We start from the raw sequence: 144179 nt of genomic DNA, 5'->3' as shown, positions 1-144179 counted from the left end.
ATAACAATCTTCACCTGCTGAATGGGGTCACCAGAGGAACAGGGTCTCAGACCAAAAAATAATCTGCAATTATTTTTAAAGTTCAAAAACTTAGATCTATCCCCAGAAAACAAATCAAGGATAGGAATTCTAGGCTCAGAAACAGGAGTTTGAATAACATAATCTTGGATACTCTGTACCCTTGCAGCGAGATGATCAACACGCGCAGACAGACCCTGAACCTCCATATCAGCACCAAGCTCCTGAACCATCCAAAGATCAAGGGGGAAAAAAAAAAAGACAAAACAAGCAACAAGAAAAAAAAAACAAACAGTGACTCAGAACTTTCTTTTCCCTCTTTTGAGATGCATTTAACACATTGTGGGCCAGCTGTACTGTTATGACCTGGTGATTACAGAGTAGCACTGAGATGACCTGGTGGGTAAAACCAATCATGGACCAGCTCCGAGGCGGTGGCAGCTCCACCGACCGCAATCACTGTTATGACCTGGTGATTACGGAGCAGCACTGAAATGACCTGGTGGGTAAAACAAAATAATGTACAAGCTCTGAGGAGGTGGTAGCTTTACTGACCGCAATCCCTACTCCTAACACCAACACTAGAAATAGCCGTGGGACATTCCTATCGCTGCCTAGACGCCTCGTCACAGCCTAAGAACTAACTACCCCTGAAGATGGAAATGGAAAACTATCTCGCCTCAGAGAAACCCCCAAAAGGAAAGATAGCCCCCCACAAATATTGACGGTGAGTGGAGAGGAAAATGACAAACTCAGAAATGAAAATAGATTTTAGCAAAGGAGGCCAATACTATCTAAATAGACAGAGATAGAAAAGGATACTGTGCGGTCAGTATAAAAAACTAAATATCCACGCAGAGTTCACAAAAATAACCTCCACACCGACTCACGGTGTGGAGGAGCAAATCTGCTACCCCAGAGCTTCCAACTAGCCTGAATATTTAATAATGACAAGCTGGACAAAAGAGACATAACTTAAACCTGAACAGAAGGTCAAAAGCAGGGAAACACCCAAGAACTAGCAGAACTTATCTTAAGCTGAAATGGACTGGCCAACAGAGAACTTCCAGGAGAGGACTGAATCCAACAGGAAAACATTGACAGCTGGCATGGACTACAGACTAGAGCCCAGTTAAATAACAAGGCCAGGGAACCGATTAGTGAAAGCAGCTGCTAAGTTCCACTCGAAACCACCAGAGGGAGCCCAAGAGCAGAACTCCCAAAAATACCATTCACAACCACAGGATGGAGCCCAAGAACAGAATTCACAACACACTAGATAGCAGAAAAGCCGGTAATTCAATTGCCGGCTTTTGCTATCTCCTTCCCAAACCCGACAGGATATGAGACATGGCTTACATACATTAAACCATTTCATATCCCTTTTTTTTTTTTTTTACATATTCTGCACTACTAATGTTATAAGTGTCTGTGTGCAAAATTTGGGGGCTCTAGCTGTTAAAATAAAGGGTTAAATTACCGAAAAAACTGGCGTGGGCTCCCGTGCAATTTTCTCCGCCAGAGTGGGAAAGCCAGTGACTGAGGGCAGATATTAATAGCCTAGAGAGGGACCATGGTTATAGGACCCCCTGGCTAAAAACATCTGCCCCCAGCCACCCCAGAAAACGCACATCTGTAAGATGCGTCTTTTCCGGTACTTAGCCTCTCTCTTCCCACTCCCGAGTACTGGTGGGATATAGGGTAATAAAGGGTTAATGTCACCTTGCTATTGTAAGGTGACAATAAGCCTGGTTAATAATGGAGAGGTGTCAATAAGACACCTCTCCATTATTAATCCTATGTTCATAAAGGGTTAAAAAAACACACACATTAGGAAAAAAGTATTTTAATGAAATAAAGACACAGGGTGTTGTAATAGTTTATTAAACGCTCAATCCAATTGAAGACCCTTGTCACCTGAAACAAAGTTAGAATAAAAAAACAACAATATCCCATACCTCTCCGGCATTACAGTCAAGTCCTACAATGTAAATCCATCAGAAGGTGTTAAATAATTTTGCAAGCAGAAGCCTGCTAATGCAGCTTTGCTCCTGCCTGTAAAAACTGGGGAATGAATGGAAAGCAGGGGAATGTAGCTACCTAGACTTGCGGTGCTGCGCCCCCTGCTGGCATAAACTCATATGAACTTGAGCGTGGGAATTTTTCAGAATATTTTCTCACGCTTGAATAATGACATTTGTGGGGTCTGAGCTCTGGCCTTCCTTTTTCCTTACCTTTAGGTTGATAACAGGTCTTGTATATCAACAGATATTTATGTTTTTTTGACCATGCTATATCTTGCACTCACGTCCATGACTGGGACACCTTATTAGGTGTATCCAGCTGGGTTTGTTGGACAGTTGTATTTTAGGATTCTAGGATTTTGTTTTCCACTATTGTTTACATTATCCAGTCTACTTACCCAGATAATGGTCGTTATCATTTGTCAGACCTGTTGATATATATATATGTGTATATGTGCGCATATGTTCGCACGGTCATATATGGAACCATTTCTTTTTTCTTCCACCATACAACCTATATGGTACTGTGAATAGATGGGGCCGCCCCCATATATATATATTTTTTGAATGATATTTTTTTGAATGTTATTAATACATTTATTTCTGAGTCCATGTTTACAACATTGAGCATGTTTGGGTAGTGACGGGGTGTCCATGATCCTTACTATTGGGCATGGCTTTTTGGATTTTCACAATTATTTTTAAATGGTTTTAATTGTTGTGTCCTAAGAGTAATGATTGTGCTGAATTTTTTTCCATAATAAACTGAGTATTTAATCTGTCTGGGTGTTCCCTAAATATATGGGCATGCTTTTTCTTGTTACTTATAATGCTGATATACCGCTTACCGGTACCGTTGCAGGCTGGGATGAGGGGGTGTCCGCCACTGCCGCTGCTCAGGGTGTCTGCCGCTGCCCAGGGTGTCTGCAGCTGCTGGGGGCTCTGTCGACAATTCATGAAAGGTCAGAGCCCCCCTGCAGTTCCATAGTTTCCTCCTGTGAGGTGGTTCTGGGAAAATGGCTGCCAGAGGCAGCGCATGCGCAGATGGAGATCTCGGGACCAAGATCTCGAGAGATGAGATCTCAGCTCTGAAATCTCATATCCCGAGATCTTGGTGACGAGATCTCCATCTGCGTATTCGCCGCCTCCTGGTGGCCATTTTCCCAAAGTCCACCGTACAGGAAAGCATGGACGAACTGCCAGGGTGCTCTGGCCTTTCACAAAATGTTGTCAGAGCCACCCCGCAGCACCAGAGATGCCAGCATAACCAGAGACACCCCCGCAGCACAGCAGCCCCCCCCTGCAGCACGGTAGCCCCCTGCAGCACAGGACACATGCACACCCCTCATCCCAGCCTGTGGCCTGCAGCAACGCTCCACTCGTGCCTCCTCCAGCAGCGACCTTGGGGCCCCGCTTCACCGCAGTCACCACCCCCGGTAAGCAATTAGACCCATGGATTATAAGGAGCACCACCATTTTATTAAAAAAACATTTTTTCCTATTTTGCGCCTCAAAATTTGGGGTGTGTCTTATAATCCGGAGCCTCTTATAATTCGAAAAACACGGTTCTTATTTTCCCCACTGTATGTGGTCAAAAGCTACGTTTGAGGCAAAGTGCAAATCTAAGAAAGGAATAAGCGCCATATTGGAGTTTACATTTTGCTGAAATGGTTTGAGGGTGTCTTGTCACATTGGTAGAGCCCTTGAGGTGCCATAACAGCTGAAACTCCCATTTTACAAACTATACCCCCAATGAATTAATCTAGGGGTGCAGTGAGCATTGACACCACATGTGCCTCACAGAATTTTATACCTTTGGACGGTGAAGAAAGAATAATTACATTTTAATCACTAAAGTGTTGTTTTAGCTTCATATTTTACAATTTCATATGGACCAATAGGTAAAAATGGCACCAAAATTTTTCACAAAATTTCTACTGAACTGTGGTCGATGGCACTTTTGTGCAATCATAAAAAAGACAGACACCATCGGATCACAGGTAAGACAGAGTTTACAGTGTCTCTATCTGCCTCATTATAGGGAATCTTCCGTCAAGGGTTTTATTTGAATTCGTATTTCAGAGATTTACATGGATACACCAGTGTAAGGGCTCAGAGCAGAGAGCAGGATAAATGTGCGCCAAACCTTATTGTGATCTTTTGGAGGCAGAAGCAGCAACAAATCAACAGCAGGTGAAGAATTGGTTTTAATTATTTTTTTGCCTTTTTTAGGGTGGTATAAGTTATTAAAGGGAACATGTCACCCCCCAGGTGTTTCTAACTAAAAGAGCCATCTTGTGCAGCACTAATGCTGCATTCTGACAAGGTGGCTCTTTTAGTTATTGTTCATTGCACTGCAGAAATAATCGTTTTTGAATTTGGTCCCTCATACCTGTGAAATTGCCAGGGAGCCAGTTCTTTCCCCCCTCATCCAGACAAACCACAGCCATCACTCTGAGAGAAGGGTGCCCCCTACTTGGCGTTATTCAGTTGTCCAGGTGCCTGCGCGGTCATATTCTGCCTTGGGCATGCGCAGTACACGCTGCCCGACAACTGACATCACTTGATTCTATACGGCACCAGAATAAATATTATACACCCACGTAAGTATGATAACTCGTGAATATACCATTTATCAGGAGGACAATGAGTCAATAAAATATACCAACCATGTTATATAATTTAACAAACGTTTTTATTCAATAACATCAAATATAACCATAAAAAGTACATGGGTCTCATATATCATGTGAATCACCCTAAAGTGTAAAATATGACCCAGGAAAGAACGTGCCGGGCTGAAATGAATAAATTTACACAATAATTACAAAGGTTCCTGCTAAGTGATAAAATATCCACTCCAATGAGTCTATTACTGGGTTGGAATTACAACCCCTCACACTCACAGCAACATCATAAGTATCATATATTCAACACCCATGTTTCAGCAGATAAATATGATGTTAGAGGCAATAATTACCCATCATCAGATGCCAAACCACGTTCCAACCTGCGTCATGTAACTCCAACGCGCGTTTCGCGTATTAGTGATGTCGCTTCCTCAGGGGGCCTTCTGAGGAAGCGACATCAGTAATACGCGAAACGCTCGTTGGGGTTACATGACGCAGGTTGGAACGTGGTTTGGCATCTGATGATGGGTAATTATTGCCTCTAATATGATATTTATCTGCTGAAACATGGGTGTTGAATATATGATACTTATGATGTTGCTGCGAGTGTGAGGGGTTGTAATTCCAACCCAGTAATAGACTCATTGGAGTGGATATTTTATCACTTAGCAGGAACCTTTGTAATGATTGTGTAAATTTATTCATTTCAGCCCGCACATTCTTTCCTGGGTCATATTTTACACTTTAGGGTGATTCACATGATATATGAGACCCACGTACTTTTTATGGTTATATTTGATGTTATTGAATAAAAACGTTTGTTAAATTATATAACATGGTTGGTATATTTTATTGACTCATTGTCCTCCTGATAAATGACATCACTTGATGTCTTGTTTACTGCGCCTGCATGCTCCAAATTTAAGACAAACTCCATACCTCATACCTATTCAGTGCACTTCGATGTGGGCTCCATTTGTTGCCCTACACACATCCAAATAGTTAAGTTGTTGCCACACACGGGTAAGGACGTCTGGTGTAACAGAGTGAATAACGTCTGTGATTCTCTGTTTTAAGTGATTAATACATTCAATGTCACATGTTGCTTCTCATAACCCCAAAAGTAAAAGTCTAAGGGCGTCAGATCCGGGGATAGTGGTGGCCATGGCTTGAAAGTACCCATGCCTATCCATCGCTGGGGGAAGTTTCTATCCAGAAACTCACGAACAATGGTGGCGTAGTGTGGAGGAGCGCCATCTTGTTGAAAGATGACACCTTCTGAAAATTGTGGCACTGCATACAATTCCAACATGTCAAGATACATGTTTGCCGTCACAGACCGCTCCACAAAAAAAATGGGCCTATCACCTTATCATGCATCAGGCCACACCACACGTTCACTTTAGGAGTGTTACGTTCATACTCAACGTAGGCATGAGGATGTTCAGCAGCCTATGTTCGGACATTATGGCGATGAACATGTCCACAGATATGGAAGGTCACCTCATCGCTAAAAACAATCTTCTGCAAAAATCTTGCATTATTGTCAATCTCATGAAGCAAATCTGCAGCAAACATGCATTGTTTTGGTCTATCCGCCGGTTTGACAGCGTGCAATAGCCGCAATTTGCACCCCATAAAACAGAGATGTTTCTTTTACACCTTATGAACTGTAGTCTTGCTTAGGTGTAATTGTCAAGCACACACACACACAGATTTTTTAGGGCTCCTTAGGTAGCTATCCCGTATAGCCTCTACAGACTCGTCACTGACTGATGGCCTACCAGAACGGGGTTTCTCCATCAAACTTCTGGTATCCTTCAATTGCTTATCCCACCGAGTAATGTTATTCCTATGTGGTGGCACTTTGTTATAAACACGCCGATATTCACGTAGAACTTTGGTCACGGATTCGAATTTAGCGAGCCAAAGAACACACTGAACTTTCCTCTGTACTGTCCACATCTCGACTGGAATGGAAAACCACACAGCTGGCATAAGCTTGTGGTTGCATGATGTCACAGATCTGGCAGTGTATTAACCAGAGTTTAGTTTATCAGGGGTTAATCTGACTGGTGGCTCAGCAACAGCTTAAATGAGTTTGTGCTGTTTGATTGGTTCTTGTTATCTCTCCTCATGAACAGGTCTGATATGATTGGGCCAGAAAAAGGGCACCAAAATGTAAGCTAAAAAAAGTGCACCATGACTTTAAGGACACACTGTATTTTGTTATATATCCTTTGTTGGCAATGACAGAGGTCAAACGTTTTCTGTAAGTCTTTACAAGGTTGGCACACACTGTTGGTGGTATGTTGGCTGATTTCTCCATGCATATCTCCTCTAGAGCAGTGAAGTTTTGGGCCTGTCGCTGGGCAGCACAGACTTTTAACTCCCTCCAAAGGTTTTCTATGGGGTTGTGAGCTGGAGACTGGTTAGGCCACTGTAGGTCCTTCATATGCTTCTTAAGAAGCCACTCCTTTGTTGCCCTGGCAGTGTGCTTGAGATCATCATGCTGAAAGACTCATCCACATTTCATTTTCAATGCCCTTGTTGATGGAAGGAAGTTTGCACTCAAAATCTCACAATACATGGCCCTATTCATTTTTTCATGTACACGGATCAGTCGTCCTGGACCCTTTGCAGAAAAACAGCCCCAAAGCATGATGTTGCCACCCCCATGCTTCACAGTAGTTATGGTGATCTTTGGATGCAACTCAGCATTCTGTCTCCTCCAAACACAGCAAGTTTTGTTTCTACCAAACAGTTCTACTTTGGTTTCATCAGACCATATGACATTCTCTCAATACTCTTCTGGATAATCCAAATGCTCTCTAGCAAATTTCAAACGGGCCTGAACATGTTCTGGCTTAAGCAGGGGGACTGTTGTGTATCTGCTTTTTGGGCTCCCCTGGTGGTTGCTGGTGGTACTGGTGACTTGTTTGCACTTTGCTGCTTCTGTTCACCTGCTTCCATCAGCGTTTGGGAGTTTCCTATTTAGCCTTGCTCTTCAGTCATTTCCTTGCCGGTCATCATTGTAACCAGAGCCTTCGGTTGCATGTTCCTGCTACTAGTCTGCTGATCAGCTAAGTGGACTTTGTCCTTTTGTTTTGTACCTTTTGTCCAGTTTGCAGTTTTTTGTAATTTTCTGTAGCTGGAAGCTCTTGCGGGCTGAAATTGCCACTCCTGTGTCATGAGTTGACACAGGAGTCTTAAAGTAATTTCAGGATGGTTTTTGAAAGGGTTTTCAGTTGACCGTGAAGTCCTCTTTTGTATCCTTCTGCTATCTAGTAAGTGGACCTCTCTTTGCTAAATCTACTTTCATACTGTGTATGTCTTTTCCTCTTAATTCATCGTTATTACATGTGGGGGGCTGCTATCATCTTTTGGGGTATTTCCCTAGAGGTAAGCCAGGTCTGTTTCTTCCTCTACCAGGCGTAGTTAGTCCTCCGGCTGGCGCGTGGCATATAGGAAGCCGTAGGTATGCTCCCTGGCTACTATTAGTTGTGTGGTAGATTTAGCTCACGGTCAACTCGAGTTTCCATCACCCGAGAGCTCGTTCGTTATTTATATGTTTCTTACGTTCCCTTGCCATTGGGAACCATGACAGGGGACACATCTGGCACTGCAGGATCTGAGTCAATGGTAGCGTAGTGTGTTACTGATGGTAGCCTTTGTTACAGTGGTCTCAGCTCTATGCAGGTCAATCACTAGGTCCCCCATGTGGTTCTGTGATTTTTGTTCGCCGTTCTTGTGATCATTTTGACCCCAACGGGGTGAGATTTTGCGTGGTGCCCCAGGTCGAGGGAGATTATCAGTGGTCTTGAATGTCTTCCATTTACTTATTATTGCTCCCACAGTTGATTTCATCACACCAAGCTGCTTGCCTATTGCAGATTCAGTCTTCCCAACCTGGTGCAGGGCTATAATTTTGTTTCTGGTGTCCTTCGACAGCTCTTTGGTCTTCACCATAGTGGAGTTTGGAGTGTGATTGTTTGAGGTTGTGGACAGGTGTCTTTTATACTGATAACAAGTTCAAAGAGGTGCCATTACTACAGGTGGAGGACAGAGAAGCCTCTTAAAGAAGAAGTTACAGGTCTGTGAGAGCCGGAAATCTTGCATGTTTTTAAGTGACCAAATACTTAATTTCCACCATAGGTTGCAAGATAAATCTTGCAATTCAGACAAGGTGATTTTCTGGATTTGTTTTCTCATTTTGATTCTCATAGTTGCGGTCTACCTATGATGTCAATTACAGGCCTCCCTCATCTTTTTTTTTTACATAAAATATGTATTCATGTATATACTGTATATATTGTGATGTGCCAACTAATGATATAGTGAGAGACAGGTATGTATCGCACAGACAGAGGTCTGTTGTGATCTGAATCCTGGTCAGGTGGCTGGGTCTTGTAATCCCACAAACCTGTATAGTGTAAATGGCTGGATTTAAGGGTTAACCATAAAGTGATGGGTGGAACTGGTTAACCACATATCTCCCAGGGGGTGTGCTCCTGTGACATCAGAAAGATCCTATATGTTTCCTGTTTGCAACACATGGGGGATGATGGCCATTTGTGATACTGGCTGGAGCTCTGGAAAGTCCAGGGTAGCACTGAGGACCTGGACATCTGACAGGAGCCATATGAAGCCAGGATTACGTTAAGCAGGTAACACAGAGCCTGGGGCATTGTGACCTGACGGGCATCAGTATTGAGTTGTGCACACATAACCTCACCTGAAATGGACTGTATGTAGGGTATGTGATGTTCAACTGCCCTATAGTGGTTTGTGATTGTATAATACACCACAACTGGATGTGTGTTAAGAGAAGAAATGGCTGTCGTGCATCGGAATATTGCCGCCAAGTGAGTGTTCCCCAACCCACTCAGTAATCCCTACGTCACTCTATATATATATATATATATATATATATATATATATATATATATAACAAATAACTGACACACTGGATAGAATACATCAACATACCCCTAGTGGGAAAGGGGCACCTCCCTACATAATGAGAAACCTACTGCAAAATGGAAGCGTATAGCCCTATAAATCAGGTATATACGAACTACAGGTATGAATAAAAAATACCTTTATTAGAATCAAGTTTAAAAGGAACAGCAACAGTTATTACAAATAAGTGGGGGTGAGGATACAAAATAGAACCTAGAAGTGGAATCCAGCAACTGCACAGATGGCATACCAGCTCCTTTTACTAATGCCCCATACCCCTATAATTTAGTAGATATCAAAAAACTAAATTCTTAAGTCAGATTCCCCTGCCTCCTTAAAGCTATGCAGTATATGTTTCATGCAAATTATTATCAGCTGTGCCAAAACAGGCAAGGAAGCAGAACCAGGCCAAAGAGAAGCATGTATTAGTAATGTTCTATCAGGGGAAGGGAGCAAGACTCCAAAAGGAGAGGAAGATAAAGTGTCATGAGGTATAACATGTTCCCTCGCCTAAAGTGCAGGAAAGTGTGCAGGGAAAAGTGTAATTAGTGTTGTGGGAGACTATGCCGGATAACCATCCAGGAGAGTGCCCAAACACACGTTTCGCTTGTTGGGATTCATCGGGGGGCAGTCATGTTATATATATGTGTATATATACACTCACCGGCCACTTTATTAGGTACACCTGTCCAACTTCTTGTTAACACTTAATTTCTAATCAGCCAATCACATGGCGGCAACTCAGTGCATTTAGGCATGTAGACATGGTCAAGACAATCTCCTGCAGTTCAAACCGAGCATCAGTATGGGGAAGAAAGGTGATTTGAGTGCCTTTGAACGTGGCATGGTTGTTGGTGCCAGAAGGGCTGGTCTGAGTATTTCAGAAACTGCTGATCTACTGGGATTTTCACGCACAACCATCTCTAGGGTTTACAGAGAATGGTCCGAAAAAGAAAAAAAATCCAGTGAGCGGCAGTTCTGTGGGCGGAAATGCCTTGTTGATGCCAGAGGTCAGAGGAGAATGGGCAGACTGGTTCGAGCTGATAGAAAGGCAACAGTGACTCAAATCGCCACCCGTTACAACCAAGGTAGGCCTAAGAGCATCTCTGAACGCACAGTGCGTCGAAGTTTGAGGCAGATGGGCTACAGCAGCAGAAGACCACACCGGGTACCACTCCTTTCAGCTAAGAACAGGAAACTGAGGCTACAATTTGTACAAGCTCATCGAAATTGGACAGTAGAAAATTGGAAAAACGTTGCTTGGTCTGATGAGTCTCGATTTCTGCTGCGACATTCGGATGGTAGGGTCAGAATTTGGCGTAAACAACATGAAAGCATGGATCCATCCTGCCTTGTATGGAGCATCTTTGGGATGTGCAGCCGACAAATCTGCGGCAACTGTGTGATGCCATCATGTCAATATGGACCAAAATCTCTGAGGAATGCTTCCAGCACCTTGTTGAATCTATGCCACGAAGAATTGAGGCAGTTCTGAAGGCAAAAGGGGGTCCAACCCGTTACTAGCATGGTGTACCTAATAAAGTGGCCAGTGAGTGTATATATATATATATATATATATACATATACTAGATGGTGGCCCGATTGTAATGTATCGGGTTTTCTAGAATATGCATGTCCACGTAGTATATTGCCCAGCCACGTAGTATATTGCCCAGTGACGTAGTATATTGCCCAGCCACGTAGTATATTGCCCAGTAACGTAGTATATTGCCCAGTGACGTAGTATGCAGCACAGAGCCACATAGTATATTGCACAGCGACGTAGTATACAGCACAGAGCCACATAGTATATTGCCCAGCCACGTAGTATATTGCCCAACCACGTAGTATATTGCACAGCGATGTAGTATACAGCACAGAGCCATGTAGTATATTGCCCAGTTACGCAGTATATTGCCCAGTGAGGTAGTATATTGCCCAGCCACGCAGTATATTGCCCAGTTACATAGTATATTGCCCAGTGACGTAGTATATAGCACAGAGCCACATAGTATATTGCACAGCGACGTAGTATACAGCACAGAGCCACATAGTATATTGCCCAGCCACGTAGTATATTGCCCAACCACGTAGTATATTGCACAGCGATGTAGTATACAGCACAGAGCCATGTAGTATATTGCCCAGTTACGTAGTATATTGCCCAGTGAGGTAGTATATTGCCCAGCCACGTAGTATATTGGCCAGTCACATAGTATATTGCCGAGCTACGTAGTATATTGCCCTGCCACGTATGTCACAGGTTAAAAAATAAAAAATAAACATATACTCACCTTCCGAGGGTCCCTTGTAGTTCTGTCGCCTCCTTCTCGCGCAGGCGCGCAGGACCTGTGATGACGTCGCGGTCACATGACCGTGATGTCACGGCAGGTCCTTTGTTATGACCTGGTGGTTAAGGAGCAACATGGGACGAGCTCTGGAGGAGGTGGTATCTGTACTGACCGCAGTTCCTGATCCTAACACAACACTAGAAGTAGCCGTGGAATGTTCCTGTCACTCCCTAGACATCTCGTCACAGCCGGAGAACTAACTACCCCTAAAGATGGTAACAGAAAGCTATCTTGCCTCAGAGAATATTTCCAAAGGATAGACATCCCCCCACAAATATTGACTGTGAGTGGAGAGGGAAATGACATACACAGAATGAAATCAGGATTTAGCAAAGGGAGGCCACGTCTAACTAGATAGACAGAACAGGAAAGAATACTGTGCGGTCAGTATTAAAAGCTAGAAAAATCCACCGCAGAGTTTACAAAAAAAATCTCCACACCTGACTAACGGTGTGGAGGGCAAATCTGCTTCCCCAGAGCTTCCAGCTAAACTGAATATATCATAGTGACAAGCTGGACTAGAGAAAACATAAAATGAGCTGAACGACTAAGTCCAGAGCAAGTGGACAACAAATGAACAAGTAAGGACTTATCTTTGCTGAACTGGACCGACTATCAGAGTAATCCAAGGAGAGATCTGAATCCAACCAAGAAACATTGACAGCTGGCACTGGCTGAAGACCAGAGCCAGGCTAAATAGCAGAGCCAGGAGAGACGATCAGTGGAAGCAGCTGCTAATGCTAAATCCAAAGAGCAGCAGTTCCACTTAAAACCACCGGAGGGAGCCCAAGGGCAGAATTCACAAAAGTGCCATTTACAACCACCGGAGGGAGCCCAAGAATGGAATTCACAACAGTACCCCCCCCTTGAGGAGGGGTCACCGAACCCTCACTAGAGCCCCCAGGCCGATCAGAACGAGCCAAGTGAAAAGCACGAACCAAATCGGCAGCATGGACATCGGAGGCAACAACCCAAGAATTATCCTCCTGGCCATAACCCTTCCATTTGACAAGATACTGTAGCCTCCGCCTCGAAAAACGAGAATCCAAAATCTTCTCCACCACATATTCCAACTCCCCCTCAACCAACACCGGAGCAGGAGGATCAACAGAGGGAACAACGGGCACCACATATCTCCGCAACAAAGATCTATGGAAAACATTATGGATGGCAAAAGAGGCTGGAAGGCCAAACGAAAAGATACCGGATTGATAATCTCAGAAATCTTATAAGGACCAATAAAGCGAGGCTTGGACTTAGGGGAAGAAACCTTCATAGGAACATGAGGAGAAGATAACCAGACTAAATCCCCAACACGAAGCCGGGGACCAACACACCGACGGCGGTTAGCAAAACGTTGAGCCTTTTCCTGAGACAACGTCAAATTGTCCACCACATGAGTCCAAATCTGCTGTAACCTGTCCACCACAGAATCCACACCAGGACAGTCAGAAGGCTCAACCTGCCCTGAAGAAAAACGAGGCTGAAAACCAAAATTACAAAAGAAAGGTGAAACCAAAGTAGCCGAACTAGCCCGATTATTAAGGGCAAACTCGGCCAACGGCAAGAAGGCCACCCAATCATCCTGATCAGCAGACACAAAGCATCTCAAATAGGTTTCCAAGGTCTGATTGTTTCGCTCAGTTTGACCATTTGTCTGAGGATGAAACGCTGAAGAAAAAGACAAATCAATGCTCATCCTAGCACAAAAGGACCGCCAAAACCTAGAAACAAACTGAGTACCTCTGTCAGACACAATATTCTCCGGAATGCCGTGCAAACGAACCACATGCTGAAAAAACAATGAAACCAAATCAGAGGAGGAAGGCAACTTAGGCAAAGGTACCAAATGGACCATCTTAGAAAACCGGTCACAAACCACCCAGATAACAGACATCTTCTGGGATCCGAAATAAAATCCATGGAAATATGCGTCCAGGGCCTCTCAGGGACCGGCAAAGGCAAAAGCAACCCACTAGCGCGGGAACAACAAGGCTTGGCCCGCGCACAAGTCCCACAGGACTGCACAAAAGAACGCACATCACGTGACAAGGAAGGCCACCAAAAGGACCTAGCAACCAAATCTCTGGTACCAAAAATCCCAGGATGACCAGCCAACACCGAACAATGAACCTCAGAAATTACCTTACTAGTCCATCTCTCAGGAACAAACAGTTTCCCCACTGGACAGCGGTCAGGTTTATCAGCCTGAAATTCCCGAAGCACCCGCCGTAAATCAGGGGAGATGGCAGAAAGAATCACCCCCTCTTTGAGAATACCAACCGGCTCAAGGACTCCCGGAGAATCAGGCAAAAAACTCCTAGAGAGGGCATCAGCCTTCACATTCTTAGATCCCGGAAGATACGAGACCACAAAATCAAAACGGGAGAAAAACAGGACCATCGAGCCTGTCTAGGATTCAACCGCTTGGCAGACTCGAGGTAAATCAGATTCTTATGATCGGTCAAGACCACATCGCGGTGCTTGGCTCCCTCAAGCCAATGTTGCCACTCCTCAAATGCCCACTTCATAGCCAACAACTCCCGATTGCCGACATCATAATTACGCTCCGCAGGCGAAAACTTTCTGGAGAAGAAGGCACACGGCTTCATCAAAGAACCATCAGAACTTCTCTGAGACAAAACGACCCCTGCCCCAATCTCAGAAGCATCAACCTCAACCTTAAAAGGAAGAGAAACATCCGGCTGACGCAACACAGGGGCAGAAGTAAATCGACGTTTAAGCTCCTGAAAGGCCTCAACAGCCGAAGAGGACCAATTCATCACATCAGCGCCTTTCTTCGTCAAATCAGTCAGAGGCTTAACCACACTGGAAAAGTTAGCAATGAAACGGCGATAAAAATTAGCAAAGCCCAAAAATTTCTGAAGGCTCTTCACAGATGTGGGCTGAATCCAATCATGAATTGCCTGGACCTTAACAGGATCCATTTCTATAGCCGAGGGAGAAGAAATGAAACCCAAAAAAGAAACCTTCTGAACTCCAACAAGGCACTTAGACCCCTTCACAAATAAAGTATTAGCACGAAGGATCTGAAATACCATCCTGACCTGTTTCACAGGAGACTCCCAATCATCGGAAAAAATCAAAATATCATCCAAATATACAATCATGAATTTATCAAGATAATTCCGGAAGATATCATGCATGAAGGACTGAAACACAGATGGAGCATTAGAGATCCCGAATGGCATTACAAGGTAATCAAAATGGCCTTCGGGCGTATTAAATGCTGTTTTCCATTCGTCACCCTGTTTAATGCGAACAAGATTATACGCCCCTCGAAGGTCAATCTTAGTAAACCAACTAGCCCCCTTAATCCGAGCAAACAAATTAGAAAGCAAAGGTAAAGGGTATTGGAATTTGACCGTGATCTTATTAAGAAGGCGATAATCAATACAGGGTCTCAGGGAGCCATCCTTCTTGGCAACAAAAAAGAATCCCGCTCCCAACGGTGACGAAGACGGCCGAATATGCCCCTTCTCCAAAGACTCCTTAACATAACTCCGCATGGCGGCATGCTCTGGCACAGACAGATTGAAAAGTCGGCCCTTAGGGAACTTACAGCCAGGAATCAAGTTAATAGCACAATCGCAGTCCCTATGAGGAGGAAGGGCACTGGACTTGGGCTCATCAAATACATCCTGGAAATCTGACAAAAACTCAGGAACTTCAGAAGAGGGGGAAGAGGAAATTGACATTAAAGGAACATCACTATGTACCCCTTGACAACCCCAACTAGTCACAACCATAGATTTCCAATCCAGCACCGGATTATGTACCTGTAACCATGGAAAACCCAGCACAACAACATCATGCAAATTATGCAACACCAGAAAACGACAATCTTCCTGATGTGCTGGAGCCATGTACATGGTCAACTGTGTCCAGTACTGAGGTTTATTCTTGGCCAATGGTGTAGCATCAATGCCCCTTAAGGGAATAGGGCTCTGCAAAGACTGCAAGGAAAAACCACAGTGTCTGGCGAACTCTAAGTCCATTAAGTTCAGGGCAGCGCCTGAATCCACAAATGCCATTACAGAAAAGGACGATAATGAGCAAATCAGGGTAACAGACAAGAGAAATTAAGGCTGTACAGTACTAATGGTAACAGACCTAGCGACCCTCTTAGTACGCTTAGGGCAATCAGAATCAACATGAGCAGAATCACCACAGTAAAAACACAGCCTATTCTGACGTCTGAATTCCTGCCGTTCTGCTCAAAATCCTATCACATTGCATAGGCTCAGGACTATGCTCGGAGGACACTTCCATCTGGTGCACAACCTTGCGCTCGCGCAGGCGCCGATCAATCTGATTGGCTAGAGACATTGATTCGCTCAAACCAGCAGGCGTGGGGAACCCCACCATAACATCTTTAAGGGCTTCAGAAAGACCCTTTCTGAAAATTGCTGCCAGGGCATACTCATTCAATTTAGTGAGCACAGACCACTTTCTAAATTTCTGGCAGTTTACTTCTGCTGCTTCCTGACCCTGACACAGAGCCAGCAGGGTTTTTTCTGCCTGATCCACAGAATTAGGTTCGTCATACAGCAATCCGAGCGCTTGAAAAAATGCGTCTACATTAAGCAATGCCGGATCCCCTGACTCAGGGAAGAATGCCCAATCCCGAGGGTCTCCACGCAGCAGAGAAATTACAATTTTCACCTGCTGAATGGGGTCACCAGAGAAACGGGGTCTCAAAGCAAAAAACAATCTGCAGTTATTTTTAAAGTTCAAAAACTTGGATCTGTCCCCAAAAAACAAATCAGGAGTAGGAATTCTAGGCTCTAAAGCCGGAGTCTGAGTAACATAATCTTGGATACTCTGTACCCTTGCAGCAAGTTGATCCACACGAGAGATCAAACCCTGAACATCCATGTCTGCGCCAAAATCCTGAACCACCCAGAGATTAAGGGGGAAAAAAGACATAACAGGCTGCAGAAAAAAAAAATGGCTCAGAACTTTTTTTTTCCCTCTTTTGAGATGCATTCAACACATTGCGGGCCAGCTGTACTGTTATGACCTGGTGGTTAAGGAGCAACATGGGACGAGCTCTGGAGGAGGTGGTATCTGTACTGACCGCAGTTCCGGATCCTAACACAACACTAGAAGTAGCCGTGGAATGTTCCTGTCACTCCCTAGACATCTCATCACAGCCGGAGAACTGTTGTGAATTCCGTTCTCGGGCTCCCTCCTGTGGTCATGAATGGTACTTTGGTGAGTTCTGTCCTTGGACTCCCTCTGGTGGCTTTGAGTGGAACTGCTGGTCTTTGAGCTTGGCTTTCTCAGCTGCCCTCGTTTATTGCTATGCTGGCTTCCCTATTTAACTCCACTCAGATCGTTACTTCATGCCAGCTGTCAATGTCTCAGCACTGGTTCAGATCTCACTTGGATTTCTCTGATGACCTGTCTACTTCAGCAGAAGCTAAGTCCCTGCTAGTTCATTTGTTGTTCATTGCTTTCTGAATATATTTCTTAGTACATGCTAAGTTCTAGTCCAGCTTGCTATCATGATATTTCCTTGCTAGCTGGAAGCTCTGGGGGTGCAGAGTTGCACCTTCACACCGTGAGTCATTGTGGAGGTCTTTTTGCACGCTCTGCGTGGTTTTTGTAGGTTTTTGTACTGACCGCAAAGTTCCCTTTTCTATCCTCTGACTATTTAGTGAAGACTGGCCTCTTTTGCTAAAACCTGTTTCATTCCTGTGTTTGTGATTTTCCTCTTAACACACAGTCAATATTTGTGGGGGGCTGCCTTTTCCTTTGGGGAATTTCTCTGAGGCAAGGTAAGGCTTTATTTTCTATCTTTAGGGGTAGTTAGCTCTTAGGCTGTGAAGAGGCGTCTAGGGATAGTTAGATACGCTCCACGGCTATTTCTAGTGTGTGTGATAGGATCAGGGCTGCGGTCAGTAGAGTTCCCACTTCCCCAGAGCTTGTCCCGAGTTTCTAGTTTACCCATCAGGTCATTCCGGGTGCTCCTAACCACCAGGTCCATAACAGTACAGCTGGCCAACAAAGTGTTAATGCATCTCAAAAGAGGGATAAGAGAAGTTCTGAGCCCATTTTTTTTTCTTTGCAGTGTGTTTTGTCTTTCTTTTCCCCTTAACCTCTGGGTGGTTCAGGACTCAGGTGCAGATATGGATATTCAAGGTCTGTCCTCTTGTCTGGAACAACTCACTGCAAGGGTACAAAGCATTCAAGATTATGTAGTTCAGAATCCTATGTTAGAGCCTAGAATTCCAATTCCTGATTTGTTTTCTGGGGATAGATCTAAGTTTCTGAATTTCAAAAATAATTGCAGACTGTTTCTTGCTCTGAAACCCCGCTCCTCTGGTGACCCCATTCAGCAAGTAAAAATTATTATTTCTTTGTTACGTGGCGACCCTCAAGACCTGGCATTCTCCCTTGCGCCAGGAGATCCTGCATTGCTTAATGTAGATGCGTTTTTTCTGGCGCTTGGATTGCTTTATGACGAACCGAATTCAGTGGATCAGGCAGAGAAAATCTTGCTGGCTCTGTGTCAGGGTCAGGATGAAGCGGAGGTATACTGCCAGAAGTTTAGAAAGTGGTCTGTGCTCACTCAATGGAATGAGTGTGCCCTGGCAGCAATTTTCAGAAAGGGTCTTTCTGAAGCCCTTAAGGATGTTATGGTGGGGTTCCCCACGCCTGCTGGTCTGGATGAATCAATGTCCTTGGCCATTCAGATTGATCGGCGTTTGCGTGAACGCAAAGTTGTGCACCATTTGGCGGTGTCCTATGAGCAGAGGCCTGAGCTTATGCAATGTGATAGGACTTTGACCAGAACTGAACGACAAAATCACAGACGTCAGAATGGGTTGTGTTTTTACTGTGGTGACTAGTGTTGAGCGATACCATCCGATACTTGAAAGTATCGGTATCGGAAAGTATCGGCCGATACTTGCAAAGTATCGGATCTAATCCGATACCGATACCCGATACCAATACAAGTCAATGGGACTCAAGTATCGGACGGTATCCCTGATGGTTCCCAGGGTCTGAAGGAGAGGAAACTCTCCTTCAGGCCCTGGGATCCATATTACTGTGTAAAATAAAGAATTAAAATAAAAAATATTGCTATACTCACCTCTCCGACGCAGCCTGCACCTTACCGAGGGAACCGGCAGCCTTCTTCGCTTAAAATGCGCACGTTTACTGCCTTCCGTGACGTCACGGCTTCTGATTGGTCGCGTGCCGCCCATGTGACCGCGACGCGACCAATCACAACAAGCCATGACGTAATTTCAGGTCCTGAATGCCTAATTCTAGGCATTCAGGATTTGAAAATTACGTCACGGCTTGTGATTGGTCGCGTGCCGCCCATGTGACCGCGACGCGACCAATCACAACAAGCCGTGACGTAATTTTCAGGTCCTGAATGCCTAATTCTAGGCATTCAGGATTTGAAAATTACGTCACGGCTTGTGATTGGTCGTGTCGCGGTCACATGGGCGGCACGCGACCAATCACAAGCCGTGACGTAATTTTCAAATCCTGAATGCCTAGGAATTAGGCATTCAGGACCTGAAATTACGTCACGGCTTGTTCTGATTGGTCCCGTCGCGGTCACATGGGCGGCACACGACCAATCAGAAGCCGTGATGTCACGGAAGGCAGTAAACGCGCGCATTTTAAGCAAAGAAGGCTGCCGGTTCCCTCGGTGAGGTGCAGGCTGCGTCGGAGAGGTGAGTATAGCAATATTTTTTATTTTAATTCTTTATTTTACACATTGCTATTAATCCCGATACCGATTCCTGATATCACAAAAGTATCGGATCTCGGTATCGGAATTCCGATACCCGCAAGTATCGGCCGATACCCGATACTTGCGGTATCGGAATGCTCAACACTAGTGGTGACTCCACTCATGCTATCTCTAATTGTCCTAAGCGCACTAAGCGGTTCACTAGGTCTGTCACCATTAGTACTGTACAGCCTAAGTTTCTCTTGTCTGTTACTTTGATTTGCTCTTTGTCGTCCTACTCTGTTGTGGCATTTGTGGATTCTGGCGCTGCCCTGAACTTGATGGACTTGGAGTTTGCCAGGCGCTGTGGTTTTTTCATGGAGCCTTTGCAATTCCCTATTCCATTAAGGGGAATTGATGCTACGCCATTGGCCAAGAATAAACCTCAGTACTGGACTCAATTGACCATGTGCATGGCTCCTGCACATCGGGAGGATATTCGCTTTCTGGTGTTGCATAATTTGCATGATGTTGTCGTGTTGGGTTTGCCATGGCTGCAGGTTCATAATCCAGTATTGGATTGGAAATCAAGGTCTGTGTCTAGTTGGGGTTGTCAAGGGGTACATGGCGATGTTCCTGTGATGTTAATTTCGTCTTCTACTCCTTCTGAAGTCCCTGAGTTTTTGTCGGATTACCGGGATGTATTTGATGAGCCCAAATCCAGTGCCCTACCTCCTCATAGGGATTGTGATTGTGCTATAAATTTGATTCCTGGTAGTAAGTTCCCTAAGGGTCGACTTTTCAATTTATCTGTGCCAGAACATGCCGCTATGCGGAGTTATATAAAGGAGTCCTTGTAGAAAGGGCATATTCGCCCGTCTTCTTCACCGTTGGGAGCAGGGTTCTTTTTTGTGGCCAAGAAGGATGGTTCTCTGAGACCCTGTATAGATTACCGCCTTCTCAATAAAATCACGGTCAAATTTCAGTACCCTTTGCCTCTACTGTCTGATCTGTTTGCTCGGATTAAGGGGGCTAGTTGTTTCACCAAGATAGATCTTCGAGGGGCGTATAATCTTGTGCGTATTATACAGGGCGATGAATGGAAAACAGCATTTAATACGCCCGAGGGCCATTTTGAGTACTTGGTGATGCCATTCGGGCTTTCTAATGCTCCATCTGTGTTTCAGTCCTTTATGCACGACATCTTCCGAAAGTATCTGGATAGATTCATGATTGTATATTTGGACGATATTTTAGTCTTTTCGGATGATTGGGAGTCTCATGTGAAGCAGGTCAGGATGGTGTTCCAGGTCCTTCGTGCTAATGCCTTGTTTGTGAAGGGGTCTAAATGTCTCTTCGGGGTTCAGAAGGTTTCCTTTTTGGGCTTCATTTTTTCCCCTTCTACTATCGAGATGGACCCTGTTTAAGTTCAGGCCATTTATGATTGGACTCAACCTACATCGGTGAAGAGTCTTCAGAAATTCCTGGGCTTTGCTAATTTTTACCGTCGCTTCATCGCTAATTTTTCTAGTGTAGTTAAGCCTTTGACTGATTTGACAAAGAAAGGTGCTGATGTGGTGAATTGGTCATCTGCGGCCGTTGAGGCTTTTCAGGAGCTGAAACGTCATTTTTCTTCGGCCCCTGTGTTGCGTCAGCCAGATGTTTCGCTCCCTTTTCAGGTCGAGGTTGATGCTTCTGAGATTGGAGCAGGGGCTGTTTTGTCTCAAAGAAGTTCTGATGGCTCTGTGATGAAGCCATGTGCCTTCTTTTCTAGAAGGTTTTCGCCTGCTGAGCGTAATTATGATGTTGGCAATCGGGAGTTGTTGGCTATGAAGTGGGCATTCGAAGAGTGGCGACATTGGCTGGAGGGAGCCAAACATCGCGTGGTGGTCTTGATGGATCACAAGAATCTGACTTATCTCGAGTCTGCCAAGCGGTTGAATCCTAGACAGGCTCGATGGTCGCTGTTTTTCTCCCGTTTCGATTTTGTGGTCTCGTACCTTCCGGGTTCTAAGAATGTGAAGGCTGATGCCCTTTCTAGGAGTTTTGTGCCTGATTCTCCGGGAGTCTCTGAGCCGGCTGGTATTCTCAAAGAGGGGGTGATTCTGTCTGCCATCTCCCCTGATTTGCGGCGGGTGCTGCAGGAGTTTCAGGCCGATAGACCTGACCGTTGTCCAGCGGAGAAACTGTTTGTCCCTGATAGATGGACCAGTAGAGTTATTTCCGAGGTTCATTGTTCGGTGTTGGCGGGTCATCCTGGGATTTTTGGTACCAGAGATTTGGTGGCTAGGTCCTTTTGGTGGCCTTAGATGTCACGGGATGTGCGTTCTTTTGTGCAGTCCTGTGGGACTTGTGCTCGGGCCAAACCTTGCTGTTCTCGTGCCAGTGGGTTGCTCTTGCCTTTGCCAGTCCCGAAGAGGCCCTGGACGCATATTTCCATGGATTTTATTTCTGATCTTCCGGTCTCTCAGAGGATGTCTGTCATCTGGGTGGTTTGTGATCGCTTTTCTAAGATGGTCCATTTGGTACTCTTGCCTAAATTACCTTCCTCCTCTGATTTGGTTTCATTATTTTTTCAGAATGTGGTTCGTTTGCATGGCATTCCGGAGAACATTGTGTCAGACAGAAGTTCCCAGTTTGTCTCTGGGTTTTGGCGGTCCTTTTGTGCTAAGATGGGCATTGATTTGTCTTTTTCTTCGGCTTTCCATCCTCAGACAAATGGCCAAACCGAACGAACCAATCAGACCTTGGAAACCTATCTGAGATGCTTTGTTTCTGCTGATCAGGATGATTGGGTGACCTTTTTGCCATTGGCTGAGTTCACCCTTAATAATCGGGCTAGTTCGGCTACTTTGGTTTCACCTTTTTTTTGTAATTCTGGTTTTCATCCTCGTTTTTCTTCAGGGCAGGTTGAGCCTTCTGACTGTCCTGGTGTGGATTCTGTGGTGGACAGGTTGCAGCAAATTTGGACTCACGTAGTGGACAATTTGACGTTGTCTCAGGATAAGGCTCAACGTTTCGCTAACCGCCGTCGCTGTGTGGGTCCCCAACTTCTTGTTGGGGATTTGGTTTGGTTGTCTTCTCGTTATGTTCCTATGAAGGTTTCTTCTCCTAAGTTTAAGCCTCGTTTCATTGGTCCTTATAAGATTTCTGAAATTCTCAATCCTGTGTCATTTTGTTTGGACCTTCCAGCTTCTTTTGCCATCCATAATGTGTTCCATAGGTCGTTGTTGCGGAGGTATGTGGCGCCTATGGTTCCTTCCGTTGATCCTCCTGCTCTGGTGTTGGTCGAGGGAGAGTTGGAGTATGTGGTGGAGAAGATTTTGGATTCTCGTATTTCGAGACGGAAGCTTCAGTACCTGGTTAAATGGAAAGGCTATGGTCAGGAGGATAATTCCTGGGTTGTTGCCTCCGATGTACATGCTGCCGATTTAGTTCGTGCCTTTCATTTGGCTCATCCTGATCGGCCTGGGGGCTCTGGTGAGGGTTCGGTGACCCCTCCTCAAGGGGGGGGTACTGTTGTGAATTCCGTTCTCGGGCTCCCTCCTATGGTCATGAATGGTACTTTGGTGAGTTCTGTCCTTGGACTCCCTCTGGTGGCTTTGAGTGGAACTGCTGGTCTTTGAGCTTGGCTTTCTCAGCTGCCCTCGTTTATTGCTATGCTGGCTTCCCTATTTAACTTCACTCAGATCGTTACTTCATGCCAGCTGTCAATGTCTCAGCACTGGTTCAGATCTCACTTGGATTTCTCTGATGACCTGTCTACTTCAGCAGAAGCTAAGTCCCTGCTAGTTCATTTGTTGTTCATTGCTTTCTGAATATATTTCTTACTACATGCTAAGTTCTAGTCCAGCTTGCTATCATGATATTTCCTTGCTAGCTGGAAGCTCTGGGGGTGCAGAGTTGCACCTTCACACCGTGAGTCGGTGTGGAGGTCTTTTTGCACACTTTGCGTGGTTTTTGTAGGTTTTTGTACTGACCGCAAAGTTCCCTTTTCTATCCTCTGACTATTTAGTGAAGACTGGCCTCCTTTGCTAAAACCTGTTTCATTCCTGTGTTTGTGATTTTCCTCTTAACTCACAGTCAATATTTGTGGGGGGCTGCCTTTTCCTTTGGGGAATTTCTCTGAGGCAAGGTAAGGCTTTATTTTCTATCTTTAGGGGTAGTTAGCTCTTAGGCTGTGAAGAGGCGTCTAGGGAGAGTTAGGTACGCTCCACGGCTATTTCTAGTGTGTGTGATAGGATCAGGGTTGCGGTCAGTAGAGTTCCCACTTCCCCAGAGCTTATCCCGAGTTTCTAGTTTACCCATCAGGTCATTCCGGGTGCTCCTAACCACCAGGTCCATAACAGAGAACTAACTACCCCTAAAGATGGAAACAGAAAGCTATCTTGCCTCAGAGAATATTTCCAAAGGATAGACAGCCCCCCACAAATATTGACTGTGAGTGGAGAGGGAAATGACATACACAGAATGAAATCAGGATTTAGCAAAGGGAGGCCACGTCTAACTAGATAGACAGAACAGGAAAGAATACTGTGCGGTCAGTATTAAAAGCTAGAAAAATCCACCGCAGAGTTTACAAAAAAATCTCCACACCTGACTAACGGTGTGGAGGGCAAATCTGCTTCCCCAGAGCTTCCAGCTAAACTGAATATATCATAGTGACAAGCTGGACTAGAGAAAACATAAAATGAGCTGAACGACTAAGTCCACAGCAAGTGGACAACAAATGAACAAGCAAGGACTTATCTTTGCTGAACTGGACCGACTATCAGAGAAATCCAAGGAGAGATCTGAATCCAACCAAGAAACATTGACAGCTGGCACTGGCTGAAGACCAGAGCCAGGCTAAATAGCAGAGCCAGGAGAGACGATCAGTGGAAGCAGCTGCTAATGCTAAATCCAAAGAGCAGCAGTTCCACTTAAAACCACCGGAGGGAGCCCAAGGGCAGAATTCACAAAAGTGCCATTTACAACCACCGGAGGGAGCCCAAGAACGGAATTCACAACAGTCCTTCTCGCGCAGGCGCGCAGCACTTCTGATGATGTCGCAGTCACATGACCGTGACGTCATGGCAGGTCTTTCTCGCAGACCATCCTTGCCACCGGAACCTGCCGCTTGCATGGACCGGTCACCGGAGTGTCGCAAGGAGCGGGCGGTGGAAGGTGAGTATATAATGATTTTTTATTTTTTTTATTTTTTTTAACATTAGATGTTTTTACTATTGACGCTGCACAGGCAGCATCAATAGTAAAAACTTGATCACACAGGGTTAATAGCGGCGGTAACCCTGTGTGAGCGGTGACTGCGGGGAGTATGGAGCGGGCGCCGGGCACTGACTGCAGGGGAGTAGGGAGGGACTAATCGGGCCGTAGCCGTCGCTGATTGGTCGCAGCAGCCATGACAGGCAGCTGGCGAGACACAATCAGCGACTTGGATTCCATGACAGACAGAGGCCGCGACCAATGAATATCCGTGACAGAAAGACAGACAGAAGGACAGACAAACGGACGTGACCCTTAGACAATTATATAGTAGATATATATATATATATATATATATATATATATATATATATATATACAGTACAGACCAAAAGTTTGGGCACATCTTCTCATTTAAAGATTTTTCTGTATTTTCATGAGTACGAAAATTGTACATTCACACTGAAGGCATCAAAACTATGTATTAACACATGAGGAATTATATACTTCACAAAAAAGTGTGAAACAACTGAAATTATGTCTTATATTCTAGGTTCTTCAAAGTAGCCACCTTTTGCTTTGATGACTGCTTTGGCATTCTCTTGATGAGCTTCAAGAGGTAGTCACCGGGAATGGTTTTCACTTCACAGGTGTGCCCTGTCAGGTTTAATAAGTGAGATTTCTTGCCTTAGAAATGGGGTTGGGACCATCAGTTGTGTTGTGCAGAAGTCTGGTTGATACACAGCTGATAGTCCTATTGAATAGACTATTAGAATTTGTATTATGGCAAGAAAAAAGCAGCTAAGCAAAGAAAAACGAGTGACCATCATTACTTTAAGAAATGAAAGTTAGTCAGTCCGAAAAATTGGGAAAACTTTGATAGTGTCCCCAAGTGCAGTGACAAAAACCATCAAGCGCTACAAAGAAACTGGCTCACATGAGGACCGCCCCTGGAAAGGAAGACCAAGAGTCACTTCTGCTTCTGAGGATAAGTTTATCCGAGTCACCAGCCTCAGTAAGCGCAGGTTAATAGCAGCTCAGATTAGAGACCAGGTCAATGCCACACAGAATTCTAGCAGCAGACACATCTCTGCAACAACTGTTAAGAGGAGACTTTGTGCAGCAGGCCTTCATGATAAAATAGCTGCTAGGAAACCACTGCTAAGGACAGGCAACAAGCAGAAGAGACTTGTTTGGGCTAAAGAACACAAGGAATGGACATTAGACCAGTGGAAATCTGTGTTTTGGTCTGATGAGTCCAAATTTGAGATCTTTGGTTCCAACCACCATGTCTATGTGCGACGCAGAAAAGGCGAACGGATGGACTATACATGCCTGGTTCCCACCGTGAAGCATGGAGGAGGAGGTGTGATGGTGCGGGGGTGCTTTGCTGGTGACACTGTTGGGGATTTATTCAAAATTGAAGGCATACTGAACCAGCATGGCTACCACAGCATCTTGCAGAGGCATGCTATTCCATCCTGTTTGCGTTTAGTTGGGCCATCATTTATTTTTCAACAGGACAATGACCCCAAACACACTTCCAGGCTGTGTAAGGGCTATTTGACTAAGAAGGAGAGTGATGGGGTGCTACGCCAGATGACCTGGCCTCCACAGTCACCAGATCTGAACCCAATTGAGATGGTTTGGGGTGATGTTATGATCTGGTGGCTTAGGAGCAACATGAGACAAGCTCTGGAGGAGGTGGTACCTGTACTGACTGCAGACCCTGAACTTAACACAACAACTAGAAGTAGCCGTGGGATGTACCTAACATGGCCTAGACACCTCGACACAGCCGGAGAACTAGATACCCCTAAAGATAGAAACAGGAAAGCTATCTTGCCTCAGAGAAAATCCCCAAAGGATAGACAGCCCCCCACAAATATTGACTGTGAGAGGAAAGGAAAATAACATACGTAGCATGAAACCAGGATTTAGCAAAGGAGACCAATCTAGCTAGATAGAAAGGACAGGACAGAGTACTGTGAGGTCAGTATTAAAATACTATAAAATATCCACCACAGAAATTACAAAAATCTCCACACCTAACTAAAGGCATGGAGGGCAAATCTGCATCTCCAGAGCTTCCAGCTTGGCTGAATAAATCCTTACACAGACAAAGCTGGACAAGAAAAAACATAGAAATGCACTGAACTATAAAGTCCACAGCATGTGGACTGCAAATACAAAGCCAGGACTTATCTTTGATGAATTGGACAGAGTGGCAGGAGAATCCAGGAAGAGATGTGAATCCAACAAGGAGCAATGGACAACTGGCACTAACTGAAGGATAGAGCCAGGCTAAATAGCCGAGTCAGAATAGACAATCAGTGGAAGCAGCTGCTGACTGCTAAATCCAAGGAGCAGCAGTACCACTTATAACCACCGGAGGGAGCCCAAGAGCAGAACCCACAATAGTGCCACTTACAACCACCGGAGGGAGCCCAAGAGCAGAATTCACAACAGTACCCCCCCCCTTGAGGAGGGGTCACCAAACCCTCACCAGAGCCCCCCAGCCGATCAGGACGAGCCAAATGAAAAGCACAAACCAAATCGGCAGCATGAACATCGGAGGCAACAACCCAAGAATTATCCTCCTGGCCATAACCCTTCCATTTGACAAGATACTGAAGCCTCCGCCTCGAAAAACGAGAATCCAAAATCTTCTCAACCACATACTCTAGCTCCCCATCAACCAACACCGGAGCAGGAGGATCAACAGAGGGAACAACGGGCACCACATATCTCCGCAACAAAGATCTATGGAAAACATTATGGATGGCAAAAGAGGCTGGAAGGGCCAAGCGAAAAGACACAGGATTGATAATCTCAGAAATCTTATAAGGACCAATAAACCGAGGCTTGAACTTAGGGGAAGAAACCTTCATAGGAACATGACGGGAAGACAACCAGACCAAATCCCCAACCCGAAGCCGTGGACCAACACACCGACGACGGTTAGCAAAACGTTGAGCCTTCTCCTGAGACAACGTCAAATTGTCCACCACATGAGTCCAAATCTGCTGTAACCTGTCCACCACAGAATCCACACCAGGACAATCAGAAGGCTCAACCTGCCCCGAAGAAAAACGAGCATGAAAACCAAAATTACAAAAGAAGGGCGAAACCAAAGTAGCAGAACTTGCCCGATTATTAAGAGCAAACTCGGCCAATGGCAAGAAAGTTACCCAATCATCTTGATCAGCAGACACAAAGCATCTCAAATGAGTTTCCAAAGTCTGATTAGTCCGCTCGGTTTGGCCATTTGTCTGAGAATGAAATGCCAAAGAAAAAGACAAATCAATGCCAATCCTAGCACAAAAGGTCCGCCAAAACCTAGAAACAAACTGGGAACCTCTGTCAGACACAATATTCTCAGGAATGGCATGTAAACGAACTACATGCTGAAAAAACAACGGAACCAAATCAGAAGAGGAAGGCAACTTAGGCAAGGGTACCAAATGAACCATCTTAGAAAACTGATCACAAACCACCCAGATGACAGACATCTTCTGTGAAACAGGAAGATCTGAAATAAAATCCATAGAAATATGCATCCAAGGCCTCTCAGGGACCGGCAAAGGCAAAAGCAACCCACTAGCGTGGGAACAGCAAGGCTTGGCCCATGCACAAGTCCCAAAGGACTGCACAAAAGAACGCACATCCCGCGACAAAGAAGGCCACCAAAATGACCTACCAACCAAATCTCTGGTACCAAAAATTCCAGGATGGCCAGCCAACACAGAACAATGAACCACAGAAATCACCATACTAGTCCATCTATCAGGAACAAACAGTTTCCCCGCTGGACAGCGATCAGGTTTGTCAGCCTGAAACTCCTGAAGCACCCGTCGTAAATCAGGGGAGATAGCAGAAAGAATCACCCCTTCCTTGAGAATGCCAACCGGCTCATGGACTCCAGGAGAATCAGGCAAAAAGCTCCTAGAGAGAGCATCAGCCTTAACATTCTTAGAACCCAGAAGATACGAGACCACAAAATCAAAACGAGAGAAAAACAGGGACCATCGAGCCTGTCTAGGATTCAGCCGCTTGGCAGACTCGAGGTAAATCAGATTCTTATCATCGGTCAAGACCACAACACGGTGCTTGGCCCCCTCAAGCCAATGTCGCCACTCCTCAAATGCTCACTTCATAGCCAACAACTCCCGATTGCCGACATCATAATTGCGTTCCGCAGGCGAAAACTTTCGGGAAAAGAAGGCACACGGTTTCATCAAGGAACCATCAGAATTCCTCTGAGACAAAACGGCCCCTGCCCCAATCTCAGAAGCGTCAACCTCAACCTGAAAAGGAAGAGAAACATCCGGCTGACGCAACACAGGGGCAGAAGTAAATCGGCGTTTAAGCTCCTGAAAGGCAGCAACAGCCACAGAGGACCAATTCGTCACATCAGCGCCTTTCTTCGTCAAATCTGTCAGAGGTTTAACCACACTGGAGAAGTTGGCAATGAAACGGTGATAAACATTAGCAAAGCCCAAAAATTTCTGAAGGCTCTTCACAGATGTGGGTTGAATCCAATCATGAATGGCCTGAACCTTAACAGGATCCATTTCTATAGACGAGGGAGAAAAAATTAAACCCAAAAAAGAAACCTTCTGAACTCCAAAGAGGCACTTAGACACCTTCACAAATAAAGCATTATCACGAAGGATCTGAAATACCATCCTGACCTGTTTCACATGAAACTCCCAATCATTGGAAAAAATCAAAATATCATCTGAATATACAATCATGAATTTATCAAGATAATTGCGGAAAATATCATGCATGAAGGACTGAAACACAGATGGAGCATTAGAAAGCCCGAAAGGCATCACAAGGTATTCAAAATGGCCTTCGGGCATATTAAACGCAGTTTTCCATTTGTCACCCTGTTTAATACGAAAAAGATTATACGCCCCTCTAAGGTCAATCTTAGTAAACCAACTAGCCCCCTTAATCCTAGCAAACAAATCAGAAAGCAAAGGCAAAGGGTATTGAAATTTGACCGTGATCTTATTCAGAAGGCGATAATCAATACAGGGTCTCAAGGAGCCATCCTTCTTGGCAACAAAAAAGAATCCCGCTCCCAATGGTGACGAAGATGGCCGAATATGCCCTTTCTCCAAAGACTCCTTAACATAACTCCGCATGGCGGTATGTTCTGGCACAGACAGGTTGAAACGTCGGCCCTTAGGGAACTTACAGCCAGGAATCAAGTCAATAGCACAATCACAGTCTCACATCACAATCACATGCGGAGGAAGGGAACTGGACTTGGGCTCATCAAATACATCCTGGAAATCTGACAAAAACTCAGGAATTTCAGAAGAGGGGGAAGAGGAGATTGACATCAAAGTAACGTCACTATGAACCCCCTGACAACCCCAACTAGTCACAGACATAGATTTCCAATCCAGCACCGGTTATGCACCTGTAACCACGGAAAACCCAGCACAACAACATCATGCAAATTATGCAACACCAGAAAACGACAATCTTCCTGATGTGCTGGCGCCATGCACATGGTCAGCTGTGTCCAAAACTGAGGTTTATTCTTAGCCAATGGTGTAGCATCAATGCCCCTTAAAGGAATAGGGGTCTGCAAAGGCTGCAAGGGGAAACCACAACGCTTGGCAAATTCTAAGTCCATCAAGTTCAAAGCGGCGCCTGAATCCACAAATGCCATGACAGAAAATGACGACAATGAGCAGATCAAGGTCACAGGTAAGAGAAGTTTAGGCTGTACAGTACTGATAGTGACAGAACTAGCGACTCTCTTAGTACGCTTAGGGCAATCAGAAATAACATGAGCAGAATCGCCGCAGTAAAAACACAACCTATTCTGACGTCTGAATCTTTGTCGTTCAGCTCTAGTCAAAATCCTATCACACTGCATAGGCTCAGGACTCCGCTCAGAGGACAACGCAATCGTGTGCACAACTCTGCGCTCGCGCAAGCGCCGATCAATCTGAATGGCCAGAGACATAGAATTACTCAGACCAGCAGGCGTGGGGAACCCCACCATAACGTCCTTAACGGATTCAGAAACACCCTTTCTGAAAATTGCCGCCAAAGCATCCTCATTCCATTTAGTGAGCACAGACCATTTTCTAAATTTCTGGCAGTACGACTCTGCCGCTTCCTGACCCTGACACAGGGTCAACAAGGTCTTTTCTGCATGATCCACTGAATTAGGTTCGTCATACAATAATCCTAGCACCTGAAAAAAGGTGTCTACATTAAGCAAGGCCGGATTCCCTGATTCAAGGGAAAATGCCTAGTCCTGAGGATCACCACGCTGCAGAGAGATGACAATTTTAACTTGCTGAATGGGATCACCAGAGGAACGGGGTTTCAGAGCAAAAAAAAGTTTGCAGTTATTTTTAAAGCTCAAAAACTTGGACCTGTCCCCAAAAAACAAATCAGGAGTTGGAATTCTAGGCTCTAAAGCCGGAGTCTGAACAACATAATCAAAAATACCCTGTACTCTTGCAGCCAGATGATCCACACGAGAAGCCAAATCCTGAACACCCATGCCAACGCCAAACTCCTGAACCACCCAGAGATTAAAAGGGAGGAGAAAGCAAAATAGACTACAGAAAAAAAAATGGCTCAACACATCTTCTTCCCTTCTTTTGAGATGCATTTAACTCATTGTGGGCCAGTTGTACTGTTATGATCTGGTGGCTTAGGAGCAACATGAGACGAGCTCTGGAGGAGGTGGTACCTGTACTGACCGCAGACCCTGAACTTAACACAACAACTAGAAGTAGCCGTGGGATGTATCTAACATGGCCTAGACACCTCGACACAGCCGGAGAACTAGATACCCCTAAAGATAGAAACAGGAAAGCTATCTTGCCTCAGAGAAAATCCCCAAAGGATAGACAGCCCCCCACAAATATTGACTGTGAGAGGAGAGGGAAATAACATACGTAGCATGAAACCAGGATTTAGCAAAGGAGACCAATCTAGCTAGATAGAAAGGACAGGACAGAGTACTGTGCGGTCAGTATTAAAATACTATAAAATATCCACCACAGAAATTACAAAAATCTCCACACCTAACTAAAGGCATGGAGGGCAAATCTGCATCTCCAGATCTTCCAGCTTGGCTGAATAAATCCTTACATAGACAAAGCTGGACAAGAAAAAACAGAAATGCACTGAACTATAAAGTCCACAGCATGTGGACTGCAAATACAAAGCCAGGACTTATCTTTGATGAATTGGACAGAGTACCAGGAGAATCCAGGAAGAGATGTGAATCCAACAAGGAACAATGGACAACTGGCACTAACTGAAGGATAGAGCCAGGCTAAATAGCCGAGTCAGAATAGACAATCAGTGGAAGCAGCTGCTGACTGCTAAATCCAAGGAGCAGCAGTACCACTTATAACCACCGGAGGGAGCCCAAGAGCAGAACCCACAATAGTGCCACTTACAACCACCGGAGGGAGCCCAAGAGCAGAATTCACAACAGGGTGCGCTGGACCGCAGAGTGAAGGCAAAAGGGCCAACAAGTGCTAAGCATCTCTGGGAACTCCCTCAAGATTGTTAGAAGACCATTCCCGGTGACTGCTTCTTGAAGCTCATCAAGAGAAGGCCAAGAGTGTGCAAAGCAGTCATCAAAGCAAAAGGTGGCTACTTTGAAGAACCTAGAATATAAGACATAATTTCAGTTGTTTCACACTTTTTTGTTAAGTATATAATTCCACATGTGTTAATTCATAGTTTTGATGCCTTCAGTGTGAATGTACAATTTTCATAGTCATGAAAATACAGAAAAATCTTTAAATGAGAAGGTGTGTCCAAACTTTTGGTCTGTACTGTATATATATATACACTGCTCAAAAAAATAAAGGGAACACTTAAACAACAGAATGTAACTCAAAGTAAATATAACTTCTGTGAAATCAAACTGTCCACTTAGGAAGCAGCACTGATTCACAATCAATTTCACATGCTGTTGTGCAAATGGAATAGACAACAGAAGGTAAATTATTGGCAATAATCAAGACACACTCAATAAAGGAGTGTTTCTGCAGGTGGGGACCACAGACCACATCTCAGTACCAATGCTTTCTGGCTGATGTTTTGGTCACTTTTGAATGTTGGTTGTGCTTTCACATGGTAGCATGAGACGGACTCTACAACCCACTCAAGTGGCTCAGGTAGTGCAGCTCATCCAGGATGGCACATCAATGCAAGCTGTGGCAAGAAGGTTTGCTGTGTATGTCGGAGTAGTGTCCAGAGGCTGGAGGCGCTACCAGGAGAAAGGCCAGTACACCAGGAAACGTGGAGGGGCCGTAGGAGGGCAACAACCCAGCAGCAGGACCGCTACCTCAGCCTTTGTGCAAGGAGGAACAGGAGGAGCACTGCCAGAGCCCTGCAAAATGACCTCTAGTAGGCCAGAAATGTGCATGTGTCTGCACAAATGGTTAGAAACCAACTCCATGAGGATGGTCTGAGTGCCCAAAGTCCACAGATGGGGGTTGTGCTCACAGCCCAGCACCATGCTGGATGCTTGACATTTGTCACAGAACACCAGGATTGGTAAATTCGCCACTGGTGCCCTGTGCTCTTCACAGATGAAAGCAGGTTCACACTGAGCACATGTGACAGACATGTCAGAGTCTGGAGACACCATTGGGTGCGATCTGCTGCCTGCAACATCCTTCAGCATGACGGGTTTGGCAGTGGGTCAGTAATGGTGTGGGGTGGTATTTCTTTGGAGGGCCGCACAGCCCTCCATGTGCTCGCCAGAGGTAGCTTGACTGCCATTAGGTACCGAGATGAGATCCTCAGACCCCTTGTGAGACCATATGCTGGTGTGGTTGGCCATGGGTTCCTCCTAACGCAGGATAATGCCAGACCTCAAGTGGCTGGAGTGTGTCAGCAGTTCCTGCAAGTTGAAGGCATTGAAGATATGGACTGGACCGCCCGTTCCGCAGACCTGAATCTGATTGAACACATCTGGGACATCATGTCTCACACCATCCACCAACATCACCTTGCACCATAGACTGTCCAGGAGTTGGCGCATGCTTTAGTCCAGGTCTGGGAGGAGATCCCTCAGGAGACCATCCGCCGCCTCATCAGGAGCATGCCCAGGCATTGTAGGGAGGTCATACAGGCATGTGGAGGCCACACACACTACTGAGCATAATTTCCTTGTCTTAAGGCATTTCCACTGAAGTTGGATCAGCCTGTAACTTCATTTTCCACTTTAATTTTGAGCATCTTTCCAATTCTAGACCTCCATGGTATATTAGTTGTGATTTACGTTGATCGTTTGTAGGTTTCATTGTTCTCAACACATTCCACTATGTAATGAATAAAGATTTACATTTGAGCAGTGTATATATATATATATATATATATATATATATATATATATATATATATATATATATATGTGTGTGTGTGTGTAATTACAATTTTTGTTTTTTAAATTTTTACATAGACCATCTGTGGGACTTTCACCTTCAAAGCTCTGGTCGCTGGTATGGTGCATTGAAGTGCTTTATACCTGTCAGTGCTGCGCTGCCAGAGGCCCTTCAACCAAGTTCTGCGCATGGTCTTACAGGATTTCTGTAGCCTACTAACCCTGATGTCTTCATGATGATCTTGGGACACCATGGCAATGATCGAGCCCTCGCAATGACGTTGTGGTGGTGCTGATCGGAGGGAAGAAGTAGCCCTCCTCCTTCTCCCTGCCTTATAAGTGCTGGTATCGATATTGATGCATGCTGTGGTCTGAATGTCCACGTTTATGTGCTGCTAACACGTTTTACTTTTCAGGTAATTCTTAAAATTGCACATGTACAAACTTGCACTGTTCTGGGTAATTGTCTCTCCTCTCTGGATGTGTGTGGAGATGCATTAGTCTTGCTCAGCATAGACTTTGTGCTACAGTAAGCTAGATTTTAGAAAGAAATGTTTGCCAAGCTAGGGCAAGACATAGGGTACCGTCACACAGTGCCATTTTCATCGCTATGACGGTACGATTCGTGACGTTCTAGCGATATCGTTACGATATCGTTGTGTCTGACACGCAGCAGCGATCAGAGACCCTGCTGAGAATCGTACGTCGTAGCAGATCGTTTGGAACTTTCTTTCGTCGCTTGATCACCCGCTGACATCGCTGGATCGTTGTGTGTGACACCGATCCAGCGATGTGTTCGCTTGTAACCAGGGTAAACATCGGGTAACTAAGCGCAGGGCCGCGCTTAGTAACCCGATGTTTACCCTGGTTACCAGCGTAAACGTAAAAAAACCAAACAGTACATACTCACATTCCGGTGTCTGTCCTCCGGCGTCTCAGCTTCTCTGCACTGTGAGCGCCTGCCGGCCGGAAAGCGAGCACAGCGGTGACGTCACCGCTCTGCTTTCCGGCTATGGTGCTTACACAGTGCAGAGAAGCAGAACGCCGGGGGACAGACACCGGAATGTGAGTATGTACTGTTTGTTTTTTTTACGTTTACGCTGGTAACCAGGGTAAACATCGGGTTACTAAGCGCGGCCCTGCGCTTAGTAACCCGATGTTTACCCTGGTTACCCGGGGACTTCGGCATCGCTCCAGTGCCGTGATTGCAAAGTGTGACCGCAGTCTACGACGCTGGAGCGATAATCATACGACGCTGCGACGTCACGGATCGTGCCGTCGTAGCGATGAAAATGGCACTGTGTGACGGTACCCTAATATGTTGAGTCACCTTGGGCACTTTCACAATTTCAAAAAGGTCCTTTATAACTAAAGATCCTTTGTGTCTGCAGGTATATGTTTATACAAGTGCAATGTTCCTACATATCATGGCTAAATGCTTTTGGATCACTTTATTGTTTTCCTACGTAGCCAGTGTGGTGTGGATGCTGGCCACCTCTTACATAATCTGTTTATCCTGAACATGTGGATCTTGAATGGTAGATTGCTGTGCAAGGCGTTTGTGGCCATAAACTGTAACCATCAAGCATTTGTGCTCATAGACCAGGGGTGAGGAGCCTTTTTTTGCCAATGATTCTTTGGATATTTATACCAAGCCGTACAAATCGCACACTAGATTCATCCATAAAGTAAATCCAAACTCTGGCACTGGTGTCAGCAATCAAATTCTGTGTGTCTCAGCATTCAGTAGTGAACGCTGCGTGTGCATGCTCACAGAGCAAGAAGAAATTAAAGACATGGAAACTGTTAAAATACAGCTGACAGACCAAGCACTGCTGGCCCCTGAATCTGCTTGGGGCCAGAGAAAAGGTTTACGGCCCACAGGCCTGAGATTTTCCAACCCTGCCATAGACTGTAACCAACAAGCATTTTGTGCCCATTGACTGTAATCAACAAACATCTGTTTCTATAGAATATATTGTAACTGCAATTGTTCTGCCCATTTATGAGCAGCAAAGATAAATATTTATAGCATAGTACCAGCTACAACCCTTAGATGTCATTAGTTACCCATTTATCCTGTTTCTGTATACATGAGTATTTCTCCTTTTAGCTCCCCGAGGATAAAGAGCTATGCAGACATTTTTCCCCAGGCTTTCTTAGTGATACACATGTGTTCCTGGCTCTCACTCCCTACAATCACTCCTCCTGTCCAGAGGATCTTGGTGAGAGTGATAATGCATTTGTATTTGTATTAGAATCTGTATATGTTAGCCTTATGCAACCTCCGTATAGCATATTGTGCTCTGTATCCTCCCCTCCAGTTTAGTGATAATGCTCTTTGCTCTGCATATAGATAGGTGCATTTCTGCATGGAGTAGGACAGTGCTAATAGCATTCCTGTATTATGCATTTCTGTATTACGCACCCTGTATCATTCTATGGTTCTGTGACATGCCATTACTGATATACTGTTTATTGTTCTCAATAACCTTACCCCTTAGACCCAGTCCAGAGCCTCTCACCTAGCCAAATCAGTTCTCATCAACAGCCCGAAACACCGTGTCTGGGAATTGAGATACCTATTTTGGCTCTTATCCTAAAGGCCCCGTCTCACATAGCGATTTACCAACGATCACGACCAGCGATACGACCTGGCCGTGATCGTTGGTAAGTCGCTGTGTGGTCGCTGGGGAGCTGTCACACAGACAGCTCTCTCCAGCGACCAACGATCAGGGGAACGACTTCGGCATCGTTGAAACTGTCTTCAACGATGCCGAAGTCCCCCTGCAGCACCCAGGTAACCAGGGTAAACATCGGGTTACTAAGCGCAGGGCCGCGCTTAGTAACTTGATGTTTACCCTGGTTACCAAAAAAAACAAACAGTACATACTCGCCTTTCGGTGTCCCTTGCCGTCTACTTCCTGCTCTGACTGAGCCGCCGTACAGTGAGAGCAGAGCGCAGCGGTGACGTCACTGCTGTGATCTTCTCTCACTTTCCGGCCGGCAGTCAGTCAGAGCAGGAAGCAGACGGCAAGGGACCTGACGGACATCAGATGGTAAGCATGTACTGTTTGTTTTTTTTTTACATTTACGCTGGTAACCAGGGTGTAAACATCAGGTTACTAAGCGCGGCCCTGCGCTTAGTAACCCGATGTTTACCCTGGTTACCAGTGAAGACATCGCTGAATCCGTGTCACACACACCGATTCAGCGATGTCAGCGGGACCTCAACGACCAAAAAAAGGTCCAGGCCATTCCGACACGACCAGCGATCTCACAGCAGGGGCCTGATCGCTGGTACGTGTCACACATAGCGAGATCGCTACTGAGGTCGCTGTTGCGTCACAAAACTAGTGACTCAGCAGCGATCTCGCTAGCGATCTCGCTATGTGAGACGGGGCCTTAAGTTGTATTGCAAGACTCGTTAAAGGGTTGAATGTGGCTTGTAGGATCGCTACTTCCAATAGGTGGCGCTATAGAGTTAAAGTCCTCTTTTTCTCTGAAGAGGCAATTTGCATATTAAATTTCCCAGAGGAGTATTGCACGGTGAATAAGCCTCCTTACCTTGACAAGCCAGAGCTGGTATGTCACTCTACACAAGGAGAAACCTTACTCCTTAGACCTCAGTCCAGAGCCTTTCACCTAGCCAAATCAGTTCACATGCTTCGAACTGATGAGGGCCAACAGCCCGAAACACCGTGTCTGCAAATTGAAATACTAATTTGGCTCTTATCCTAAGTCCTATTGCAAGACTCATTAATGTGTTGATTGTGGCTTGTAGGATTGCTACTTCCAATAGGTGGCGCTATAGAGTTAAAGTCCTCTTTTTCTCTGAAGAGGCAATTTGCATGTTTGTTCTTTGTAGTTTTTTCCATTATCGTCCACCATTATCAAGTTCACATCATCACCTCAATAAATATAGACTTAAGAATCCATACAGTCTGTTTACTGGGGAAGTAGACGAGAGTTAAACTGTATGCTGAAATCCACATAGCATCATATGTGGAGGAAGGCAGAGCAGCAATTATCTGAATTACAATCTGTAACTACCAAGCCTTTGTGCTATTTTTTGTAAGGAGTTTTGGTAAATGCGTTTCCAACTATGTCTAGGAGTCCTGGATTTTGATGTAGTGCTATCGCCGGCATCCCCACTTGACTCCCCTTCCCTTGCAGGGATGCAGATATACTCACCGCAGAGGCATCGCATTCACCTTCTGCTTGGCTTGTTCCTTGCTTCCTGCTGTGTATGCTTCAGGTGGCATGCTGTTGTGAATTCTGCTCTTGGGCTCCCTCCGGTGGTTATAAGTGGTACTGCTGCTGTCTTTGGATCTCAGCATTCATCAGGTGTTTCCACTTATTGCAATTCGGACTGGGCTATTTAGTCTTTTTGATCCTTTAGTTAGGGCCAGTTGTCCATTGTTTTTGGAGGATTCACATCTGCCTGGTTTCTCCTGCTATGCTGTCCAAATCAACAAAGATAAGTTCTGGCTTTGTTTTTGCAGTCCACATGCTGTGGGCTTTATAGTTCAGTGCATTTCTATGTTTTTTTTTCTTGTCCAGCTTTGTCTGTGTAAGGATTTATTCAGCCAAGCTGGTATCTCTGGAGATGCAGATTTACCCTCCATATCTTTAGTTAGATGTGGAGATTTTGTATTTTCTGTGGTGGATATTTTCTAGTGTTTTATTACTGACCGCACAGTACTCTGTCCTGTCCTTTCTATTTAGCTAGAAGTGGCCTCCTTTGCTAAATCCTGTTTTCAGTCTGCGTATGTTATTTCCCTCTCCTCTCACAGTCAATATTCGTGGGGGGCTGTCTATCCTTTGGGGATTTTCTCTGAGGCAAGATAGTTTTCCCGTTTCTATCTTTAGGGGTATTTAGTTCTCCGGCTGTGTCGAGGTGTCTAGGCCGTGTTAGGTACATCCCATGGCTACTTCTAGTTGCGGTGTTAAGTTCAGGGTCTGCAGTCAGTACAGGTACCACCTTCTCCAGAGTACGTCTCATGCTGCTCCTAGGCCACCAGATCATAACAGCATGCCTAGCTCTCAGCAGCTCATTCACCAGTGGTTTTCAGCCGGTATGGTCGCATCCTGGCACTGTCCAGGTTGAAAACTATCTGGCCCCCAGATATGGATTGCGGCGTGAGACACAATGACGGACAGTTATGGTATATTGTTGTTTTCTTATTTTATTTTTATTACAGGAGATCGAGGACTTCAGGGAATTAGGCCATGTTCACACTTTGCGGTTTTTACCGCGGAACCGCCGCGATTTTGCAGCTGCGGGTCCGCTGCAGTTTCCATTGCATTTACATTTACATGTAAACCCTATGGAAATCGCAAACCTCTGTGCACATGCTGCGGGAAAAACCGCGCAGAAACGCAGCGGTTTACATTCCGCAGCATGTCACTTCTTTGTGCAGAATCGCTGCGATTCTGCACCCATAGGAATGCATTGATCTGCTAACTTCCCGAATGGGGCTGTGCCCCCATTGCGGGAAGTAAGTGGATAATGTGCGGGTGGTACCAGGGGTGGAGGAGAGGAGGCTCTCCTCCAGGCCCTGGGAACCATATTTGTGTGTAAAAAAAAAAATTAAAATAAAAAATCATGTTATACTCACCTCTCAGCGCTGCACGCGGCCGTCCGGTCAGAGTTGCTGTGCGAAAAGGACATGCCGTGACGTCGCGGTCACATGACCGTGACGTCGCGGTCACATGACCGTGACATCACAAAGGGTCCTTCTCGCACATCATCTTTGGAACCGGACTGCCGGGTGCAGCGCCGAGGAGATCGGGACGTCAGAGGGTGAGTACAAACCATTTTTTTTTTATTTTAACATTACTATTGATGCTGCATATTGCTGCATATGCAGCATCAATAGTATAGGTGGAAACCCGCAGCGGAAACCGCAGAACAAACCGTGATAAATCTGCAGGGATAACCGCAGCGGTTTTGCCCTGCAGATTTATCAAATCCGCTGCGGGAGAACCTGCAGCGGTCACCCGCAAAGTGTGCACATAGCCTTAGGTGTTGCAGTAAGTATGGTTTATTTCAGAATATTAAAGGATTCTGTGTAATTTTTTCAAATAAAGGATTTTATTCTGGCTGTGTCTTTATTTAACATATAACTATTGGATTAGTAATGGAGAGGTGTCTTATAGACACCTCTCCATTACTAAGCCATGTCAGGACTCTGAACATTTTTATTACCTTTTGTGCATTACTGCCCTTTTCCAAGATAGCATCTTTGGTCTCATGTGCACTGTGTCTTCCTGCTATAAAACTCCACTCCAGCCTTCAGTCTGTGCTAGAGTATTCTGCCTTGCATCCAGCTCCTGACTCTGGTGACTCCCTGGCTATATACCTGCTCCTGTGAACCTGTGTGGTGATCCTGCTACTCTGCTCTGAGTTCCTGCAGCATACACCAGTTCCAGTAATCCTCCTTCATCTGCTGCTCGTTTTTACTTCCATCTGCATTTGCTGGACATGTAAGCTGTTGCTGCTCTGCTTAAACCTGAGATTATCACCGAGGCCTTCCTGGTTGAGATAAGACATTGCTTGAACTGCCTTATAAGCATATCTATCTGTGTTTGGACTAAAACAAGGACTTATTAATGTCAAGTATCCTCAAGAATAACTGTGCTTCATAGACTTTCTGCGTGATTGCATTTTCCTCTGAAGTTCCCTATAGACAGCTAAGCTGCATTTAACATTTACACCAAGTGTTGTGGACTTGAGTTTCTCTCTGCACCTGTTTGAATTACCGTGTGATAATATAGACTTTACCACTTATAAAACTGTGTCCTGTAGTTGTCTTGTTCCACGCAAAGAGTCTCCTGAGTTATCCCCTGTAATTATTACAAGTCGTGGGCTTGATGTCACCTGACAAATTAAAAAAGGTGACATCAACCCCACAAATATTAACCCCACTTGCCACCACTATAGGGCAAGTGGGAAGAGTCAAGCAAAGCGCCAGAAAAGGCATATCTAACAGATGTACTTTTTCTGGGCAGCTGCGGGCTGCTGTTTTCAGGTTGGGGGCCAATATCCATGGCCCCTTACCAGCCCCCAGCTGTGAGCTTTATCAAGGCTGCTTGTCAAAAATTGGGGGGACCCCACTCCATTTTTTAAAATTATTTATTTAAGTAGTTAAAAAAACAGCTTGGGGACCCCTCTATTCTTGATAACCAACCTTGCTAAATCTGACAGCTGAGGATCGCAGCCCCCAGCTGTGAGTTTTACCTGTTTGATTCAAGAAAATAGGGGGGAACCCATGTCGGGTTTTTCATTAATTTATTTTGATAGATCGCAGGTGACCACTGAGGGATCCCCCTATCATCCACTCCTGCTGTCACTGTTATTAGCGGCAGCAGGTGTCGGATGATGGGAGTAAGAGTCCCAAAAGCCCTTACCTGCTGTCATGTTTTGGACTTTATTATAACTCATCATTCTCCTTTGCTCGCACCAATCTCCGGTAGAGCAGGGGATAATGATGAGAGCCATTTTCAGCACCAGCCACCGGGAAATAGCGCTTACTGTAGCTCTTCTTCCCCGGCGGCCGTCCGTGTGGTACTGATGCAGAACATCGGTGGCACATGGTTGCCACACGTGTGCCACAAGTATTACTCACATGAACACGGATATCTCCAGTACCGTTTTTTTCCGGTACCGGAAATAAACGGACGTGTGAAACCGGCCTTAGGAAGCAAATGAACAATAAAAAAAATTCCATGCAAGTTGGACACTATATGGTTATTTCTTTGCACGTATTACAATTTTGAAGGTACAAATTTAAAGATTCTCTGGAAAAATACTAGTACCAGTGTGAAGATGATCTGTGGCCCTCAAGGACTCCGACCCCAACGTACGTTTCACCTGAGTGGCTTTTTCAAGGAGTCACTCCTTGAAAAAGCCACTCAGGTGAAACGTACGTTGGGGTCGGAGTCCTTGAGGGCCACAGATCATCTTCACACTGGTACTAGTATTTTTCCAGAGATTTATGCACTTTAGTTGTCTGGGTTAGACCATTATTATTGATGCATATGCAATTTATTTGGATAGAAGGCCTATTGTAGTGCCATCTATTGGTTTTTGCTTTTTGCACTTTGGAAGGTCACATATATGTATATGAATTATTTATATATTTTTCTAGTATCTTTTTTACTATATGGATCTGGTCTTCTCATTAATTATACATTTTGTAATATAATGTAGTATTATTCGCTGTCTCTTCTTTTTTGTAAAAATTTTGGTAATGTTTGGTTCTTAATAAAATCATTTTTTAACATATATATTTTGTATGTGATTATTTGATATATGTTCACTTTTGACATTGGTTATATGGTTATTTGTGGACATGAATTCGCTGGGGTGAATTTTGTTGCGTTTTTTTGCAAGTATTGATGTAAAATACTGACCAAATACTGCTAGTGTGGACGTGGCATTATATTGTATTAGTCCTAATTCTAATTGGGTTGGGAAAAAGAAACCATAACAACAATATGATATAAGTGCTTTTAATTCAAGGCAGGAGAATAAAACATAAGGTAAACAAAAATTACATTAATTCTGGAAAAATATATTTAGTTTTTATTAGTATTTCTCATTATGAATTCAGAAAGCTTCTCCCTAATGAAGACCTTTCCTCCTTGCAGCTCGCCGAGCTCGGACAGGGCTCTGATATTCATTTGCATTCTCATGTCCACAGTCTGTACTTATGCAGTCACATTTCTCCACATCAATGTATCCATAATCCACGTCACTGCCATCAGGACACAGCAGCTTGATGCTCTTTTGGCTGGTCTGCACCTCCTGACAGCAGGTACATCTGTGGGACATGGCTCTAGCCTCCGCCGAGTACCTACAGTATGTAAAAGGGATTCATACTTTTAGCATTAGGATAAAAAATATTTTTTATGACTGCAAAGTAAAATAATAAAATGAGTACCCGTAAGAGTGTGAGAGATATGAGTAGAATTTTTGGGTGCATACAATGACTACCAAGGGTTATTATGGAGCTTACTATATCCTGTTTTATTATGGAGTTTAACCCCCAAGGATCAGTTAATTTATGGGTGTAAATACCAGAAACGTTTTACCCTTTTCTTTCCACTTTTTCATTTTCTCATCAATGCTTCTAATTGAGGCCTTGTTGTTAGTTTTGTGTTTTATTCATCCTGTTCATTCTTTTTTTTTCAATTTTGACACAAGAGAAATGTATACATTTGTAGGGGAGGGTTTTAGGAACATGGGGAGACCAAATATGTAGTGACTAGAGATGATCAAATCAATTTCATGCAAATCAAATTTGAGTCAAATTTTATTAAATTCACAGGAACTGGCATATTGCCTCCAGGTATCACATGGCATGCTAAAACATAGTCAATGACGATGAATTCCTGGGGTTATGGGGCCCGTGAGTCTGGGTGGCCTGGTGCCATCGCTGACATTGGCCCTCCCCGTTCCCTGCCCGGTATCATACTTTCAACTGTATTGGCATCTTGGTCCTGGATGCCGATACAGTTGAAAACAATGATGGGAGCCATCATCTGATGCTCCCTCTCCCATCATTCCCCCTCTGCGTCTGAGCTTTGTGACATCTCAGCACAGACGGCACTCTGTGCTGAGTAGTGCAGAGGGTCAAAAGACGCTGCAGAGACCAGAACAGCAGGGAAAAGGGAAAGGTGAATATTTATTTATTTTTTATGTATGGAGGACTATATGGGGCTCATAATACTGAATGGAGGACTATGTGGTGCTCATAATACTGTATGGAGTACTTTGTGGTGCCCATAATACTGTATGGAGCACTATAAGGGACCAATTATAATGTATTTAGGACTATGTGATGCCCATAATACTGTATGGAGACCTATGTGGGGGCCAGTATACTGTATGGAGGGCTATGCTGGGTCATTATACTATTTGGAGAACTATGTGGGAGGCCATTGTACTATTTGGAGGGTTATATGGAGGCAATTATACTAATTGGAGCGCTATGAGGGTACCATTATACTGTTTGAAGGGCTATGTGGGGACCATTATACTGCTTGGAGGTCTATGTGGGGGTCATTATACTCTTTGGAGGGCTATGTGCAGGCTATTATATAGTTTGGAGGGCTATGTAGGGGCTACGATATTGTTTGTAGGGCTATATGGGGTAAATTATACCGCATGCAAGCAATTATACAGCGCAAAAGTTTATGTTGGGTCAATAATACTGTGTAGAGAGCTGTGTGGGGGTCAGGATGGATATTTGGAGAGCTGGGTGAGTGGGGGCCATCACACTGTTTGGGGTGCTAGTGGAGACCATTATACAGTGTGGATGGTTGTATTGGGACTAACATACAGAATAAAGAGGTGCAGGGGGCAATATACTGTATGGAGGCTCATTATAGTGTATGGATGACTGTGTGATGATCACAGTTGGGGCATCATACTGTGTTGGGGTCACTATAGTTTGCTGGGGAAGGATTGAGGGGGAAATGTACTTTGTGAGGGCTGCAAAGTTGTGAGATATGCTGTTCTGTGACCCCGTCGAATATTTAAGGTTTCTTTTTTGGGGGGCCCAATTAGAACTTCTGATATGGGGCCCCATTATTTCTATGTATGCCCTGGTCATAGCCTATATAAAAGCCTAGAAACAAAATGCAGCAACCACTTTGGGTGATTTGAGATAGCGGGAGGATGTCAGAGCTCACAGCTCAGCAAAAGGCAAAGGAAGAAAAAAAGGTAAAACATTGGACAAATAGTAATGTATTCTATAACTGAAGCAGATGAGAGAAGTAGACTACAAATACAGAGATTTAATTGATGGGGGACAGAGATAAGAAAGGGGACATCAGGAGTTTCAGACTCAGTGTGATTAATCGGTGCTATGATGTAGCTGGCATCAGTCTTGCTGCATTTCAATTAAAATTACACATTTTTTTCCTCATTCTTAATGCACTAGAAAGCAGCAGCAGTCAGTACGAGATGACGTGCTTGCTTGTCACAAACTGTATTGAGTTTTTATTTCTTGTGCTGTCTTTTTTGTGAAGGCGGAGAATAATTGTTTTTTAAAAACACAAATAAAAACTCCCCAAAATCCAGATATTTATCTGTGTCTGTCTAAACTGTGCGTCTCGTAAACATTTTCTTTTGCTCATTTGATTTACTAGTCAGATTTCATGCACCAGAAGAAAAAAAGTGCCATAACTGTCAAGGGCAGGATGTCACTGGAGAAATTTACACAAAATATTGGCTTATTTTTTGGCTTCAGTGTTGCAAAGTCAAGCTCACTTGTTGGGCAAGACACAAAGTGTCTAAAAAACATTTGTAGTGCAAATCATGAATGACGAGGGGTGGGTTACTGCAAAATTCCCCAAGAATCTGGCGCATTTAAGTTGATGAATGATTATTACATTATAACTTACATGGAATAGGTTCCACATGTTCCATCACAGCGAGACGTCTGAACCTTATTTTCTGATCGGCAGTTATTGACCAGCATATAGTCATAATTTATTTTCAGTTCACAAGAAGATGTCTTTTCAATACCTGCATGGTGAATTATATCCCATTATTCTTACATTGGCAGAAAAATAAGACAAACTCCATATCGCTTTTATTTTTACAGTATAGAGAGAATAAATTATAATATATATATATATATATATATATATATATATATATATATATATATATAGATATATATATATATATAGATATATATATATAGATATATATAGGAACACCAGTATAAATATGTTTTATACTTACATACTTTACAGCACCCATTGGGCAAAAATTGAATGGTTCCCTGTAAAAACATACAAAAACATTTATAACTTGTTCAAAAATACATTTTAAGAAAAGAAAACTGGGAATGCCCCAGAAAAGATGGAAATAAATATAAATAAAATATAGCTATATAAAATTGTAGTGATTGACTTTTTATATCAGAAGGACATATTATGGGTATGAGTTATTGCACAAATGTTGACATCAGATCTCAGATTGCTGGGAGGTACTGATTAAGAAGGTGGATGAGAAATCATTCTGCAAACACAAGTATTTCAGACAGACATAATAGGTTTGTTAGACCTATTATGCTGATGCAATTTTTTTGCTCTAGTTTTACAAAACACAAAATTGCAGCATTTTTACAGCTTTTTTTTTTTTAGTAAAAAAAGCATGAGAAATGCATTGTATGAACACGGCATTCCAGCTTTACATAATCTCCCAGTCTATGAACATGGAATGATTTGGTGTTAACTTGTGTTAAAAATAATAGCTGATTCATACTTTGAGTATTTAGTGCGGTTCTTCCTCAGCATATCTGAGGCTTTTTGGAGTAAAATCAGCAGCAGGATCCAAACATGATACATGCTTTTTTTTTTGTGCAGATTTCACCCTTCCCAAGGAAACGGAGGAAGTCCACATTCAATCTACACAGAGTGACATGTATCAGATTTAATAAATGTCACAGCAGACTATTTTTAAAGGATGGACTGCAACTAAAAAACTCATTCTGAACACTAAAAAGAAAAAGGATAAGAACACACCGGCGCTCCCAGAGAATATAAGAAAAATATATGGGTAGGTCGAAAGCTGCTGGTGCCTAGACAGCTACTGTGCTAGATCTGTCATGTATCAAAAGAGGAAAATAGTATGCAAATTAGGTCACCGCGCTAACAAGATGAAAGAGGGTTCAATGAGCAAATTAAAACAACGTACTAGAGTAAGCCTTAGCATGCTAGTATACATGTAAATAAACAGCCATATAAATAAACCAATAACGCACTGGCTGATGCCCACCAGCAGTGGTGACGGCCGGTGCTGAAGGGTATATAAATGACAGATCTGGGCAAGAATGTTTTGGCGTAATTAAACAGCCACCAGCGATGATAGACTAATGCCAAGATGGAATATCACAATTCCAGATTACAATTGAACACTTCCTCGCAGTCACCAATGATAATAGTCATATGTCCAAATGCAACAACAAGTAAATTTCTGAAGGAAAATACCAATTGGAGAAAATATATATGAAACAAACACTTACTGTTTATTTGCATGGGGCCTAGAATTACACTTTAGTTACATGTAAAATACAAGATATTGCTCTGGCACAAGGTCATAAACTCACTGAGTTTATGACCTTGTGCCAGAGCAATATCTTGTATTTTACATGTAACTAAAGTGTAATTCTAGGCCCCATGCAAATAAATCCAGTGTCCCAAAAATACTGTAGAAACACTTACTGTTGTTGCATAGCTGCAGTGTCAGTGCTAAAACTGCTCCGGAGTGATGATATGTCAAAAAAGGAAGGGGCGGCCTGCGGCCTGTTTATCCAAAGCTTTGGGGGTCAGAACGGTCACCACGCGCACCTGGAACACCGCTGAGCGGCAAGCCTCGGCCGAAAGCGCCGCTAGAAGGAAGCGGTGTGTGAAGGGGGCGTGGTCTGGATGACGTCACCAAGAGTGTGAAGCAAAGAGCGGGGGATGGGTGCCGAGCTGGACCAAATTGCCTACGTGTTTCGAAGGTCACCGGACCTTCTTCGTCAGGGCTAGAGGTCTAGCCCTGACGAAGAAGGTCCGGTGACCTTCGAAACGCTCCCCGTAGCTCTGCCGCCCCACACAATAAGTATTGTGCAAAGGAACCAAGTGAAAATAGATATTTACGTTAGATTTCTTGGCTTTGTTAAACTGACTAAATCCTAAACCAATGTTGATTATCTCATACTGGGCAAAATATACATTTTTTTTTATTATTTGTTAGGTGTTTTCCTCAATGTTACTCACTGGTTCACACAGTCCTTCATTAAAAAGAGGGCATGAGATTTGTGAGATGGATGTGATGAACTGCTTCCTGATCCTAGTACAACTGTACACGGTGCAGTTGTCATTTTCCGCACTTCGAGTTTCTTCGGGCTGTGGAAAACAGTGAAAAAGCATTAGCATATATATTTTTTTGACTAAGGTTTTTATTGATTTTTTCATTGCATTCTTCATTAATTGAAGGAATTGATGGATTTTCGGACTTATCGCAATTACTGTACTTGAGCTAAGGCTTGGGTCACATGGCCGTTAATTCTCTCATGTGAGAAAATTGGGCAGATTATGCTAATGTCAATCGGATCAAACTCTGTCAGAATTTGATCCTAGTGTCATCTTAGTGTTATCTGATTCTCTCGCATGATAGAAATTTCTCCATCTTCTGCATTCTCTGTGTCCTGAAAGTTCATTAGGAATAAATACAATTGATGAAATAGACAAATCATTCAGCTTTTGCCCAATGGCTAATTTACACCACTTTTGTAGCGTAAATTTTCAAAATGTGTGTGGAACCGGTGTAAAAACAACAAAAGCCACTAAAGCTTTGCTAAACACGAGTTGGGCTAAAAATTTGGCAATATTTCGAACAGTTTTACACCAGATTTCAGGCCAAAATGTTTGAAGAATCGGCCACGCAGTATTTGTTTCAGTGGTGTTAATAGATCTTGATCCTGCCCTGCATGAAATAACAAGATGCGATAAGGGCACAAGTTAAGTCTCTTGGCATGTTCTTACGCCATGTGATTGGTAGGTGCTGTGGGAGTACTATGATATCATTTGTTTTCACAAACTGGGGTACATTTAGAATTACTTCACTAGACCAAATGCGTCTCGGACACCATGCACCATGTTAATATTACCAATTATTTTTTATATTGCTATATATTCTTTGGTCATTATTTTTTTATTTACTTTGACATCTTGCTATGCCAGTTTATCTTATTCATAGTGGCAGCCCCCATCAATATGTATTGTATGTACAAAGATCAAAGTCTCCCAAAATCAGATTACTAATGGTATGGTATAGTATGGCATGAACAAACCTTCATGAGCTGGTAGACGCCATTCTGACTTAGAAGACAGTGGGTCTGTTCACACACTCCACAACAGTCTTGTTCGGTCTTTTTCAGCTCATAGCCCTGTGATTAAAAGATTTGAGAAGCAGAAAATATTATAAGAAGCAACTGCATTAAGTGCATTAAGAACTGTATGGGCAAAAGTACTGGGATGCTTCTAAATCCTTAAATTTAGCTTTATCATTCAGTGTCAGAGATGTATGAAAGCCGGTTCCCTGTCCCCAGCCTTGTCGTCTGACTTTAAAAACATTTATACTAGAATGGCTCAGTCTAAAATGCTCACTGATTTGGAGTATGTTCCTGAAATAGAATGTCAGTATCGTAACAAAGCAGTCAGCTAAATTTCTTCCCTCCTAAATATTCCACGATAAACTATGAGTGGTAGAGATGACCGGAACTTTTGAGATTCTAATTTGCAGACTTTGCTGAATTTTCCCCCAAAATTCAATATGTGTGGAATCAATTTGCACAAATATTGTAATTGCTCACAAAATACATGTGGGGGACAGGAGAGAGAGAACCCGCTGTCCATAAGAGCTTACACTTTACAGGCGAGAGAGATAGAGAGAGATGACCCTGCTAACCATAAGACCTTACACTCTACAGGAGAGAGAGGACCCTGCTGACCATATGAGCTTACGCTCTACAGGAGAGAGAGCACCCCGTTGACCATAAAAGCTTACACTCTACAGGAGAGAGAGAGAGAGCAAGAGAAAATGGATCGCCCCCAGTGTAGGTCAATGGGGTACTCGGTACCGGGTCCCTCTCGGTTCTGGGGATGTCACGGTGGCTCGACCCGGTCCGTGGCCCTATTGAGGGACGTCCAATTAAAGGTGAAGTAGTTTGTACGGTGTTCGTGATGCCACCTGTGGTATTCGGTCAGGGTGACCGACGCTGCTTAGGGGTCCGTTGGGGTGATGTTATAGCAGCTAGATGGTATACCTTCCCACAGGTGAAGTGTATCCCCAGGGCTTCCCAGAGGCGTAGATGGTGATGGTGTAGGGCGCGGTAAATAACGAGGACACAAGGTTGCAATCTCTTTACCTTTTACTGAAGACTTCAGCGTCCACAGTCCAGAGTACCGTTCACAGGGCAGGCAGAATCCAGCCGGTCCGAAGGCACATCCAGAGTTCCCTTATGCAGGTGGAAATCAGTAGCCTTCCTACTAGCGCCTGTGTGTTGTAGTACCTCCCTGCTGAGCACCACGGGATAGTCCTCACAACTTTCGTGGATGTTTCTGATGTTCTCTCTCTCTCTCTGTCCCCCAGATGGTATGGATAGGACAACCCGTATGACGGGGTAGGCCTATCTCGTGCTTGGCCTCTGTCAGGATCCCACCCCTGACAGGGACCCTCTGTCTGCAGCTTGGATGTTCCTCCTTTCCCCTGTCTGCCTGATAGGTCCTCTCTGGGTCAAACCCAGACAGCTTCTCACTAACTTCCTATCCAACCCACCAGTTTTACCCGTGTGCGAGGAGTGCCCTAATAGATAGAAGCAAGGCTCCCCCTGGTGGACTAGAGTGTGAAGTGTAGTGTGTGACTTGTGATACCTGGTCAGGTGAACTCCTTTAGTACAATCAGACGTAATATCACTCCCCCTGGTGGAAGAGCGACATTACTGCAACGACCAGGACTCTTAGGCGCTGCAGACCTGCTGTGAATTAGACTTTTTGGCTCCCTCTTGTGGTTACTAGTGATATGACTCTGGGATTGTCTTTCCTCAGTTTGGCACCCACCTGGGTCGTTAGTCCAGGGGTGTTGCTATATAAACTTCCTGGATCCTTAGTCCAGTGCCTGGCATTGTTGTAATCAGATCCTTTCTGTTTGCTCCTGTCTGCTGCTCCTTGTTCGTGCAAAATTAAGCTAAGTCCTGCTTCTTTGTTTTTTGGTTATTTGCTTTGCTCTTACTTTTGTCCAGCTTGTACTAAAATGTGATTCCTGACTTTGCTGGAAGCTCTAGGGGGCTGGTGTTCTCCCCCCGGGCTGTTAGACGGTTCGGGGGTTCTTGAATATCCAGCGTGGATATTTTGATAGGGTTTTTGCTGACCATATAAGTCATCTTACTATATTCTGCTATTAGCTAGTGGGCCTCTCTTTGCTAAATACCTAGCTCATTCTTACGTTTGTCTTTTCCTCTTACCTCACCGTTATTATTTGTTGGGGGCTTGTATCCAACTTTTGGGGTCTTTCCTCTGGAGGCAAGAAAGGTCTTTCTTTTCCCTTCTAGGGTTAGTTAGTTCTCCGGCTGGCGCGAGACGTCTAGAACGAGACGTCTAGAACCAACGTAGGCACGTTCCCCGGCTGCTGCTATTTGTGGTGCTAGGATTAGATATATGGTCGCTCAGTTACCACTGCCCTATGAGCTGGTTTTTTGTGTTTGCAGACTTAGTAATTATTTCTGAGACCCTCTGCCATTGGGGTCATAACACAGACCCCGCTGACCATAAGAGCTTACACTCTACAGGAGAGAGAGGGCGCCGCTGATCATAAGAGCTTACACTCTACAGTGGGTATATGATATGTGGTATTTCCCGAAGAAGGGGACATAGGAACCCCGAAACGTGTTGAATAAACTACCTTGAATCCTTGGCATTTTCCTGGAATTTATCCTCACAGCAGCGCGGAGTTACTCCACAAATTCATACTGAACATATGACGGTATCAGGTTGTGGATCGACCTGTGGATCTGCAGCAGCCGCCATTCTTACATGCTTGTATCTCATCTTCACCAGGTGAGCAATTTTCTTGGTGTATCTACTCTGGTAACGTGGATAAGACCCTAGTGCCCCTTTTTGTCTCCCCTTTTTCTTTGCAACTCTACAGTGGAGAGAGAGGACGCTGCTGATCATAAGAGCTTACACTCTACAGGAGAGAGAGAGGATGCCGCTGATCATAAGAGCTTACACTCTACAGGAAAGAGAGACAGGACCCTGCTGATTATAAAAACATATACTCTCCAGAAGAGAGAACACTCTACTGATCATAAGAGTTTGCTCTCTACAGGAGAGAGGACCCTGCTGACCAAAAGTACTTGGTCTCTACAGGAGAGAAAGAGAATACCCTGCTGTCCATAAGAGCTTACATTCTGCATAAGAGAGGGCCCTGCTGACCATAAGAGCTTACACTCTACAAGAGAGAGGACCTCGCTGACCATAACAGCTTACACACTACACGAGAGAGAGCACCCTGCTGAACATGAAAGCTTACACTCTACAGGAGAGAGGACCCCACTGACCATAAAAGCTTACACTCTACAGGAGAGAGAGAAAGAGGACCCCACTGACCATAAGACCTTACACTCTACAGGAGAGAGAGGACCCCGCTGACCATAAGAGCTTACACTCTACAGGAGAGAGAGGACCCCGCTGACCATAAAAGCTTACACGATACATGAGATAGAGACTTATTCAGTGACTCTGGTGATGGAAAATGACTGCCATATAAATGGTGCTTCACTGGGAGCCGCTGATTTGTGATGTTCCAGGTGCTCATCACCACTGTACAAGGCATAATAATCCGCAAAGATGTCATGGCTGCAGGGCATTAAGGGGAAATCTGCATGGTAATGTCAAATGATTTGTGGGAAATTGTGCCGGGAAACGTTTTTTTCTGTGATCCACATATCAAATCTCAAAATTTTCTAATTCACTTATAACAATGAATTTCAGTAAATTCGATTCAAACTCAAATCAATCATCTTATCTCTAACAAGTTACAGATCAGGTCACTGGGTGCTGAGGAGCACAGGGCCTGCAGATGGTCCAACTCCATATTATGTCCATGGGTTTAGAATGGGATGTCATAAAATCTCCTGTGTAATGTATAGATGTCCCAATACTTTGTCCACACTGTGTAGGTTATATACATGACATTACATGCTATATATACTGTAGATTGTACTTACCATAGGGCACTGTACATTACATGGTACATGGGTGCATGTTATCTCTAGTCCTGTCGGACTGCTTTCACTTTCTGCACACACACAGTCCTGGCATTTGTCCGAGAACACTGGTGATCCTGGCTGTGTATGGAAACACAATGTCATCAAATTCTGATCAAAAGTGGGAAACAATGTCCAGTACCCTAAAACCTCAACATTAGATTTTGGAATGAGGAAAAACCTACATATTATTATATCCAATATATATTATATGCCCAATTTGGCCATAGTGTGGTTTGGGAGCAGTGACAAAAAATGTATAATTCAGCCAAATCAGATCCCTTGCGTTGCACTGATGAGGAGCAAATATTGTGAAACATATGACTGCAAATAGATTGTCTAGTTTGACTTCTTGTCCTAAATCTTGAGGCAAGGCTCGTTAAAGGGTCGATATTGACTTTTAGGATTGCTACATTCAATACTTCTAGTGCTCTTCCTCTGTGAACAGACAATTTGGACCTAATAGAGAGTAATAAATCCCATTTAAATTTCTGCTAACCGGCCGCATTTATGTTGCTGACAGTTGAGTGTAAAGCACTGCTGCATCTTTAACTACTTTATTTTGATAACTTTAGATGATTCTTAGGGTGCACCCCTGCTTTCCCTCCTGCCCTTCTACCGTGTTTTGCATGGAAACCTGGCAGGAAATGATCTATTCACTTCAGGACTACCACAAGGAAAATGAAGCATTGAATGGCTCCCAATGAAATCAACTTCCTTTCTGCATTCTATTATTTTTTAGCCACTCTGTCTAATTGATAAACTTCCCAAATAGGTGACTAGGAAATAGAGGTCTATGATATCCTCTATATATGATGTATGATATGACTAGAATATACTTAACGCTACTTAAAACAAGAAAAAAACATTACCATATATTCTGCATTTCCATGAACACAGACATTCTTACGGACTGAAAAACAGAAAAAAAAACATTAGAAATTATTTTTAATTAGTATACAACTGTTTGGATTTGCTGACCCTATTGGAAAATGTATGAGTCACTGAAGTTGGTGAGCCTTTTGCAAAAGAGACGTCATAATTTTCAGATATATTTTTAAAATAATTAGAAAATCATGTATCATTTCCTTCACAAATACTTGCTACTTTGTGTCGGTATGTCACATATAATCCCAATAACATACATTTGTTTGTGGGTATAACTTGAAAATAATATGAAAAAGTTCACAGGGTATGAATATTTTTCAAGGCACTGTATGTAAGGGTAGAATAATTAAATGTGATAATGAATTGGAAAGCCATCTGGCAGTCTGAAGTCAATGCAATAAGCACTTTTCAATCAATTGGATAGATCAATATGTTAAGTCATGGGTTGATCTCGATGGACTTATGTCTACCTTCAACCTTAAAAACTCTTAAACTATTTGAAAGATTATAATATTCCGACATTTTGGATGAATAGTCAGTGTCACGGGGTTACAGCAACAGAGAGGAGCCAGAAGACCTCAGCGTCTGATTGCTCCTTCTCCTGCACTGAAAAGAAGCACTTCACCTTCTTTTTAAATGGTCTTTATTTCTTTTGGCAGTACAGGGGTTAATCGACCTTGTTGGGAGTTCTGGAGCCTGAGGTCTCAGCTGAGCTCGGTAAGCCACTCCTATCCCCTTTATAATCTAGGTCCTGATTCAAACCCATGTCAATGTCAGAGCTAACTAATGCTGCATGGCTTGGAGGTGAGGTGTTTTTAGTGCTTATATGAGATGGAGTTTGGAGGAGCTATCTGTGACTGTTGCGTGGGTTTGTAAGTGTGATAATTTCCTTCCCTCCTCTTATCTTATTCTTATCCTCCACTCCACGGTGCATTCGTCTGTTATATTGTGAGTGAATATTTGTATGCCTGGTATTTTCAGTTACCCCTTGTACGTGTTGCCTTAAGCCGGGATCACACATATGCGAGATACGGCCGAGGCTTGCGGGTGAAAACCCAGCTCTGGCGCTGGCACTCAGGAGAAAAGCGTGCAGCCACACAGCAATACATGGAGCTGCACACTCCGCTCCAGAGTGCCGGCGCCAGTGCTGGGTTTTCACCTGTAAGACTCGTCCGTATCTCGCGTATGTGTGATCCCGGCCTTTTTTGTCAGGTTGGTGTACTGCTTTGCATGGCATCTCCCCTCTTCCCTGGGTGGGGGAAGAGAACAGCTGGAGGTCTGATTGAAGGAGATAAGACATGGGCGGTGGCCCCGGCATCTTCACCTTCAGAAGTATCCCGGGAAATAGGGCAAGCTAGGGCACCCGCTAGTGTTAGGAGCAGCTAAGTAGCCCCTGGTCCTGGGTCACCTGACAGCTGAGTCGTGACAGTTAGGCTTTCAAGCAGATTATGTTTACAATTGTAGACAAAGTTTATGTTTGTATCTACATCATGTCACACTAATCGTACCACTTGAGGTAAGGTTACTCATATACACCTTTATGCTAAATAAAGCAATTATTGTATCATTGTATTTCGCCCCAATCACAAAACTATTTGGCCTTAGGCAATTTAACCTGATCTGCAAATGAAATTATTTCTATATATTTTCCAATAAGAAATCTATGGAAATATAAGATAAGATCACGTACCACATTTATACACAGGACAGCAGTGTCCATCTGGAATGCTCCCAACAATTTCATAGCCGAGGTCACAGTTGGGTGATATGGTTGAGCATAATTTAGTGTCGCACTCTAAATGGAAAAAAGCATATGACAGTTAGTCCTATGTAATCCCTCATATAATTTGATTTGCTATAGTTTGCTCTAGCCCGCACTTACTGCACACAGTCTCGTTGCAGCAGCTATCAGTGGGGCTGATCAGGGTCACAGGTTGGAAACCATCCAGCTCACATGTCAGGTCTTTCAATAATGGCTGACATTTATGTTGTTGACAAGTGATTCCATTACCACCTTCCCGGCAAACGCAATCCTGGCAATCAAACTCAAACTCTTCCCCAATCTATAAGGATACAACATTAATCAACAGGTAACATAATCAAATTTCACTTCTGTAGTTAACAAAGTAAGAAGAAACATCAAAACACACAGTAGAAGCTGAGTCACTCCTGGGCAGTGAAGCAAAAAGAGAGTATACAGACAGGACAGATGATTCTTTCTTTGAGGTAAAACATTCTTTAAAAACAGGCAGTGAAATGTTTCACCTCAAAGAAAGAGTTAGCTGTGATCCCATGCTTTAATGTCTGTATACTCTTTTTCTTCTTCCCTTGCCCAGGAGCTGTGGTATGATCAAACCATGTCCATGTATGATCAGACACAGCCATTACACAATACACAGCAGGGGCACATTTATAAGATTATCTCAGCACAGGAGCATTTTTATTAAGCACATCTACCGTAATTGTGGAAATTATTATTATTCCAAGATCTATTTATTAAAATGTACCTTTGTTCATGGTAAAACCCCTTTAAAAAGTTTAAAAGGTGACAACGAGAATGACTTACTTCTCGTGGTATGTTGTCAGGTCCGACGCATCCTGAAAGAACAGAGCATTGCAAATATGATGCCAGAGCCTATATATTTAATGCATTAATATTATACTTTTTTACATTCTTTTAGATTGTACTATAACTCAGTGACTCTATCATTGTCAACTAAAGAGTTCTGACCCCATATTTCCCAAATTAGAATAAACTTTGCAGCAGCAAAATCACTTATAAAAAATGAAGCTCAATTTATTATATTGCCGCTTCTTTTCTAATCACAAAGTAATAAATATGCTGTTATGTGCAGCACAGTTTTTTAATATGCAAGTTATCTCTTCAGAGAGGAAGAGAACTAAACCTCTAGTGCCACCTATTGGAAGTAGCAATCCTAACAGTCAATGTCAACCCTTTAGCGAGCCTTGTCACATGACACATGAGGATAATAGCCATACCAGAATCTCAATTTGCAGACACTGTGTTTTGGGGTACTGCCCCTCGTCAGTGCAAAGCACAGATCTGGTTTGGCTGTGTGAGAGGCGTCTGGCCGATATCCAAGAAGTATCATTTCTCCTTGTGGAGATTGACATGCTAAGCATGCCGAGATAAGGAGACTTAAAGCCACAATGCTTCTCTGGGAAATATGCAAATTATGCAAATTGTCTCTTCAGAGAGGAAGAGAACTAGAACTCTAGTGCCACCTATCGGAAGTAGCAATCCTAAAAGTCAATGTCAACCCTTTAACGAGCCTTGTCACATGACTTAGGATAATAGGTGGCACTAGAGTTCTAGTTCTCTTCCTCTCTGAAGAGACAATTTGCATATTTCCGAGAGGAGCATTGCGGCTTTCAGTCTCCTCATCTTAGCATGTCATTCTCCGCAAGGAGAAATGATACTTCTTGGATATCGGTTGGATGCCTCTCACACAGCCAAACCAGATCTGTGCTTTGCACTGACTAGGGGCAGTACCCCGAAACACAGTGTCTACAAATTGACATTCTGGTATGGCTATTATCCTTAGTCATGTGACAAGGCTCATTAAAGGGTTGACATTGACTTTTAGGATTGCTACTGCCAATAGATGGCACTAGAGGTCTAGTTCTCCTCCTCTCTGAAGAGACAATTTGCATAATTTGCATATTTCCCAGAGAAGCATTGTGGTTTTAAGTCTCCTCATCTCGGCATGCCTAGCATGTAGATCTCCACAAAGAGACATTATACTTCTTGGATATAGTTTTATAATATAGACATACAGGGGTGTCCTTCTTTACCTTTTCTCGTGGCTTGGCTTATTCTGAGACACGAGGGAATCAGCTTTTTAAAAAACGTGATTTTGAGACACTCTTTTGGGATATGATTATGCTATGTGTGTCTATACTGTATGTTGCCTCCCAGGGGTTGCGATAGGACTTGCAGCCTCTTGAGAGTTTCCCTGACATGTTGCAAGAACATATTGAATTTGTATTGTGAGAAATTGGCGTCCTTAAAGAATTTATGGAAAGGTAATGCTGGACACATCTGTCTGATGGATGTTCCAACTGAAAGTCAACTAACATCCTATTTATTCTTACCACAATTCTGCACGCAGACGTCCACAGCTTCGCTAAAGGGCATTGTATCCTTTGGACAGAAGCAGCCTTCAACCAAACGGTTGTTATTTTTATTCAAATCCTCTTCTTCTGGACTAAAAGAAAACATGTTAACGTGTTTGTATAGATGTGTGACATGAACTCTTGGTGGTACCATAAAATATGAAGTGAATGTCCGCCTTATTCTTTTTAGGTTCTACATTCCATCTGTGACTATCTCAGGTGTATACACATATAGTGACCATCTCAGTTGTATACACTTATAGTGACCATCTCAGGTGTATACACATATAGTGGCCATCTCAGGTGTATACACTTATAGTGACCATCTCAGGTGTATACACATATAGTGACCATCTCAGGTGTAGACACATATAGTGACCATCTCACGTGTATACACATATAGTGACCTTCTCACGTGTTTACACATATAGTGACCATCTCAGGTGTATACACATATAGTGACCATCTCAGCTGTATACACATATAGTGACCATCTCAGGTGTAGACACATATAGTGACCATCTCACGTGTATACACATATAGTGACCTTCTCACGTGTTTACACATATAGTGACCATCTCAGGTGTATACACATATAGTGACCATCTCAGCTGTATACACATATAGTGACCATCTCAGGTTTATACACATATAGTGACCATCTCAGTTGTATACACATATAGTGAACCCGAAACAGCTGTCTGTGGATGAATACCATGTTTTGGCATAGGTTGTTTTCCTTTATTGGATGCTGCCCTTCCCGTGGTTGTTCTTTCCCGGTGAAAGACCTGGCTATTCATTGCTTGCGTTGAGAAACACGTGATGGTGTCTCCGCGGCTTTTCTACATGCATTTGCATATTTCCCTTTAGGGATGGGGGCAGTGTTCTGGATCACTGCGTTGAGAAACACGTGATGGTGTCTCCGCGGTGTTGGATGTTTTGATCTCCTCGAGGTCATTCACCCTTATGTTTATAGTCTTTTCACCAGGCACTGCTCCTCATAGCCAGTTTCCTACTCCACACTGATGAGGGGCAAATACCCCGAAACAGCTGTCTGTGGATGGATACCATGTTTTGGCATAGGTGGTTTTCCTTTATTGGATGCTGCCCTTCCCGTGGTTGTTCCTTCCCGGGGAAAGGCCTGGCTATTCATTGCTTGCGTTGAGAAACATGTGATGGTGTCTCCGCGGCTTTTCTGCATGAATTTGCATATTTCCCTTTAGGGATGGGGGCAGTGTTCTGGATCACTGCGTTGAGAAACATGTGATGGTGTCTCCGCAGTGTTGGATGTTTTGATCTCCTCGAGGTCATTCATCCTTATGTTTATACACATATAGTGACCATCTCAAGTGTATACACATATAGTGACCATCGCAGGTGTATACACATAAAGTGACCATCTCAGGTGTATACAAATATAGTGACCATCTCAGGTGTGCACACATATAATGACCATCTCACGTATATACACATATAGTGACCATCTCAGGTGTATACACATATAGTGACCATCTCAGGTGTATACACATATAGTGACCATCAAGGTGTATACACATAAAGTGACCATCTCAGGTGTGCACACATATAGTGACCATCTCAGGTGTATACACATATAGTGACCATCGCAGGTGTATACACATAAAGTGACCATCTCAGGTGTATACACATATAGTGACCATCTCACGTGTATACACATATAATGACCATCTCAGGTGTATGCACATAAAGTGACCATCTCAGGTATATACACATAAAGTGGCCATCTCGCGTGTATTCTCATACAGTGGGGGGAATAATTATTTGATCCCTTGCTGATTTTGTAAGTTTGCCCACTGACAAAGACATGAACAGCCTATAATGTTAAGGGTAGGTTAATTTTAACATTGAGAAATAGAATATCAAAAATAAAATACAGAAAATCACATTGTATAAATTATATAAATTTATTTGTATTTTGCAGTAAGAAATAAGTATTTGATCCTCTACCAACCATTAAGAATTCTGGCTCCTACAGACCAGTTAGACGCTCCTAATCAACTTGTTACCTGCATTAAAGACAGCTGTCTTACATAGTCACCTTTATAAAAGACTCCTGTCCAGAGACTCAATTATTCAGTCAGACTCTAACCTCTACAACATGGGCAAGACCAAAGAGCTTTATAAGGATGTCAGTGACAAGACCATAGACCTGCACAAAGCTGGAATGGGCTACAAAACTGTAAGTAAGATGCAGGGTGAGAAAGAGACAACTGTTGGTGCAATAGTAAGAAAATGGATGAAATGGAAAATGACTGTCAATCGACATGATTCTGGGGCACCATGCAAAATCTCACCTCATGGGGTATCCTTGATCATGAGGAATTTGAGAGATCAGCCTAAATCTACACGGGGGAAACTTGTTAATGATCTCAAGGCAGCTGGGACCACAGTCACCAAGAAAACCATTGATAACACATTACGCTGTAAAGGTTTAAAATCCTGCAGTGCCCACAAGGTCCCCCTGCTCAAGAAGGCACATGTGCAGGCCCGTCTGAAACTTGCCAATGAACACCTGGATGATTCTATGAGTGATTGGGAGAAGGCGCTATGGTCAGATGAGACAAAAATTGAGGTCTTTGGCATGAATTCAACTCGCCGTGTTTGGAGGAAGAGAAATGCTGCCTATGACCCAAAGGACACCATCCCCACTGCCAAGCATGGAGGTGGAAACATTATGTTTTGGGGGTGTTTCTCTGCTAACGGCACAGGACTACTTCACCGCATCAATAGGAGAATGTATGGAGCCATGTACCATGAAATCCTGAGTGACAACCTCCTTCCCTCCGCCAGGACAAAAAAGGGTCGGGCTGGGTCTTGCAGCAAGACAATGACCCAAAACATACAGCCAAGGCAACGAAGGAGTGGCTCAAAAAGAAGCACATTAAGATCATGGAGTGGCATAGCCAGTCTCCAGGTCTTAATCTCATATAAAACTTATGTAGGGAGTTGAAGCTCCAAGTTACCAAGCGAAAACCTCAAAATCTTAAAGATTTAGAGATGATCTGCAAAGAGGAGTGGACCAAAATTCCTCCTGACATGGGCGCAAACCTCATCATTAGCTGCAAAAAACATCTGACTGCTGTGCTTGCCAACAAGGGTTTTGCCACCAAGTATTGTCTTGTTCGCCAGAGGAATCAAACACTTATTTCTCACTGCAAAATGCAAATAAATTTAAATAATTTATACAATGTGATTTTGGGGATTTTATATTCTATCTCTCGATGTTAAAATTAACGTACCCTTAATTATAGACTGTGCATGGCTTTGTGAGTGGGCAAAGTTACAAAATCAGCAAGGGATCAAATACTTATTTCCCCCACTGTATAGTGACCATCTCATGTGTATACACATATAGGAAATTAATGTATGTTTTTTAACACTTACGTGGTTGCACATGTTTTAGGTAAAGCTTGGCCACAGGCATTGTAAACTTTGTGAGAGGGGCAGGATATAGCTGGAATAAAGAAAAACCATCCATTAATATTAGTTTGTCACTTATCTGCTTATCTTTTTGGAAAAGCCATTGTTACAAAGCTAAAACTTACTACATTCTGAAGTTTTAGATCTCCAGTCAATACAAACACCTTGATCCCCGCAGAGAAAAGCATATTGCTGCAAGCTGGTGCATTCCATGTTGGAGTTTGGAACATGGCAGCTATCATAATTACATGCCTTGTAGAAGTCGTTAGGTGACATAGTCTTGTGGCATTCCTTAAAGGGTCTGTTAATTGGAAATGCAAAAAAAATATTCAGGGCCAGTTGATGCAACTGATATCATGTCTCAATAAAGTCTTATAAAATTCTTACTCTTGCAAAAGAAGTTCACATAAAGGTGATGGTTTGCATTCTGTTGAAGGCACTGTGACTTTAGGGGCAGCAGTTGGCTTTAAGTGATCGCATTCAGGTTTCCTTGGATCTGACACAACCCAGGAATCAGCCATGATTTCACAGTTTGAGATAACGGTACCATCAGGCAGCCGGCAGTCATCACTTGTGTTGTTGGTGCAAGTGCCTATAAAGGATGGATTTATGTGAGTACAATTTATGTTATAATAACTGTAATATAAACTAGTCCTTTAGATTTACTACACGAGACAAGATACAGTGGCATAATGTAGAAAGAGAGACCCTGATTCCAGCGATGTGTCACTAACTGGGCTGCTTGCTGTAGTTTTGATAAAAACATTTTTTCTGCTGCAGGTTTACCGGTTCTCGAAATGCTGAGCTCTGTATAACCCCGCCCACACCACTGATTGGCAGCTTTCTGTGTACACTGTGCAAAGGCAGAAATCTGCCAATCAGTGGTGGGGGCGGAGTTATACAGAGCTCATAAATATGGAGGACTACCTGGCTGTGGGTTTGCTAGTTTTCTAGCGATAATCTCCTCTTGATAAAGTGTTTTAATCAAAATTACAGCAGCAGCCCAGTAAGTAACACATTGCTGGAATCGGGGTCTCTGTCTTTACATTATGCTGTTCTCAGATTAGTTGGCAAAATCTTGGTGACAGATTTCCTTTAACCCCTTCATGACCCTAGCTTTTTTCAGTTTTGCGTTTTCGCTTTTCGCTCCCCTCCTTCTCAGAGCCATAAAGTTTTTAGTTTTCCGTCAATATGGCCATGTGAGGGCTTATTTTTTGTGGGACAAGTTGTAATTTTGAACAGCATCATTGGTTTTAGTATGTCATGTACTAGAAAACGGGAAAAAAATTTCAAGTGCGGTGAAATTGCAAAAAAGTGCAATCCCACACTGGTTTTTTGTTTGGCTTTTTTGCTAGGTTCACTAAATGCTATAACTAACCTGCCATTATGATTCTCTAGGTCATTACGAGTTTACGGACACCAAACATGACTAGGTTATTTTTTATCTAAGTGGTGAAAAAAATTCCAAACTTTGCAAAAAAAAAATAAACAATTGCGCAATTTTCCGATACCCGTAGCGTCTACATTTTTCGTGATCTGGGGTCGGTTGAGTGCTTATTTTTTGCGTGACTAGCTGACGTTTTTAATTATACCATTTCGGTGCAGATACATTCTTTTGATCGCCCGTTATTGCATTTTAATGCAATGCCGCGGCGATCAAAAAACTGTAATTCTGGCGTTTCAATTTTTTTTCTCGCTATGCTGTTTAGCGATCAGGTTAATCCTTTTTTTATTGATAGATTGGGCGATTCTGAACGTGGCAATACCAAATATGTGTAGGTTTGATTTTATTTTTATTGTTTTATTTTGAATGGGGTGAAAAGGGGGTGATTTCAACTTTTATACTTTTTTTATTTTTTTCATATTTTTTAAAACTTTTTATTACTTTTGCCATGCTTCAATAGCCTCCATGGGAGGCTAGAAGCTGGCATAGCCTGATCGGCTCTGCTACAGAGGAACGATGCTCAGATCGCTCCTATGTAGTAGAATTGCTACATTGCTATGAGCGCCGACCACAGGGTGGCGCTCACAGCCATCCAGCATCAACAGCCATAGAGGTCTTCAATAGATCCGTGAATTTCTGGCCCGATGGCCGGAAGCGCTAGTTAAATGCCACTGACAGCGTTTGACAGTGGCATTTAACTAGTTGATAGCGGCAGGTGGATCGCGATTCCACCTGCCGCTATTGTGGGCACATATCAGCTGACACATCCCGGCTTTGATGTGGGCTCACCGCCGGAGCCCGCATCAAAGCGGGGGTTCTGACCTCGGACGTACTATCCCATCTGAGGTCAGAAAGGGGTTAAAGGAGAAACTAATAAGAATTTTGGATTTTTCAGTGTGACTTATTTTCTTGATTAACTAAACCTTTTCATGTGATATATGCAATGCATTGTGGAGAAGCCCACAATTTTAACATTGATGACGTATCCTTAGGCTAGGTTATCAATGTCTGATCGGCCGAGGTTCTCCACCTGACACTCCCGCCGATCAGTTGTTATCAGTGTTGGGCTACTCACTTTCCGCTTGCTCCATCTACTTGTAGTGGCCAACACAGGGTACTATACATCCGCCTCCTATTGATTTGAATAGTGCAGTACCAAGCCACAATGACAGCGATAACAGCTGATCGGTGGTGATGTTAGGTATCGGACCCCGGCCGATCAGACATTGATGACCTATCCTAAAGATAGGCCATCAATGTAAAAGTAGTGGAGAACCTCTTTAATGCGAACCTGTTTTCAGATTTCTAGTTCAGATTTCAACATAAATGGTGGAAATTTGTGGAACTACAGAAAACGTCACATAATCATTTTATAGAGTTGATGTGAAAGTACGTCACTAATGAAAAGTTTCAGATTACATGCATAAAATAATTTGTGCATAATCTGGTGCACTACAACATACAGAAATTAACAGATCGTGCATCGGTGAACAGCAATTTTATGATAACTACTGTAGGTTGGAAGTAGAGGCAAGAGTTGACTCTATGTATGTACAATGAGTGTTGCCGGAATTTAATTAAGTAAATTGATACAAGAGCTTAAGAACTATCATATCTGAAAAGAGGAAACTTACCACACTGTCCTTGCGTGTTGTGTCCAAAAAGTCTGAAGGGCAATTTAACCGAGAAAGATAAACCATTGTATGTGATATTAGCCTCTAACTCTGGTATTTCCACAACATAATTGATGCCGGATGTATACACTTTCACCCCATATTTTTTATAGGGCATTCCTACAATTTCATCATTTACAAGAACCTAAAAAAATTTAAAAAGTTAACAGGATAAAGTAGAAAAGTTTAGAAAGCAAGTGCTTTTTAGAGGATCTACTGGATAAAATCATTCAATAGGTGTTGACCTCATCCTAAAGATATCTAGATATTCAAATGACCGTTTCCTTAATCCATCCATGCAAAGTGTTAACCATGTATGGCAATGAGGCCATCCTAACTGCTAGCAAAGTTACATTTGGTCAATTATTACTAAACTTTCATACATGCCTTTTATCTTCTAGTTTATGGAACTATTCCACTATAAAATGACTACTTCATAATCTGACATATACTCCATTGGTCCTTCCTACCTCTAAACTTATTGGCGTCAAGCTCTTTGCTTTGATGCGTATCAGCTGAGTTTCATGGCTGACAATGATGTCACGAGGGCAGGAGACTCTGTCTCGTGCTCCGCAATCATAGTTATCGATGTATACTCCAAAGTTGTCAATCCGCTTTTCAATTTCCTCCACTAGAGTATAGGTGCAGTTTCCTTGATAACTATAATAGGTGCCATCAAATGTGACATAATGGGGATCTCCCCAGCCATTACAAACACCTAATTGGAAAAAATGATGATAAGTTATGAAATATTAGATTACATATTATATTATATGGTTTGAAAAATCAAAATTATGTCATGATCCAGAAGAGAGACACTCACAATCACATTCCCAGTGCCAGCAGCAAAGGTCATCATCTGGTACAGCTTTTGGTTGAAGTCCATTAGCACATGTGGGTTTAGGTGGTGGTTCACACTTGAGTTCAATGATCTCTACTGTGTTGTTTTCCAGACACCTAGCCATGGTACAGTTACATAAAACCCAGGTTTCGTTATGCTGGAAAAACAAAAAGATATACGTATAGTACACCAGGAAGTAATAGGTGTAAATCAAATATATTATCTAGACCTGTAATACTAACAAGAAGACATCCTTCAAGTCAAGATGAAAGAAAATGTCAACACCATAACAGATGAGACATAAAACTCTCTGCCACATGATGTTGTGATGGTTGATTCATTGAAAAAGTTCAAGAAAATCCTTCATGTTTTTCTTGAAAAGTATAATATTACAGGTTATGGGTTCCAGATTTATGCAGATGGGACACTGATCCAAAGATTTATTCTCATTGATATTTTGGAGTTGGGAAGAAATATTTTGCCTAATGTGGAGGAAATTGTCTCTCATTGAGTTGACTGCTTTCCTCTGAATCAACACATTGGGATTAGAGGTTGAATTTGATAGACTTGTGTTTTTTTCGTCCTTAGTAAGTAGCGCAAATAGGGTTTTATCCAACAAACAACTATAAAAATGTAGGCAATTGTGCTAACTTGATCCATAATTTAATGCGTTTTTGGAACAGTGTTCAGCTGCTGCGGATCCACTGGTTGTCAAACCGATGAAATGAAGATATGGAGATTTTGTGGATACCTTCCACGCTGCTGATTATTGAAGACATCAGTTATCAGGAATTTATTAAACACGTGTTTTTTATTAAATGCATTTTAAAGTGACAGGTGCTTCTTCAATATGTGGTTGTTTTTTGAGGAAGAAGTGCCTGTCAGTTCGAAACGCGTGTTTAATAAATTCCTGAAAACCAACGTCTTCAATAATCGGCAGTGTGGAAGTTATCCACAAAATCTCAATATCTTCATTTTTGTCATCCTTGTCATCTATGAAGTTATAGATGTGAGCAAATGTATGTGCCCTGTTACTAGAGTATATCTAAGCATAGACTTCTGACAAGTTATGAGCAGCTCGGAAAATAGGTAACATAGGAAGTTGAGCAAAAAGAGAGGAGCAGCTCAACAATTTGTAGAAATACCCCAAACTGTTAGATCTATCCAAACTTTTAAGACATAGGAACAATGAAGGGGCAGAGGTGCTTGTGGTTACAATGCTGGACCCATCTCCTTTCGCCTCCTTTTTGATTTTTTCGTTGAGTCACCTCTATACAATGACAACCCAATTGCCAGTTAAGTTTTAAAGATTCACAGTGCCTCATGGATGGGGAATTAGGTAAATTTATCACAATATTTTTATTTTATTTTTTTTGTATTTCATTTCTTGCATTATGGTTAGGGCTAATTGTATTCTGGGAAACCATAAAAATCCAAGTGGGTATATGACATTGCTCTGCAGTCTTACTAGAAAAATTAGACTGTAAAGGCCCATCAGCTTCACTCATGAAGATAAATAGGAAAAAAAACATATACATATGAATTTCACTCACCTCACGATATGGTTCAAATGGGCAACCAGGTTTTTTGCTTGTGGAAACAACCATGGATGTAGTTGTGGACTTTTTTGTAGTGGTTGTGGTTGGTGTAGTGGTAGTCTCTTTTGGTGTGCTGATGGTAGATGTTGTGCTTACTGGTATTGTTGTTATCTCTGGTGTGGGAGTGCTTTCTGTTGTTGTTGTGGTGGTGGTGGAAATTGTTGTTGGTGTGCTTCCTGGTGTGGAGATTTCTGAAGTGTGTGTTGTAGGTCGAGTGGTGGTTGATTGAGTAGTTATTTCTGGAGTAGATGTCGAAGAAATCTGGGTGGTGGATGAGTAGCAATTCCAGTGATTAACATGTATGGTGCATTCCATGGTGCAAATAACTTCATAGCACCAAGTCTCATTTGCAACACCAGAAGCTACCGTTTCACCTGTAGTAGAAAAATAGAACAAGAATTTTTAGAGCCAATAGGTAACTTCTAGGTGTGTTACAAGTGAAAAAATATTCATTTTGCAGATGACTGTTAATGGGTTTCCTGCTATAAACAGTTAGTTGACCACTATTACATTTCTTAAAGCAGCTATCACTTTTTGTAGTGGATGAAGTGGCAAATTCAACTAATTACGCTGCTATATGGGATATACTATGTAATGTATTTTAGTTGACAGTACAATTGAAAGAGATCATTTAGTTTGATATTTAGAAGTGTAACCTGTCATTAGGACCATCAATGAACTGGAATCAATGTGCCACAAGTTCATTAAAAGGGTATCTGTACTTTTAAGCAACGTTTCAGAAAAAGCTCATGTGTATATGTGTGTACAGTACATGAGGGATAAAACTATATTTGGCCTTTATATGACATATCCTGCAGAGTTGTAATAGAGCTCTGCTTGATGTTTATTTCTCTCTTCTGCCTGTTTCCTCTCCCTGCTCCTCATTTCTCCTCCTCCATAGAGGATAATGGACCATGTTACATGACACCTGCAGTCCGTCTGGTCTGATCAAGGCAGACTTGAGGAGGGGTTTCAGAGTGGTGAGTTCAGTAGCCAAGAGGGAAGGGATAAGTGGGGAATGAAACTGATTTTTATGATAAGATATATTACAAGTCTCTTCTATTTACCTGAGTTATTGAATCATGCGAAGTTGGTTGAAACTACAATTCTTTTGTACTTGATTGTCCACCTTTTAATGGAGCTTTAACCATTATGGGCTGATTAATTCTATAACATATGTTTATAGCGGTTGGAATTCTGCTTTTTCTCTCAGACAGTCTTAAATTTTATGCCGGTGAGCAGCCTCCACTAGGGGGAGTTTATTACTGCTGTGCCAGTATACAATAAACCTCTATGCAATAAGCGCCTATGTTTCACCTAGTGTTGTCTTAAGAAATCAATCATTTTATTACTTAAAGCAGATTTGTCACTATAATATCCTGCTTTATTCTACTAGAATTAGAAACAGTTGTGTTCCATTTCTCCAAAAATCCTACTGGAAGATTAGAGCTTATTCACACTTCTGTATTCTGGCTATTCAGTGGGTACGGAAAGTATTCAGACCCCTTTATATTTTTCACTCTTTGTTTCATTCCAGCCATTTGGCAAATTCAAAAAAGTTTATTTTTTCTCATTAATGTACACTCTGCACAACATCTTGACTGAAAAAAAACAAATGTAGAAAATGCTTGCAAATTTAAGAAAAAAGAAAAACTGAAATACACATGGTCATAAGTATTCAGACCCTTTGCTCGGTATTGAGTAGAAGCACTTTTTGAGCTAGTACAGTCATGAGTCTTCTTGGGAATGATGCTACAAGTTTTTCAAACCTGGATTTGGGGATCCTCTGTCATTCTTCCTTGCAGATCCTTTCCAGTTCCGTCAGGTTGGATGGTGAACGTTGGTGGACAGCCATTTTCAGGTCTCTCCAGAGATGCTCAATTGGGTTTAGGTCAGGGCTCTGGCTGGGCCAGTGAAGAATGGTCACAGAGTTGTTCTGAAGCCACTCCTTTGTTATTTTAGCTATGTGCTTAGGGTCATTGTCTTGTTGAAAGGTGAACCTTCGGCCAAGTCTGAGGTCCAGAGCACTCTGGAAGAGGTTTTCATCCAGGATATCTCTGTACTTGGCCGCATTCATGTTTCCTTCAATGAGAACCAGTCATCCTGTCCCTGCAGCTGAAAAACACCCCATAGCATGATGCTGCCACCACCATGTTTCACTATTGGGATTGTATTGGGCAGGTGATGAGCAGTGCCTGGTATTCTCCACACATACCACTTAGAATTATCACCAAAAAGGTCTAACTTCATCTCATCAGACCAGAGAATCTTATTTCTCATAGTCTGGGAGTCCTCCATGTGCTTATTAGCAAAATCTATGCAGGCTTTCATATGTCTTGCACTGAGTAGAGGCTTCCATTGGGCCACTCTGCCATAATGGCCTGACTGGTGGAGGGCTGCAGTGATAGTTGACTTTGTAGAACTTTATCCCATCTCCCTACTGCATCTCTGGATCTCAGCCACAGTAATCTTGGGGTTATTCTTTACCTCTCTCACCAAGGCTTCTCTCCCACAATTTCTCAGTTTGGCTGGACGGCCAGGTCTAGGAAGACTTCTGGTGGTCCCAAACTTCTTCTATTTAAGGATTATGGAGGCCACTGTGCTCTTAGGAACCCTGAGTACTGCAGAAATTCAGTTGTAACCTTGTACAGATCTGTGCATTGCCATAATTCTACCTCTTGGCTCCTTAGCCAGTTCCTTTGACCTCATCATGATTCTCATTTGGTCTGACATGCACTGTGACCTGTGAGGTCTTATATAGACAGGTGTGTGCCTTTCCAAATCAAGTCCTATCAGTTTAAATAAACACTGCTAGACTCCAATTAAGGAGTAGAACAATCTCAAGGAGGATCACAAGGAAATGGACAGCATGTGACTTAAATATGAGTGTCTGAGCAAAGGGTCTGAATACTTACAGTATGACCATGTGATATTTCAGTTTTTCTTTATTATTAAATTTGCAAAAATTTCTACATTTCTGTTTTTTTCAGTCAAGATGGGATGCAGAGTGTACATTAATGAGAAAAAAAAATAACTTTTTTGAATTTACCAAATGGCTGCAATGAAGCAAAGAGTGAAAAATTTTAAGGGGTCTGAATACTTTCCGTACCCACTGTAAGTGCAGCCCCCGTCTTTCCCACCAATTCTTGAAAATATCTGACAGGTAGAAAAATAAAGGCAGACCTGTGAGTTCGCTCGATTTTTTCTACAAAGCTAATAGTCAGTATTCTTGAGCCATATATCACAGAAGTCCATTGAGCTTGAATGTATTATTTTCTAACCTTTGATTTTATAATGACAGATCTGCTTTATTTCAATGGTTATGGGATAGAATGAAAATGTTTTTTAACACGGGTAGTCCTCTTTTTCTCAGAAGAGGCAATTTGCATGGCTAATAGTAATCTTTTTTTAGGTTTTAGAAGATCATTTGGACTGCTTACAGTATGATCATCAGAATTAACCATTCAGTTATTTATTTTAATCGGAACTAATATATACCTATATCTCCTTTACTTATTGATGTACGATTACTTTTATACTCTTTCTGTTGTAAAAAAAAATTAAACTTTGAATTTGAAAAAGAAAAAAATATATTTAAAGTACAAAAAAATGCCATAAAGAAAAGAAAAACATCAAAATACCAGAAATGCCATTTTTTTATAGCCATATGTTCCTCGAAAAAGGCAATGAAAAGTAATTAATTTTTTCACCAGACTTGGAGGGTTTTTTCCCCAGTTTTTCCGTACGTTACATGAAAGTGTAAATTGCATCACAATAGTACAGCTTTGTCCTGCAAAAAATGAACCCTAAGATGGCTACATCAAAGGATAAAGAAAAAGTTATGATTATGACTCATGGAAAAAGGATAAGGGAAAACAAAAGCAAAAAAAATGAAAGGGGTTAAAGTCGTGTTTAGTGAATATACTGTAGAAAGTTTGAGCAAATTTTCAAATGCATTGCAGAAGTGATAACTGTGAAGGCCTGACTGCTTCCCCCACTCTACCCCATCGCCAGAATGGGAAGTCTCATGCTCAATAGATGAGTGGAGGGGCTATTGAGCATGCATGCAACCACTCCATTCACTGTCTATGGCACCAGAGGGGCTAGTCAAAAACTGCATTCAGTTAGCTATCTTCTGCAGTGCCAGAGATATTAAATGGAACAGTGCCATTCATGCTTGACCACTGTTCCACTTCTATTTTGTTGATAAGGGGAGCCCTGCTGTCGGACCTCCTATACATCACCTATTTTATGTTTACAAGTCTTAATTATAAATACATTTTAAATAAAAAATGTGTGAACACAGTTATTAGTATTAAATTGGCTTTAAATGTAGAATTTTACAGATCTGGGAACGACCTACCTGGTGGATATGGTTTCCCGTTGTACAAACAGACACATACAGTGGAAGACTTGATGGTTGTTTCAGTGGAGGTGATGATTACTGGAGTTGTTGTAACAGAACTAGTAGTTGTAGTAGGGGTGGTAGTAGTGATGATTTCTGGTGTTGTAGTAGGGATGGTAGTAGTGCTGATTTCAGGTGTAGTAGTAGTTGTGGTTGTAGTAGTGGTAGTAGTACTGATTTCAAGTGTAGCAGTAGGGGTGGTTGTAGGTATAGTAGTAGTACTAATTTCAGGTGTAACAGTAGGGGTGGTAGTACTCATTTCAGGTGTGGTTGTAGAGGTAGTAGTGCTGATCTCAGGTGTACTAGTTATGGTTGTAGTGGTAGTAGTACTGATTTCAGGTGTAGTAGTATGGATGGTTGTAGTGCTGGTAGTAGTACTGATTTCAGGTGTAGTAGTAGGTGTGGTTGTAGTACTTATCTCTGGTGTATTAGTGGGTCTGGTTGTGGAGGTGGTAGTACTTATTTCAGGTGTCGTAGTGGGTGTGGTTGTAGTAGTACTGATTTCAGGTGTGGTTGTAGAACTAGTAGTACTGATTTCAGGTGTAGTTGTTGTTCTGATTTCAGGTGGTGTAGTAGTAGGGTACGTTACAGTGGTGGGTGTGGTTGTAGTGGTGGTAGTTGTGCTGATTTCAGGTGTAGTTGTAGAGGTAGTAGTACTGATTTCAGGTGTAGTAGTATGGATGGTTGTAGTGCTGGTGGTAGTGCCTGTTTCCAATGTAGTAGTAGGTGTGGTTGTAGTACTTATCTCTGGTGTATTAGTGGGTATGGTTGTGGAGATGGTAGTACTTATTTCAGGTGTTGTAGTGGGTGTGGTTGTAGTAGTGGTTGTAGCACTGATTTCAGGTGTGGTTGTAGAACTAGTAGTACTGATTTCAGGTGTAGTTGTTGTGCTGATTTCAGGTGGTGTAGTAGTAGGGTAGGTTACAGTGGTGGTTCTGGTTGTAGTGGTGGTAGTTGTGCTGATTTCAGTTGTAGTAGGGGTGGTTGTAGAGGTAGTAGTACTGATTTCAGGTGTAGTTGTAGAGGTAGTACTGATTTCAGATGTGGTAATAGGGGTGGTTGTAGTGATTTCAGGTGTAGTTGTAGGGGTGGTTATAGAGGTAGTAGTACTGATTTCAGGTGTGATAGTAGGTGTACTTGTGGAGGTAGTGGTACTGACTTCAGGGGTGATAGTAGGGGTGTTTGTAGTGGTGGTAGTTGTGCTGATTTCAGGTGTAGTAGTAGGGGTGATTGTAGAGGTAGTAGTACTGGTTTCAGGTGTGATAGTAGGTGTATTTGTAGAGGTAGTAGTACTGATTTCAGGTGTAGTAGTAGGGGTGGTTGTAGTGTTGGTAGTTGTGCTGATTTCAGGTGTAGTAGTAGGGGTGGTTGTAGAGGTAGTAGTTCTGATTTCAGGTGTGATAGTAGGTGTAGTTGTACTGATTTCAGGTGTGGTAGTAGGAGTGGCTGTAGTGGTGGTAGTTGTGCTGCTTTCAGGTGTAGTAGTATGGGTGGTGGTTGTAGAGGTAGTCGTACTGAATTCAGGTGTGATAGTAGGGGTGGTTGTAGAGGTAGTAGTACCGATTTCAGGTGTGGTAGTAGGAGTGGTTGTAGAGGTAGTCGTACTGATTTCAGGTGTGATACTAGGGGTGGTTGTAGAGGTAGTCGAACTGATTTCAGGTGTGGTAGTAGGGTTGATTGTAGTGGTAGTAGTACTGATTTCAGGTGTGATAGTAGGTGTGCTTGTAGAGGCAGTAGTACTGATTTCAGGTGTGATGGTAGGGGTGGGTGTAGTGGTGGTAGTTGTGCTGATTTCAGGTGTAGTAGTAGGGGTGGTTGTAGAGGTAGTAGTACTGATTTCAGGTGTGGTAGTAGGGGTGGTTGTAGCAGTAGTAGTACTAATTTCAGGTGTGATAGTAGGTGTAGTTGTAGAGGTAGTAGTACTGATTTCAGGTGTGGTAGTAGGGGTGGTTGTAGTGGTAGTAGTACTGATTTCAGGTGTCGTAGTAGGTGTGCTTGTAGAGGCAGTAGAACTGATTTCAGGTGTGATATTAGGGGTGGTTGTAGTGGTGGTAGTTGTGCTGATTTCAGGTGTAGTAGTAGGGGTTGTTGTAGAGGTAGTAGTACTGATTTCAGGTGTGATAGTAGGTGTAGTTGTAGAGGTAGTAGTATTGATTTCAGGTGTGGTAGTAGGGGTGGTTGTAGAGGTAGTCGTACTGATTTCAGGTGTGATAGTAGGAGTGGTTGTAGTGGTGGTACTTGTACTGATTTCAGGGGTGGTTGTAGAGGTAGTAGTACTTATTTCAGGGGTGGTTGTAGGAGTTGTTGTAGTGGTGGTAGTTGTGCTGACTTCAGGTGTAACAGTATCTATTATTATAGTGCTTTTGTGTGTAGTGGAAGGTGTCATAGTGGTTGTTATGATGGTAGTTGAAGTGGTGGTCGTATCTATCTCTAGCAAAATAAGAGAAAAAAGTACATTCTTTATTAATACATTATAAAAAATGGTATAAACACATTATTCGTCTGGCAGCGGCAAACATTTTGCAGCTTTGTTGCTGTATATTATATTTTATCTATTTATTCAAACAATGTAGTTTTGTGGCAATAAAATCTAAACAGTATATGTGTGAAATTATCATGTCCCATCTGAATATTCATTATTTTCCCCAAAAATAATAGTGGAAAGAATAAATAATTCACATCTCAAAAACCTTAACGTTACTTAAAAAAATTCCTTTGGCTCACCCATAGTATTTCCCTTACACAGAGACATATAAGTAGATGCCAAGGTTCACAAATACACAGTTGCTGAGATTGGACAGTGCACTTAAATATTTGGCTACTCAAAAATGAAATGTCAAGGGGAGTCTGTCACCACCAAAATGCATTTTCAGCAAGTTATGCCATGATACAGGGACTTAGTCCTTATATAAATCATACTAGCACTGTATATGTCACTAGTAAAGAGGCTAAGAAAAGGACTTTTAATTTGTTTGCAAATGAGGAATCGTCGGCGCACCCTTGGTGTGGCCAAGATTTCAGTATGCCATTACGCCCCCTCGTTTTCCAAGAACAAGTGCTGCCTAAATTCACCTGGCGTGTGAGCGCCTGTGCAATGACACTACCTGTGCTGCCGCACCCGCATACAGTGGCCTGGCACATTGTTTTTCCTGGTCCCCCTCTGCTAACACTGCACGCTATGTATAAGTGTAGTAAGAGGTGTCAGCAGAGGGGAACCAGTGAGGAGAACAGTGGCCACAGTGTGTGCGTGCATGCGGGAATAGTGCAAGTGATGGCTGACTTTAGGCAGAACTTGCTATTGGAAATAAAGTCTCTCAATCGAAAGCAGGGGAAGCGCAAATCAAGGGGTTTAAAGGTGCACCCAGTCCACCTTATTTGTAAAGTAGGAGGCTAGTATGATTTGTATCTGTGCGAAGTTCCCTGTATCAAGGCGTATGGGGGTGACAAACTCCCTTTAAATGAGTAGATGTATTAGCAAAATATTCTACTGTATGTAGATAGATAGATAGATAGATAGATAGATAGATAGATAGATAGATAGATAGATAGATAGATAGATAATAGATAGATTCTAGATAGATAATAGATAGATAATTAGATAGATAGATAGATAGATAGATAGATAGATAGATAGATAGATAGATAGACAGACAGACAGTAGAGTAATACTTTGTTGCAGTGGCTACAGAGTATGGTTATGGTGCCATCTATTACAGCTCACTCACATTCTAATCTCATTGTTATATTTACCTACGGGGACGCCAGTTATTGTGGATGAACTTGTAGGTGATGGGCTCTCAAAATGAACAGTAATTGCTGTATGAAATTGAAAGAAATAGTAGAAGTATTGTCATACAAGACCTGTTTTAAAATTTCAAATACAGTATAACTTATAGTGCAACTCTCCATTATGAAATTTTTTCTTTTGATTTTTGGTTACAGAAATTTTTGGCAGCCTTCGATTTGGATGACTTTTTTTAATGCCATTGTCCTTGAGGGTAAAGAAGTTGGTGCAAGTTTCACAAAGCGCCAAAGTGACTACTGTTAGAAAGTATGAAAAATACTTAGCACCAATACCCCTGGAAACAGAAGGGCTGTTAGCCTCAGCACCACCAGACAGCAGGGTTTTCTGTCATTGCTAAATGTTGCTATAAGTATAACAAGTCAACGTTCACACGTTCAGTATTTTACATCAGTAAGCCAAAACCATGAGTGGAACAATCAGAGGAAAAGTATAATAGAAACACGTCACCACTTCTGCATTTATCACCCACTCCTGGTTTTGGCTTACAAATACTGAGGTAAAATACTGACCAAATACCGAGTGTGTGAACATGGATTAGTACAAATTGTGCACTACAGTAAAGTCTTATTTTGACAGGTATATATGTACATATTTATTATGGAGTTATAGCTGCCCTTTCAGGATATGTGCACACGTCCTGTAAACACTGGAGTGTTGGCAGGAAAGCGGCAGTATAAAATATGGAAATTTTTGGTGCTTTTTTTGGTGCTTTTTTATGTATTTTAATGTTTTTTTGCTTTCATTTGAATGGTTAAAAAACAATGCAAACTGTTTTTTTCATCGCTACGAGTTCTCACAGAGCAGATCGAGGGTACTTCATTCTGTGATTAGACATGTAGGCATAGATACTTATGTTCATGTTCCTTGTCCATGAAAGAGCAGTCATTTAGAGGTGTTCTCTCTCTGCAATATTCTTAATATCCTAAGCTTTTTTCCTACTTGAGAGGTGGTCACAAATTTAGTTGTTTTTGTTTTAATGCTTGGTGTTGAAAGCTTACTAACACTGTGCTTACATAGACAGGAGTGGTTGTCTTAGGACTCATTTACAGTGGTCGACCCACTTGGCGGTCACCTAATGCCTAACTCATAGACTGCCATTGTTCTAGGCAGCATAAGTCCCGTTTACATAGGACTATCTTTGATGATTTGTAAGCAAGCCTATAAAACCTTTAACCCAACAAACAAGGGTTTGGCTTGTGGCTTGTTAATCAAGCAGTGTAAACAGACTGCCATTATCGGAAAATGATAAGAGCGCTCATTTGTGACAATCGTGCAGTGTAATTGCATCCCTACAAAATAAACATTTGGAACGCTTATAAACCAATAATTGTGCAGAGCGAATACACCTTTGTTGTACTTGTACTTTGAGTAGAAGTTTTAGTAGAAAGTTTTTAATGTAGCAGTAATCAGATACCAGACAGCAGCAGAGACCTCGTATACTTGTGTCAGACACTGACTTGAGTCCTGCCTTATCTTTGTTGTTACTGGTAAACCCAATGAAGCTCTTTGGGGAAAAAAAAGTTGGGGTCTGGGTTCATAACATTTCGTAATCTTGGGTCTAATAATTTAGAGGTTCTATTTAGGTGGGTCTTCAGTTTAATAATTTAGATGTCTAATAATGGAAAGTGTTTGAGGGCTAAACAATTTGCATTGCATGACTGCAGTACTATATAATAATTTTCTATGTAATAAATTAGTAATAGATTTCTATTTGCTTTGCAAACATAGTTCTTCAGGTAAAAATCTGCCACTAACGTAATGAAATACCACCAATAAACAAATGCACTACAACCGAACATAAATATTTACTATCCATAGTTTTCTCTTACTTTTTGACCCAGTAGTAGTTGTGGGAGTTGTTGTGACTGTAGTACTTGTGACCTTAGGAGTAGTTGAACTTTCAGTTGTGGTAGTAGTGGTGGGAGTTGTTGTTATCTCTGGAGTAGTTGTACTTTCAGTTGTAGTTGTTGTTGGTGTTGTGGTTACAGTGGTTGTTGTAGTCTCAGGAGTGGTGGGAGTTGTTAGTTCTGGAGTAGTTGTACTTTCAGTTGCTGTAGTTGTGGGGGTTGTTGTTACAGTTGTTGTTGTAGTCTCAGCTGGAGTACTTGTTATCTCTGGAGTAGTTGTACTTTCAGTTAGTGTTGGTGTTGTTGATGCAGTTGCTGTTGTGGTCTTAGTAGTGGTGGGAGTTGTTATTTCAATAGTAGTTGTACTCTCAGTTGTTGTAGTTGTTGTTGGTGTTGTGGTAACAGTTGTTGTCTCTGGAGTGGTTGGAGTTGTTAGCTCTGGAGTACTTGTTATCTCTGGAGTAGTTGTACTTTCAGTCGTTGTAGTGGTTGGAGTTGTGGTCGTTGGTGTTGTGGTAACAGATGTTGTGATCTCTGTAGTGGAGCGAGGTGGTCCCCCTGGAGTAGTTGTGAACGCTAAAGTAGAAAAAAGTATTTTTATTATGCTAATGAACTATAGACAATATAAATGTGGTTTTGCCATCATCATAATAGACTATATTCAACATGGCGAACTTCAAAATAAAAAATAAAAGCATATGTCTTTTGTAATTTAGAGAAAAAAAAAATGTGCATTTTTAATGGTCAAGCCTGGCTGGAAAATGTATTCTGGACCTCGGAAAAAGACATGAAAATTTGGTTGGTTTGGATCTAACTTTGCTGCTTATCAGTTTTGTTCTTTACTGATGAGCAATTTTATTTTCTTAGTTGGAACATGCTCAGAATGCTTAGAATGCGCACCAATTCATAACAATCTTTTATGTCTCAATCACATTTAACCAATATTTTATATTACTTTTGCTTAATGGGTTTTCCAGTTAATAAAATTAAATTGTGCATGCTGTATTATAGGGTTCTGAGTTCTGTATTATAAGTGTTTGTTCTATATGGAGCAGTGAGTTGTTCATTTTTCATCCACATTTGTTACGTTTTCTGCTATTTTTCAGAAATGCTCATGATAAATAATGGAACAGAAATGCTCAAGTGGACTACGCACAGTTTTCCATCCCACTGACTTCTCTGGTATAAAAACTGTACAGACAAAAAGCTTTAAAGAGTAAATGTCATTTTAATTGTTATTTCATAATAGTACACATGAAAATAAGTAACTTTGTTATGTATCTCATCAGATAAATCTGCTTTTTTCTCTAACAAGACTGATCATTCATTGTCAATTCATAGGTTAAACCTCCAGTCAGTAAGGACATACTTTCCTGCTAACAAGGAAGACGTTGATAGTTGGTGGTTTTAAAATTTTTGGCAACGGGAGGAGAAGGGAGGAGCTAGAGACACATAGATATTCTGCTAAAACAACAGTTACAGTTTTCGATAGACATTTATGAGCTCCAGATGCCATCTCCAATCCCACTAATGGGAAAGACTGTATTCGCTGAATACAAATTTTAAGCATGAATTGAGAATTTTGAGAACGAATGACGAAAGATATATAACAAAATATTTTATATTCATGTGTAGTAATGATTTATGGGAAAAAAACAAAATGACAGATATATTTTTAGGACTTATAGGTCTAATCTATTCTGATAAGAATAATGTCGTTATAATAGATGAATGTGGTTATAATCTGCGCTGCTGTAACAAATAATGAATCCAGATATAGTTGTAAGGTGTTCGGGTGGTTTATTCAACGCGTTTCGAAGCTCATGGCTTCTTCTTCAGGAAGTTTCCACACAGAGATAACTCTGTGTGGAAACTTCCTGAAGAAGAAGCCATGAGCTTCGAAACGCGTTGAATAAACCACCCGAACACCTTACAACTATATCTGGATTCATTATTTGTTACAGCAGCGCAGATTATAACCACATTCATCTATTATAACGTCTCTAAGAGGTCGCAACGCCGACCTGTGGATCTGCAGCAGCTGACAAATTACACGCCTTTACTTTGCACCATCAGGTGAGCAGTTCTCTTATAATCTTTAAGAGCAGTCCTGAGGATAAGACCCTATTTGCGCTTTTTTGTCTCCTATTTCTTCTATACTGATAAGAATAATGTAGCATTTGCATCATTCAGAGTTGGAAGTCTCAGGAGTACATTACTAATGTTCAGTGTTTCACAACTTCAACAAGACACAAGGAGAATCCATCAGGAATTGGAAGTCTCAGGAGGCCAGTGTTCTTCAACATCAACAAGAAAGGAGGAGAATCCAGCAGAAGGTGGATGTCATGCCACTGCCGCTCCTCGCGCCCTGTCATACTTACCTGTCCTCGGCGTCCTGGCGCGGCTCCTCTGCTGAAGCATCTTTTCTCCAGTGCTCGCTCCCGGCTTCTGCAGCTCGTCGGATGCGCGCGCTCGCCACCTTCAGCTCTGCACGTGCGCACCTCTAGTTCCCTTGCTGGCGCTCCTTCCCGTCCTCTCCGTCATCCTGGAGGGCTGTAACCCGGAAGTGTCTCTACGCTGGTATGTAAACCGCTTCCTGCCGCCTCTCAGTGCCTGATGTTCATTTGTGCTATCAAGTGCTTCTGGCTGCCCATGGTCTCTGTGCGTTTCTTGCCCTCTGACCTTGGGTCTCTTGTTTTCTCCGCAGTGCCTTGCCTGTTTCCTGTGTTCCTGACGTGTTTCCTTCAGTTCCTGTGTCTCTGTGTGCCTTGCCTGTTTCCTGTGTTCCTGTTTTTGTTTCCAACAGTTCCTGTTTCTCTGCGTAACATACTCTGCTCCTGTGTCCCTGCCTTGCTCCCATCAGTCTCTGTGTCTCCGTAATGTTCCTGCCAGTCTCTGTGTAACTGTAGTGTTTCTACCAGCTCCCTCGTCTCTGTAGTACCTTGCCATTCTCTTTGTCTCTTCCCTGTTTCCCCTCGGTCCCTGTGTGGCAGCAGCGTTCCTGCCAGGCCTTTGTCTCAGTCATACCCGCCAGTTCTTAGACTCTGCAGTTCCCATCTATCCTGAGTTCCTGCGGTCATCGTCAACCCATTATTTTTTCCCCTTTTTCCGTCTTGATCCTCCAGCTTCCGTGGCAATAGACCCTCACAGGCCTGCCCCTAACTCTCCCTGAATAGGGGTGGTCTATCTGGTCAGCTGGTCCGTGAGAGGATCGTCGTCGCGGTCCAGAGGGTTCACTTTTCGTTTCTTATCTACGAATCGTCACAGTGGAAGTCTCAGGAGGACATTATTAAAGTCCAGTGTTTCTGAACTTCAACAAGACACAAGGATAATCCATCAGGAGTTGGAAGTCTCAGGAGGACATTACTAATGTCCAGTGTTCCTCAACTTCAACAAGACACAGGGAGAATCCAGCAGGTTTTCTATATTTTCTCCATCCAAACACCTTTACTCCCTATCCCTTCTAAGCTAAAAGACCTAAATCAAAGTGCCTCCACATTTTGTTTGTGCCAGTTGTCTCGCATATGCGTTCATAAGGTAAACATCCAACAATAGCGACAGTTTTAATAAATGTTGTTTTATCTGTTGTGAGGCAGTGACCGCAGTTACAGCTAGGGGGCGCTGTTTGTGCTCCCCAGAATGCGCACAGAAGTGTATAAAGGCCATAGTTGTGCATGGGAGTCACAGGTGTAGCTGTGATTGCAATGTGAGGTAGTGACTTATGTCACAGGTAGGGGTCGCTGTGTGTTCTCCCCAGGTTGTGCACGCAGACGGATTAAGTCCATAGGTGTGCATGGGAGTTACCGATTTCCAGTCCTGGTTTTCTATGTGGCTGAAGGCCACAGGTTTGTGTGTGTTGAAAGCACTGCAATAAGGGGTATGGGTATGTCAGGTGAGGTGTCAGGTGAGTAGTGCACTTCAGTGTCAGTCTGGTGTGTGCTGGTGTGCACAGCAGAGGCCTGCAGAGCGCTAGCTGAGTGCATGGAGGCACAGGCCAGCGGAGCCAGTACCCAGGGCAGCTGAATAGCCTGGCACCTGCAGTGTATACAGCAATGCAAGTCGTCCATGGTACTGGCCTCGGATGTGGACAGTCTTGTGCCCGGAGGTGGATGTCCTGTGTTATGGACCTGGTGGTTAGGAGCACCTGGAATGACCTGATAGTCAAACTGCAAAATAGAGCGAGCTCTGGGAAGTGGGAGCTCTGCTGACCACAGCCCTAATCTATTATCACACACACTAGAATTAGCCGTGGATCGTGCCTGACTCTGCCTAGACGACTCTTCACAGCCTGAGAGGTAAGTACCCCTAAAGAGAAATATAGCCTAACCTTGCCTCAGAGAAATTCCCCAAAGGAAAAGGGCAGCCCCCCACATATATTGACTGTGAGTTAAGAGGAAGGCACAAACATAGGAATGAGACAGGTTTCAGCAAAGGAGGCCAGACTGACTAAATAGACAGAAGATAGATAAAGGGATCTTTGGGGTCAGCACAAAAAACTACAAAAAGCCACGCAGAGTGAGCAAAAAAACACCGCACCGACTCACGGTGCAGTAGGTGCCACTCTGCAACCCAGAGCTTCCAGCTAGCGAGACAATATCATGAAGCCAGCTGGACAGAACTTAGCAGGTACTCAGAAATATATTCAGCACACAAATGAACAACAAAATGAGCTTAGCAGGGACTTAGCTTCTGTTGAAGTAGACAGGTCATCAGGAGATCCAAGTGAGATCTGAACCAGTACTGATACAATGACAACTGGCATCAAGTAACGATCTGAGCAGAGTTAAATAGAGGAACCAGCCCAGTCCTAAACGATGCAGCTGAGGAAGCCACTTCCAGACCAGCAGCTCCACTTTCAGCCACCAGAGGGAACCCACGGACAGAACTCACAGAAATACCATTCCTGACCACAGGAGGGAGTACGAGAACAGAGTTCACAACAGTCCTGTGCCCGAGATGAATGTGGACAGTCCTGTGCCAGTAGGTGGATGTCCTGTGTCCGAAAGAGGACTAGCATGTGTAATGATTGCAAACAGGTTGATATGGTGCCCGGCTGCTCTCAGGAGGAAATCCTGGGCTGTATACGGCTGTGTGAGTAAAGGGTCTGTGATACAGTGATGCAGAACACCCATGGGAATTAGTCAGAGGGGGCTAGCGTGTGTAGTGTCTGCAACATATGAGGCTGTGTTTGAAGACTGTAATATGGCATGCTGTCGCCCAATGAAACTGGACAAGGGAAATCTGGCCTGTTTAGGGACTGCAATCTAAAGTCGTATGATATGTATTGCTATGAACTGGTGTGAACTGAACACTGATAATATACACTGAAGTTATTTGCATTGTGTGAATTGGACTTTAATGCTGTGAGGAAACACATTAAAGAGTCTTTGTGTTGGAACTTTTTGGGACACTGCCTCTTCACTGCGTATGATGGTACTGCAGCCTCACACTGTCCATTATTAGACTCTACATAAGAAAAATAGTATATTGTATGCAAATGCATACCAGCCCGTTGGAGATTAAAAGGCAAGCTTTTCACACCTGTCTGGTGAATAGGGGCCTATTAAACCATATCTGACATATATGTCCAGCATTTGATCGCAATGTGTACAGAGTTTTACTTACTGGTCATAGTAATGCATTAAGCAGCACATTGTTTTAATCTCTACAAAATTCCAATATCAAAACTACAACTCCCCCCCATCTCTGGTCTACAAGTTAGCACAATTTGTAGAGCAGAGATCTACCTATACATCTCGTAAGTCAATTCATCCTTTTTCCAGACTAATTGAATTATACTTTTTTTCTTTAGAAAACTTTATCTAAAAAATAAAGAAGTTTCAAGTGATTACTCACTTATTGGAGTGGTTTCTTCAATCTCTGTTTGACATTGTGTGGTTGTTTCTGTGGTTGGTGGAGTTGTGGTCACGCTAGTGGTAGTAGGGCTCGTAGTTGTAGTTGATGTAGTAGTTGGAGTTGTAGACTCTGTATAATTTGAAGGGGGGCAATAATTAACAATAATTGGGTTGGTAAAAAAAGAAAAATCAACTATATTTATCCTACTGTATACAGAGCCGAATTCCAGAGACATTATACACATTGTATAAATGCATATTATATACGGTAAATCCAAAAATCTGCTTCTAGACACATAGGATAGAGAAATAGGACCAAGCAGTAGATGCGAAGTCTGTTTTCATTATACCTTTGATAAAACCAATTTTTTAAGGACATCATTAAATATACCCCAAAAATGTTTCGTTTTATGTATAACCACATATTGAAGGGGAGTTCCCACCTTGTAAAGTGATGATAGATCTTGATAATATTGAAATATGAGATCACTTTATGATCCAATAGTAGAATTCTGGACTATTTTAAAAATGGTGTCAACACAGCATTATCCCTTAGGCCAAGTTCACACGTTCAGTATGTGGTCAGTATTTTTCATCAGTATTGGTAAGCCAAAATCAGAAGTGGGAGAAAAATTATAATTTTCCTATGATTGTTCCACTACTGATTTTGGATTGCAAATACTGATGCAAACTACTGACCACATACTGAATGTGTGAACTTGACCTTAAAGTGAATGGGAACAGCTGTAGATCCTGCACAGCCTGAAATACTTTGAAAGGGATGCCGTGCTAAAACAGCACTGTGACATATTAATTTTAGGATCGGTGAGTGTCTCAGATATTCCACAGTTGAAAATATTAACCCCTTCACCCCCGGAGCTTTTTCCGTTTTTTCGTTTTCGGTTTTTGCTCCCCTCCTTCCCAGAGCCATAACTTTTTTATTTTTCTGTCAATTTGGCCATGTGAGGGCTTATTTTTTGCGGGACGAGTTGTACTTTTGAACAATACCATTGGTTTTACCATGCCGTGTAACAGAAAACGGGAAAAAAATTCCAAGTGTGATGAAATTGCAAAAAAAGTGCAATCTCACACTTGTTTTTTGTTTGGCTTTTTTGCTAGGTTCACCAAATGCTAAAACTAACCTGCCATTATGATTCTCCAGTTCATTACGAGTTCATAGACACCTAACATGTCTAGGTTATTTTTTTATCTAAGAGGTGAAAAAAAATTCCAAACTTTGCTAAAAAAAAATTAAAAAAAAAATAAAAAATTGTGTGATTTTCCGATACCCGTAGCGTCTCCAATTTTCGTGATCTGGGGTCGGGTGAGGGCTTATTTTTTGCGGGCCAAGCTGGCGTTTTTATTGATACCATTTTGGTGCAGATACGTTTTTTTGATCGCCCGTTATTACATTTTAATGCAATGTCGTGGCGACCAAAAAAACGTAATTTTGGCGTTTTGATTTTTTTCTCGCTACGCCATTTAGCGATCAGGTTAATCCTTTCTTTTTATTGATAGATCGGGCGATTCTGAATGGGGCAATACCAAATATGTGTAGGTTTGATTTTTTTTTTATTGTTTTATTTTGATTGGGGCGAAAGGGGGGTTGTTTGAACTTTTATATTTTTTTATATTTTTAAACACTTTTTTTTTTTATTTTGGCATGCTTCAATAGCCTCGATAGGAGGCTAGAAGCATGCACCACACGATTGCCTCTGCTACATAGAGGTGAAGCACAGATCACCTCTATGTAGCAGAAATGCAGGTGTACTTTAAGCGCCGACCACAGGGTGGCGCTCAAAGCAATCGGCCATCAACAACCATAGAGGTCTCAAGGAGACCTCTGGTTGTTATGGCAATGCACCGCTGACCCCCAATCATGTGACGGGGGTCAGCGGTGCGAGCACTTCCGGCCGTGCGGCCGGGAGCGCTAGTTAAATGCCGCTGTCAGCGCTTGACGGCAGCAGTTAACTAGTTAATGGGCGTGGGCGGATCGCGATTCCGCTCGTGCTCATTGCACGCACATGTCAGCTGTACAAAACAGCTGACATGTCGCGGCTTTGAGGTGGGTTCACCGCCGGAGCCCACCTCAAAGCGGGGGATCTGCCAGCTGACGTACTATTCCGTCAGCTAGCAGAAAGGGGTTAAATACTCATATGTTGAAAAACTTATTGATTATGACTGGTTAATAACATCTTAAAAATGTATCATTTTCCTTAGTAGACATTTAAATTTGTATATCTTATTTTTTTTACCTGGGGTTGGCGTTTTGCTCTCAGTTGTTGTAGTTGTTGTGCTCTCAGTTGTTGTAGTTGTTATACTTGTAGTAGCGGTGGTTTTGGTGGTAGAAGTTTGGCAGCAATCAGGTAAAGGCGGTGGGCAACATATGCTGATCTGGTAGTTGTAGCACACAGGTGCAAACCTCTGGTCTTTGTTGTAACAGATGAGCCCGGTGGAGACGTCACATGTCACAATCTGTCCCACCTGGTCTAGTGGTATATTTGGAAATTTTTCTGCTCTGCAGGATATATTCTCTGGCTTCTCACACAATTTATGTCCTTCATCCCTGATCTTGTCATAGGTCTCAAAATCCCCTCCATTAGCTCCATATTCAGGATAACTCACATCAAACCAGCCTGTCCACTGGCAATCCAGGTTACAGTTACAAGCTACAGAAATTAGGAGACAATTTGTAATTAAACAGTAAATGAAATACGCTAATAAATCTTAATCTACAGTAATCTAAATGCCATAAAGGATGTCTCTTAAAGCCCCGTCTCACATAGCGAGATCGCTAGCGAGATCGCTGCTGAGTCACTAGTTTTGTGACGCAACAGCGACCTCAGTAGCGATCTCGCTATGTGTGACACGTACCAGCGATCAGGCCCCTGCTGTGAGATCGCTGGTCGTGTCGGAATGGCCTGGACCTTTTTTTGGTCGTTGAGGTCCCGCTGACATCGCTGAATCGGTGTGTGACACCGATCCAGCGATGTCTTCACTGGTAACCAGGGTAAACATCGGGTTACTAAGCGCAGGGCCGCGCTTAGTAACCCGATGTTTACCCTGGTTACCAAAAAAAACAAACAGTACATACTCGCCTTTCGGTGTCCGTCAGGTCCCTTGCCATCTGCTTCCTGCAGTGACGTCACCGCTGCGCTCTGCTCTCACTGTACGGCGGCTCAGTCAGAGCAGGAAGCAGACGGCAAGGGACCTGACGGACACCGAAAGGCGAGTATGTACTGTTTGTTTTTTTTGGTAACCAGGGTAAACATCGGGTTACTAAGCGCGGCCCTGCGCTTAGTAACCCGATGTTTACCCTGGTTACCCGGGTGCTGCAGGGGGACTTCGGCATCGTTGAAGACAGTTTCAACGATGCCGAAGTCGTTCCCCTGATCGTTGGTCGCTGGAGAGAGCGGTCTGTGTGACAGCTCCCCAGCGACCACACAACGACTTACCAACGATCACGGCCAGGTCGTATCGCTGGTCGTGATCGTTGGTAAATCGCTATGTGAGACGAGGCCTTTAGACCCAGTGAGCTTCTATCTTCAGCAAGCCCTGTGAAGAATGACAGACAAAAAGACAAAGCCCATCTATTGTGGAGAAGTAATTTTCAGATACATGTTGACACTTGAAGACCCCAGGAGATAGCAGCTTTGCAAAAGAGATCTAAAGTGCCAGGTGACTTTCTGAACACGATATGCTAATATTGTATTTAGCGGCCCCACTTACAAATTGTAATATCTCAGGACAACAAGGAAATATAATTTTATAGAAAAAAAAGAACATGTACTTATGAGCCAAATTAGGAGCTGAATTAATCGTTACCCTCCCCCCCAGACTATTTTTTGCTCCTTCTTTAATTTGAAAAGGAAAGATAATGTCAAGTGTTACTTACTGGTTGATCCTGTGGTCGTTATTATTGGTGGTGAAGTTGTTGCACTAGCGGTAGAGGTGGGGCTCATCGTTGTTGTCTCTGATCTAGTTGATGTGGTAGTTGGAGTTGTGCTCGTTACTATTGGTGATGAAGTTGTCACACTAGTAGTAGTGGTAGTGGTGGGGCCTGCTGTTGATGTAGGTGGTGGAGTTGTGCTTGTTACTATTGGAGGTGATGTTGTCACACTAGTAGTAGTGGTAGTGGTGGAGCTTGTTGTTGATGTAGGTGGTGGAGTTGTGCTTGTTACTATTGGAGGCGACGTTGTAACACTAGTGGTAGTGGTGGGGCTTGTTGTTGATGTAGGTGGTGGACTTGTGCTCGTTACTATTGGAGGTGACGTTGTCACACTAGTTGTAGTGGTAGTGGTGGGGCTTGTTGTTGATGTAGGTGGTGGAGTTGTACTTGTTACTATTGGTGGTGAAGTTGTCACACTAGTAGTACTGGTAGTGGTGGAGCTTGTTGATGTAGGTGGTGGAGTTGTGCTCGTTACAATTGGAGGTGACGTTGTCACACTAGTAGTAGTGGTAGTGGTGGAGCTTGTTGTTGATGTAGGTGGTGGAGTTGTGCTCGTTACTATTGGAGGTGACGTCACACTAGTAGTAGTGGTAGTGGTGGGGCTTGTTGTTGATGTAGGTGGTGGAGTTGTGCTCGTTACTATTGGAGGTGATGTTGTCACACTAGTAGTAGTGGTAGTGGTGGGGCTTGTTGTTGATGTAGGTGGTGGAGTTGTGCTCGTTACTATTGGAGGTGATGTTGTCACACTAGTAGTAGTGGTAGTGGTGGGGCTCGTTGTTGATGTAGGTGGTGGAGTTGTGCTCGTTACTATTGGAGGTGACGTTGTCACACTAGTAGTAGTGGTAGTGGTGGGGCTTGTTGTTGATGTAGGTGGTGGAGTTGTGCTTGTTACTATTGGAGGTGACGTTGTCACACTAGTAGTAGTGGTAGTGGTGGGGCTCGTTGTTGATGTAGGTGGTGGAGTTGTGCTCGTTACTATTGGAGGTGACGTTGTCACACTAGTAGTAGTGGTAGTGGTGGGACTTGTTGATGTAGGTGGTGGAGTTGTGCTTGTTACTATTGGAGGTGACGTTGTCACACTAGTAGTAGTGGTAGTGGTGGGACTTGTTGTTGATGTAGGTGGTGGAGTTGTGCTCGTTACTATTGGAGGTGACGTTGTCACACTAGTGGTAGGGGTGGGACTCGTCGTTGTCATCTCTGTTGTAGTCGATGTGCTGGTTGGTGTTGGAGGTTCTATATATAATTAGAAGCAGAGTAGTAATTAATAACCGGAATGACACTACGGACAAATAATAAAGAGACAATGAACTGTGCATAACATAATGCTTAGTAAACTAGAAAGAAGAGAATAAAAACCAATATATACATTACATACAAGTATCTGCAACAGGACATAGAAAAAAAAAATACAATATTGCAGGAGCACTGCATCACTTGCCCTGGCACTTATGAGTTTGTAGGGTGTCTATGTATGATGCGCAACTGTCAAACCAAGTGATGTTTGGCAATAAAGTTAGTCAGGAAGTCTGTCTGTATTAGTTGTCATGCTGTGCTCACTTCTGGCCAAAAGTAAAGTTGTTCAAACTTCTCGAACATGATTTGTCATTCTTTCTATCCTGAGATGTCCTTGGCCACCTGCTGTGCAGGTAAATATTTTGATCCTAAATTCATGTAAATGGGACAGGCTGCAGTTGCTGCGCAGCCTGGAAAACATAACAAGAAATGCAGAATATAAGCAAAACTAATGTAGTACTGTGGTGATTGGTAAAGGACCCGTAGGTGTGATCTCTGATGAATCCTTTAGTGATGACTTTGTTGGAAAATACAACAGGGGACTATGTTCATAAGACAGCAGAGCGTACTGCAATTGTTAAATGCGATAGCTTGTTCCTAAAGCAAAACCCCCAAAAATGAGCTGGAGTAGAAGTTGGTATGCATGCAACATACAGTCATATGAAAAAGTTTGGGCACCCCTATTAATCTTAAGCTTAATGTTTTATAAAAATGTTTTTTTTGCAACAGCTATTTCAGTTTCATATATCTAATAACTGTTGGACATAGTAATGTTTCTGCCTTGAAATGAGGTTTATTGTACTAACAGAAAATGTGCAATCTGCATTCAAACAAAATTTGACAGGTGCATAAGTATGGGCACCCTTATCATTTTCTTGTTTTAAATATTCCTACCTACTTTTTACTGACTTACTAAAGCACTTTTTTTGGTTTTGTAACCTCATTGAGCTTTGAACTTCATAGCTAGGTGTATGCAATCATGAGAAAAGCTACTTAAAGTGGCCACTTGCAAGTTGTACTCCTGTTTGAATCTCCTCCGAAGAGTGGCATCATGAGCTCCTCAAAACAACTGTCAAATGATCTGAAAACAAAGATTATTCAACATAGTTGTTCAGAGGAAGGATACAAAAAGCTGTCTCAGAGATTTAACCTGTCAATTTCCACTGTGAGGAACATAGTAAGGAAATGGAAGAACACAGGTACAGTTCTTGTTAAGGCCAGAAGTGGCAGGCCAAGAAAAACATCAGAAAGGCAGAGAAGAAGAATGGTGAAATCAGTCAAGGACAATCCTCAGACCACCTCCAGAGAGCTGCAGCATCAACTTGCTGCAGATGGTGTCACTGTGCATCGGTCAACTATACAACGCGCTGTGTTTTTTTGCCGCCATGCATAACGCCTTTTTGTATTACCAAACAACTCAATCTTGGTTTCATGAGTCCACAGGACCTTCTTCCAAAAAGAAATTGGCTTCTCCAAATGTGCTTTTGCATACCTCAGCCGACTCTGTTTGTGGCGTGCTTGCAGAAACGGCTTCTTTCGCATCACTCTCCCATACAGCTTCTCCTTGTGCAAAGTGCGTTGTATAGTTGACCAATGCACAGTGACACCATCTGCAGCAAGTTGATGCTGCAGATCTCTGGAGGTGGCCTGAGGATTGTCCTTGACTGATCTCACCATTCTTCTTCTCTGCCTTTCTGATCTTTTTCTTGGCCTGCCACATCTGGCCTTAACAAGAACTGTACCTGTGTTCTTCCATTTCCTTACTATGTTCCTCACAGTGGAAATTGACAGGTTAAATCTCTGAGACAGCTTTTTGTATCCTTCCCCTGAACAACTATGTTGAATAATCTTTGTTTTCAGATCATTTGACAGTTGTTTTGAGCAGCCCATGATGCCACTCTTTGGAGGAAACTCAAACAGGAGAACAACTTGCAAGTGGCCACTTTAAGTAGCTTTTCTCATGATTGCATACACCTAGCTATGAAGTTCAAAGCTCAATGAGGTTACAAAACCAAAAAAAGAGCTTTAGTAAGTCAGTAAAAAGTAGGTAGGAGTATTTAAAACAAGAAAATGATAAGGGTGCCCATACTTATGCACCTGTCAAATTTTGTTTGAATGCAGATTGCACATTTTCTGTTAGTACAATAAACCTCATTTCAAGGTAGAAACATTACTGTGTCCAACAGTTATTAGATATATGAAACTGAAATAGCTGTTGCAAAAAAAAACATTTTTATAAAACATTAAGCTTAAGATTAATAGGGGTGCCCAAACTTTTTCATATGACTGTATAGGAGCATGTTCACACTGGACATTAAATGGACAAAACCTAAGAGAGAAACAAAATGGGCAAAATTCTGCTGTAAATAAGTAAAAACTAATAGTACAAATAAATAACATAGGGCACCCGGAAGCACTGCTGTTGATCAAAAAGTGTAAAAGATATCCCACCTCGAAAAGGTGTAACCAAATATAGTCCTATACTATAATATTAGAACTTTACCATGTGTCAAAAATGAACTCAATGTGAATAAGGGCAGAGCAGGACAGGAGCCTGACTGTGGACACCCAGCCATGGGAAGCTATATAAATGCCATACCCAGCTCAAAGAAAGGGAGCCAACACTCTTGTTTGTACTGAGTTAATTTATTAGCCAGTGTGAACATGCTCCTACACATTGCATGCAAACCAATTTATACTCCTGCTCTTTTTTTGGTTTTGTTGTAAGCTTAGTTGGACTCCAGTCCTGCTTTGCCCTTATTTACTTTGAGGTTTGTTTTTTTTACACATGGTAAACTTTTAATATTAGATTTAGTATAGGGCTATCCTGGTTTGGGTACACTTTTTCGTGATAGGATGTATTTTACATTTTTTTATATAAAGCAGTGTTTGATACATGTACTATGTTATTTACATGCACTATTACTCTTTATGTTTACGTACTTCTAGATGGGTTCTTGCTAATTTTTTTTCTATCTTAGATTTTGATGGTTACAGCGTGTTGTAGTGTGTGCAATTCATCTCTAGACTGTGCTGTTTGACCACCTTACTTTGTCTGTGTCAGTGCTTTACTGGAATCCTCCAGGTTGTGATGATAGACATTGCCGGGAATAACTGTTTTACTTGGAACTTTAAGCAGCCATTATCTTTGAGTGCTGATGATTCTGCTGAAAGCAGAAATCTGCAACAAGCTTAGCCTATGTTCACACATTGAGTTTTTGCAGCTTTTTTTATGCCAATTTTAAGCTGCATTTATGCTGTTTATAAAAAGCAGGTTTTGCTTAGCGTTTACTGCTGTTTTTTTGCTTAGTGTTTGCTACTTTTTTGGTGCGATTTTTAACTGTATTTTTTGTCAGGGTACATGTGTCTCTTGTGTATGCTGATAAAGTTTAGTGCATAAAAAAAAAAATCTGATTCAACTTCATCAAGTTTTGGCACCAAAAACACAGCAAAACCCGATACTTGAGTTTTTGCATCAATTTTTGCACCACCCATAGCTTTTAATGGGTTCAAAACGCTGCAAACACACTAAAAAAAAGCTAAAAGAAATGACATGCTGCATTTTGCCAAAACGTGCTCTTTGACAAAACAGTCAGAAAAAAAAACTGTGCATGAAATTTTTGAAATCTCATAGACTTTGCTTGTACTGCAGAAAATTTGCCTAAAAAAAGCTGTAAAACGCAACGTGTGAACATAGCTTTATTGTAAAAATAATTCCATCAGCCCAAGATAAAGAAATGTTTCTATATTAAATAGGTTAATAATATATTACAAACTTTAATATTTTCTTAGTGGATATTGAATATCATAAACCCACCCTTCCGTTACCTGCGGTTGTTGTTGTGCTCTCAGTTGTTGTAGTTGTTGTACTTGTAGCAGTGGTGATTTCAATGGTTGAAGATCGGCACCAATCGGGTAAAGGAGGTGGGCAGCATACACTGATCTGATAGTTGTAGCACACAGGCATGAACCCTGTCTGGTCTTTGTTCTTACAGATGAGCCCGGTGGAGACATCACATGTCAGTATCTGTCCCACCCGGTCTAGTGGTATATCTGGAAATTTTTCCGCTCTGCAGGAAATGTTTTCTGGCTTTTCACATAATGTGTGTCCTTCATTCCTGATGTTGTCAAAGGTCTCAAAATCCCCTCCATCGATTTCATATTCAGGATAACTCACATCGAACCACTCTGTCCACTCACATTCTTGGTTACAGTTGACTACAGAAATAAGGAGACATTTTATACTGAAACAGTCAATTAAATATTTAAATAAATCTAAAAATAACGTTAATGTCTGTCTGTTCATAAGAGGTATGATCTAAAATATAAATTCAGGCCATATTGGTTTCGAATTTAGAGATTTGGAGGTATCAGCAGAGAGACATTTTGCAATCTGCCTAATGCTCAAAGTGGCAACTCCTTTATGATCTCAGAGTCATCTCCCTGACTTCTATTGATCAATTTAATTGCACTTGTGTGATAGAGGAGTAGAAGCCTTGATAGAAGCCAGGAGAAGAATGCTGGAGGCTCCAGCAGAGAGGCAAAAAAGCTATTTGATTTTGCAGAGAACATCAATATATCACAAAAAACTTGAAGCTAAATTAGGATTTCTTCTAGACTATTGTTTGTTCTTTCTGTTTTAGTCTCTAATGGAAAGGTTTGCAAGTGTTACTTACCGGTTGGCGTTGGTCCTGTGGTCGTTACTGTTGATGGGGAAGTTGTCACACTAGTGGTAGTGGTGGGGCTCGTCGTTGTCTCTGATGTAGTTGATGTGGTAGTTGGAGTTGGAGGTTCTATGTGTTTAGAAGCAGAGTAGCAATTAGTAAGGGGAATGACACCACAGATTATTAATAAGAAAACAACGAACTGTGTTTTTTATAATGTTCTTGAGAATCAGACTTGTTATAGAGAACAGAATAAAAAAATCATATGTACATGACATACACTTTTTTGTTAGAGGATATAGAATAAAAGTATAGATTACTAGCCCCTTCATGACCTTGCCGTTTTTTGCAATTCTGACCAGTGTCCCTTTATGAGGTAATAACTCAGGAACGCTTCAACGGATCCTAGCGATTCTGAGATTGTTTTTTCGTGACATATTGGGCTTCATGTTTGTGGTAAATTTAGGTCGATAATTTCTGAGTTTATTTGTGAAAAAAACGGAAATTTGGCAAAAATTTTGAAAATTTCGCAATTTTCACATTTTGAATTTTTATTCTGTTAAACCAGAGAGTTATGTGACACAAAATAGTTAATAAATAACATTTCCCACATGTCTACTTTACATCAGCACAATTTTGGAAACAAATTTTTTTTTTGCTAGGAAGTTATTAGGGTTCAAATTTGACCAGTGATTTCTCATTTTTACAACAAAATTTACAAAACCATTTTTTTTAGGGACCACCTCACATTTGAAGTCAGTTTGAGGGTTCTATATGGCTGAAAATACCCAAAAGTGACACCATTCTAAAAACTGCACCCCTCAAGGTGCTCAAAACCACATTCAAGAAGTTTATTAACCCTTCAGGTGTTTCACAGCAGCAGAAGCAACATGGAAGTAAAAAATGAACATTTAACTTTTTAGTCACAAAAATGATATTTTAGCGAAAACTTTTTTATTTTCCCAAGGGTAAAAGGAGAAACTGGACCACGGACGTTGTTGTCCAATTTGTCCTGAGTACGCTGATACCTCATATGTGGGGTAAACCACTGTTTGGGCGCACGGCAGGGCTCGGAAGGGAAGGAGCGCCATTTGACTTTTTCAATGAAAAATTGGCTCCAATCTTTAGCGGACACCATGTCGCGTTTGGAGAGCCCCCGTGTGCCTAAACATTGGAGCTCCCCCACAAGTGACCCCATTTTGGAAACTAGACCCCCCAAGGAACTTATCTAGAAGCATAGTGAGCACTTTAAACCCCCAGGTGCTTCACAAATTGATCCGCAAAAATGAAAAAGTACTTTTTTTTCACACAAAATTTCTTTTAGCCTCAATTTTTTCATTTTCACATGGGCAACAGGATAAAATGGATCCTAAATTTTGTTGGGCAATTTCTCCTGAGTACACCAATACCTCACATGTGGGGGTAAACTACTGTTTGGGCACATGGTAAGGCTCGGAAGGGAAGGAGCGCCATTTGACTTTTTGAATGAAAAATTATCTCCATCGTTAGCGGACACCATGTCGCGTTTGGAAAGCCCCTGTGTGCCTAAACATTGGAGCTCCTCCACAAGTGACCCCATTTTGGAAACTAGACCCCCCAAGGAACTCATCTAGAGGCATAGTGAGCACTTTAAACCCCCAGGTGCTTCACAAATTGATCCGCAAAAATGAAAAAGTACTTTTTTTTCACACAAAATTTCTTTTAGCCTCAATTCTTTCATTTTCACATTGGCAACAGGATAAAATGGATCCTAAAATTTGTTGGGCAATTTCTCCTGAGTATGCCGATACCTCATATGTGGGGGTAAACCACTGTTTGGGTGCATGGCAAGGCTCGGAAGGGGAGGCGTGCCATTTGACTTTTTGAATGGAAAATTAGCTCCAATCGTTAGCGGACACCATGTCGCGTTTGGAGAGCCCCTGTGTGCCTAAACATTGGAGCTCCCCTACAAGTGACCCCATTTTGGAAACTAGACCCCCCAAGGAACTTATCTAGATGCATAGTGAGCACTTATAACCCCCAGGTGCTTCACAGAAGTTTATAACGCAGAGCTGTGAAAATAAAAAAATAATTTTTCTTTCCTCAAAAATGATTTTTAGCCCAGAATTTTTTATTTTCCCAAGGGTAATAGGAGAAATTGGACCCCAAATGTTGTTGTCCAGTTTGTCCTGAGTACGATGATACCCCATATGTGGGGGTAAACCACTGTTTGGGCGCACGGCAGGGCTCGGAAGGGAAGGCACGCCATTTGGCTTTTTGAATGGAAAATTAGCTCCAATCATTAGCGGACACCATGTCGCGTTTGGAGAGCCCCTGTGTGCCTAAACATTGGAGCTCCCGCACAAGTGACCCCATTTTGGAAACTAGACCTCCCAAGGAACTAATCTAGATGTGTGGTGAGCACTTTGAACCCCCAAGTGCTTCACAGAAGTTTATAACGCAGAGCCATGAAAATAAAAAATAATTTTTCTTTTCTCAAAAATGATTTTTTAGCCCACAATTTTTTATTTTCCCAAGGGTAATAGGAGAAATTGGACCCCAAAAGTTGTTTTCCAGTTTCTCCTGAGTACGATGATACCCCATATGTGGGGGTAAACCACTGTTTTGGCACACGTCGGGGTTCGGAAGGGAAGTAGTGACGTTTTGAAATGCAGACTTTGATGGAATGCTCTGCAGGCGTCAGGTTGCGTTTGCAGAGCCCCTGATGTGCCTAAACAGTAGGAACTCCCCACAATTGACTCCATTTTGGAAACTAGACCCCCAAGGGAACTTATCTAGATGTGTGGTGAGCACTTTGAACCCCCAAGTGCTTCAAAGAAGTTTATAACGCAGAGCCGTGAAAATAATAAATGTGTTTCCTTTCCTCAAAAATATTTTTTTAGCCCAGAATTTTTTATTTTTGCAAGAGTAACAGGAGAAATTGGACCCCAAAAGTTGTTGTCCAGTTTCTCCTGAGTACGCTGATACCCCATATGTGGGGGTAAACCACTGTTTGGGTACATGCCGGGGCTCGGAAGGGAAGTAGTGACGTTTTGGAATGCAGACTTTGATGGAATGGTCTGCGGGCATCATGTTACGTTTGCAGAGCCCCTGATATGCCTAAACAGTAGAAACCCCCCACAAGTGACCCCATTTTGGAAACTAGACCCCCCAAGGAACTTATCTAGATGTGTGGTGAGCACGTTCAACCCCCAAGTGCTTCACAGAAGTTTACAACGCAGAGCCATGAAAATAAAAAATCATTTTTCTTTCCTCAAAAAAGATGTTTTAGCAAGCAATTTTTTATTTTCACAAGGGTAACAGGAGAATTTGGACCCCAATATTTGTTGCCCAGTTTGTTGTGAGTACGCTGATACCCCATATGTGGGGGTAAACCACTGTTTGGGCACACGTCAGGGCTCGGAAGGGAAGTAGTGACATTTGAAATGCAGACTTTGATGGAATGGTCTGCGGGCGTCACATTGCATTTGCAGAGCCCCTGATGTGCCTAAACAGTAGAAACACCCCACAAGTGACCCCATTTTGGAAACTAGACCCCCGAAGGAACTTATCTAGATGTGTGGTGAGCACTTTCAACCCCCAAGTGCTTCACAGAAGTTTATAACGCAGAGCCGTGAAAATAAAAAATAATTGTTCTTTCCTCAAAAATTATGTTTTAGCAAGTAATTTTTTATTTTTGCAAGGGTAACAGGAGAAATTGGACCCCAACAGTTGTTGCCCAGTTTGTCCTGAGTACGCTGGTACCCCAAATGTGGGGATAAACCACTGTTTGGGCGCACGTCGGGGCTTGGAAGGGCGGGAGCACCATTTGACTTTTTGAACGCAAGATTGGCTGGAATCAATGGTGGCGCCATGTTGCGTTTGGAGACCCCTGATGTGCCTAAACAGTGGAAACCCCTCAATTCTAACTTCAACACTAACCCCAACACACCCCTAATCCTAATCCCAACTGTAGCCATAACCCTAATCACAACCCTAACCCCAACACACCCCTAACCACAACCCTAACCGCAACACAACCGTAACCCTAATTCCAACCCTAATCCTAACCCTAATCCCAACCGTAACCCTAATCCCAACCCTAACCACAACTGTAACCCCAACACACCCCTAACCCTATCCGTAACCCTAACCACAAGCCTATTCTTAACCCTATTTCCAACCCTAGCCCTAATTCCAACCCTAACCCTAAGGGTATGTGCCCACGTTGCGGATTCGTGTGAGATTTTTCCGCACGATTTTTGAAAAATCTGCAGGTAAAAGGCACTGCGTTTTGCCTGCGGATTTACAGCAGATTTCCAGTGTTTTTTTGTGCGGATTTCACCTGCGGATTCCTATTGAGGAACAGGTGTAAAACGCTGCGGAATCCGCACAAAGAATTGACATGCTGCGGAAAATACAATGCAGCGTTTCTGCACGGAATTTTCCGCACCATGGGCACAGCAGATTTGGTTTTCCTTAGGTGTACATGGTACTGTAAACCTGATGGAAAACTGCTTCGAATTCGCAGCGGCCAATCCGCTGCGGATCCGCGGCCAATCCGCTGCCAATCCGCTGCGGATCCGCGGCCAATCCGCTGCAGATCCGCGGCCAATCCGCTGCCGATCCGCTGCGGATCCGCGGCCAATCCGCTGCCGATCCGCTGCGGATCCGCGGCCGATCCGCTGCGGATCCGCTGCCGATCCGCGGCCGATCCGCTGCGGATCCGCGGCCGATCCGCTGCGGATCCGCTGCCGATCCGCGGCCGATCCGCGGCCGATCCGCGGTGGATCCGCGGCCGATCCGCTGCCGATCCGCTGCGGATCCGCGGCCGATCCGCGGCCGATCCGCTGCCGATCCGCTGCCGATCCGCTGCGGATCCGCGGCCGATCCGCTCTGTGTGCACATGCCATAACCCTACCCCTAACCCTAACCCTACCCGTAACCCTAACCCTACCCCTAACCCTACCCCTAGTTCTAACCCTAACCCTAGTGGAAAAAGAAAAAAAAATATTTTCTTTATTTTATTATTGTCCCTACCTATGGGGGTGATAAAGGGGGGGGTTTATTTATTATTTTTTTATTTTGATCGCTGTGGTAGAACCTACCACAGCGATCAAAATGTACCTGTAACGAATCTGCCAGCCTGCAGATTCTTTGGGCGCACTGAGCATGCGCCCGCCATCTTGGAAGATGGCGGCGCCCAGGGAGAAGACGGACCGACTTCGGGAGGATCGGTAAGTATGAGGGGGTGGTGGGGGGGTGGATCGGAGCACAGGGGGGGGGATCGGAGGACGGGGGGAGCGGACAGGAGCACGGGGAGCGGACAGGAGCACGGGGGAGCGAACAGGGGGACGGAGGGGGGTACCTGACAGAACGGAGGACTGGGGAGGAGATCGGGGGCGGTGGGGGGGGCCAGTACATGATTTCCAGCCATGGCAGATGCTATTGCAGCATCGGCCATGGCTGGATTGCAATATTTCACCATTTTCATAGGTGAAATATTGCAAATTGCTCTGATTGGCTGTTGCACTTTCAACAGCCAATCAGAGCGATCGTAGCCACGTGGGGGCAAAGCCACCCCCCCTAGGCTGAAGTACAACTCCCCCTCTCCCTGCAGATCGGGTAAAATAGGAATTAACCCTTTCACCCGATCTGCAGGGATGCGATCATTCCATGACGCCGCATAGGCGTCATGGGTCGGGAAGGGGCTAGTCATGCCGGAGCACTGTGTCACTCACACTAATTCTTATGGCTGAAAAGTAAATTTGTTTCTCAGGTTACAATTCTCTACCATGATTTGTCATTCTTTCTATCCTCACATATCCTTGGACTCCCACTGTGCAGGGAAATGCTTTGTGGTGTCATTCATATAAAATTACATTGCTGCAGTTGCTATACAGTCTGGTAAACATAGCAAGAGATGTAGATTAATAGCAACACTAATGCAGTGCTGTAACTCCTTCATTGTCCGGATTGGTGGGTGAGCCATACGTTTGATGTCTTACTATCATTTAGTAATGGCTCTTTTAGAATGTACAACAGCTGCTGGCTTATGCTACAAACTATAAAGGGCAGTCAGCTCATGGTGCTGTGTCAACTGTTACAGCATTTTTATATGTGTGTAGTTTAGATTTTACTGTTTTACCTCTTTACTTTGTGTAATTTCTTTACTATAATCCCTCATGTTAAGATGATGAAGATGATAGCTGCTGAAAGACCCAAGTATTTCACTTATTCTTCAGCAATGTTCATTGAATACTATAAACCCACCCTTACTTTACCTGGGGTTGGAGTTGTGTTCTTAGTTGTAGTTGTTGTAGTGGTGGGTTCAGAGGTTGAAGGTCGGCACCAATCGGGTAAAGGAGGTGGGCAGCATACACTGATCTGATAGTTGTGGCACACAGGCATGAACCCTGTCTGGTCTTTGTTGTTACAGATGAGCCCGGTGGAGACATCACATGTCAGTATCTGTCCCATCTGGTCTAGTGGTATATCTGGAACTTTTTCCACTCTGCAGGAGATGTTTTCTGGCTTCTCACACAATTTATGCCCTTCATTCCGGATGTTGTCAAAGGTCTCAAAATCCCCTCCATCGATTTCATATTTAGGATAACTCACATCAAACCACTCTGTCCACTCACATTCCAGGTTACAGACAACTACAGAAATAAGGAGACATTTTATACTGAGTCAATCAAATTTTGAAATATATCTAAAACTAATCTTAATGCCTGTGTTTCTAAGAGGTGTGATTTATAGTATAAATTCAGGTAATATTGGTTTCAAATTTAGAGATTTGGAGGTATCAGCATAGAGATATTTTGTAATCTGCCTAATGCTCAAAGCGGCAACTCCTTAAAGAACTCATCTCCCTGCCTTCTATTGATCAATTTAATTGCACTTGTGTGAAAGAGGAGAAGCCTCTCAGGACATCTCTATGGCCCAGAGCCTCTATCTTTAGGAATCCATGAGAAGAATGCTGGAGGCTCCAGCAGAAAGTCAAAAAACAAATGCCAGTCTAATGAAGAAAAGTAATTTTCAGATACAAGTTTAACCATAAAGTCTGCAGGAGATATTAAACTTGATAAAGGGATCTTAAGTCCTGGGTGACTTTCTGAACATGATCTGATAATATTGTGTTCATTAACAATATTCAACATCTCTTGACAGGAAAATCCAATTTGATTTTGTAGAGAACATCAATATATAACACAAATTAGCAGCAATGTTAGAAATTTCTTCTAGACTATTATTCGCTCTGTTTTAGTCTCTAACGGAAAGATGTGTAAGTGTTACTTACTGGTTGGAGTTGGTCCTGTGGTTGTTACTGTTGGTGGGGAAGTTGTTACACTAGTGGTAGTGGTGTGGCTTGTTGTTGTCGTCACTGATGTAGTTGATATGGTAGTTGGAGTTGTGCTCGTTACTATTGGTGGTGAAGTTGTCACACTCGGGGTAGTGGTGGGGCTCGTCGTTGTCTCTGATGTAGTTGATGTGGTAGTTGGAGTTGGAGGTTCTATGTGTTTAGAAGCAGAGTAGGAATTAATAAGAGGAATGACACTACAGATTATTAATAAGAAAACAATGAACTGTGTTCTGCAAAATGTTCTAGTGAATCAGATTTGTTATGCTGAAAATAATTAAAAACCATATGTGCATGACATACACTTTTTTGCTAGAGGATATAGAATAAAAATATAGACTATTAGTCATAAAAAAACACCAGTATACAGGCAGAGATGCTTACCTGTCCAAGGCCTCCAACAATTGCACTACCCAAGATGCGGCGGACCCAAGTAAAGATGGCAAATACACAGGTGCAATAATACCGATAAGGCAGCCAGCCTACAATCAGGAATTGGCCGCTTGGTGCACCTGTGCAAACAAATAGTCTGTATGTGGTGTGTTCACACAGGAATGCAAAGTATATGGCTCTAAGCCTATTAATGACGCCATGTAGCGGGCTCACCATAATGCATCCTGTGTGAACAGAGGCCACAGTGTACAGAGCCATCTAGGCTCAGCCGCACCCTGGAAAAATATACAGTGCACCAAAAACATAACAATGTATGCAAGGTATTGGTCAACCCTTGACGCGGGTTGGCAGCTTAAATATTGTGGCCATAATATCGACCAATACCTTGCATACATTGTTATGTTTTTGGTGCACTGTATATTTTTCCAGGGTGCCTTGGCCTTGGACAGGTAAGCATGTCTGCCTGTATACTGGTGTTTTTTTAGACTATTAGTCATGCCAGAGCACTGGGTCACTCACACTAACTCCTATGGCCCGAAAAGTAAATTTGTTTCTCAGGTTACACTTCTCTACCATGATTTGTCATTCTTTCTATTCTCACATATCCTTGGCCTCCCACTGTGGCTCCATACAAATAAAAGGATATTATTGCATTTGCTATACAGCCTGGTAAACATAGAAAGAGATGTAAATTAATAGCAACATTAATGTAGTGCTGTGACTCCTTCATTGTTCGGATTGGTGGGTGAGCCATAGGTTTGATCTCTTACTAATCATTTAATGATGGCTCCTATGCTGTAGAATATACAACAGCTGCTGGCTTATGCTAAAGACTTTATAGAGCAGTCAACCGATGGTGCTGTGTCAACTGTTACAGCATTTTGATATGTGTGTAGTTCCTCTTTAGATTTTACTATTTGATCTTCTTGCTTTGTTTGTGTAGGTTCCTTACGGTAATCCTTCAGTATAAGATGATGAAGATGATAGCTGCTGAAAGTCACCAGTATTTCAATTAGACTTCAACTATGTACATTGCATACTATAAACCCACCCTTACTTTACCTGGGGTTGGCGTTGTGCTCTCAGTTGTTGTAGTTGTTGTTGCAGTTGGTGTAGTGGTGGGTTCAGGGGTTGAAGGATTGCAGCATTCGGGTAAAGGAGGTGGGCAGCATACCCTGATCTGATAGTTGTAGCACACAGGCATGAACCCTGTCTGGTCTTTGTTGTAACAGATGAGCCCGGTGGAGACATCACATGTCAGTATCTGTCCAACCTGGTCTAGTGGTATATGTGGAAATTTTTCCGCTCTGCAGGAAATGTTTTCTGGCTTCTCACACAATGTGTGTCCTTCATTCCTGATGTTGTCAAAGGTCTCAAAATCCCCTCCATTAGCTCCATATTCAGGATAACTCACATCAAACCACTCTGTCCACTCACAATCCAGGTTACAGTTACAAGCTACAGAAATCAGGAGACATTTTTATACTTAAACGGTCAATAAAATATTCAATAAACTTATAGTTATAGAGCAGCATGATGTAGAAACTATATACTTACAGACTAATGTACTACATATGGTAACTTTTTCAATACATATTTTATGAGAACTTTCCATTTTATTATACTTATTAGTTCATATCTTGGTTTGAGTTTTCATGTATTTTGACACTTTGTATTTTTGTTTGTCATCATCACCCTAGAATGTGTCTTCTAACGCAAAATGTGATAAAATGCAAACGTTAATCTCAACATTTATTGAAAATGTAGTGTATTTTATGACATCTAATCAAATGGATTCTATAATTTCTTTAAAACTTAATCGGTGTAGATTTTTTTTGTAATTACAATTATTACATAACTTTTTTTAATGGAATCTTGGCTATTGTGGAGGATTGTTATAAGAGCATCTCTTGCCTTGCAGGACCCATCCTGCCCTGCATATCACAGACAACATTGAAAAGAGAAAGGCAATCCAGCTTCCAAATGTAATGCTACAAAAAATTCCTTTTGTTGTGATTCCCTTAAAAATTACATACATGTAAAAACATGTATGGATGAGGATATGAGGAGGAGATCATAAAAACTAAACACGTTTCGCATATAGGTCACATACTTAAACTTGGTCTGAGATACAACTATCTAAGGTAAGAGCCTAAATACTCATGTATTCAATTTATGTCGTGATGCCTAAATTAGGGAAAATTATTCACATAATTGGGAAAAGAAAACATGATTTTTTTTCTTTTTTTGTCCATGTCACAGACAACCCACTGATTTGAATGAACATTGTAAAAATGCAGAATTTCTCTTTTGGTGGCTCTCCAGGGAAAGTTTTTTAGGATTCAGGGGTAGAAGTCTCTGGAGGACATCTTTGATGTCCAGTAATAAAATAATAGACTTATTTATTAAGTCAAGCACTGTTCATGTGGGAACCTCTATCTTGACCAAACCATAAGGAGAATCCATCAGGTCTTCAGGGTTTTGTCACCTCAAATAGGCAATAGCTCTCTTCTGTAGCTTAAGCTAATAAGCCTGAATTAGGGTTCAGAGTAGTGAACTCATGAGCAAGTTGTCCCAACATCTTTGCCTGCACATATACTAATTTTTAAAGCAAAAACTCGTAACAGATTTCAACTGCTTATCAGACGTCAAAGTGGCTCTTGGCAAGCTGTTATGGAGAGGTAATTATGGGACATTTTGGACCGGGATATCCCTGAGAGATATCGGCTTTCCAAAACTCATGAGTCCCAAGTGACTTTGTAAATATGAACTGGTAATATTGTGTTTAGAGGGTCCTTTTGAGTGGAAAATGATGACCTATAATATTTGATCAAATTAGGATGATGCACGATGTTGTGCTACCAAAATTAAAATCCCTGCCAAGAGTTTTTATTCCATAACGCATTTCGACACCAAGCTGGCATATTTTTATTTTTTTTAAACTATTCATGCCCTGAAAAAAGGGGTATTTCAGTGTTGACCAACCCTTTATTATTTTTAGAATTTGTTTCAGCTTTTTAGCTGTAATGTGTAACAAAGATTTTTCTTTTCTTTGAAACTTTATAGATTTTTATTTTAAAATTTGGAATTTAACACTAAATTAAACTACAAATAAGTTCCCTAATTGTTTCAGTTATTTAAATGTATATTTATGGTCTCAGATTACTGTCCCTTATACATTTCTTTCTTTTGTTTTTAGCAGTTTTTTTAATATAATATGGTCCCCAAGAGGCACTGGGAGTCATTCATTATTTATTTTTTACTATTTTGTATCAGTCAACCTGAAACTGAAACATCCAGATACAGGGGAGAAAAGACTAATGTCTTGACATGATTCACTGTAGTAAAGAACAAGATGTGCACTCTCGCTGGTAATGGTGCAGACTGAACGTGGAGGAATCCTCCAAGGTATAGTCTCAAACATGAACAGTCGCACTCAACAAAGTATCTTCAGAGTGTTGTTTAGTCAAACAAGTGTTTTTTTTATTTTGAAGAACACCAACAATTTATATAGGAAAATCACCGCAGTGTTGCAAGGTAACGTTTCGACCCACAGGGTCTTTTTCAAACCTTACTTGTGGAGGTAGAAAATAAGAGGAGGGCAAAGTCCCTGGAGAGGTGCAGGAGTCCCGTTAGGGGCTGTCTGTGTGTAGTATCAGGTATCTGCGGTGGTGGTGTCTACCTCCACAAGTAAGGTTTGAAAAAGACCCTGTGGGTCGAAACGTTACCTTGCAACACTGCGGTGATTTTCCTATATAAATTGTTGGTGTTCTTCAAAATAAAAAAACCACTTGTTTGGCTAAATAACACTCTGAAGATATTTTGACATGATTCACTGTTAGACCTGACCACATGATAGTCGGATATTATGTAGGAGATGGCATTGCTTCTTTTATGCAATATATTATCTATTGATTATTATCTAAGCTGGAATAGAAAAGATAGTAGTAGTTATAAACTTGATGCATGGCACTGCTGGCGCTGCATGTGGCGCTGCATGGCGCTGCTTTCACACTAGCGTCGGCACAGGGCCGTCGCTATGCGTCGGCCCGACGTGCCGACGCGCGTTGTTAAAGAAATGCCCGATGTGGGCAGCGGAAGCAGTCTTACGATGCTTCCGCTGCCCCATTGTAAGGTCCGGGGAGGAGGGGGCAGAGTTTCGAAAATGGCGGACTCGACGAACAAAAAAACATTACATGTAACTTTTTTGGGGCCGACGGTCCGCCAAAACACGACGCAACTGTCGCACGATGGTTGTGACATGTGGCCATACGTCACAATGCGTCGCTAATGTAAGTCTATGGGGAAAAAACGCATCCTGCAGACAACTTTGCAGGATGCATTTTTTCTCCTAAACGACGCATTGCGACGTATACAAAACGACGCTAGTGTGAAAGTAGCCTAAAGCCCATGACTAAGCTTCTATTTACACACACAGATTGGCAGTACTAAACGACAGGTGATCAGTAAATATTTACTGATTGGTTGTTGTTTAAAAGTCTTTTCATAGGAGAACAGGAGAATTCACCGATGGGCCTCTCCGTAGGATTGGGCTTCCCACATGAACAGTGCTTGACTTAATACACTTCTTGCATAATTTATAGACAAAAACATCATCTCATAATTCATTTAACAATGTCCCAGTTTACTATATACACTATGGAGTATATAAATGAAGGTAAAGTGATATTACATGTAGGTAAACAGTGAGCTCCCCCTTATCAATGTTACAGGTGGTCCCCTGAAGCCCCAGTCCATCACTGATGTTTGGCACCCTGGGTTGAGTAAAAGGAGCCAGTAAGATGTCAGGGATGGATTACAATTTGACAAATGAAACTCCTAATTCACCACTAGTGATGAGCGAATATACTCGCTACTCGAGATTTCCCGAGCATGCTCGGGTGTCCTCCGAGTATTTTTTAGTGCTTGGAAATTTAGTTTTTATTGCCGCAGCTGAATGATTTACAGCTATTACCCAGCATAAGTGCATGTGGGGGTTGCCTGGTTGCTAGGGAATCCCCACATGTACTTATGCTGGCTAACAGATGTAAATCATTCAGCTGCGGCAATAAAAACTAAATTTCCAAGCACTAAAAAATACTTGGAGGACCCCCAAGCGTGCTTGGGGAATCTCGAGTAACGAGTATATTCGCTCATCACTATTAACCACTTTTCCCGTTTCTGCATTACTCCTCGTTTCATCTTGTCATTTTTATATGCTAAATGTGAAAGATAATTCCTTTAGAATCCATAACCATTTAAATTTCAGTAAATGCTTTGTCATCTATTTATTATGTTAACATTGAATTATATTTCTTACCTGTAGTTGTTTCTACTGGAATAGTGACTGTTGAAGGTGTAGTTGTTGGTGGAGTTGTTGTTGTTGTTGGTGGAGTTGTTGTTGGTGGAGTTGTTGCTGGTGGAGTTGTCGTCGGTGGGGTTGTTGTTGGAGGAGTTGTCGTTGATGGGGTTGTTGTTGAAGGAGTTGTCGTCAGTGGGGTTGTTGTTGGAGGAGTTGTTGTTGTGGTAGTAGATGTGGTAGTTGTAGTTGGTGTAGTTGTTGTGGGTTGAGCACACTCATAATCGCAACAATCCACTCTTATCTCATAGTTGTAGCAGTGTGACCAAAGACTGGTTTCACTGTTTTGGTCACTATTCCGGCAGACGAGTCCATAGGATACATTGCAATATACAACTTGTTTCAACTCCTCCAAGCTGACGTCAGGAGCATTTACCGCTCTGCATTGAATCTGCTCTGGGACTTGACAGAATTCATGATGCTTTCTTATCTCATCATATGTTTCATAATCACCACTTCCCAGATCAGTTCCTGGCTTGCTCACATCATACCATTCGGTCCATTGGCACACTTTTTCATAAACACAAGCTATAAGAAAGAACATGCGAGTTGCACAAAATATTGAAGCAATGTAGTAAATATTTAAAGAAAATTATATATAAATGGACATATGCTATTTTGCCAAAATGTTGTTTTTAACCTCATAAGGAAAAGGGAACAACAAGGTCCTTTGTTAGTAGCTTGAAAAAAACATATAAGATCTTCAAGTTCAACCTTTTATAATTACTTAACCTAATTTATCTAGAGGAAGGGAGCAAACACTGAAGTGGCTTAAGCCAATTTACTGCACCGTGAAAAAATTCCACTCTGACTCCTACAGGACCACCTATGTGTTGGGATATTCCATTCCCTGGACACCTATAATCAGGAGCATGAAGTAGCTTCAGTCTTTGGGCCAGTACCAGTCATAGCTAATTGCATGGCTGCACCAGAGTGGCTGGAATGACATTGGAGGGTCCAAGGTGCTTACAGATTTGTTTGACTGTAGAAGTTTATAGAAAACTATGTTTACTAAGTATCTAATTTAGTTTAAAAACATGCAATACTTCATATGTAATTATAAATTACATTAGTAGCAACTGCTTACTTGAAGATGGAGGTGGTGTTGATGTCAATGGAGTTGTGGTGATGACTGAAAAAAAGAAAGAAAGGAAAAAAGAAATATTGTTCTTATCTTCTCTTTAAAAATGTTAGTGAAAACTAGAAATTTCAAGCCAGCAAGAAACCCTTATCCTTCAAAGTATTATATTACATATTAGTTATAAACCATAAGACATTTATTGATATGTTGTGAAAAACCTCTGCAGAAAACTATTAAGACTATGTTCACATATCCTGTAGTCATTTCTGTTTTTGGATCCATTTTGGGACAAAACAGAAATATGAAAGTTCTAGGACCAGACCCTATTCTCCTTATTGGGAACGTAAGCATCACAAATGTTTTCTGTTGTGCCTCCTTTACTTTTGATATTAATTTTATGTCTGAAACTGAAAATGTAGTCTACACACCTTTTTGACCAGCCAAAAGAATGGTTGGGAAACTGATCCAGTTTTAACAATGAAGTCCAGGGGAAATTGATCATAACCAATGGCCGTCCTTTATACCATTGATTAACGGATCCGATTTGCTAGTAATGTACTTACCTTAAACAGTAGAACTATACCAGTCAAGCCGGATCTGTTACAAATGGGCCAGAACCTAATGCAAACCGGAAACTACAGTGTCCATTTTTCAACGAATCCGCTCAAAAACGGAAACTTTGTTTTCCATTTTGTATCCCCTCTTGATAATTATGTTACAGATCTATTTTGTTGTTTTTGTATTGAAGTATTTGATCAATTACAAATGGAAAACTAATGGACATGTGAACAGAGCCTTAGACAACAATTTCCAATTTTTTTTAGAAGATCTAAACCGGTTTTAGCAAATTTTCTGCTTGGTCTCAACAGTTACGGAGATGTAGTACTGACATACCGGAGAAGAATAGACAATGAGTTATTATTACCTGTTGTGGTGGATACAAAAGGAGTAGTAGAAATGGTAGTGGTTGATGTAGTGGTGGGTACTGAAGTAGGGCAGACTTCGAAATATACCTTTTCTGTCCCATTTTCACATCTTATCTCAATGCAAATTCCAGATTGCTCTTCTTTGGATATGATTTCACCTTCTTCGTATCTTGTTCCGTTGATGATACAGAAACATGCTGGAACCAAGGAGGAGAAATTAAACTACTAAAAGCTGTTTACCGCATATAGAATCATAATGGTATTACATGGCAGACATCACTGTCTATTGATGCACAGAAATTTAATAATTAGCAGTAGTCAGTGAATAGCCAAATATAATATTGGCTGTGATCTCATGCTCTAGATCCTCAGGAATATGCCCAATACCCATTCCTGGTCATCGACTACCACCACAAATTACACCACTACACTCACTTCTATTTCTGTAGGGCTATACATAACCACATAACCCATTGATACGTTGGAGGGCACCAATGTGTATAGCAGGCACTTTACAGACTATCTGTTGGCTATCATGGCACTGCTAAGGATCAAGTTCTTCATAAGGGCAATCTCATGGTACTGTCATAATAAGGCCACATGTGTATACCAATAATCATAATCCTCCTTTACATAACTCTTCTATCACCACTGATACCTAACATCATATGCCTCATGGAATAAAATTCTTCATCAGGATCGTCCCTTAAAGGTGCCCATAAACATAAGATAAAAGTCTGCAGAAATGAATTATTTTCATCAGCTTAGGATTTTTTTCACCAGATTCTGCTGGTATAATAGGCTGAATATTGCATGCCTCTGTTTTATTTTTTATTTTAAACTGTCTTCCTGATTCGGTAGATTAATCTGGCTGGATCACTTTTACGAATAAAGGATTTCTAACTGGCTACGTTCTAGCCAATCATGCGCATGGCCGGCTTTAGATCTTGTCTGATTGTTGACCTGACATTTCATTACCAATAGTGATGAGTGAACCTGCTCAGATAAGGTGTTCTCTGAACATGCTCAGGTGCTAACCGATTGTTTTTGGCATGCTCGAATAATGTGTTCAAGACCCCACGGCTGCATGTCTGGCGGCTGTTAGACAGCCGCAAAACATGGAGGGATTTCCTGTTTGTTAGGCAATCCCTATATGTGTTGCAGCTGTCTAACAGCTTCAAGACATGCAGCTGCGGGGTCTTGAACATATTATTCGAGCACACCGAAGACACTAGGTTAGCGCCTGAGCATGTTCAGAGAACACCTTATCTGAGCGCATTCGCTCATCACTAATTACCAAAAATTGCTTATCAATCACAAAGCATCTGTGAAACTGAACTACAGAACCTTGAACTACAGAAATTCAACAGCTCCTCATAAAATCCAAGTATGTACAAACATGCTACAACATTTATAATGTCAGTACTCCGTCTACCTGATTGATTGTAGCTGCAGTTCACCTTTGCATCCGAGGTACAGATGCTGAAACAGAAAACAAATGTATTAGCGCAATGATGTCTCTTGCAGGCTTTATAAAGGACAAATACTCCATGATAATGTTGTATTGTTCATGCACCGGAACGTCTGCTATATAATAATTACATCTGTTAAACATGTTAATTTGTTTAAAGACTATGGACACCAAATGAGAAATGCTAGTGTTTTCTTTACATGACAGATTCCCTTTATACACTGTTAACCTTTAGATATGAAGTTAATCTGCAAGTTAACAGTGTTCTGAAGCTCTAATGATGTGTGAGCTGTTAGTCAGTGCCTGGGGGCGCAGCTATAGTCGCCACTCTTTATACACAAAGTGGTGACTGAGCCCGCACCGGCCGCCCCTCAATAACTGAAAGCCCGAGGCTTCAGGGAAAAATAAAGTTAATCTCTTACCGGTAATGAGGCTCTATGTGCAGATGCAGGGAAGCTTTAGAATGCAATTAACCTATAGATTAACCCTATATCTGCAGGTTAAAGAAGTTGTCCACTATTTGGACAGCTTCTTGTCATACCCCTCACTTGACCCCAATAAAATAATAAAGCTTATTCTAACCTCCCATGCTGGCGTCCTTGTCATGGTGTCAGCACTTGTTCTCCTAGGGCTCCTGTGCTGTTGTTGTAACATGTAACGCCAGTGCTCAATCAGTGCCGGTGTCAGTGTCTCCACCTTTGGACAAATTGAACATAAGGAGGAAGTCATAGATCAGCAGAAGTCCTGACTTCCTCTTCATGTTTGATTTGGGGAAGACTGATGCCAATGCTGATTGGGCGCCGGCACCACGTGTCACAACACCGCATGAGTGCCCCGGGGAGAGCGAGTGCTGACACCGCGAGAACGGTTCTAGCACTGGAGGTGAGTTTAGGCTTTTTATTTTATAGGGGTCAAACATTTTGATCAAGAAGTAGTTGTCCAAGTAGTGGACAACCTCTTTAATAGAATTTATTTTCATGACAGGTTCCATTTAACTCTAGTTAATACAAAAGCAGTTTCACTCTCCAATCTTCATTCTTTCATTATTTTAAGACCTCCGGATATGCAATTTTCAGCCTGATTCAAGTATTTATTTTTCTCTTGTAGGAGTGTCTCTCCCAGTAATATAGGCTGGATGCAAGATTAGCTAATATACCAGCACAGCTTCTATACTGCACTTATTTTCTCTTCATGTGCTTTTCTATGTAATGTACATACATGGGAGAGACCTGTCAATTAACCGTAGCTGGGTGGGGAAAAGTCAGTTTGGTGCCATATTGAACTAGTCAAGTCTCTTCCTATACTGCCCAACTATTTCACACTATGTATATTCTTAAATCCCAGAGCATTTCATAGAAAACCATACCAGATAAAATCTAATTTATTGTGCATGTAGTTGGGACATTATAAATCTAGCAACTGCTTCCCTTTGATTACCTTCTAGCTGATAGAAGGTAATAATAATTATAGACTGTATTTGAATATTGTAGCTCATTACTGAATACTAGCACTGCCATAAAGTGACAATCATAATGATAAACAGAAGAACCAGATGTATCACTAGTTTGTCCTTTTAGTAGGTAAAGTCTCGTTTACTTGTAGGAAATAGTATTTCTTACCAAGTGGTACATGTTTCAGTAGGTGGCACTTCACCACCAATCTCATAGTGAGTATTGTTAATATAACAACCACATTCCTCCTTGGTTACACATATTCTATTTGACTCATCAAATACGGGCCGGTCCTCTGGGCAAGTAGGGTAACAACCTAAAAATACCAATTACATAGTGGGTTCAGATACAAACACCTACAACAAACTAACACAATCAATCACATAGGGGGTGAGTGGCTATTGAAGTACAAAAACCTACAGAAAATACATAGTCTGTTATAAAAAATATATACTATAGTTTAATTCATCAAGAGCTTACAAAAAATGACATAAAAAGCACTAATAAAAAAGGGGAGGAAAATAATAGAAAAATGTATCATATTTATGAGTATAAAATACATTGTGAAAAATACTCCATATTAACAGAGTATTATCATTGACATCAATATCAAAAGAATAGTTGAGTTGAGTTAGAGGGAGCCCAGAACTCCGAAGTACGTTTCGCCTTAAGCTTTCTCAAGGAGTCGAAAACGTTGAAGCATAGATAAGAGTTCTAGGTTCTTTTTCACTCTGGTCAACTACTCTTTTAATAAATGTTAAGTCTGCATCTGACAGTTCCGTTTAATTACTGTATCTGCACTTTATCCCATTTATCCTATTTTCATAGCCTTAAAGTACTCTGCTTGAAGCCATTGAACAGAAATCTTTGTTAATTACTTCCAGTGGATACAAATTGGTTCTGGACAAGTAATGGTGACACAGATGTATGATACGTGGCAGTGAAAGTAGAGTTATCAAAGTTTTCTGGTCCAACGAGTCAAGCACCTGGTTGTCCATCATATTACCAGGACAAAATGGAATTTGCTTGAATTGATATATCTCCTTAATATTTTAAACATAACTATAAAGAACATAGACCTACCACCTAAATATTATTAGTAAAGCTTACATTTAATATCGTACAATGCTTACCTTCCAGGTAAGTAATGGTGACATTAGTGTAGACGTTGTTAATGGAGCGGCAGGTTTGAATGCTGTGATTGCCACATGGGTGATAATGCCACTCACATTCATCCGTAGGGTTGTAGTAGTCACAAAATATGGCTGAAATAAAATGAAAAAAATTTCCAGTAAATTTTTTTGTTATGTGTATTGACAAATTTTGTAGCTGTTTAAATGGACAGCACGGTGGACAGTTGCTAACATTCCTCCGGCACCCTCAGACTAGTGAAAAATTGTGCGCCCAAAGTAATAGTAGATAAAGATTTACTCACGGCATATGTCTGGTGTCCTCCAGTAGACGCAGGCTTCGGCTTTGGTACACTCCTGAGCATACGCAGCGACTGCAGTACAGAAACATTCACAGTCTCCACCAGTATCACATGAGCAGGCATCAAGTACACAAGCCTCGTAAAATGGTTTTGGATCAACCTAAAAAAAGTTCACGCAGTCAATTATACATTTTCAAAATCATTTTCAAAATAACTCGCAAATATTTTCACTTTGAGGGATTCAAAAGTAGAATATGAGGTATATCATCAGAGATAGTCACAGCGGCCAGAGCGCACAAGCCGTTGGTGCAATTATGCAGTCACAAAGGGGACCAAGAGGTAAAGGGGGCCACTTCCGGCTCCAAAGCATGAGGGATTGGGCATTATTTGATGAGCTAGTGGACTGTAAAGGGTCTATATATTGTTCTTGCACAGGGACGTTCTTTTGTCTGTTTCTACGCTTGCACAGTGCCAATGTCTTCCCAGGACCAGTCACAGAGTCTCTTGTCTTCATGTTCCTGCCTCTTGAGAAGATACTTAACTTACTGTTTTTGTACTAGTCTGTATTGGAGATTGTCTTCTTAGGTAATGTTGGCCAGGACAGAAGAGCCAGGTTCTTGAAGGGCGAGTCTCTTCTACTGACCCTCCTAGACTTGAGTCATCCTCTGCCTCACCCAAAAATTTGTGATGCATTACAAGTGACAGTGGCCTAATACTTTTGAGAAGCACTGATCTTGAGTCACTGCATTACTACAGAAGAAAACCTTGGTACCTACACTTGGTACCTACATGACATACACTAGTCTCATCTCCATACCTTGCTATGGCAGACTTTGAAAACTTGGCTTTTGATAAGTCCGCACTGTTTTTCTGCCCAGGATTGGCGATGTGGATTTTTACTACAGGGATTGACTACGTCTGAAGCATCGGGACAGGAGGCATCAACTTTCCAGCTGTTTCCAAATTCCAACACGTCATTGACAAGTAACATATGACTGGTTTTAAAGTCATTTTGTGCATTGTCATCAAAGTTTCCACATAAACCACAAAGTTTTCCCTAGAACAAAAAGAAAAAAGCAAAAATAACTTTAATTATCATAAATGTATGTTTCTTGCTTTATTTTAAGTCCTACTTATCAGTGTGGTTTGTACAAACAAACATGTATGGTCAGCTACCATCCGTCCTTTACCATGCATTTTTTCTTGAATGTTGGATATCTACCATGGGCACTATTTATTTTTCTTTAGCAAATTGTAAAATTCTGTGATGAGATGACTCATTTTCAAAGGGGTTTTCAGGGATCACAATACTGCGCAATGGCATAAAATTTAAAAAACACATTACTAGTTGATTCAACTATCAATCCGCTGCCTCGATGCTCATCTCTGGTGTCTGTTTCCTTCTCTGCAGCGCTCATGTTCCACCTCCCTACTTGACAGCTGCAGCCAATCATTGGCCTCAGCAGTGATTTTGAGATCTACAACGAGAGACCTATAAAGCAAGTGATTGGCTGCAGATGGTATATGGTGAGACGGCACATAGCCAGCCTAGGTGGCACATAACCAGCCTAGATGAGTAGACAGAGACTAGTAGATAGTTCCACAGTGGAGGCGCTGGAGCATCAAGTGGATTTATCAGTTGAGTAATAGATCATTAACTTAAAATCTGTAAATATATTTGTTTAGTTTGTCAGAATTCCCACATTCATCTTTTTAATGGACAGCATACAGATTTTGTCCGTTCACATAGCAGAATCAGTCATAGAAATGTATGAGGTAGGAATCAGACCAAATTCAGACATATCTCTACTTTAATGTGCAAAAATTTGATGTGTAAATTCCAGAGGATGAGAGATACTGAGAAATCTTGGAGGTGATTAGGTGAGGAACGTATATATGAGTGTGGAGTAGAAAATGAGGTCTTTAGAGCCCAGAGGTTACATGTTGGAAGATATCGATAGATTAGTTCAGAGATATGCGGAGCATAAAGATTACAGGCGACTTTGTGGGTTTATGTTAGTAGTTTTAACTGGATATGTTGGGGAATTGGGAGCCATTGAAGGGATTTGCAGAGGGGAAAATCGATGAGTAGCTAGAAGAAAGGTATAAGGAATATTATCTTCCTACCTTGTATGCTGGAGACACCTTGATGAAAATAGTGGTTTTTCTGTCCCAAATTAGAAGAATTCCATTGCTTGCTTCAATCACCAGGTAAATGCCCACTTCGCGGGTTAGGTATTTCACAGACTTTGCACCTTCACCAACTGTTTCCTCTATCTGCTTGTCTGCTAACTTCAGTACGGTGGTCTGCAAGGTAACAAAATATAACCAGAGTGGCACACTTTACTTCATGGTTGTACATAGGTAATTGCATTTTAGAATTTTATGTTGTTCAGGATCAGAAACACATGGCAGCTTTGCTAGAAACCAACAACTGAGGTTGGTGGAAGTATCATCTGGTTTTCTACAGTGTTTTCCAGTGCTACAAAGCTAATAAAGAGGGGAAAAGGACTAGAAGTCTAGTGCCATCCATTGCGGTATCAATCCTAAAAGTCAATATCAACTCTATAACGAGCATTGTCACATTATTTAGGATAAAAAAACAAACCATACACTCTTTTTGCAGACACGTGTTCTTTATCAGTGCAAAGTAATATATCTGATATGGCTAAGCGAGAGGTTTATGAATTGGGGTCTGAGGAGCAGTGTATGGCCTATAAGTTTCCTTACGCCAGCTTGGCACTCTCCACAAGGAGAAAGTTACCCCCTTAGAACCTCTTGAGCCATTAAAGAACTGGTCAGTTTCAATGCTCTAAAATTCCCATCCCATGAGTGTCTATAACTTTGGCACAGACTGTCTTTGTGATATGTGTTTCCATAAACTAACCTGGACCCACCACCTAAACGTAGAATGGTGTAACTATATAATGACGTATAAGAGCTATAGACAATACTAAATTCAAGTTTCCATTTATATAGTATTATGACCTAGATTGGATCAGTTAGCCTAAAGTCATTCATCTCCCACATGTAAGACTGTAATTTTGGGGTCTTTATGGATTTCTCATAAGTAGGGGCACAGTTGAAACTTCTATATTATTGTCCCTATTTATACTATTTTTGCTGTTGTAATTCACAATATTATAAGTGACCCTTAGCTGAAAATCCAGTAGGACAACCAAGTCAGAAAACAAGGCAAAACCATAGGGACCAGGAGTATTAAATTGGATACTTTAATTTATAGGTGATGAGAAAATGATGTTTTTATTTTTGTTTGTTTTTTATTTTCTTCATTGGCTCTATATAATGTAATATTGTATTTTTATTATATTGATATGAATATTAGTCATGATGAATGTTTAATATAAATATCATATACTGTATATATGTCAGCTATAATATTATAATATATGTAACATTAAAAAAAACTAAGTACAATATCTGCATAAATTAAATTAAAAAAAGAATAATATAGTGATTGCTTCATAATAATAATTGAATGTTTAAAAAAACAACAACCCAAATGATCAGGTTACAACATACATACCCCAAGGAAGACCTTTATAGACTTTGAACAGGTAACACCGGTTGTGCCACATGGGATATTTTCGGTGATTACGCTAAAGTTGCCCAAAGAATTATGAGCGCCACAATAATCCTGCAATTACATGAGTTACTTTATTCAGTTTTGTACTCATGTGATGGAAAGCACTTTGCATGTGTCAATTCTAAACAAATATTTATACAGTGATAGACCCCATATTACATACTTATTGTGTAGTCAGCATTTTACACGACCCTTGGGAGAGATCCTTTTTCCCTTGTATAACCTATTTTGAAAGAATACTGAATTTTGGTGCTGAAAAACTATCCTATGTGCCTTGAATCATGTTTATTATGGTTTTTCACACCTTCTGCACTTTACTTGCCAAGGGGGAGTGGCCTAGTGGGAAATGGTATGGATTAATGCAAAAGTTGGCTTAGGAGATAGAGTTGAACTAAAATATGTGTCAAAATTTTGGGAGCAAATTTTTGATACAAAGTCAACTAATAGTGGTGTAAAATGAAACTAGATAGTCTAAGTCTAGGGTCACATCTGAGAAAATCGGTCGAGTTATGCTAATACACTCTCAAAGCTTGATCACCGTGTGATCCTATTCTCTCGTATGAGGAGAAGATGGAGAAAAAAGTGTTTCTGTCAGCCTGTGGAAATCCAAATTGTCTTTGCCCATGGCCCTATAGAATAACACGATGACGAGTGCTATCCATCAACATGATGGCTAGCACCCATCCAATTATTACAGTCATCTAAACGAGCCCTAACAATGAGTACAATTTACCATTCATCAGCACCACTTTTATAAATGATCCCATTTTATGTAGTCTAAGTTTACATAGCGTAAAAAATTAACACTTTTAGATGGTCTGCCTCAATGTGTTCTGTTAGAAAGTTACATTTTTCTTTATTTTATTTGAGTGATTAACCCATTAATCACATGAATCTTTTCATGCCTCCACCACGCAGTTCATTTTTCACTTGACCAATATACATTATTGCACTTAGTTCTGAGCTATTGTTAGACATCAATGGTATCTACAGCCATAATATGTACATATTTTGAAAGAAGCTAATACAGGCTTTCATTTCCAGGAGGATATTTACTTAAAAAGTTAAGAAGGAAAAAATAATAATCTTTCACCTCCTCTAAAGCCATACTAAATACAACCCCACCTTCAGCTCGCAGGGTTCTCCATTGTAGGGTTAAGTGCAGGAATTTGGAATATCACAAACGCCTTATATTCTATTAGTGAGTGACAAACCTGAGAATGTTACAGTATAATAACATAGCACATAATAATAGCTGAACAAATACTAAAGCGACAGGAGCAAACACTACAGAGTCGTTATTTATAGTTACATTACAATTCCTTACCTGGGCCGCCACAAATTCACAATTTCCATCAAAGTCGTAAAATTTTTCATCAAATGTGACATAATGACCGTTTCCATAGATTGTGCATGTTCCATAACATACAGCATTGGTACACGTCCATCTTCCTCTACTACACGAGCTATAAAAGTGAAAACATCGGATTAGAAGATCTGACTTTCCTACTAGATTTAATATTTTTCCATGAAGAATCTTCATTAATTTTTCTACACACGCAGGCGCAGTCATGAATTTGGATTTTCCAACTCTTGGCAATCAACCAAGGTAAGGTACTTCCAGATAGACCCTGCACATGAATGGCTGTTCATTCAATGCAACAGAGAGGCGGTCAATCTCTTATTGACTTTTTTGGTTTTGGCTTAGAGGGGACACTTTATATTAAAAAATTTGCACCAAAATTTTGGCACAAATTTTAATGCACAACTTTGTATCTCAAGCCATCTTTTGCATGAAACCAAACGCTTTCCTAATTGGCCACTCCCCCTTGTCAAATAAAATACAGAATGTGCCCAAATGATAAGGCTCATAGGATTTTTGGGGGGCAGCATATAGCAGCAAAACTGATCCCAGCGGAACAATCTCAACTGATCATACATTGATACCATTATCTTCCCTACATGGTAGGTAAAGGACCCTGCTGCAAATTTTGCATTAAAATGGAAGTTCGACCACTCATAAGTGCGGTTTTCACTGACAAATATATTTACACCTGCAAGGGAATGCGACTTTCTAGCTGTTATAGGGGAGTGTACATAAAGGGAATGCAAGGGGTTCTGCAAAAAATGATGAAATGATCATCACCGCAGTCTGCTAACAATTGTCTGGTTTTGCAGTGGTAGCAAAAAGGAATTGGGAAAGATCTACAGACTCTAAAAGGCAAATGTATTATTAAGAAATAGTAGAAAAGGGTTTGCAAAAATTATTTCTTGTTTTGTGTAGGTAGTTATAGGAACATGATCGATGGGAACCCATTTAGCTCCAAGTGTTACAAGTTAAAACTTCTAGCAAAAATGCAACCTTTCATTACTGACATGTCATAATGTAATCATTGAAGGGTCTATCCAGCTTTACGTCATCTATCCTCTTCCAGATCTTGTGTATTTCCTCCCTTTCTATTCTAGTCCTTACTGCCACTTTTTAATTTCTGAATGTTTTTATAACATTAAAAATTATGTGAAGAATGTAAAGATGGATAGTGTCTACCATTAAAGAAGCACTTCCATGAAAACTTGTATCCTCTTAATATATTACAGTCATCATATTATATAGCACTGTGTACTTACAACTGCTCATTTTACCGTATCCAATTAATTCTCCTCTTTTCCATTAGGTCAATGACATCTCGTGATTAGAAACAGACTAGCTGCATCTTTCTAAGCTCCATGTCTCTTTTCCCTGCATGAGTCATCAATAGAACTACAATTCTTCATCACAGCAAAGCAGCTCCACTCCCCCTTCAACTTCTGACCCAGTTGCTCTGCTCCTCACATCAAGGACATTACAGTGATGTAGAATAGTAGTTCTAATGATGACTCATGCAGGGAAAAGACACTTCCTGTTTCTACACAGAGCTTAGAAGGATTCAGCTAGTCAGTTTTTAATCACGTAATATCATAGACCTAAAAGAGAAAGAATAATTTGGGTAGAAAGGCAAAATAAGCAACTGTAAGTACACAGTGCTATATAATATAATGTTTCAATATATTAAGGGGATGGAAGTGCTTATTTAAGGGTAGATTTATATTCAAATTCTGAACCCTTTTGAAGTTACCAGAAAAAGCCACAAATTACTAATCCCCATGGGATCAGCTGGAGAAAATAATGTGACATAGAAAAACAAAAGCGGAATCTTCCCCGTTAATGTCTGACTCTTGAGAGGAGGTGAAGAATTTTATCAAACTGTTAGGCTCGTCTATATTGAGCAACCAAAGACTACTGAAGGTTTTATCTTTAGCTTTTCATTATATAACTTTATCTAATAATCTGTCATTTTACCAGGTATTGCAGTCCACTCTAATCTGGGATCCATGGGGATAAATGTCTTCATTATGGATACAAGGACAGCTTTCCTCAGGGACACAACCTCCAGCTCCATCATCTAGAAGTCCATTGGGGCAGACACATCCAGAGATGCACTCTGTCTGGAACTATAATATAGGAAAAACTAGCGATTCAATTCCGGATATACAATTCAATCCTACATAATATTTATTTGTATTAATACTAATTAAATAATACAAACAATAATAAGAACACATTAAAAAGTAAATAAAGAATCATAGTGGTAAAAATAATACTAACACTGAAATACCACTAATAATAATTATATTATTAATAATAATAATAATAAGAGAGACTCAACTTACGTATTCAACCCCCAGAGTCTTGCAGCTCCTTTGTATGGAGACACCTGTTTGATTGTTGCAGTTGAAGTAGACTTTGCCCTCAGGACAAGCTGTGAAGAGACATATAATGAGTATGTAGTACAGGCAAATAAATATATATGTATATATTACTAAAAATGGTTGCAAGACAGTAAAACAGGTAATCTTTCTTCCAAAAACAGCGGCACCTTTGTCCATGATGAGATGTCCTTGGCTTTGCAGCCCAAGTGCACGGTCATAGTCTACAGTGCCAGTTACAGCTCATTGACAAGAGTGGTGCCAACCTCCTCGGTATAAGATGGACCTGAATTACCTGGTATGTTAGTGATCATGTTCACTGGTGAATAATTAACATTTCATTTTTATCAGATAGACAAATATAATTTACAGTGAGAATTCAAGAGCACAATAACGGCCATAACGACCAGGTCATAAACTGAGAAACAGATTATTTCAGCAATCATGTATCTATCTTTTTCCTGAAGAGCTAGCCCTTATATATAAACGGATAGCCTTCCGGTGAAATCGGCCCAGTATTGGAACCTGTCCCTCTCATGACCCTACACTGTAATCCTAATTTACTTTGTAAAAAAAAGGGTGGCTATATGGACCATCCGCATGGCTCCTTGACCTGTTGACCATGTGAGAGGCACATGATTGATTCATCAAGGTGTTTACTCAAAATTCTAGCATAAAAAAGCTTAAAAATTGGCAATGTTTTTGCCAACTAAGTTGCTGCTCCTCCCACCTGTCTATTTAATGAAAAGTTACCCCAAAAAACGAGCACCAGCCCTTGCACTCGACATTTGTAAGAGTGCTTAATTCATTAAGCAGCATGCGCCTCTTGCTGACTTTAAGACATCTTGTTCAACTAAATTCCTTCGTTAACACCGGTGTGAATAACGCAAGTCTTAATGAATTGCCCATTTGTTTTTTTTTAAATAAATGGAAAACTGGGGCCAATTCATTGTATATGTCAGTCTTAATGAGGGGCATGCAAGAGTAAGATGCATCTAACTCCTAAAGATTCGTATGGCACTTAATGAATTAGGCGCATTTTAACAAATGTCATGCGTCTCCACCAAAGATGCACTCTATTCAGACTGGAGTACATTTCTGCCGAAATTTACACTACCGAAGAGGGGTACGTTTTCATGAATTAGATAGGTGGGCTTGGCCATGCCCCATCTCCTCCCATTTTGGCGCCGTTGGCTGGGATTGGCATAACAATGTTAAAAGTCACAATATTTTTGCGTAACTTCTCATTGCTCAAAAACTTGACTACTTTTTATAATGTTTTACTCCAGAATTCTGGGGAAAACAACAGAATGAATCGGGCCCTCCAGAGAATCCAGTCTGTCAGTGTCTTCCCCTATAGGATTGCAATAGAAAAACTGAATTTTGTCAGCTGGTTTCTTCGATTTGGTTGTAATTGCATTTTAATCAGATTATTTAAGGATAACTGGAATAGATAAAAGCGACTGCAATTGTGGAAGCTAATGCAAAATCAGGATCTCACAATAATTAAACAACTATGAAATATTATTCTAGGAAATAAAGAAAATTTGTAACATATTCTTACTTTCATCGACATGGGTGGTGCATTGAAGTTTCCCATTATGGCAGGAGCTGTTTTAGAAAATAATGGAGAACATAATTAATCCTTACCAATGCTGCAGTTCTATGACTTACTGCACTGAACAATTCAGGCTCTTTGGAAACACGTACCAACGCTCATCGTGCTTGTGGATGACGTCTAATGGATCCACATATGTGCCTTGGTAATAGCAGGAACACTGGGATATATCTACACATTGATCCTTCTCATTCAAGTATTCTCCCTCTGGACACCCACAGCCATCAATTGGCGTGAACACACTGGCACAAGACTTCTCTCCCTCTGCCAAGGATTGGCATGTTGGTTGACATGTGGTCATGTTATATAGATAAACTTGAGAAGACGCACATGATATAATGTCCTTGTCTGTAAAGAATCATAGGGGGGGAAACTTTTTATGTCTCTGTATTTTAAATAGTGATGAGCAAACATGCGCTGATACGATGTTATCCGAGCACGCTCGTGTGCTACCCGAGAGTCTTCGGCATTCTCGAATAATATGCAGCTGCATGTCTCACGGCTTTTTGACAACCGCAACACATGCAGAGATTTTCTGTTTGTTAGGCAATTCCTACATGTGTTACAGCTGTCGAACAGCCGTGAGACATGCAGCCACAGGGACGCGAGCATATTATTCGGGCACGCCAGAGTCACTCGCTTAGCACTCAAGCATGCTCGGGTAACATCGTATCCAAGCACGTTCTCTCATCACTAATTGTAAACAATAAATTGTATTTGCCTTACAGTTTTAAAAGTAGATATTATGTAAAAAAAAATATTCAAACTTCTCAAGATGTTATCGCAATCTCTTTCTTCCCGACACCAATGTACTTCATTATGCAATACGGTTTCAACACATTTAAAAAAAAAAAATAATTGCAAATAAATAATGTACTTTTTCATTTACTGCAGAATGAGGCATACTTGAATTATTTTGTAAAAAAATACATAAAAAATAATCTCTTGTTAAACTCAGAATAATACTATAGAGAGGGTGATGAGCAAAGCCTTTAGTTCTGTATGATGTAATTCCAGTTCCTCATGGGCATTATCTTTTGTAAGGCTCCACCCCCACATAGATCCAAACAGAGAAGAAAAAAAATAACAAAAAACGGATTGTATGGCCTAAAAGAAAGTAAGAATGCTAAAATCTTTTCTTAATTTGCACCTTTCAATAATGATGAAGGTTTAGGTTGTAGCCAATTTTTTATAAAATTGGCCAATTAGGATGTTCTTACCACAGATTCCATTCTTCCATCCCCACAGAATAATCCCTTTAGCAGCACAGGCTCTGGCATAGGTGGACAGAGCAGCACACATACAGTGCTCACTATCCTTACAGTTACACGAGTCATAACGACACCTCTGGAGAATGAAAAATGAGATTAAATTAGTGTGTAGAACAAAACAGATGAGCATGAGATTGAACACACAGAATTACAACCAACCTTTGCATATTCAGTAGGGTCTATTGTGGAATGACACTTGGCAAAGGGAGACTCATCACTTTCCAACTTAGAACACCAAAAGTCCGCATAGTTTTCTTAAAAATAAAGATGTTAGGAGATTAAAGTACCGTATCTGAATAGCGGTAAAATTTTATATTATAAAATGGAGGAAAGAATCTGTTCCAAATACTGTGGATCTGGAGGTATAGCAGACTTTTTTAACCATACAGTTTTGGTTTTTTTTGACCAATTTATAGGTTTGCCTTTAATACTTTGCTTGTATTTGATCTTAGATAAATCTTTATCATCTTAATGAAAAAAGCAAAATGTATTCATACTGTTCTCAATGCTGAGGCTGCAAGGATCGTCCAACCAGTCAGATGCATCGTGACAACTGGCATCGGCCTTCCAAGTGTTGGCGAAGGCTGATGCTGTGGCTTCCACGAGACCTCCAGATGTTTTAAAGTCATCTCCTTCCTTGGAATTAAAGTCTCCACAAAGACCTAGATAAGACAGTGAATTGTTAAGACCATTTGAAATAATGTGCCTAAAAAGCAGTACAAATATTAAGAGATATATTTCAATTTTATACCAGGCCTACAAATCAAGCCAAATATGACACACAAAACAAAGACCATAAAGCTATTATTGGCCTATTTTGGACACATGATATGAAGACAGCAATCACTGGAGAAGGACATTATGGTTGGTAGATTAGAGGGAACAAGCATCTTGATGGCTTGATAATATCAAGAAAACAGCGAAGACCCTGGTGGATCTATCCAGGGTTGCACAAGATCCACCTTCCTACAGATCATTAATACATTAAGCTACCATGGCTCGAGACTGAGCCAAAGACCATTGAAAAAAATGTCACCACTCATACCAGGTCTACTTTGGAGAGCTGAAGGAAAGATCTGAATGACTGAAACTGCTCAGATTCTGAAGGAACTTTGTTAGTAATTTTTTCTGCAAGCTTGTTGACTAGTTGCCACCTGAGATCTTCATGCCATGACTGTAATGTTGTATTCACATGACCATACATTGGGCTTCTGAATGGATTCATCTTTAGTAAAGTCAACATTTCAAAGCTTTACATGATATGTGATATGTGGTGACATGCGAAAAGCGTCATATATTATTTCATAGGAGAAATTAACGCAGGTATCACTTCATTTTATTGTTGATATTTTCTAGGGTCATACATAAATCTTGGTTATATTGGTTTTAGCTTTATACTAGAAAGGAATACAACGTGTGACATTCATTTCCATGGGATTGCAATTGCTACAAAATTGATCAATTGTCTTAGATGTCAAGATAATTTTACAAAGGATCCAAAGGAAACAGTAAATTGGTAGGTGCAAAAATTGTTTTGCATTAGCAATAGTTTAACTGACCTTGCAGTCGGCCCCTGGCAGTTTTCTGCATGGTGATGTATAACTGCATTGTGGGTAATAGCTGAATCTGCATCTGAAGGCCATTGTTTGCTTGAACAATTATATAGTTTTCCACTGGCTGCAGAATTGAAAAACTGGCTGTGGAGAAAAGAGAAAAATCCTTATTATGACTTTGAGGTTAAGATGCCCCCAATTCTCTCTCACGGTTAACCCCTTTAATTCTAAATATTTTATTTCCAAGGCAGGAATGATATATTATTAATTGCTTTGCTACCTGTGATCTTTACCTGTGATATGAGGAAGGGTTATTTTAAGCTCATTGAATAGCGCTGTGCCATCTGCTTTTAAGACCACAACCTAGAGGAATCAAATGAAATGAGTTGGTTTATCACATTGTTTAGCCAGTTTTAGACAAGGCCATATATCCCCCATTTCTGACCAGGCACATTTTTTTTCATACATGCCGTGTAAAGAGGTGTAAACAAAAAAAAATTATTTCAGATATTAAAATAATTCTTGCATTTTTTCATGATGTAAAGTACTTTATTTTATGTCATTGTAATTCTTTCTTGTTTAAGCAATATTGGGTGACATCAGTGGAAAAATAAAGGAAATAAGTTGTCTATTTTGTTTTTTTTAAATTGATGACCACTAGTGATGAGCGAATATACTCGTTGCTCGGGTTTTCCAGAGCACGCTCGGGTGGTCTCCGAGTATTTGTTAGTGTTCGGAGATTTAGTTTTCATTGCCGCAGCTGAATAATTTACGGCTGCTACCCAGGCTGAGTACATGTGGGGGTTGCCTGGTTGCTAGGGAATCCACACATGTAATCAGGCTGGCTAGTAGCTGTTAATCATTCAGCTGCGGCAATGAAAACTAAATCTCCGAATACTAATAAATACTCTGAGACCACCCGAGCGTGCTCTGGAAAACCCGAGCAATGAGTACACTCGCTCATCACTAATGACCACAAAGGACCACTGAAGTAAATTTAAAGATATGTCCCCCTTCTATAACAATTTTTTTCTATATCAGACACATTTTTTTAAAATGGGGCAGGGCTAGTAACAGCCTCATGGATTGGCAGCGGTTTTATTTTATTTATTTTTTCTTGCTCTTTATTTACTTGTTTATTTTTCATAAATTTCACATATTGTGCACACCTGTAACCTATAACCTTTGGGGGGCATTTCAATATTTCATTTGTTTTTTACCTGATTTTCAGTGTAACTGGGGCTGGTACAGTGTAAATGCCACCTGCTAGCTGCTTAGCAAAATTGCCTGGGTCTTCTAGCACCCAGCAGCTCCTGCTACATCCTTAGACCCCGGGATCACATTACTTCTGAGTCCAGAGGAGGAAGCACTGACAGTACTTCCTATTACTGCATACACATATCGCAAAGACAGAAACAATAATCTGTACCTTTTCTATGGGGAGTCTGGCTGTGTCTGAAAGCCAGCTTCCCACTGCTGTACAATCATGTGTTGCTGCTCTACTATGCATTGGCGTTTTGGAACATTACTGCAGAGTAGAATGCAGACTGCCCAGAGGTTTTTCGTCTATAGGCAGTCCGGAGTTAGTTAAGCACAGTCTTGATTCCTTATTCTTTCTATCATATTTGTAAAAAGCCAATAACATCTTCTGATATTACATACTTACATTCTTTTTGTTGTCAGCTAAGAGCACAACAGATTTAAGACAGGTCTCTCTCTCCGAGGAACTGCAAGGTGTCAGCTCACCTAATATGACGTGTGAGTCATTTGCAAACTCCTGTAATGGGAAATAAATCATAATAGTCAATTAAATTGGCAAAGGTAGATAGATAGATAGACTGTTGAAAAATGATGCAGAACAAACAAAGTGCATATGGTGCCAGCACACACGTTGTAACCCAACAACCTATGAAACATTAAAAAATCTAAAAAAAGAGGTCAGCACTCAATACCTCATTTCAAAGGTATATATTTTATTGGCCCATGTGAACAGGAGCCTTTGTAAGACTTGATATCTACTTTACAATTGGAATCAAGTAATGTGTGCTGAGATAGATAGATAGATAGATAGATAGATAGATAGATAGATAGATAGATAGATAGATAGATAGATAGATTTAAAATAACTCTAAGTTCCTTGCCTTAGATAGCACATAGTAACAGTTCCCATGAAACGTAAAGGCTTTTCCATCAAAAGTGTTGAAATGGGCTCCACCTTCAATGGAGCAAACTCCCGGGCAGGCACGATCTGTGCAACTCCATCTTCCAGCAGCACATTGGCTAAAAATTATATTATTTTGAAAATATTATTATTCAAGAAACCAAGTCTAAAATTGGTTGGAGACACAATATAGCTGGAAGGTCTCGTGGGCCTACCGGACACTACTTTGGCCAGGGAGTTTAATTAAAGGACTATTGCAAGTAACGGCATAATTTTCCCAGAGGAACGCAAGTCTTAAACAAAGACTATGGTAGGTAAATCATAGAGAGCATCTGACCATGTCTCATACTTCTGTCCTTACCATGCATCACAGTCACTCTGTATAGATTGTCCAGGAGCATATAATGTATCTCGATGCTTGCAGTGACACTCACTGACTTGTACACAGCCCTTATTGGTGTAATCATCCTGTACTGTGCCTAAAAATGGTAGATAAAAAAATATTTTATTGCTCTGGATTGTATTTTACAATAAAGTGCATTACTCCCCTTCTTACTTGTTCTTGCAATGCCTGCACATGAGTAAAGAGACCTAGCGAATCACATTTCTAAATGGAGGTATTTGCTAAAATTATTATTATTACACCTGCTACATATTGGGATAGTATTCTGGAGATGAGAATACCCCTTTAAGCTAGCCCAAAATTAAGAGGGGGCTGCTTTAGTTATTGAAATGAGCCAGTCAGCCAGCCCTCTTCACACACCGAAATGACAACATGCCGACCAAGAAAATACTCTCCAGTCCCAAGAACAAACTGAAACCTGAACTGCAGATAGGTGAAGATTGGGACACTTTTGGAAATACAAAAAATATAGCTCGTGCATGCTTCCGATATTCTCAGACGAGTGCTATCTGTGGTTTTCACGGATAGCACTCATACCTATGATATTCTTTGGGGCTGTGCACATATACGATTTTTTTCCTTGAACCAAGTGGTCCGCAGAAAAAAAATTGGAGACACGTCTGGTTTTGATCCAAAATCGGCAATGCAAGTCTATGGGTCTCTGAAAAAAAAAAAAAACACCATTAAGGTTTACATCGAGTGTTCATGGACTGACAGAATGGAGAAGGTGGAGAAACTTTTTTTTCTATCCATGTCTGAGAAAAACTGATGCCACTCTGATCAAAGTCTGATCAAAGTCTGATTAGAGTGATTGGACCGTTCTTCACTGATGTAGAGTTAGCAGTTGATGGCCCTACTCAGACTCCATAAAGATCAATCAGCGGAATAAGTTGGCCCCTAAAACTACATAGTAGTAAACTGTTACAGAGGTAACGTATATAGATTTTTACTATTAATGCTAGAATTGTGTCTGCTTACTTCCTTGTATAGTCAGTGCAGTTTTATGATGTTTGCACAGTCCTAGTAAATCACTCCTTTTTATTATCCATAGCAGGAATTCAATACATTTCTTCTCCCGACTTACCCTCAGGACAGAAGCAGCCATCCATGTAATGCTCCTCACACAGGCTGTGTATCTCCAGATGGGAGCAAGAGTTCTTACAAGGAGAAGCACTTTCTTGGTAAACCATATTTGCCGGACATTGCTTAGCTGGAAAACACAGATAAATTTCAAGTTAGATCTTAAGTAAGAGCCTGATCCATCTCTTCCTGTACTTTTATGTTGTATTAATTGCAATTTGCGACTTTAGTTATCTTTTTATTTTATGTATGATGATGTTAGAAGAAAGAATCAGCATTGGCACAAACTGACACTCTCTATCAGTAAGTGGGAAACGCGGGTCCATGCTGTTTTTTAGCATTATTCTCTTTGACTTTCGGCTTTAAACTGTAGTTGAAGTCTCTGGTGACTTTTCACAATGACACGTCATGTGTGTGTTCATGAGGAATAACATTATTTCTGGCTATTAGATGACTTGAATCCCCTGCTTTTAGCATTTTATTCCAATGCACTAGAAGCCTCAGCAGTATCTCCTTTCTGCTGTTGTTTGCCTCCAGGTTCTCTCTCCACCTCTTTATCAGCTTTTTTTCTTTGCAGCATTTGTAATGTGATCCCTCACTGAAGACAGATTTGAGCAGTTTTTGAGAGTGTTTGAGAATGAATGATCAGTGCAGCGAGATCAGAAGTGACTGATATATGAGGAAGATTAGATATGTCAGTGTTTCTTATTTTCACTTGTACTCTTGATTTATAAAAAATAAATGAAGTGCTTTTACTACTTAAAGGGGTTTTCCGTGACTTAATTTTTTTGTTTTATGGGGCTAAGTACCTGTCGGCAGGTAGTTTCTAACTAACTAGCTGCCAACTACCTGCCTGCTCTGTGGTGCAATGATCTCTCTCGGCTCCAAGCACTCACAGATGGTTCATCGTGGCAATTCTCCTGCTTCCTGTGACGTCACATTGACAGAAAATTTTCTCCTTTTACACTCTGCTATGTCGATAGGATACCACTGCCGATGTCATGTTGACTGACAGCTGGCTCAGCCTAACGCAGCAGGAAGTCAACTGTCAATCAATATGATGTTGACAGTTACGTCCCATCAACGGAGAAGAGAAAAAGAGAAGGAACTGCTCTGACGACGTCATAGGAAGCAGGAAAATCACCACCAGGACCAGTCCTCTGAGCTGGGTGAGATCATCTCACCACAGAAAAGGCAAGTAGTTAGCAACTACCTATTGATAAGTGCACAACGCTGTAGAGAAAAAAAGAATCACGGTTATGGCGATTCGCTCAACTACTTAACTCCAGGGTTAAATGGGTCTATAATATATGAGGATCTGATCATGTCAGTGTGCACTTCCATGAATTAAAGTACATTTTGTGATTAGATCTACTCATCATATTTTGTTTAGGGCAACTGTTGGACGTATACACCAGGAAATTCTCTAGAACAATACCTCGACATACGTTGTTGTTGTATACAACTGTATGACGTAGAGCTACCTATGTCATCCATAGATCATGGCTAAAACTAAAATGTACATAGTAAAAATGAGAGATGTCATCGTATACCAAAGCAATGAATGCAAAAAGTTATTCCCCTATAGAAGGAGACATGACCTTACACACTGAGACAATATCCAATGCCAGACTGTATGGAGACAAACCCTTGTGACGAAAGGAGAAGCATTCCGAGAAAAATAATCATGGAATGACACAAGACAAAGTTCCTCAGAATTATTATTTTATGACGAATCTAAGAGTTTACTAAATAAACATGGAAAGCTGACAGGTTACGAAAGGGAGTAGAAAAACAATCCTTACGACAGAAGTTAGGTGTTCTCCAGTTTCCTGGGCGTCCTCCGGCATGAGAGCATTGTCTGGAGTACTCAGTGATGGTGCTACACAAGCAGAAGGAGTCTTGTGAGTGATCACAGGAGCACATGTCCAGCATACAGGCCTGGATGTAGCTCTCTGTGTTCAGGAGGGTTTCACAATCTGTGAATGCCTGGTCGCTCAGGTGCTGTTCACACAACGATCGCTAAGAGAGAAAATATCATGGCGTTATTAACATTAGTTACATATTTGCTACATGGTAAAATGTATCAATATTTTTTGTTTAGAATTAGTGGAAGCCAACTTGATATTGTGCAATGTTATCTTAATCCTCTGCAAGGGTCAACCCTTTCAGTAACTCTTCATTCTAGAGCACAGTTTGGTGTAAAAAAAAAAACAAACGTGCTGTACTGACTATCTCCTCAGCTGCTCCCGGTGTCTGGCATTGGCTGGGGTGCTGACATCATGTTGACAGCGCGGTAGTCAATCAATGAGCTCAGTGGCTCAGAACTGGGTGTTCTATCTACTCTGGCAGAGTTGCCGATCTCTCTGATTGGCTGTTGATGTAACGTCAGCACCACAGCCAGTGCTGCACATCGGGAGCAGTGGCGGAGACTCACTGGTGGTCATGTGGGAGGTGAGAAGAGCACAGTTGCGACTTTCAGTAGCGGTATATTTGGATAAACGGCATGAGCTAAAATATGTAATGCCTCTACTTACGTATTGGTAGCAGTGCTCTGTGTCAGTCTTCTGAGTCTCGTCTAGGTCCATGCAATCATCCTTTGGGTCGTGAATGTTCTGCAAATTTCCAAATTGTATGGGGCTAAGTAAGATATCTAAGAAGAAGAAGAATCAAGAAGTGAGAAGCAGAACCTATACCCTGTTTGATATCTCTCAGCAATCAGGAAGTTATCACCTTATCTACAGATAAGCGATAACTTACCCAAGTTCATACAAATCCTTTAAAGGGGTATTCTTATAAAAGACATTGATGACATAGTGGTAGGACAGGGGCAGACGAGTGTATTTTTTGTCATCCGAGAAAATCAGAGCAATTATGCTAATCACACTCTGATCAGCGATTGATCTGATTTTCTAGGATGAAGAGAAGATAGAGAAAAAAGTTTCTCCATCTTCATTCCGTGAGGTTGTGTAAATTAGACTACACTTAGATGTAATCCGAATGCAGTCCGAAGTTTTCCATGGACTCATTGAGTTGCATGGCCAAGTGTGATCCAAATACTCTGTCCAAGGAAAAAATTGGACATGTAAACTAATTAAATGCTATTCAATGCTTTGTCATACTCAGACTGAAAATACGCTCGTCTGCACCTGCTTGTATGATAAGTGATCAATGTCTGATTGCTGAGGGTCCTAGAAGTTGAACCCCACAGATCAGACAGTGATTGTGTATTCTAGCGAAGTGTACATCACCAGTTTTCTGGCAACTCGACGCACTTGACGAGGCACTGTATATATATTATATATATATAAGGCACTGCCCCTTATCTATGATACAATTCCTACATGGATGTGGGATGGGATCGGCCAAGGGGAGCAGTGCTTATTATATGGCGCTAAAACTATATACATTTTATAGACTACTTACTTTCAGAGTAAAATTCATTATAAAAAGGGACACCATTGTAATCACCACACAGACCGCAGGTGCGGTTATTAAACTTTGCACTCAGTTCAACCTAAAAAGGAAGAGAGAAGAAACACTAGTGATGAAAAAATATACCCAAGACGAAAGCCAGACATGCATAAAATGGCGGATGGCTGAATGATCATAGAATCATAGAATGGTAGAGTTGGAAGGGACCTCCTGGGTCATGTGGTCCAACCCCCTGCTCAATGATGCTTTAGCTAATAGTCATCTCCACCAGCTCTCCCACAAGAGAGCTCATTTGGTCAAGAACTCCAGTGTTCTCTATGAGACATCTCTGCTGGTGGATTATCTGTGGGAGAAAAATGCAGTCAGCAATCCGAAACAAGACATGCAGGAACAACATCTCTCCCGACAATCAGTCAGCCTTCGCCACCATACCATCGTCCGAACCTGATGATATCGACAGGTTCAGCCAACAATTGTCTAATGTATATACCGTCTTTACAAAAAAAATCACAACAAAGTGTCACATTTTTTTACATTAATTGTAGCACATTTTAGTAAGAACATAGCCGATACATAAAGGGAAAGCTCAGACAACAGAATGAGTAACACCCAGCCACCATTTCCCTACACTAAAATGCATCAAATCTGTCTCTTTATATTTCCTGTGAAACTCACCATGACAGCATCTTCTTTGTTCCACATGAGGGTCAAGCCCGTCTTTGTGTACAGCTTAAAATATTCATCATTTTTCTGAATGTGGATTCCAAAACTGTAATAAGGTGTCTTAGCTCTGCAAAATAAAAAAATATATATATTTGTTCCAATTGATCTTCATAATCTTTTGGGCATCATTGTGAAAGAGAAGTAAACACTTATGAAGTTTATCTAAAAGTAGTGGTTGTCCACATTTGTGGACAATTGTTTTGCTATATAAATATGTGGTGGTGCACCATCTTGGATGTCAGGTCCGAGCAGTCCTACATGAACAGTTTCCTGGAAAGTGGATTGGTCATCATGGGCCAGTTGAATGGCCACCAAGGTCTCCCGATCTGACCCCCTTAGACTTTTATCTTTGGGGTCATCTGAAGGCAATTGTCTATGCTGTGAAGATACCAGATGTGCAGCATCTGAAACAATGGATACTGGAAGCCTGTGCTAATATCAGTGCGGTGTAGCTATTAGTGTGTCAAGAGTTAGGGTACTGTCACACAGTACCATTTTGATCGCTACGACGGCACGATCCGTGACGTCGTAGCGATCGTATGATTATCGCTCCAGCGTCGTAGACTGCGGTCACACGTTGCAATCACGGCGCTGGAGCGATGCCGAAGTCCCCGGTAACCAGGGTAAACATCGGGTAACTAAGCGCAGGGCCGCGCTTAGTAACCCGATGTTTACCGTGGTTACCAGCGTAAACGTAAAAAAAACAAACAGTACATACTTACATTCCGGTGTCTGTCCCCGGCGCTCTGCTTCTCTCCACTGTGTAAGCGCCATAGCCGGCAAGCACAGCGGTGACGTCAGACGTCACCGCTGTGCTCGCTTTCCGGCTGGCAGACGCTCACACAGTGGAGAGAAGCTGAGACGCTGGAGGACAGACACCGGAATGTAAGTATGTACTGTTTGTTTTTTTACGTTTACGCTGGTAACCACGGTAAACATCGGGTTACTAAGCGCGGCCCTGCGCTTAGTTACCCGATGTTTACCCTGGTTACAAGCGAACACATCGCTGGATCGCTGTCACACACAACGATCCAGCGATGTCAGCGGGTGATCAAGCGACCAAAGAAAGTTCCACACGATCTGCTACGACGTACGATTCTCAGCAGGATCCCTGATCGCTGCTGCGTGTCAGACACTGCGATATCGTAACGATATCGCTAGAACGTCACGAATCGTACCGTCGTAGCGATCAAAATGGTACTGTGTGACAGTACCCTTATAGAAGAGGGTTGCATTGATAATCCAACACAACGGGCAGCACTTTGAACACATTTTATAAGTGGTCAGAAACTTGTAAATAACTCATGAAAGAATAAAGATAGGTTAAAACCAAGCACAACATTGTTTTTCTTGTGAAATTCTCAATAAGTTTGATGTCACATAACCCTTTTCCCATTGAAAAAAATAAAGTTGGACCCAAAATGACCGACTTCAAAATGGCCACCATGGTCACCACCCATCTTGAAAAGTTTTCCCCTTCCCATATACTAATGTGCCACAAACAGGAAGTTGATATCACCAACCATTTCCATTTTATTTAGGTGTATCCATATAAATGGCCCACCCTGTACATGTATTCCAGGCTAAAAAAAAACGTTTTTGGAATTGGGTTTCATTAAAAATCTTGCAATGTTTTATTTTCTACACACTCTTTGTTTCCCTGCACATTCAACTTTGATGTGGTCAGTGGTCATAAATCAACTGAGAGAGAGAGACAGTGCAACATAGAGGCTATAGAAGGCAAATGGTGGAAAAAAATATATTTTTAGCCAAACATACATACTTTTAAGTAAAATAAAAGTAGAAAATTGCCCCCAAAGCTGAACAACCCTTTGAAATTCAATACAAAGTAAGAAAAATTATAGATTGCATAGTTGAGCATACTGGTTATGGCCTCATTCACATTGACTAGACACAAGGGTTAGTTTTCATAGGAGATTTACATGTTCTAAACATACTAATTCCCATTGAAGGGGTTCTCCATTACTCAGTCAACCCCTTATTAATTGCAGTATTCCGTTATTTAAAATAAAGCAGCCTATTCTCACTTCCAGTGTCAACACCATTCCAACAACATCAGCTCTGCATCTCCTGGGTCTCACATGCTGTTATTTTGGCATGTGACCCCTGCAGCCGATCAGTGGCTTATGGATCCCTTCACTCATGTGTCCTTTGGATGAAACTGAAATCCTGAAAAAGTGAGAACGTCTGCTGATCCCTGAATTCATAAAAATGTCAGTTATGCCTGAAGGAAGTAAGAGTGAAGCAACCCCTTAGCAGCCACTGATTGGCTGCAGGGGTCATATCCCATAACAACGGCACATGAGCCCAAGGAGATCCAGGGCCGTTGTTGAGCTGGCATCAAAGGTGAGCAATGGCTGTTTTTATTTTATACTTGGGACTATAGCCATTGAAAAGGGGTTGTTTGAATAGTGAACTTCTTTAACGCTTTCCCCCCAAGCCTGTTTTCACCTGCATGACCAAGCCAAATTTTTCAATTCTGACCGGTGTTAATGTATGTGGTAATAACTCTGGAATGCTTCAACGAATCTCACTGATTACGAGAATGTTTTTTCATGACATATTGTACTTCATGATATTGGTAACATTTGGTCGATATGACTTGTGTGTATTTGTGAAAAAATCTGAAATTTGGCAAAAATGTGGTAAATTTTGCAGTTTTCAAACTTTTAATTTTTATGCCCTTAAACCAGAGAGTTAAGTCACACAAAATAGTTAATACATAAAATTTCCCACATATCTGCTTTACATCACCACAATTTTTGATATGTAATTTTTTTTATTAGGAAGTTAGAAGGGATAAAAGTTGACCAGTGATTTCTAATTTTTCCAACAACATTTGCAAAACCATTTTTTTAGGGACCACATCAAATTTGAAGTGACTTTAAAGGGCCTATATGACAGAAAATTTCCAAAAGTGACACTATTCTAAAATCTGAACCCCTCAAAGTACTCAAAACCACATTCAAGAATTTTATTAACCCTTCAGGTGCTTCACAGGAATTATTAGAATGTGGAAGGAAAAAATGAACATTTTACGTTTTTTCACAAAAATTTTATTTAAAACAACATTTTTTTATTTTCACAAGGGGACCAGGAGAAAAATGACCCAAAGTTTATTGTGTAATTTCTCCTGAGTACACTGATACCCATTATGTGGGAGAAAACAGCTGTTTGGATGCACAGCAAGGCTTAGAAGGGAAGGATCACCATTGGACTTTTGGAGCTCAAAATTAGCTGGAATCATTACTAGACACTATGTCGCGTTTGGAGAGAGCTGGTGTGCCTAAACATTGAAACCCCCCCACAAATTACCCCATTGTGGAAACTACACACTTAAGGAATGTATCTAGATGTGTGGTGAGGACTTCTAACCACCCAGGTGCTTCACAGAAGTTTATAACATAGAGCCATGAAAATAAAAAATCACGTTTTCCCACTTAAATGTTCTTTTAGCCCCAATTTTTGCAAGGGTAACACAAGAAAATGGACCTCAAAATTTATTGTTCAATTTCTCCTGAGTACACCGATTCCCCTTGAGTGGCCGAAAACTACTTTTGAGGCACAGTGCAAAGCTCAGAAGTTCCATATTGGAGTTCAGATTTTGCTGGAATGGTTTGAAGGTGCCATGTCACATTGACAGAGACCCTGATGTGACAGAGCAGCAGGACCCCCCATAAGTGACCTCATTTTACAAGCTTCATCCTCCAATGAATTAATCTAGGGGTGCAGTGATCATATTGACCACATGTGCCTTACAGAGTTTTATACCACTGAGTGGTGAAGAATGAATAACTTACATTTTTACCACTAAAATGTTGTTTTAGCCCCAAGTTCTTAATTTTTTAAGGGCTAATAGGAAAAAATGGACCTTAGTTTGTTGTAGTCCAATACCCTTCATGCAATCGGGAACTACTTTTCAGGCACAGTGCAAAGCTCATGCGAGATAGAGTGCCATATTATAGTACCGATTTTACTGTTATGGTTTGTGAATGCCATAACCCACTGGCAGAGCCCCTGAGATGCCAGAACAGCAGAAGTGATCCCATTTTACAAACTAAACCTCTCAATGAATTCATCTCGGAGTTCAGTGAGCATATTGACATCACTGGTGTGTCACAGAATTTTTCCTCATTGGGCAGTGAACAAAAAATAATTGCATTTTTACCATCAAGATTTAGTTTTATCCCTAGATTTTACATTAACACAAGGGGAAATGGGTACATTTCTTCTGAATGCAAAAATACTCTATATGTGGCTATACTGTACATCACTGATTAGCTATAAGGTGAGATTTGGCAGGGATAAAGCTCTATTTGCCTCCTGGAGCGCAGACTTTCTTCATATACAGAGCCCCGAAGTGCTAGAAGAGCAGAATCCCCCCTCAAGTGACCCCATTTTGGAAATGGTGCTCCTTTGGAAATGTATCTACAGGTATATTGACGATTTTGACTCCATGGGTGTTTTCTAGAAACAAGCAGCAGTGGATATTGCTGAGTGAATATTGCAAACTGCCATAGTAGTGCCCATTACGTTGTAGTGCCCAGTACGTTGTAGTGCTCAGTATGTTATGACTAGCTTGTGCTTCTGGAAACATGCACCCGTAAATTAGAGGGGCTCTCATTGCTGCAGAAATGCTAAACATATGGATGCTAAATGTGGTTTAGGGGCTCAGAAGGAAGGGGGGCATTTGGATTTGGGAATGCAGAATTTCTTTTGGGGGGGCGATAAGCCATTTTGCTTTTCCAGACCCCTTGTACTACCAGAATTGCCATGACGTACCCAGTATATCATAGGTTGGGAAGCACCTCCCAACCATGACATACTGGATATCTCCAAGGCCGTGAATGGGTTTAATGGTATAATTTCTTGCTCTCACTTGTCTTATCATAGAATGACTTGGACATTTATCTATTATATTCTGGTATCCCTGGTACTCTATATATTTATAAAGACTGTCTACTGTATTTCCCAGTCTGGACGTCCCCATAGGAGTCAAGAAAATGGTGCTGGACTTGAGTTCACCTACTATAGGGTCATCCAAGCCTAAATTAGATTTATTCATTGCTTCGAGCATTTCAATATAAGGAAGACAAAATATCAGTTGAAAAGATGATTTAATCAGAAGATGATGAATAAAATTAATGTAGAATCGAGCATTTTGCTATAGATGTTTTAACACTAAGTTTTTGTGACGTGGCACCATTTTATTTGCCCATTTCATGAAGTTATGGTAAAGTTAAGATTCAGTTTTCTAGACAATGTCCTACTTCCTTGGTATAAATTGGATTCTCTGAGTTGGCTTCAGATTCATTGTAAATGACATAAATGAGACAAAGCAAGAAGTAAGATGAATAAAATAATAGAATAACTGTAACGGCTGTATTAGTAAGCACAACAGTGTGACACGTTATAGAAGTCTTGATGTAGCTGGACCACCTCTGATTTTGAAATATTAATAATAAATAAAAATAAAGGCTTATACCTCATTTCCACTAAATAATCTAGCACCATATAATGCTATAAATGTTTATAGCTTCCCATTAATTTGTGCAATCTGATGATCTGCCCCTCCTCAGGCTGCTCGCCATATGGTCAAAGACACATGTAAGACTTGGTGTGGCCATTAAGATACTCCACTTTAATTGCTTTATAAAAATGGCCAACACCTTATACAAATGTCAGACCATGCCCGGACTGTCAGGATCACAGCTGTTCTGCCCAGAATACTATACTGTAAAAACTTAGCATTTGATGGCTTGAGAAATCTTTTTTTTTTACCAGTATGTGATGACTTAGCACCTCCATTATATCGCTCCGACAGTAGTCAATGAACAGCTCTTATTACCAATAGTTATACATTTATGATTACTGGGCCCTAATATACAGTCAGAGCAATGTACCCATTACCATAAAATATTTAGAGACATCAATATTTCTACTGCTCTATGGAATATGTAAAAAGTTCATGAACTCACACTCATACTTTCGGCTTGCTTTAAAAGATCAAAATTCTCGGCAGCACATAGTCCTGTGTAAACCGGACCTGTGCTGCCGAGAACAAGGGCTGTCTATATACATAGGTCATTAGTGTACATCTGAAGTGTGGTCTGCTTACCTAAGCTCGGCTGTGAATTACTGGTATTCTCAATTGTATGATCCTTGGAAATGTTTCCACTTAAAAAAAGATACCTTACTCCTATTCCTACCTCTAAAAATACTCTGTTGGCTGAAGAATTGTATCATTTTATATTCTAGCCAAGATTTGTTTCACATTTTACCTGTCTCCCACTCTTACCATCAATAAGACATGAGAAATGAGTTTGCCATTTACTTTTTTCAGATTTCCAACGAACCCCAAGATTTTGAGGGAATCCCGGTTGGAAAAAGTTGCATTAAACATATAATACATAGCTACTATTATTATTATTAATAGAAACACTCTTGTATTTGCAGATAAAGCCAACGCTGCACCATTAACCTAAGACGCTGACCCATGCCAGTGAACAACATGGCCGCCTAAATAGAATAGAGCACTGTGGCACAATACTTAAATAGTGAAGCACATCGAATGCTCATTTGGCATCAGCTACATCTGTGGGTATTTCCATACAGATCTATCTATTAAAGGGGTTTGTGTCACAGGTGTGTCAGGTGTGACAGACAGTCATCCTGGATCCAGCTGTACAAGGTCATTTCGATTATCTCTAGCACCTTCTTGATTTTTGCATCTGTTATGGAGTGATAGCCTTCTCTCCCTAGGACCCAACAGTTACCTCCAACTTCTACTGCTAATTACACACCTTTGCTGAAGGTTTAAATACATTCAGTTTCTGTAGCATGAGCCTGGTGTTAGCTCATTTTCACCACTGTCTTGTTGAAAGTACTAGCAGTCAGTTAGTGTCTTCTCAGAGGACTCTTGGAGGATTGCTGGTGTGACATCTCGGTGGTCTTCTCAAGCTAAGTGTATCCCCTCGTTCATCTACCCTCTCTGTCTTTAGCTGTAGTGGGGGCTGACTAGCACCTACCCCGTTCCGTCCCTATCCAGGGCCTATTGTTAGGGTCAGGCAGGGATTAGGTTCCTGCTCGGCGATAGATGCCAAACCTATTTAGGGATGTTTAGGGGAGACAGGGTGTTGTTAGATCTACCTAGGTGTCCCCACTTCCCCCTTCCCTAGTGTTTGGTCTTTCCCCTGACTCTCCACGTTGTTGTGCACCTTACTTCTTCCTCACCCATCACTTTGATACTAGGATAAATCATCAATATAAGATTGGTTGGGGTCCAACATCTGGTACCCCTACCAATCAGCTGACAGCAGCTGAATGTATACAGCGTACAGAGCAGAACTCCACCGCTCAATCACACTGTATAGTTGCTGCTGCCAAGTGCTACAGATTAGCTCTTGTTAAAAGGGTTGTAAAGCCCCTTTGAATACAAATTAATAATAATAATTAAAAAACATAGTATGATCTACTATAGAAAATCTGGGATGACATACATCAAACATCACTATACATATGTAAATTGGGAGTTTTAAAGTTGTTTTTCATCTTTCGAAAATGCTCATTTCTCAACTACAGTCAGTTTTTTACAAAAATATATGTGAGTTTTACTCACTGTCCCCAGGTCCGATCTGTTTGACATGAATAGTGATGAGCGAATATACTCGTGACTCGAGATTTACTGAGCACGCTCGGGTGACCTCCAAGTATTTTTTAGTGCTCGGAGATTTAGTTTTCATCGCATCAGCCAGCATAAGTACATGTGGGGGTTGCCTGGTTGCTAGGGAGTCCCCACATGTACTCAGCCTGGCTAACAGCTGTAAATCATCCAGCTGCAGCGAAGAAAACTAAATCTCCGAGCACTAACAAATACTCAGAGAGTCGGAGGACCCCCGAGCGTGCTCGGGAAATCTCGAGTAATGAGTATATTCGCTCATCACTAGACATGAAGTCAGAGCTGTAGAAATCGACAAACAGCTGTAGCAACAAATGAGACTAAGCATGGGACCTGGGAAGGTTGAGTAAGGCGCAGTTGTTGTGTATTTATTTTTTAAATACAAGGGAAGCTGGGAAAAGGGTTTTCTGAAAATGGAGACTCTGTAGCAGGAAGGAGCTAAGTTATTGTATCACAGCAGTCTTCCTAAGCATCGATGGGCAATGATGCAGCAGCATCATCTAATATAATATACAGTAATATATAAGGCTTGTATTACATGGGCCTCTTTGTATTTGTAGAGCCATGAAATTAAAACTGACTGTGAATCAGAAGTAAACTTTAAAAGAAAAGGTGGCTCATATTTATACGTAAACCACAATACGAGGAAATGTAATGCATTGTTTCTTTTTAAAGAACAATGAACTATTGTGAAATCAGTGTTGTTGGGTGCAGTGAAAGAATTTACAATTTAACATTTGAGAAGTTATCAATTGCTAAAACAATCTTCAAGTATCTGAATGATCAAATTTTCAAAATCTTTTTATAGATTAACATTGGTGGAAATATGGGATCAAGCATATGTCCTGGATAAAGAGGTTTGGGCATTTACTGGAATTTTTTCACTTTGTTTTACCCTCTGCACTTCTATAGCTCAGTTTGGTTAACTTTACCAACCCACTAATATTAATGGAGGTAAAAAATGGACAAGTCGAATTCTTGTCTCAGGGAAGAGACCCATTTGTTGAGGATCTGGAAGGCCATAAACATAGAAATGTTAAAAAAAAAAAAAAGAATTCCTTTAAAGTGAGGCAGCAGATCGCTCTCCACGGCGTCTTCAGACTCTGTCACGTCTATCACATGTACTCAGTGTGAACCTGCTTTCAGCTGTAAAGAGCACAGGACGCCAGTGGCGAATTTGCCAATCCTGGTGTTCTGTGGCAAATGCCAAGCGTCCTGCATGGTGTTTGGCTGTGAGCACAACCCCTATCTGTGAACTTGGGCACTCAGACCATCCTCATGAAGTCTAACTGTTTCTAACTGTTTGTGCAGATACATGCACATTTGTGGCCTGCTGGAGGTCATTTTGCAGGGCTCTGGCCGTGATCCTCCTGTTCCTCCTTGCACAAAGGCTGAGGTAGTGGTCCTGCTGCTGGGTTGTTTCCCTCCTACGGCCCCCTCCACTTCTCCTGGTGTACTGGCCTGTCTCCTGGTAGCGCCTCCAGCCTCTGGACACTACGCTGACTGACACAGCAAACCTTCTTGCCACAGCTCGCATTGATGTGCCATCCTGGATGAGCTGCACTACCTGAGCCACTTGTGTGGGTTGTAGAGTCTGTCTCATGCTACCACGAGTGTGAAAGCACAACCAACATTCAAAAGTGACCAAAACATCAGCCAGAAAGCATTGGTACTGAGATGTGGTCTGTGGTCCCCACCTGCAAAACAACTCCTTTATTGAGTGTGTCTTGATAATTGCCAATAATTTCCATCTGTTGTCTATTCTATTTTCACAGCAGCATGTGAAATTGATTGTCAAACAGTGTTGCTTCCTAAGTGGACAGTTTGATTTCACAGAACTTTGATTTACTTGGAGTTATATTCTGTTGTTTAAGTGTTCCCTTTATATATATATACACACAAAATAATACATGTACCCATTGATGTAGCAATCATGCTCTTATCCTTAATGAGATGCACAATGCCCGGTTACTACAGAGACATATTTCCAAGGCGCGTTTCTCATGTTTTGATCTCGCTTCCTCAGGGGGTATAGTATAATTTACTTATAATTGGTTAAAAGAATTTCCTTTTTTTGTTGCTAGGTAGAACAGCACGATACAGTAAAATGATGTAAAATAACACAAAATCTGAGAGAATAAAAATATCAAGAACACTTATGTATTTCAGGTTTGCATTGCTCAGCTCTGTATCTATAATGAAGGTCATGACCATTGTGTCTACAACTTGTGTCTATTACAGAGGGAGCACTTAGATAATCCCAATACTTCCTCCTAAGCGCAGGTTCACAATTTTATATTACTTGAAATTCTTTACAATTTATATTTATTGGACTTATCTTACAATGTTATATGCAATTTTTTGGTTCTTGACGTCTTTCACATCTTTTGGTTTACTAAATATATTTTTATACATGTATATCTAACAAAAGAAAAAAAAAGTTTGGTACCGTTTTCTAATCTAATAACAAAAAAATCTTTTAGCAAAAAACTCCTTTTTGCTTTTTTTTATACAATTATATTGATCGTGAAGTTTTTATCAAGCAGATCATAATGAATCCATCACGTCTATCTGTAAAAGCAGAAGGTATGGAAATGGGAACAGAGCCAAAGTGGAAAACGTAAAGATCATAATTAGTGTTCAAACATGAAACAAAAACATTAGCTTAATAAACTTACATGTCCCCATTCACGATCGCTATGCTGCTCTCCAGTAGGATGGTGACGTCTTTGATGGTGACGGTGATCTTGTCTATAAGGGGATGACTGCTGTCCTCAGACCGGTGAACGTGTACAGAGAACTCCGGATAGGAATCTCCACAATCTGAGACCAAGTTATAGGTACAGCTGCCAGGAAATTGGTAGAAGTCCCCATCAAAGGTTTTGAAATGATAGTTTCCCCATGTACTGCAGACGTAGTGACCGTGATTCCGGATTCGACCTGTTGACAAATGGCAAAAAAGGTTCGAATGAGTATCAGGACACATTCACACGTTCAGTATTTGGTCAGTATTTCACATCAGTATCTGTAAGCCAAAACCAGGAGTGGGTGATGAATACAGAAGTGGTGCATATGTTTCTATTATACTTTTCCTCTAATTGTTCCACTCCTGGTTTTGACTTACAAATACTGATGGAAAATACTGATGAAATACTGAAGGTGTGAATGTGGCCTAATTATAAGAATGTATTCAGTAAGTAACAAAACTATTTTCCAAAGTAAGGTCCTTTCAAGGACAAAATCTAAAATATGGGAAGAACTTCTGTAAAACCGATCAAATTATACGTACTGAGTAAAACAAATCTTAGGCTATGTTCACATGCTGTGTTTTTTGCAGAATCTTTTTCTGCAACCAAAAGATGCTCTTTTGGCAGTAAAAATGCTGCATTCAAAGCTCAGGATTTTACTGCATTTTGCTGCATTTTTTGCAGCGTTTTTTTTTTTTTATATGTGTGTTTTATCTACAATATATGTTCAATAAAGTTAGTTTTATTCACCAAAAACTGCAGCATAAAAACTCAGCAAAAACGCATAACTTTTTCATTTTTCAAAAAAAAATTTAAATAATTTAAAAATGCAGTTCTTAAATTTAGTCAGTTAAGAAAACAAACATTTGTGTGAGATTTCTGAATTTTATAACTTTTTCTTTTATTGTAAAAAAGAAGCTTTTAATTTGCATTAAACAAATTTGAATTAAAAAAAAGTTGAAAAAAAAAACCCGCTGCCTGTGAACATAGCCTTATACCACATTGAAGGCTTTCCTGTCCTAGGTCCTTATTATGTGTAAACTTAACGGACTCATTGACTAAATTGCTAAACTATGTATACAATGATAAGTTAAAACCTCACATTAATACTAATACATTATATTTGTGTTTCCTGATCCCATGCTACTAAACGGCTTTCTTCTGCCAAATAGTTAATCCCAAAACACAATGGCAAAAAAGGATTGTTAATAAATATTTCAGAAATTGTAGAAAGAATTTACCTGATATTACATCTATAGCATTTGAGATGCCCAAAGCCAGCCATAACACCCCCAAGCTGGCAGTGAAGTACCCCATTGTAGGCCCCAGGGGCGAAGCACCTTCAGGACTGTCAGGGGCATTTGCTCCTGGCTCTTATAGGATTATTTGATGTCTAAAATGACATCACGGCAGGAGGGGCAGGAAAATCTTTAATCTTTTACAATCAAGGTAAACATTCCTTTTCGTTTCTCATATTAAGCCATTTGGGAGGGATACACTCAAAGATATTTATTTCCTTAACTCTGTCACTGCTGACCAAACCTTCGGCAAACAATTCAGACTATACATCTAGTATTTGCTACATTTTCTCCCAAGTAAGGGTAGTAAGGGTCACATACTGTAGGAAGTGAACTATATGTGAATATAACGCCATAACCTATAGTATGTGAGAATCTAAAATT

General features: G+C 41.6%; 1 protein-coding gene across 2 annotated transcripts; it reads right to left on the bottom strand.

Moving 5' to 3' along the window:
* Positions 1–42807: 42807 nt before the first annotated feature.
* LOC143806863 (mucin-2-like) lies at positions 42808–143831 on the bottom strand. Of its 2 annotated transcripts, XM_077287845.1 has the most exons (60): positions 143739–143831; positions 142429–142690; positions 132004–132118; positions 131320–131410; positions 130431–130546; positions 129699–129915; positions 127898–128023; positions 126772–126889; positions 126391–126529; positions 125916–126026; positions 124543–124612; positions 124256–124393; positions 123194–123358; positions 122856–122950; positions 122646–122772; positions 121518–121773; positions 121372–121418; positions 119772–119860; positions 119401–119552; positions 117388–117526; positions 116001–116111; positions 114581–114760; positions 113271–113510; positions 112457–112613; positions 112155–112286; positions 111190–111337; positions 109535–109581; positions 108099–108296; positions 107180–107224; positions 106054–106620; positions 101796–102191; positions 100281–100493; positions 99262–99639; positions 93011–93127; positions 92163–92552; positions 86988–88274; positions 85348–85761; positions 83094–83222; positions 77220–77813; positions 75336–75401; positions 72093–74015; positions 71544–72020; positions 67136–67554; positions 65565–65739; positions 65212–65459; positions 64703–64886; positions 62012–62216; positions 61750–61925; positions 61589–61658; positions 58145–58257; positions 56595–56626; positions 55911–56091; positions 55719–55823; positions 54013–54053; positions 53102–53221; positions 49166–49261; positions 48090–48218; positions 46066–46105; positions 45720–45843; positions 42808–43165 (listed from the first exon to the last, which is right to left on the bottom strand). In XM_077287845.1, exons 1-60 carry the CDS (start codon positions 143812–143814, stop codon positions 42934–42936), a joined length of 13548 nt encoding a protein of 4515 aa, XP_077143960.1. In that variant the 5' UTR covers positions 143815–143831; the 3' UTR covers positions 42808–42933. The 2 variants fall into 2 exon arrangements, with proteins under 2 accessions (XP_077143960.1, XP_077143959.1); XM_077287844.1 differs by having other exon boundaries at positions 71544–74015.
* Between the last annotated feature and the right edge of the window lie 348 nt (positions 143832–144179).

This window comes from Ranitomeya variabilis, chromosome 2, assembly GCF_051348905.1.
Source record: "Ranitomeya variabilis isolate aRanVar5 chromosome 2, aRanVar5.hap1, whole genome shotgun sequence".
In the NCBI taxonomy this organism is placed as follows: Eukaryota; Metazoa; Chordata; class Amphibia; order Anura; family Dendrobatidae; genus Ranitomeya; species Ranitomeya variabilis.
Note: the sequence above shows the minus strand (reverse complement) of the source record. Positions and strands in the feature narration are given on the sequence as shown.

Coding starts and splice junctions, on each gene's coding strand:
- LOC143806863 (XM_077287844.1), bottom strand. CDS start 143,814: ATGGGGTACTTCACTGCCAGCTTGGGGGTGTTATGGCTGGCTTTGGGC. Junction 107,225..108,098: donor TTTTGTATCCACCACAACAG/GTAATAATAACT, acceptor TCTTTTTTTCAG/TCATCACCACAACTCCATTG. Junction 43,166..45,719: donor ACATGTGGAACCTATTCCAT/GTAAGTTATAAT, acceptor TACATACTGTAG/GTACTCGGCGGAGGCTAGAG.